This window comes from Tachysurus vachellii, chromosome 7 (genome assembly GCF_030014155.1).
Source record: "Tachysurus vachellii isolate PV-2020 chromosome 7, HZAU_Pvac_v1, whole genome shotgun sequence".
Taxonomy (NCBI): Eukaryota; Metazoa; Chordata; class Actinopteri; order Siluriformes; family Bagridae; genus Tachysurus; species Tachysurus vachellii.
The window spans coordinates 22,565,238-22,709,416 of NC_083466.1; the positions used below are offsets into that span (position 1 = coordinate 22,565,238).

The window sequence follows — 144,179 nt, forward strand, 5'->3', positions numbered from 1 at the left end:
TACAGTTACATACGATGTTATGGAGCGTCTGCGAGTTAGCACACTGGAACATACTCAGTCCTGAAGACTTTCCTTTGTCAGAAAGCTGTGTTTTGTGTTGAAACTGGAGTCTAGTTGGAAAAAAGCCAAATAAACATCTCCCTACAGAAAACAACCATATCAACAATTACATGTTTTTCTTTGCTAAAACATCAACATGCATTTTTTTTAATCCGTTTGCCTTTGTTTACATGGCGCGTGTGCCACACGAGACCCTGGGTAAGTTGATCCTATAGAAACACTAACGCATTAGGATGTGCGTCAGAGATACTGATGTAGAAATGAATCTTCACCTTCGACCAATCAGATTTGAGACTTAAGAAGCACTGTGGTATAACAATTTCAGATTTTTTCATCATGGTATTCTGTCGCCTCGCTACACTGATTTACTTCATGTCCATGTCTACACACACACACACACACACACACACAGTGTAGTGCATCTCTTATTAAGCAGCATTAAGCTCTATTTAAGAGGCTCGGCTGAGTCCAGGATCTGAAAACAAAACAACCAATCAATTATTCAGGGCTATCACTGAAACCATACCAGGATTAAAACGAGAGACAATTAATGCAGTCTAGTGCATCTCTCAAACTCCCCACAGCCCGATAATAACCCAATACCAAATTACACAACATTATCCTTAGCAGAAATGATTATTATGTTTCGTAATCTGTAGTCCTGACACATACAGGTTTGTCTCACTATCCTTGAGCAGCACGGACATGATTATTGACACAGCTCATTAACGCAATGCCTCAAAATAAACCTTATCTGATTATTTTAACGCTTTCATTTACAGTGTGCATGGACATTCAATATAAATTTTTGCGTTGTACCTCTGGGGTTGGGGGTTCAATTTGCTCTATGTGTTTGCCTGTGCTTCAGGGGTTTCCTCTGGGTTCTCCAGTTTTCATACGCTGTCTGATGACTGGCATCTCTAAATTGTCCGTGGTGTGCGAGTGTGTGCGCGATTGTTCCCTATTCTGGGTTGGAACCTTGTCCAGTGTGTCCCTTGCCATCTGCCCCAAATCACATGGGATGGACTTCAGGTTCCCAGTAACCCTGTGTTGGATAAGCACTCCAGAAATTGGATGGATGGATGAATGGATGGATAAAATTTAACCCATCTCCAATTCAGTTGGTAACATCATTCTCATTTAACGTAAACCCCTTAACTCTATAGACTAGTTTTCATTCTCAATGTTTACTAAAATTCTACATAAAACAAAGTTGAAAAAAAAAGTACATTGAAAAATATATCTGCACCAGTCTGTAAGGGACACATTAAAATTTTTTAAATGATCATTTTGGTCTTAAATTGTAAATATTTTCATACAGACGCAAACTGTTTGTAGACATAAGTTCATTATTATTATTATTATTATTATTATTATTATTATTATTATATTCTTTTTAGATGCTAATAATATTAATAATAATAACAAAAAAATACTAATAATTATAATAATAATAAAAATAATAATAATAATAATAATAAAATAATAATAATATATTGACACAGCAAATCCATTTTCTCTTTAGTGTAAACCGAAGGCTGTTAAACTACATTTTGTTAAATAAATATTTTTTGCTGCATTTATTGTTTTATTGTTTGTTTTTTAAAGTCAAAACACTGCTATTCCTGACCTTGAAAAGACATTGGGTACCCATAAGACACACACACACACACACACACAGAAACACACACACAGAAACACACACAGGGGTAGTTAATGCTAGCTAACATTAACCAGCTAACCAGGAGATAAACAGATAAACAAACGACTGTGACTCTTTTAAATGCCAACACAGATTTTGACAAACTAATACCCTGAATATGACAGTGTGTGTGGGTGTGTGTGTGTGTGTGTTTAATAACCCCCTATGGAGCGGAATTCCCCCTATTGTATTCATTGTAGCTGCTTGTTGTGTCTTGTGTACAGTGTAACAGACTGAGTAACGTTACAGGAGCGTTTCCTGTCAGCTGTAACGCTACCTGTGTGTTTACATTTGCATGAGAAGGTTAGTGGTTTGTTGCGCCTCAGAAACAGCTCGATTTCAGTGGCCGTGTTGTAAACTGGCTCAGTGAGGATCTCTTTGTGTTAGAAAAGCATGCAGGACTTGTTTTGTTACAAAGCTACAAAGCTTCCGCCAACTCCAATCTACACACACACACACACACATGACTGCAGCACTGCTGAAGCCTCCCTCACATCCGGCGGTGACAGCAGCTCCTTACCTGGGCACGCAGCTCGGAGACGAGCGGTCCACCTCCCAGGTGGCGTACAGGTTCATGTGCACCGGGCGGTTGGAGGTGATCGCCACCGGCTTGGAGGGCTGCGGAGACGGACACGGCGCGCCTCCGCTCCTCGGCAGCCCTCCTCCGCGCTCCGACATGCTGCTGTACAGCCGAGCCGCTGGACACCTGGACCGGGTTTCTGATCCAAATATATGTCCCACAGGTCGGAAAGAGCCTCCCGCAATCTGCGGGATAATAGAGTTAAAAAGGACGCGCGTGTGTGTGTGTGTGTGTGTGTGTGTGTGTTCGCCCAGGCTGGGAGTGTTTACGCGAGACAGTGCGGAGGGTTTGTGGGTGCAGGAAGCGGAAATTTCTCACAGAGAGAGAGAGAGAGAGAGAGAGACACGCCTCCCGTTAAAGACGCACGCGAGCCTTAGTGCACACGCAAGCGCACACGCGCAGGTCAGGACTCAGTGTGTGTGTGTGTGTGTGTGTGTGTGTGTGTGTGTGTGTGTGTGTGTGTGTGTGTGTGTGTGTGTGCTTCAAGAATCAGAATCAGAATCAGAAAGAGCTTTATTGCCAGGAATTGTATGTACACATGTACAGGTGTGAAATGTGCAATTGAAATATACATATACAAATATAGGCAATTTGTATGTACAACTGTGAAAATGTGCAATTGAAGTATACAATTTGTATGTACAACTGTGCAAGTGTGAAATGGTGTTGTGTGTGTGCGTGTGAGTGTGTGTGTGCGTGTGTGTCTGCGTGCGTGCGTGCGTGCGTGTGTGTGTGTGTGTGTGTGTGAATTTATAACAAATTCGTTTATGATTTTTTTGTTAGATTCTTTCTTCATAAGTGAAATGTTCTTGTACCTCTTTATAATAGGCTTACAATGTTATTATAAAATGTTAAAACTTTGTAATACTGGTAAAACAAACCAAAATAATCATTAAAAGTCATCACTGTGCTCTGTGGAGGGATGTATTGTACAAACTCCCCTTGTTTATTGTCATTGTTTATGATTCACAGAGCTCATAAGAGTGACGCAACCTCATTTCGTCTCCGTACAGTATTTACCTCTGAGGACCATTCTGCTTGCTTCCTCTGTGACACAGAGAAAAACTACAAAATGCTGCTCACTATACAGAGCTGGATTTCTACTATATATTTATTTATTTGTCTGCAAGGTACATAAATTACATTTATTCATCTTTAGTAAGTGGTTTATCTTGGTCAAGGTCCTCCTCATCACCTATTCTGGGAACACAGACACACAGACACACACACACACACACACACACATTCACACTCTTATTCACAGCCAGGGACAGTCAAGCATATCTTCCATGTGTTTTGGAGAATGCGTCACATAAATATAAACCCAATAAAACAAACATGTTATTTTAAAGGGTATAAACACACAAATTTAATGAACGTTTATATAAGGACTAATCCATAATGGTACTGAAATTCCTTTCAGTTAAATGGAGGCATGAATAGATATAACTCTACATTAAATAAAATGGCAAACCGCCCACTTTAACTCACACTAGTAATCTGTTGTTTTGGTTTTACTTTCTTTCAGCTGTACACAAAGAATGCTTTGAGTTCACCGAAAATCTACCAATGTACGTTTGTCTTAGATGAAAGTGAAAAGACGAGAAAATATGTAAATAGCCCAACAGAAAAGCACATAGTGTTAATAGAAGTTATACAAATTATATACAGGTTTTACGGTAACCAGGATAGGTTCTGGCTATTAGACTTTACAATCGAAGCTGCTCCCAGTGAACCAGTCACCATAATTACACACTGGATTACTGTTTAATTGCAATAATAACAATAACAAAGCATTTGTTATAAACAACACGTGCAATAACAGTAATTATTGTGTGCAATGTCTGTTAGCATAACTACTTACTTGTGATCTCTTTTTTCTTCTTTGTATTTATACATCGTGTTTTGTATTATACTGTATATTATATTGTCTTTTATTTTTTTAATATATATTTGCATTTCTTTCTCTTTGCTGCTGTAACAGAGAAATTTCCCCATTGTGGGACGAATAAAGGTATATCTTATCTTATCTTATCTTTGGTTAGTTAAGAATAACAGGAAGAAATAAACTTTTTTACTTTCCTGAACGTAGATTTCTAACTATCAGAGTTTAATATCTGCCCATGGACCAAAGTTAAAGGTGCGTTTTGAGAAAGCATCTTTTTGTAACACAGGCAAATGCTAAATGTCTTCTCTTGTATTCAAACACGTTGAACGTGTTGTAAAAACGATGTGAAAAACACTGCGTTTTCTTCTACGCTGAGGTGATTTTGACCCTACCTAAAAACTTCCAATGGTTCCGTCTACATTTTGAATCTGCTCAGCTACTTCTGAGGCGTTTGCTGTTCATCTCCTGCTGACCTCAACAAATGGACGCTCTGGAGATTCGAATGAATCGTCAACATCGATTTCCCTTAAACTTTAAAATCTCATGACTTCTAATGAGCTACACTACGGCCATCGGTGCACATTCTGCTATCTCAGATTCTCTGTCCGAGATAATCAGTAAGATGGAGGATTATTGGATTTTAATGTCAGTCCAAGTGCCCTTGATGATGTTGGCAGACCAGACTTTAAACAAAGCGCTGATAGCAGTCATCAGGATCAGAGACCCGTGCTGGCTTTGTTCATCAAGACATGAGGGCGAGTCATAAAGTCAAATGAAAATGAAACTTGAGTTTTAGATTGTTGTTCAGTCATCCAGCTCGTTTTGGGTTTGTCTCAGTCCACTGCTCCTGACAGATCATCAGATTAGAATTAAATTAAGATCAGAAAATTACACAGGCTCAGTTTGGTATGATGAATTTACTCCAATTCTCTCTCTCTGCTCACACACACACACACACACACACACACACACACACACACACACACACACACTGGATTAGGACGTTTAATTCGCAAAGTCACACATCATCATGAAGTTGTTAACAATCACAGCAACTTCATGGACTGTTCAATTTCGACAAAGAGAAAACAAACATAAAGTGGTTCATTTACAATGTGCAAATTTGTCTTGTGGTCAGACATCTGAAGCTGAATCTGGCGTCTCAGATCCTGAACCTGATCCTTATCATGTAAGTCAGTGAAATTAGGGTAAGCTAACCATTGGCCCATAAACTGAAGGTCATGAGTGAAATAAGGGAAAGCTCACACTTGGCCTGTAATGTCTGAAGTGTACTTTCGGTTGAAAGGTTCATGTAGTTGTTTTTTTTAAAAAAAAAAAAAAAAAAAAAAGATTTATAGACTGAAAAGTAATTCATTTGAAAATGAATTTTGGTTTTGAAAATAAACATAAGGTTAAATTTTTGCTTTAGTGTTCTTTGTTAGTTTGTTTTAAGATTTTCTTTTCTTTTCTTTTAAATATTTCATTTCTCGTCCGTATTTTTTATTCAATTTATTCAATTCATTTTCCATTGTTTTTCATTTTTTAGGCACATGAACCCTTTTAAGAGGATCATGAAGTCTATCCCTGGGGACACAATGGCAGGGCATTAAGGCATTCACACAATACAGACAAGTTACTGTAAAGATGCCACTCAAACTACAGCGAATGCCTTTGGACTGACAGTGGACACCAGAGCCCCAAGAAAAAAAAAACAATAAAGCACAAGGAGAACTCCACATACACGGGGCAAAAGAATACACCCTGGAATACACAGGATTCGAACCTTGAACCCGGGTGGTGCGAATATTCCCTCCTGAACATGTAGTATTTTAAGCAAGCCTGGTTAACAATTTTGTAGGATATTTTGCTAAACAATGTTCATTTCCACTATATAGGGAGACTTATAGGGAAACTCATTGTACAACAATAATTTATTTAAAAAAAACTATTACAAATTAATTTACTTTCTATTTAATTTTTTTCTCTCTACCATTTCTTGGGAAATTGTTAGAATTTGTGGTATTTTGTTTCATTTTCTGTGGAGCAGTTTGTCACGTTGCTGCCTCACAGCTCCGGGGCTTGTGGTTCGATCCTGACCTTGGGTTACTGTCTGTGTGGAGTTTCTGTGCATCTCATGTTTCATCCACCTCCACAAAACATATGCCACTATGTTGTCTAGCTAAGATAAACTGCCTCATGTGTATGATTTTATCCTGATTAACTATCCTCACATACAGAGCGTATTCCCGGATCCTCCATGACTCTGATCGGGTTAAAGCGGTTACTGAAAAGTGAGTGAGTGGTTTGTGCAGTAACTCTAAGACACCCTGTAATTGGATTAAGCATTAGAGTAGGGCAACAAGGACTACTGTAGCATGATATAATCTGAAGCTGGTGTTTGAGCATGATGCTGTAATGAAGGGACGGTCCACATGAGTACGGAATTCTTTATAGAAAAACGTATCCTCTGGCATCTGGGTAGAGTCCCGTCTAAGCACTTGAGACCTCATCCAACAGACAGCTATTTTTCCATGCCTGGTGTTCATCAGAAAAGAGTGAAAGCGTGTGGAGTGTTTGCTCTGGTAGTCATCACGCCGCAGAGTTTACACAAGGAACGAGGTGTTTATTCAGTCAATCCGACTCACACACACAAAACTTATAACAGCAATAAAGGTAAAAGCAGCACGCTCCATAGAGGTGTGAGATGTAATCGAAAAAGAAAGGCTTGGGTTCTTCCTCAAGAACAACGCACATTCATGAGCGCATTTACTACATTTGATCTTCTCTTTATATGACACAGAGGATTAATTCCTGTTTTATGAACCTGAATGGCTGCCAGGAGGCACTCTGCACGCTGCACAGAGCAAATAAAAAGAGAAGAGAAAGTGTACTGACAGCTGGGCCGAAAAAATGGCTGCAGCCACTTAACTCGATCAAAGATGAACAAACTGGAGCTGAAGTCCTGCACTGCTACACAAAGCTGCATTATGGATCCTGTCCAGTGCAGAGCCAGGGGACTTACTGATGTAAGTGTGTGTATGTACATAGCCAGAGGTTAAGTGCGTGTGTGTACGTGCATGCAAGTGAATGTGTACTTAAGTCAGGCAGTGTGTGTTTGTATGTGTGTGAGACACCAAGTCAGTTAAGTAGGTCAAGCTGAACCCCAGGCGTCAGGTGACTCGAGCACCAATTACAGCAATTTGTTGCTCCCCCTGCTGGCAAAATCGCGTTACTGCAGCAGGCAGCACAGCGCTTACACTACATTAATTTGTACGTTTGTGGAATTCATTTAGAGCGATTTCCAGAATGTTTCTGTTAAAGCATCTAGGACTAACAACAAAAGCAGAGACACATTCTATCTCTCTCTTTAATAAATTACAAACTTAGCAATTTGCACTGATTCCCCAGACCGATCTTATGATGCATGTGGTCTGAGGTTTCTTTAGTTCCTAATCTCCCAGGGAAAACGGCTTACTATCATGGTTTCACGGCCGGTCTGTAAATGACAGTACAAAGAAAACCAAGTTTGGAGGAACGTTGCAGAGATTTTTGGCACATAACCAACAAAGCTGATATAAAGCCAGACACACAATAAGCAAATCAAACAAACACTCAGCTGTTCAGGTGTTATTTCACGTTTAAATATTATTTGTGTTTAAATTGTTGGCTTTTCTCAACTGCTAACATTTTTAATCCGAATAGAATAAAGAAAAATAAATAACGCTGGACATTTTACGCCCTCAAACGACAAGTGACTTCCTTTATCCTGCATGTAGATTTTAATCTCTGACCCTAATGGCAATCCACCACAGTACACGTTTTCCTCTAAAGTGAAACTGATAAAAACAACCATTTGTGAAATCTTTAAATTGTCTGCTGAAGCTGAAACATCAGTCCAAAAATAAACAAAATGACAGATTTATATTTTATTTACAAAAGACGGTGAACATAAACTGCTTGATCAGCTCACAGATAGATGCCTTTATTTCTACAGAGCTGACTAAAAAAAAAAAAAAGACGGTTTTGTTTATTCGTGGTCTCACGCTCGTCTCCTCTTTAAAACTTGAACTCTTTGTATTTCTTGGCTCCAGCACGAGTGTCCTGTGGTTGGCCTTTTCTCTTCTTTTGCTGCCGGACAAACACAAACAGAGCAGTGAATATAAAGAAGGAAGAAGTGAGTGATGTATTATAGCACATGCAGAGCTTCATGTCTTATTCTGTCAGTAACTATCTGTATGAGCTTAAACCCGGTCACTTTGCTGCATTTGTTTTGACTATTTCAGGTTAATATTTGGAACAGCCCTAAAATAAGTGTGATTTAAAATGCTTACCCACTTGGTGATTGTTTAGGTAGTCATGGTAACAGAACCTGCACGCTAAACTAGCCAGAGAGCTAATGACATTTATTTTGGTTGAATTTTGATTACGAGGCAAACAGGTTTTGAAGCCGCATGCTCTGCCTCATTCGTTTAGTCTTAGATTATTTTATTTTAAATGCATCTGATGCAAATCTGCATTTTACTGCACACATTTCTCTGTAAATACTGAGGGGTGTGTCGACGTGGACGAGAAAGTGAAGCTGTAGTGGTACCTTCTGTTTGGCGGCGTGCTCGGCCACCATGTCGCTGAAGTCCTCCTTCTCCACCTGAGCCTGCTGCTCGCGCACATGCTCCTCGTACTTCTGCGTCATGGCCATCGGGTCGAGCTCCAGCTCCTCTGGGGCCAGAGCCACCTCCACACCCTGGGAGTCTCCGCCCAAGCCGGTCACCGCGGCCACCTTCCGTGCTGCTCCCGCCTGAAGGAAGAGAGAAAAAAACGAGTGAGAGATGGCAAGAGTGTTAGATGCTGAGCAGATGTGGGTGGAAAGTGTTTAAAAATAGGTTTATTAGTATGCACACTGACACATTGCTGCACTCATTAATCGCCCCAGTCATTTACAGTGTAAACAAGGCCCGAGCTGAAAAGCTGGAGTCTGATTTCTATTTAATAGAGTTCGGGGCTCACAGATGAGCAGGAGGCGAGATTACAGCATGGCATAACTGAGAATTAACGATCCCTTCTGAGGACTAAAGCCTGGATTCAGCAAAGCCTGCACAATTCACAGTTGACGCAAACAATTTGACTGAGTAAAGCGATGTTCCTTGCTTCCTCTCAAACACATACTTTTATACAGTCACAGCCTGCAATGTTAGGGTTTAAAGAGGCAGCTAATGATGTGTTAATAGGAACAACTAATGTTCTCTGTTAATGGGGCATGAGAACCAGCTGCCTTAGCCTTACTAGGTCACATATTCCAGACATCACATCGTAAGTGTAATGAACTTTGTGCTCGTCTTTTAGTTTTACGTATACTTGTGTGTGTGGACACACTCACCGCAGACATTTCGTAGATGTGTGTGGACGCCATCATGGCTGATCCCACAGGGCCTGTTCGCCTCTCTGGCAGCACTGTGAACAACTGTGGAGTTTCGTTTCTGCTCACACACACACACACACACACACACACACACACACAGAGTTACTACACTGTGCACATTAAAATGTTTCGTCATTAAAGCTTGTATTTGGAGAATGTAAGTCAACAGCTGAATTTAATGTACGGATCGTTCTAGAAGCAGTATGGCTGTATGGGCGGAGCCACATATTCTAATGAGCAGTCTTGGGACACTTTCACACAAAACACTTCTATTATTACAGTTAAACTGATCTTTTTTGCTTGATTGCCATTTGGTTTAGTTTACTGAACAATACTGAAATATTAATTCAAGCGTTGAGAGTCTGGCTTTAACAAACCGGACATACTGACTTACAATCACCGTACAAAATGACCTAAAGCCGTCACAGACAGAGACAGACACACAGAGACACGTACCCGTCCATCGCCTCTTCGATCTTCTTCTTCCTGAGCTCAATCAGTTCTGGAGTCTCCATGCCAGCAGGAACCGAGGAGAAGCCACCAGGGGTGATTAAGCCGCTGAGACACAGACAGAGAGACAGAGAGAGAGATCAGTTTAGTCTTCACATCTCATGTGCTTAAACATCTTTATTACATCATGCAGCAGAATCAAAAACGGCTAAAAAAAAAATCTCCCTGGTGTAAAGCAGCGTTACCTGTCGGCAGGTGTGAAGAAACCCGACTCGTCTGGTTTGTCCTCGTCGCTCTCCTCCTCTTCCTCTTCTTCTGAAGACTCTTCGTCTGATGGTTCGAGTTCACCCCACGGGGTTCGGTCCACTTCCTCCTCCTCGGCTTTGGCCTGATGAGAAATGTTAAACACACATTACAAAATACCCTTGAATTGCGTCGTGTAAAATTTATTACACTTTACTTTCAGATATTCGTTTTATTTAAATAAATAAAAAATAAAAATGGAGAGAGAACAAATAACTGGTTTAGTGACTTATTGTCAAATAGCATGGAATTTAATCTAAAAACTAGCTGGAACAAACTGTTACCATGAAAACAAAACAAATCAACTATTAAAAAAAATACACACAAATAACACATTATTCTGTCTGCAAATGAATGTGTTATCAGTGGCTTATACAATAACATGACACAGACATGCAGAATTAATGCTCCTGCTGCTAATAGAAGTAATTAGAAGCTAATTAATATTTCAATGCACTCAAACACGTCATCGCTTCCATTCTAACAGCTTAAAGCACTTGTGTGTGTGTGGATTCTCACCTGGAAGTCTACGGCGTTGGTTCCGAACACGTCTCCGTAAAGAGGTTTTCCGGTCTCGTCTACAGGAGGTTTCCCCCATCCTCCGGCGTGATACCCAAACGAGCAGTTCTGTGTTAGAAAGATTTGAACACGTTACTTGACATTTCTCTAAATTCTGAAGCATGTCCTTACTCAACAGAATACTGACATTTATGTCTCTAAATTCTCACAAGCACTAGACTCAATTATTTACTCATACATTCCTAAAAAGAAATAAACAAACAAATCCCAGCATGGTCGACAGGTTTCTGTGGCCTGTTGTACCCCGTATCCTGCATATCTGAGTGTTTTTCCACATCACACCCACATCAACTCAAGATCAAATTTAAGTTAAGGAGGTGTTTCAGCTGTCGGACTTGGAATTTGTGGTTCATTGAAACCATGACTGCGGAGAAAAAACGAAAAAAAAGAAAGAAAAAAAAACTCTTCTGGATGCAGTTGCCCCACACTCACCTCAGGAATGGGGGCGTTGAGGCCAGGGATCTTCAGATTGGGGTAGGAGGGAGGAGGACCGTATCTCTGCATGGCAATAAGCCACGGAGGAGGAACCTTATGGGAATTCTACAGAGGAAGAAAGAGGAACATTTTGTTACTTCACAACATTGCCGTGCCAGAAACGTACTTCAAAAGTATGACAAGAGTCAGTTAACACTGACATGCACGTAGACACTACTGGGGGGTTTAATACAGCAGAACAATCAGTACTCCACACTTGCAGCACCCTCTGCTGGACAAAACGCACTACAGAATTCGGATGAGCAGGAAGGATGAAGGAGATAAAAGATGTTATCCGTTTTCCCCCCTTCTCCTAAGCACATATTGGCACCAAACTCAATCTCAGTGTTTATTCACTGGTTAACTGGAACATCTCTACATAACTGCACCTGATCCTTCCTTTATCTCTTATTCAAATATGAGCAGTTCTGCTGCTGTATGAGCACCTCACTCGTGCTCATACATGTATTTGTTCCTTAAAGATTTCCTTAACAAGTGTAAGAGGGATGTAAACACTGTGTGAACTAGATAAAGATAAAGATGAACTCACAGGGCCAGTGGGCATGCCCAGAGCGATCCTCAGCTCATCTGACAGATCTCCAGGCTTCTTCTCTTTCAGACGCGTCTCAAACTCCTTACCCTGTAAAATGCAGAACCAGGAGTCATGCAAAGGCATAAAGAAGTAAAAGGAGAGAGAGAGAGAGAGAGAGAGAGAGAAATACACCATATACACTTCCTCTGGTTAGTGATGCACAAACATTAAAACATTAAGACAAACGATTATTACCTCGTAGTACAGATCTCCATGGATGGTGAGCTTGGGCTTGATCTGCCACTTGAAGAAGGCGTCGTGGAGCTTCTGGTAGTCGATGTCAATCTTGCCCATCTTTGGGCGAACTTTCTCGCGCATTTTCGTCTTCATGGTTTTAGCGTCCTCCTGTTGAAAGGAGAGAAACATTAAGCTTCTACTGCATGTAGACGTCTTTTACAAGAACGCTGAACATAAACTTTCCTTTCTTTCCCCTGCAGATTCTCTTCAAATGCACAGTGAAGGATTTTACACCGGATTGGGTCCAGAATTTAACTCCAACTAACAGCGATATAAACAGGTAGCACAGCACCGTGTGACGCTGCAGAAACAAACTAACATCGTTTCTCAAATCGCACACTCAAATCATGTCCACACTAAATAAACAAGTAAAACCTACCAGCACATAATCATCATCCACAACGATGCCTTTTACCTGGTGTAGAATTTGACTTGATGGATAAAACTGTCCTGAAAGCGTGGAGTACAACACCACCTACATGTGATGGTGGAACTGTTCGATTCTCTAACTGATGGAAATGTGTGGGCTGCTTAAATAATACAGAACATAAGAGAGACGTAGATGTTTTATCAACACCCTACAATCCAGGAACAATGAATAAAATCTGTCTTACACCTGAAGACTGTTTAACCTTTTATCCCCTCACAGCTACATTGTAATGTTATTAAATACAGAAGGATTATGAGGATGACTTTCATTTTAGACTTTATAATGTGCACGAGTTGTTCACCTTCTCCTGCAGGGCTTCTCTCATCTCCTGGATGCCGGTGCGTTTGATGAACTCGGGCAGCTCGAAGGGTGGCTTCTCGATACCCCTCTTCCCCTGCAGGTACTTCCTCTTGAAGCACCAGTGGCGTGGCACAGGGACGGTGTTCCTCGTGGCCTTCAGGTGCACCAGCAGCTTGGGCTCCTGCGCCGTCACGTCGTGCATCTCCACCACGTCCGGCCGTGCCACCAACTAGCGAAGGATAGGAAACATCGATCAGAGACGGGAAACGGTGGATATTTCCAATATGTGTGTGTGTGTGTGTGAGCGAGTTGTGTGTGAAACCTGTTTGAGCTCAGCTACAGTCAGCCTGTTCATCCTTCTCAGCTTCTTCTTGGAAAGTTTCGGCACGTCCGGTTTAGCTTCCTGTGGGAACACGAAGAGACGGAGATATTTATATATGAAACGTAGAATATACCGGAATACACTGGAGCGCTCCAGGTACAAAGACACGTCACCTCGTCACTGTCGTCGCTGTCTTTCTTCTCCTCTAAAAATTTCTTCTTATACGAGGTGATTTCCTGCTTCTCCGTCTTCTCCGGCTCCTTCTCCTTTTCTTTCTTCAGCTCATCCGTCAACTGGGGGACGCAGCAGAAATACATTAAAGTAAGGAAAAAAACCTCTCACAAGAACACGTCAGTTATGTGGAGAGTTTCTGTGCTCTTTTCACGTTTGACGATGTAAACACTCACCTTAAACGCTTCAAAGATCCTCTTAAAGAAAATGTAGTTGGGGTCGTAGATCTCCGGCTCCTCCGTGACGTACTCGATCTCCACTTCAGGATCTTTCTCTTTCTCAGCATCGTTCTTATTTGCCTCCACTTGCTCGTTCTTCTCTTGATTCTTCTTCTTCTTCTTCTTCCGGTTCCTGCGCCTGCGACTTTTCTGAAAGTCACATCGATGTTACGCTTCACAATCAGCTTGTGTTCATTTGCTGTTCATGTTTCTAAGCCCCATCCTTATTAGTGACGTTCATAGACACAACGCCAACAGGAGTTGATTCATTTCTCTAACAGCAGCAACATTGTTCTTATAGTAACGCTTGAAACTTGAATAGCTTGAAATACTACAGCGACCCACAAACAGATTTGCAAACAAGTGACTAACTGATGATAAGGTGAAGATTTTTTGGACGTCTCTGATGTCGATGCTTTGTAACGGTCACAAGCTGCAAAAAATGTCTTATTAAATTCAACAGAGGGGTTTTAAGAGAAAGCCTATTTATTTATTTATTCTTTTTCTCTGTTAAATCTTTCTAACATGTCGTGTTTTATTAAGTCCTACTCTAATCGGTTCCTTTTCTTTTACATTCTTCTAATTTAATCAACAAGTTACATTTCAGCAGAATGAATAAGGCTATTAGTTTAATCCCATTTTCCTGTACAAAAGCTTTATTCTCCTGATGCATTTTCAAATAAAGTAACTTAAATCTAGCTTAATTCCGTTAGAAGCCAATTAGCAGTGCAGCGCTGATGAACGCATTTTCTTAACTTAAAAAAATAAATAAGAAACACGCTCACGCATCATATTGAAACAAACCCCGACTGGTTAAACTCACATCTTTTTTAGAGAGGGTGCCTTCTTCTTCATCATCCGAGTATAGACGAGAGCTCATGTCCATGTCGGCTGCATCGTTGTCTTCGTCTTCTAAAAACACAAGTATAAACCCCACAGCATGTTAAACTTTGCTGCAGAAAACAAGCTGATGATGTTGTCAGACTCACTGGGTCCTGACCTGTAGGAGCGATAATGAGCTGCTCCTGTCTGATCTCCTTCAGCTGCAGGATCTTCTCCAGAGCCTGAGGGATTTTCGGCCCGATTCCCATATCGTCGTTCGGCCACGACTGCTCGCACAACACACGCAAGGGATAAAACAGCTTTTACAACGGGGTCATTGCTATTTACTAGGCATTAAAGACCCAGTACACTCATAAAATCCCATAATGCACTGCTCTGGCACCCGGGGCAGATACAGGACACATTGGTGTGGTCACAAAAGCATTTCTGTTTAGTGTGAGAGAAGTTCCTACCTCTCTTAAATCCTCTCCAGGTGGAGGTGGAACTCTCTGTCTCTGACTGTTCTGTGCCACCATAGAAACGCCTGGAGGGGGCGGGCCGCTGGTCGTCAAGGCTACTACAAGAAGAAAGGTTGAGATTCGCAACCACAGAGATAAATAAACGAAGAAGTTTTTAAAAGGAATTCATCGCTCAAACTGAGGAAAAGAAGAAATTTTCACAACAAATGAAGTTCATAGAATCAGCCTGTTCTGAAGCATTCTGCATGACACTCACCATAATTATATTCACTGCTTCATATCTATAAGTACTGCATTATCAGGACTGTCAATCACATCATCTGTATATATTACACACACTACTGCTGCTGTATACTGTACAAAAATCATCATATTGCACAATATTGTTATTTGCACTCCCACACTATGTACATAACTGATCAGTCATATTCTATATTCATATTTAATACTCATTCTGTCTATACTGTATCTCATCGTCTGCATTGTTTTCTTGTATAGTATAGTGTTATTTATGTCTGTACCTTTGAGAGTCACAAACAGCTGGAACCAAATTCCTTGTGTGTGTCAACACACTCGGCCAATAAACCTGATTCTGATTTTTTTTTTGTCCATCTACAAAACTGACAAATTTAGAAAATTGTTATTGAGAAATCTGCAATACAAGTCGCTGCTCTGCTGTTATTAAAGCCGACATTCAACTGAACCGAATCATCGGGTTGGTCTTGAACCTTTTTTATTGTGTTTGTATTGTATTGTTCACTCTGTGTTGAACTTTGTGTCATATCTGATATGGTTCACAGAACATCGTTCGGCTGTTTAGTAGGTTTAAAGGGAAATTGTTTCTTTCAAAATGCAAAACTGTTTAAAATAGTTAGCATAAGAACTGAGACACTGTCTAACTTGCACCCCCATCAATACACACAATTGATGACCTGAACAAACACATGATGTGTCATAAAAGCTACTAGAAATCTGCTAAAATGTGGAGTGGAGGAACAGTTACCTCTCAGCGGAGGAATGGGTGGCAGCAGGTTGGGTGCAGTCCCTGGTTCCGGAGCCCGGGTGCCAGGTGGCCCTGTCTGCTGCAGCTTGACCAGCTCCTGTTGCCTCTCATGCTCCAGCAGCTGTGCAGCCTGGAGGTAAAAAAACAGGGGGAAGCTTAGTTGTGAACTGTCTCAGAGAGCACCAAACTAAAATCTGTGTGTGTAAACAAAGTCATTATAGTGTTCATGCTGTGAATTAGGCTCTGATCTCTTACTCTCTTCTGTTGCTCGAGAAGCTCCTGCTCCTTTAGCTGCTCCTCCATCCCTCTGGAATCTCCCTGAAAACCAACAAACATTAATCCAATTCACCTTCCACCGAATAACATGGGTCAGATTTAGGAAACAATATTGAACAGGCAAAATCATCAATTCAGTGTATATATTTTTAGATTTATGATACATAAATCTAAAAATAGCCTGTGACCAACAAGAAAACAGCATCAGTTTATATGCTGAAAATGATATTTTATTGTTACTTGATTAAAACGAAACACGATATTTTAGACATATTTCCCACCACAAAAGACAAAAGATGTCGTTCTTCATCCCAAGACATAAATATCTCACTGATTGATGACGATCATAGTCCATAGCTGTTATTCCACTTAAAATACTTTAGATCTATTTAAGCACAAGCCTAGCAGTCACAGTCTCCTACCTGACCGGCTCTCTGGGCCATCTTCTGTGGGTCGTCCTGTGACATGCCCGATGAGACCCCAGGCGGCTCCATGCTCATGCGTATGCCAGGTGGAGGACCTCCCATTATGCCCATGGCCTGCAGCATGCCAGGGGGCAGAGGCATGGAAGGCATCGGTGGCATGGGCGGCAGACCTGACATCTAACAGAGGGAGAGAATTTGAATGACACAAATAATACTCCTGCTTGAGCACCATAAACAAAAAAACAAAATCGGCATCTCAAACGATGCACTACACACTACACATTCACAGCCTGTATGTTACCTGCCTTACAACAGCCTGAAACACACGAGAGCCTTACCGTTGTCATGGACTTCTCATCGCCACTTGACAAGCTGGGTTTAGTTATCATCACACCAGTCTAACGGGGAGAAAATAAAATCACAATCTAAAACCTGTTACCGTAAACACACAAGCTCAGACTGTCGCTATTAACAGTAACTCAAGCCTGTGTGTGTGTGTGTGTGTGGTATTAGAATCAGAATCATAAAGGTCTTCATTGCCAGGTATGTTTTCACATACGAGGAATTTGTTCTAGTACAGTGCCTTGAGTCACAATAACACCTCAGATACATTTTACAAGCAACAATGTGATTTTGTACTTATGTATTTACACCTTTATTATTATTTTTCTCATGTTAATTTCCTCCTTTTAGTTTCTCACACACGTACAACTCATATTTAGACATATAGACGCTAAATCCTTTATTATTTGAAGCAAACTTGCAGTGTATCAAATATATTTCTGTATGAAGTAAAGCTTTCTGTAATGTTACCTGCATTATGTAGGATTTCAGTCTGTCTATTAACTCTTCTCTCGGGCCTAGAGAAAGAACAGAACACAGGACATTTTCAGTGTTTATACACGTAAATAAATACACGTATATATTTTTAATAAACCCTCCAGTATAAGCGAACACATCAGACACGAAATTGATTTGAATGTAGGATTAAACACGTTACTGAAAGACTGAGTAAATGATCCTGTAGCTCTGTAGCTCAACATTAGCTTTTACCCCCGTTTGCTATTTACAAATATGGCGGACAGCGTCATTCGTTTACATCAGATTCAGACTTCATTATTAATGAAACAATACTTTACATTTGTGAATGGTGTAAACTGCACATGCAGCCGAAGTATTTTGTGACGAGACGCAATTATTAAGGAACACAAAACTGCAGCTGTTTTTGTTAGTTCAAGCTAATGCTAACGCTAATGCTAACGCTAATGCTAACGCTAATGCTAATGCTAACGCTAATGCTAACGCTAACGCTCCTATATGTGGTGCAGCGCAGCTTGACGTTAGCAACGCTAGCTAACCGCTGTGCTAACGCCTGTGTTGTATTTAGATTAGCACGTTTTTTTCTCACCCATAACCGGCAATCCGATCTCCGCCAGTTTGGCGTGTAACTCGCGGACGCTCCATGAATTGAGGTCCAAGTTAGAGTCTGTTCCCGGAACGCCATCAGCAGCCATCTTTCCTTTCTCTCTCTCTCTCTCTCTCTCTCTCTCTGCCTCACACACAACACACACCGCGCTGCACAAACCTGGCGCAGGGGATTATGGGAACTTCGTCATACGTCCAACTAACGTCACCGACGAGAATAAAAGTCCTCTTCGGAAATGTGAATTTGTTTTGTTGATAGAATTAAAAAAATTCACCTAATGGATGACTGTTGTAAAGATATTTAGTGATACAGCTACTGAAATATCAGAAACAGATTTTTAAAATGACCAATCAACAAATATCTCCTAGGGTTATTAAAATAGATTAATTCTCATATATTGTGCCTTTTTTTAAACCTTTTTTTAAATCCAGTACATTTTCAATTTTCTTAATGAATACAGCTAACTGTTAAAAGTTATTATTGACATAAATTAACATAGCATGAATTCACATGTTTCATACAGGCTAAAAGTTAAGTGTTTTTTGCTGATGATGTGGTATGGTTAAGTGTGTGTGTGTGTGTGTGTGTGTGTGTGTGTGTGTGTGTGTGTGTGTGTGTGTGTGTGTGTTGGGGTGGAGTACATCAGAATCAGAATCAGAAAGCGCTTTATGGCCAGGTATGTTTTCACATGTGAGGAATTTGTTTTAGTGACAGAAGCTCCACAGTGTAAAAGAATGACATATACAATATAGACACATTGTATGTACAAATGTACAAGTGTGAAATTTGCAACTGAAGTATACATAGTATGTGTTTTAAGTAAGCACAGGACACAATCATACACACACATTTCTAGCATTTGGCAGACACCCTTATATCCAAAGCGACTTACATTACCTTTCTTTTATACATCTATGGGTTAAGGGCCTTGCTTAGTGGTCAAACAGTGGTTTGGTGATACTCACTCTCCCTCCTCTGAACATGTCCAAACCATCTTAATCTTGCCTCCCTAACTTTGTCCCCCAAACGTCCAACATGGGCTGTCCCTCTGATGTACTCGTTCCTAATCCTGTCCAATCTTGTCACACCCAAAGAGAACCTCAACATCTTCAGTTCGGCTACCTCAAGCTCTGACTCCTGTCTCTTCTTCAGTGACACTGTCTCTAAACCATACAGCACGGCCGGTCTCACCACTGTCCTGTACACCTTCCCCTTGATTCTTGCTGATATTTTCCTATCACACAGAACTCCTGACACCTTTCTCCACCCACTCCAACCTGCCTGCACTCGCTTCTTTACTTCTTTCCCACTCTCTCCATTACTCTGGACTGTTGAACCCAAGTACTTAAACTCCTGTACCTTCTTCACCTCTTCAACCTGTAACCTTACTGTTCCACTTCCCTCCCTTTCATTCACACACATGTACTCAGTCTTACTACGACTGACTTTCATTCCTCTTCTCTCCAGCGCAAACCTCCACCTCTCCAGGTTTTCCTCCACCTGCTCCCTGCTCTCACTACAGATCACAATGTCATCTGCAAACATCATCGTCCAAGGAGACTCCTGTCTGACCTCCTCTGACAACTGGTCCATCACTATAGCAAACAGGAAGGGGCTCAGAGCCGATCCCTGATGCAGTCCCACCTCCACTGTAAACTCCTCTGTCTGACCTACAGCACACCTCACCACTGTCCTGCTCCTCTCATACATGTCCTGCACCACTCTGACATACTTCTCTGCTACTCCTGACTTCCTCATACAGTACCACAGCTCTTCTCTTGGCACCCTGTCATACGCTTTCTGTAAGTCTACAAACACACAGTGCAACTCCCTCTGACCATCCCTATACTTCTCCATCAGCATTCTCAGAGCAAAAATTGCATCTGTTGTGCTCTTTCTGGTCTTGAAGCCATACTGCTGCTCACAAATTTCCACCACCTTCCTTAACCTAGCTTCCACTACTCTTTCCCACAACTTCATTGTATGGCTCATCAACTTTATCCCCCTATAGTTGCTGCAACTCTGCACGTCACCCTTATTCTTAAAGATCGGCACTAACACACTCCTTCTCCATTCCTCAGGCATCCTCTCACTTTCTAAAACCCTGTTGAACAAACTAGTTAAAAATTCCACTGCTCCCTCTCCTAGACACTTCCAGACCTCTACCGGGATGTCGTCAGGACCAACTGCCTTTCCACTTTTCATCCTCTTCAAAGCCTTCCTGACTTCATCCTTTCTAATCTTATCTACTTCCTGTTCCACAGAGTTCACCCCTTCTACTCTTTTTTCCCTCTGATTTTCCTCATTCATCAGCTCCTCAAAGTATTCCTTCCATCTCCTCTGTACACTCTCCTCACTTGTGAGCACCCTTCCATCTCTATCCTTAATAATTCTAACTTGCTGCACATCCTTCCCATCTCGATCCCTCTGTCTAGCTAACCTGTACAAGTCCTTCTCTCCTTCTCTAGTGTCTAACCTAGTGTACAACTCATCATATGCCTTCTGCTTGGCCTTAGACACCTCCCTCTTCACTCTGCGCTGTAACTCCTTGTATTCCTGTCTATTCTCTTCAGTCCTGTCCATATCCCACTTCTTCTTGGCTAATCTCTTCCTCTGTATACTATCCTGAACTTCCTCATTCCACCACCAAGTCTCCTTATCTTCTTTCCTCCTTCCAGATGACACACCCAGCACCTTTCTCCCTGTCTCCCTGATCACTTCTGCTGTAGTTTCCCAGTCATCCGGCAGCACTACCTGACCACCCAGAGCCTGCCTCAACTTCTGTCTAAATTCCTCACAACATTCCTCCTTTTTCAGCTTCCACCACTTAGTTTTCTTCTCTATCTTTGACCTCTTCCTCTTACAGACCATCAGAGTCATCCTACACACCACCATCCTATGCTGTCTGGCTACACTCTCTCCCACTCCAACTTTAACAAAACCTTTTTAGGCATAATGTCATTAAATATGTCTTTATGCTTGTGTTAAATCCAGGACAATCTAATTAATGTTTGACAGATAAGGGAATCTTACAAAACATACATAAAGTTGGGTCTTCACCTTTAAGCAAAAAAGCATGGGTCAATTTTTAATGTCCTTATTAAGAGCTTCGGAATCTACAAACATTGTCTGTTTTCCTAACTGTCAAAAACTAATGGGTAACTAGCATGGATTAGCTGCGTTCGTTAACCAAGGACTAAAACAAACCAACGAAACAAGAAATATAATTTCCTAACATTCAATATCATAAAACACATTCTCACTTGTGAAATGTAATCCCTTGCTGTCTGGTTTTTAGATTTCTTTTGTTTGAACAACCAAATGCAGCACAGAAGTCACATGGCGGCAGTTTTGACGCATTTTTAGGACCCCAATGCGACATCTAGTGTTATAGATATCTATGGACTAGAATACAGATAATACTGGGTTTTGGATTAGCAGATGACTTGTGCTAAGTTTGGTGGGAAAGTTATTTTCTAGTTTGTACAAGTTTGTAAGATTAATTAAACATGATACACTGCCTACTACTGTCAGTAGCATCATATCTCAATCTGGTCACAAAGATTGATATAAAATGTGTGTGTGCATGTCCTTTTTGTGGTTGTGGTTAGTTTCTGTTGGTCTTTTATAGAAACAAAGAACCTTAAACCACTAGGCGATTTTTGATAACCATGGTCACTGCAGCAAAGAATTTACCTGAATATCAAACACACTGTACATATTGCACTTACACACTGTACAAATCTACACTGTACAAAGGCCAGCATACTAATTAAGCTAATTAACTTAAATATATGTATTTTGTGTGTAGGTTTAGTGTGTTTGTAAGAATGTCCTCCTTCATTAATGAATGAAAATGATTTTTCACTACCCCATTATGTGACTAGCAGAAGCCGTGCCTCAATCTACATTTACATTTACAGCATTTAGCAGACGTTCTTATCCAGAGCAACTTACAATTTATCTCATTTTTATACAACTGAGGGTTAAGGGCATTACTCAGTGGTCCTGCAGTGGCAGCTTGGTGTACGTGGGAGTCTAACTCAAGTATGTTCTGCAAATTGTTGAATTTGTTGCTAGAAGTTTTGGTGGTATAGAGGTGGAGTTCACTTAAAAATATCACACCAACTTGCACCACAACGGAAATCGTTCACTCCTTCTATTTTTGTGTAAGAAGACAGGAAGTGTAGAGGCTTTAATAAAAAACACTGATCATTCAGTCATTTATCAGTCTGACAGAATGGAGCTGTGGACACTCCGTATGATGATCTGTGAGTAAAAATGTGTTCTTTGTGTCTTTATTAGAGTGAGTGGTGGGTTAGAAAATGTTCACATGATGTCTGATGTCCTGTGTACAGAGATTATTAATATAGGATAATAATATAGGATAATAATATAGGATATAAGATAGTCTGAGCATATAGAAGAGAATAATCTGCTGTTTTTGCTAATGTTCTCAGGAAATGTGCTGCTATTTAACTTCTCACAATATATCCCACAATAAAGTGGCTGCTCCACTGCTTTAATCTCTAATCATTAAGAAGAAGTAAGTGACGCAATTCAGCTTCAGATTAGCAGAAGTGGATTTAATTATACAGGAGATAGTAATGAGCTGTGAAGTGAGCTGTATGAAAATAACCTTTCTAAACATTATACATTATTGGGACAGGTAAAACATGTCTAATAGCTGAAGTGAAATTAAAAATAGAGATTTTGTTATTTACAGGACATGACATTGTTCTCATTTGTCTCCTTAAAGAAATGAAAAAGTCAGCATTACATATTCTCTGTTGTGGAAATTAAACTATAATATAATTTGGTGAGAGGTGAAATAATGTGATGAAACAAATCTTGTCTTTGCTTTTATTCAAAGTGAAGATTACAGAGTAATCCATTTCAGGTAAAAGGACAGAGCTCACACACCAAACTCTGACAAAAATAGAAGTTTAGACTCTTGTTTTTATAATAAAGATTTCTGGCTGCTATCATGACGTTTGTCACACCAGAATGAGCTCATGGTTTCTGTTGTGTCTCATGACTGTCATCAGATATAACAGAAAATATCTTGTCAAAGCATGTACATAAGGTTATATTATTTTATTAAAATAAAATCTACAATTAAATAGGAAATTTAATTAAGTGATACATTTTTAAATTAAGTAATACATTTTACACAACATTTCTCTGTTCCTCTTCCTTTTTTAGTGCTTATTTCATTTATCCACGTTGGACAAGCTCAAGGTGATTTCTGTATATTTTTATTGCTTATGTTGTGTACATGATGGATTTGTATTAAAGTGGAGAAGATTGTGTTTGTACATTGTTATACAGAGTTTATGATATTTACATTAACAGTCTGTTTGTGTATTGACTTTTGAATAAACCAGTTCTGACTGTGCAGCCAAACGCACCACAAATATTCAGAGGAGAGAATGTTACACTCTCATGTATAATTTCGGGAGGTAGTGAACAATACATCTGGTACAAAGATGGTGTTCATGTTCACAGCTCTGCTGAAAAGGACTACACTATAAAAGTAGATCAGAGTCACACATACAGTTGTTACGGGTCTAAGAATGGACAGACAACAGCAATGAGTGATGAAGTGACTCTCTCAGTGATAGGTACATGTCTGTGTTTGACTGATTTGATGTATTTTGTGTAACTGTACAGAAAGACCAAAAGCTGTTGTGATCCTGCAGCCTGATGGAGAGATATTCAGTGGACAGTTGGTCACTTTAACATGTGAAATACGAGGACATGCAGACACTGTAGATGTGGAGTGGATATACAACTGGTATAAAGATGGTATCCTACTTTTCGCCCTTGTTGAGCACAAGTATTATTCATTTACTGCTGTAAAGTCTTTCAGTGGTAAATTCTCCTGCAGAGGACAGACAAAAAGTAACTCACAAACTTCAGAGACCAGCCCTGCTGTTACACTCACTGTGTCAGGTGTGTGTGTATTCTTCACACTAGTATATATTAACTAGAGCATCACATCAGTACATAGATTAAGATTACACATTTACTTATACCCATGAAAATGTCTGTGTTCCTCTTGGATAAATTAATGGTTTTCACTTTGCAAATCTCTCAAATGTAATTTTTGTGCAGTCTCTTTCTAAAGGTAGAATAAAGAATGTTGAACTTATTTGAACAGAGTGAGCTCAGAACGCCCTTAGATATTAGTCCTAGATCTTTAGTGACTTTCTGGTCCAGTCATCGATGCACTTTTATAGGAATTACTGCAGCTCCACCTGTCACGTTCTAGTGGGAAGCATCACAATCAGACATACACGTGGGACACTTCACACATTTATTCAAGACGTGAAATAACCTCAAATAACAAAATAATAAATAAACACACACTTTCTCTCTCATCTCTTCCACAGTTCTTCTGATGACACATTGTGCTGCTTGTTAAAAGCTTTTAATCTACAGCACACTGTGGGAAAGATTCTGTTTAAGTGGTGTTTATATACAACATCAAGTTCAATACTAAGGGGGGCATTATAATTTTACACAGACCCAGTTAGTGTTTCATAAAATAATATTTTTTAAAAACTATATTTGTTCAATTTGACTGTTTTTGTTTTTTAAATATTTTTCATAAACAATCTGAATCAATTATGTTTTCTATAAAAATAGATGAAATTATAAAGAGGGTAAATTCCTTTTCACAGCATTTATGACAAAACATTTTGACAGTTTTTAATGGGATATTTAGTCATAGCGAGTGTTTTTACAGTATATTAGAAACAGCATGTCTCTGTCTGTATTAGTGTAGTATTGATTAGTGTGATAAACACTCTGAGAGCAGCACATGAACTGTGTGTTTCACCTCCAACTACAGAAAAACCTAAACCTGAACTCACATCAGACCGTAAAGGAGCTGCACTGACAGGAAACTTAGTGACTCTTTACTGTACACTGACACCACAGTCTGCTGGATGGAAGTTTTACTGGATCAAACCCACACAGAGCTCTGAGACTGAGACTAAAACACACCAGTACATCATCAGTTCAGTTAGAGTCTCTGATGGAGGTCAGTACAGGTGCAGAGCTGGAAGAGGAAACCCAGTCTACTACACAGTCTACAGTGATGAACTCTGGGTAAATGTTATTGGTGAGTAACAAAGATTGCAGTGTTTATAAAATATATACAGACCTGTGCAAATGTCTTAGGCACATTCAAAGATATCATTTAAAAATGCATTGAAAATAACGACAATAAATGTAAAAAAAAAAACAATAACGTTAACAATAATAAAGTCAATATTTGGTGTGAGGACTCTGAAGTTTTATAAGGAAAGTGACTAGTAAATCAAAACCCAGCAACTTAATTATATTTGTCTAAAAAGTGGTTTATTACATGATATTATACTTTTGTCTATATATTTTCCTAATGTTTGGAAATCCCCTCCTCGAACTGCCACCTTATTGTGGTGGAGGAGTTTGCGTGCCTGAATGATCCTAGGAGCTATGTTGTCTGGAGCTTTCTGCCCCTGGTAGGGTCTCCCAAGGCAAACAGGTCCTGGGTGACAGGCCAGACCAAGAGCGGTTCAAATACCCCTTATGAGTAATTTAATAACAAGGTCCGTGACGTTGCCCGGTATGGCGCAACCGGGGCCCCACTCTGGAGCCAGGCCCGGGGTTGGGGCTCGCATGCGAGCGCCTGGTGGCCGGGTCTTACCCCACCCGGCCCGGCCGGGTTCAGCCCGAAGGAGCGACGTGGGGCCGATCTCCTGTGGGCCCACCACATGCAGGAGGGACCATAAGGGGCTGGTGCAATGTGGATTGGGTGGCAGTCGAAGGCGGGGGCCTCGGCGACCCAATCCCTGGACACAGAATCTGGCTCTAGGGACATGGAATGTCACCTCGCTGGGGGAAAAGGAGCCTGAGCTGGTGCGGAAGGTTGAGAGATACCGACTAGAGATAGTTGGGCTTGCCTCCACGCACAGCTTGGGCTCTGGAACCCAACTCCTTGAGAGATGCTGGACTCTCTACTACTCTGGAGTTGCCCGCGGTGAGAGGTGGCGGGCTGGTGTGGGCTTGCTCATAGCCCCCCAGCTCAGCAACCATGTGTTGGAGTTCACCCCGGTGAACGAGAGGGTCGTTTCCCTGCGCCTGCGGGTCGGGGATAGGTCTCTCACTGTTATTTGTGCTTACGGGCCAAATGGCAGTGTAGAGTACCCGACCTTCTTGGCGTCACTGGAAGGGGTGCTGGAAAGTGCTCCAACCGGGGACTCCATCGTTCTACTGGGGGACTTCAACGCTCATGTGGGCAGCGACAGTGACACCTGGAGGGGCGTGATTGGGAGGAACGGCCCCCCCGACCTGAACCCGAGTGGTGTTCTGTTATTGGACTTCTATGCTAGTCACAGTTTGTCCATAACGAACACCATGTTCAAGCATAAGGGTGTCCATCAGTACACATGGCACCAGGACACCCTAGGTCGGAGGTTGGTGATCGACTTTGTGGTTGTTTCATCTGATCTCCGGCCGTATGTCTTGGACACTCGGGTGAAGAGAGGGGCGGAGCTGTCAACTGATCACCACCTGGTGGTGAGTTGGATCCGATGGCGGGGGAGGAAGTTGGACAGACTTGGCAGACCCAAACGTACTGTGAGGGTCTGCTGGGAACGTTTGACAGAGTCTCCAGTCTCCAGAGAACTTCAACTCCCACCTCTGGCAGAGCTTCAACCAGATCCCGAGGGAGGTTGGAGGCATTGAGTCCGAGTGGACCATGTTCTCCACCTCCATTGTCGACTGTGCCTGTCGTGGCGGCAATCCCCGAACCCGGTGGTGGACCCCGGAAGTAAGGGATGCTGTCAAGCTGAAGAAGGAGTCCTATCGAGCCTGGTTGGCTCGGGGGACTCCGGAGGCAGCTGATAGGTACCGGAGGGCCAAGCGAGCTTCAGCCCGGGTGGTTGCGGAGGCAAAAACTCGGGTCTGGGAGGAGTTCGGTGAGGCCATGGAGAAGGACTATCGGTTGGCCTCGAAGAAATTCTGGCAAACCGTCCGGCGCCTCAGGAGGGGGAAGCAGTGCCCTGCTCACACTGTTTACAGTGGGAGTGGGAATCTGCTGACTTCGACTGGGGACATCCTCGGATGGTGGAAGGAGTACTTCGAGGTTCTCCTCAACCCCACCGACATGTCTTCCATTGAGGAAGCAGAGGCCGAGGGCTCAGTTGTGGACTCGTCGATCCCCCAAGCTGAGGTCACTGAGGTAGTTGAGAAGCTCCTCGGTGGCAAGGCACCGGGGGTGGATGAGATCCGCCCTGAGTACCTGAAGTCTCTGGATGTTGTGGGGCTGTCTTGGTTGACACGTCTCTGCAACGTCGCATGGAGGCTGGGGACAGTGCCTCTGGACTGGCAGACTGGGGTGGTGGTCCCTCTGTTTAAGAAGGGGGACCGGAGGGTGTGTTCCAACTACGGGGAATCACACTCCTCAGCCTCCCCGGAAAAGTCTACGCCAGGGTACTGGAGAGGAGAATTCGGCCGATAGTCGAACTTCGGATTCAGGAGGAACAATGCGGGTTTCGTCCCGGTCGTGGAACACTGGACCATCTCTATACCCTCGCCAGGTTGCTGGAGGGTTCATGGGAGTTTGCCCAACCAGTCCACATGTGCTTTGTGGATCTGGAGAAGGCATTCGACTGTGTCCCTCGTGGTGACCTGTGGGGGGTGCTCTGGGAGTATGGGGTCTGGGGCCCTCTGCTAAGGGCTGTCCGGTCCCTATGCAGTCGGGGGCTGGAGGGAGTCCGGTTTGGGGACCACAGGATTTCGTCTATGCTTTTTGCAGATGATGTTGTCCTGTTGGCTTCCTCAAATCAGGACCTTCAGCGTGCACTGGGACGGTTTGCAGCCGAGTGTGAAGCGGCGGGGATGAGAATCAGCACCTCCAAGTCCGAGGCCATGGTTCTCAACCGGAAAAGGGTGGCTTGTCCCCTTCAGGTTGGTGGAGAGCTCCTGCCTCAACTGGAGGAGTTTAAGTATCTTGGGGTCTTGTTCACGAGTGAGGGAAGGATGGAGCGGGAGATCGACAGGTGGATCGGTGCATCTTCTGCAGTGATGCGGTCGATATACCGGTCTGTTGTGGTGAAGAAAGAGCTGAGCCGCAAGGCGAAGCTCTCTATTTATCAGTCGATCTACGTTCCCACCCTCACCTATGGTCATGAGCTTTGGGTCATGACCGAAAGGACAAGATCCCGGATACAGGCGGCCGAAATGAGTTTCCTCCGCAGGGTGGCTGGGCGCTCCCTTAGAGACAGGGTGAGGAGCTCGGTCACCCGGGAGGAGCTCAGAGTAGAGCCGCTGCTCCTCCACATCGAGAGGAGTCAGCTAAGGTGGCTCGGGCATCTGTTCCGGATGCCTCCTGGACGCCTCCCTGGGGAGGTGTTCCGGGCATGTCCAACCGGGAGGAGGCCCCGGGGAAGACCTAGGACACGCTGGAGGGACTATGTCTCTCGGCTGGCCTGGGAACGCCTCGGTATTCCCCCGGAAGAGCTGGAGGAAGTGTCTGGGGAGAGGGAAGTCTGGGCTTCCCTGCTTAGACTGCTGCCCCCGCGAAAATGGATGGATGGATGGATGGATGGATGGATGGATGTTTGGAAATCTAAAATATTCTTATTGTGGCTTAATAATAGAAAATTCATAGAATAAATATCTTTAACAACATTTGTACAAAATACTCAATACTATTATACAGTACAATTCTTAATGAACTTTAGGTAATATTATTTTATATACACTACACCATCACTAATTATTTGACTAATCACAGTCTAATGACAGTAGAACCAGAGCTGTATTTATTGCAGTGTTTATTTTGAGGTGTTAATAATAAGATTATGTTTCTGCAGAGAGTCCTAAAGCTGTGGTGACCATAAAGCCTGACAAACATGTGTTCAGAGGAGAGACTGTGACTCTCAGGTGTGAATTACAGGGAGGAGGAGACACTGAGTGGACATACAGCTGGTATAAAGATGACCAAATCTACAGAGACCACAAAACCCAGGAGTTCAGTCTCAACTCAGTTAGAAATGAACACAGTGGTAAATACACCTGCAGAGGGAGGAGACGCAGTGACTATCAGAGCTCAGAGATCAGTGATGCTGTTACTCTCACTTTATCAGGTGAGTGTGTGAGTTTGTGTTATCTTATATATTTTACACAGAGAAATGTAAATTCCTTTTTACAGCATTGACCACAAAATATTTTAACAGTTTTTAATAAGATATTTAGTCATAGTGAGTGTTTTTACAGTGTATTAGTAACAGCATGTCTCTGTCTGTATTAGTGTAGTACTGATTAGTGTGATAAACACTATCAGCCTTTAATCTCTCTTGATACAAATGACTTTGTTAAACAACAATCTGTTTCCAAATCTGTTTATTATTGGTCTTAGACTATTTGGAGCATCTCCTCACAAGTCTCTGTGTATGAGCCATTATAAAAGATACATTAACATATCAGAACAAGCATATTAATATAAATCTATTTATAGTTACAGCTGTAACTACTGAGCTATTGTTTGAAAATAATGTGACCTTCTGATTTGAGCATTGAACTGTGGTGTCCTATAGCATGAAATAATATATATTTTCTTATGTGTCCTGTAATAACTGTTTATGCTCCTATGCTCTTATGTGTCCTGTAATAACTGCTAAGCTCCTTAGATGTGTGAGGCAGGTGAACAGAATCTAAATAGTTTAATTTAAGCAATTAAAGGTTTAGTCCTGGGTTAATTTTTAATGTTACATGCATTAATATACTGCACATATACAGTGTCTTCTTTCTCTTTCCTACAGATGGTGATATGATCCTGGACAGTCCTGTACATCCTGTGACTGAGGGACATAATCTGACTTTACGTTGTTTATTTCGCAACAAAAAGACCCCAAGTTCTGGTGTTGATTTCTATAAAGATGATTCCATCCTTCGCTCCCAGACTACAGGAGAGATGACCATCAGTAGTGCCTCAAAGTCTGATGAAGGTTTCTACCACTGTAAACACCCAGAGAGAGGAGAGTCACCGAAAAGCTGGGTTTCAGTCAGAGGTGAGAAATATTAATTCAGTTAATTTAGTAAGCAATAAAACTGAATGGTATTATAGTAAAATATCCAGTTATGCGGTATGATACAACTCAACATTTATTTATAGAAAGTACATACTTTAGAACTAATCACATTAATATTTAAATCACAGTCAGATTCTGCAGCTCTGTGGTATTTTTGCATGTTGTGTATGATATGTATCTTCATTCGAATCTTATATTTATTAGAGCCTTGTACTAGACTTTCCACAATATTATAATTAATATTTTACTCCTCATCAGGACGGTCACATGTAGGAGCTTCAATGTCAGTGCTCAAACTGATCAGCAGTCTAGTGACAGTTTCTGTGTATCTGCTGCTGACCATCATTCTGGCAGTGAAATGTTTCAGAGCTCGAGGTAAAAACATTTTCAGTCTATTTCACATAATAAACACACTGACAGGTAACAGGACAAATGATTTGAGTTTGTACTACCATTTTACCTGAACATTACCACAATACACACTTTAGTTACAGTATTAAAGCACTAAAATTCAGTAACAGTAATGAATTATAATTAAAGTACAGATGCTTAGAAATAATAGTTCAGTAAAATTAATGAGTATGTAATTGTGTGATTTCTGTATGATTTAAATGACAGGATGTTCATCTATTTGTAGTAAACCATTCCAAATTGTTTTGTTAATTAAAAGAGAGTTTTATGTATTTTTTGTTTGTTTTTTGAATACATGTGCATTTTCATTTTACGTTCATGAAATATGAAAACAGTCATCATTAGGAATTGTATTCTAATTGTATAAATTCTATTCATCATTTGTCAATAAAACCTGTTTTCTTTATTTTATAGTTCAGACTGATGAAGACACCCAGAATGCTGTTATTGAGGAGTGAACAAGAAAAAATCAGATTTTAGGATTGTGAAATAATTTTGATGTCTCACATTTAAATACTTACTACCAGGTGTTTTTTCTTCTGAAGTTTTCACACCTCTTCATGGGGTTATGAATTATATTAATGCAGTGTACATTAAAATTAACTAGATATTAAGATCACATCTTTAATTCATCTCTACTCTCTATCTAGTAATATTTGTCTTCATATAACTGGGTAAAATATTTTATAGATTAAGTAAACTTAATAAAATTTTGTACAGATGCCATTGGCAAACAGAATGTCATCTATGTACATTGATAACTAACTCTGATCACTGAGGACAGGTGAGGAGGTTTATTGTTAGTTTATCATCATAGTTCATGATTAAATGATCTGACACAAAAAAACAAAGTCAGTGTTTTCTAGTTAGGCATCTGGACTTTTTAGCACTGTTAATAGTCAATAATATCTTTTAATAGTCAACCATTTCTATTAATAGTCAATAATTTACAGATTTTTTACAGAAAATGTTTTGAAAGTGGTGACTCAGGGCTTCAGTCTTTGCATTGATCAGAATGTTGTCAGTTTAAATCGCATCATCTCGAGCAAAAATCATCTGTTCATCCCTTAACTGCTCTTTTGTATCTTGTCTCAGCTGTAAGTTGCCAGGAAATTTAAAATGAAAATGTTTGGCATTTAAAAAATATATATCAAGTCAAGAGTCAAGTCAAGAAGCTTTTATTGTCATTTCAACCAAAAACGTTTATTTTTACCATTTCAGTACAATGAGACAAGGTTTCTCCAGGATCATGGAACAAAGAAAGAGCTATAATAACTTAGTAAGTTAGTCCTAGCCACATAAAGTATATAATATATTACAAAACATTTCTATTAGAAATACCAGTATCTTAACTATAATGCAGACCAGGGGTCTCATTTATAAAACTGTGCGTAGGATCCCTACTAAAAGTTTACGTACGCCCAAAATCCAAAAATGGCGTACGCCAAAAAAAAAATTTGATTTATAAAACCGTGCGTACGCACACCTCTAAGCAATGTTCCCTTTATAAATCACAGATCACCCACAGATATGCGTACGTGAACCAGCCTCAATCCCGCCCTGTACACGCCCATTTTGAACCATAAATAGTCAATGCAAATCACTGCGTGGGCACGAGAGTGGACCTCGTTATAATGAGTTTCCTCTGAGCTCTGTGGGTTTAAAAATGGGGTGAGGAGCCAGCGTCTCAGGGGGTAGCCACTGTCGCCTGCAAGTTATAATTATATTAAAAGCAACATTGTTATAATTATATTAAAAACAAAATTGTTACAGTTTCTACTTTTTAATATTGTTAAACTCACCAAGAAGCCAGCCATCATGTACTGCGCCTGCATTTAGTCTGTTCCCTACACTGCTATGTGTCAAGATAAAGGAATCATGTGTTGAACCAGGCCAGCGTGCCACAATGTTTGTGAGGGTCATGTTGGGGTCACATATGATTTGCACATTAATAGAATGCACATGCTTTCTATTAACATAAGCAAATTCATTTTCAGATGGTGCCCTTATAGCAACATGAGCGCAGTCAATGGCGCCGATTACATTTGGGAAACCAGACATTGCTAGACACTGTTCTCGCACAGTGTAGGGGAACCTGATGTATCGACTACCCATATTAAGTATACCATTCAAAACGACAGATATTATGGCACTCAGGGACGGCTGTGATATACCAGACCTATAGGGTGAGATGATAGATTCCAATAGAATTATTTCATATACAAAAAGGTCTTAGACACAAAGTTGAGGATTGCTTATAGTTTTTTTTATATAAATAATTTACCTGTCTGCCAATTCCCGCTGGAAACAGCCGGTTGCCAAGAACCCCAGAGTGGTGAGGACTTGTATTTGGACTGGGATGGCATGGTTCTGGCGTGTTGCCATCTCTAATACTGGACCCAATTCAACACATAGATCTAAGAGCACAGCTCTAGGAATCTAAATCGGCTTATAAGCCAGTCATCATAATGGGCCAGGAAATCATCATGGTCCCTGAAAACTCGTTCTCTCCTTATTCTGCCATTGGCGTAATCCTCCATTAGTGCCAGCAGTGCCATCATGAAGCATTACATACCCGGGTCACCGGAGGATTTATATGTTTCTAGCAATTAGACTGATCGTTAACACCTTGACAAAATCACAGAATTAATTTGTGGGCAAAAATTTAAGACGAAAATGTTATAATGAACACATGCTTCTTCATGACGGTTTTGTAATGAACACCGTAATAGTTAGGACCGATGATGAGTAGTGATTGTGCTTCATGACTGTATTGGCAGACTTTGACATTTTATGATATACAGTATGTGCATTAAGGAAAATATTTCGTTTTTACACTGTGTTCTGCAGTTCTCTAATAAAAGGGTATTTTATGCTATTCTGTATCACATGTAGTCGCGCCATCTCCTCCTGCGCTCCCGTTGTGGACAATGTGACTGTAAGGCAGCGCTGATTATTCATTCATTCATTCATTCATTCATTCATTCATTCATTCATCTTCTACCGCTTATCCGAACTACTCGGGTCACGTGGAGCCTGTGTCTATCCTCAGGCGTCATTGGGCATCAAGGCAGGATACACCCTGGACGGAATAGCGCTGATTATTATTATTATTATTATTTTTAATACATTTTGAATTACGTTTGGATTTTACTAGATGTATATAGCCTAAAACAATCGGCACAAATAACACTGTTGGATTTAATCCTCATGATAATGTGGATATAACGTATGAAATGGAGTGAAAATTAAATGTCATTAATTCTTATAATCGTTCTTCTCACATGTATTTTCTACAATCTAACTTCAGTTCACGACCTCACCATCTGTGTCGCCAATTCCCTTTGTCTCCAGAATGTGCGTACGCACGTCTCAAAGTTTGCTTAAAGGTGCGCACATTTTCCCGTCAAGTTTGTTTTTTATAGATCACAACCTTTGCGTGGGAACTGGCGTACGCACGTTTCCGGCCCCGTTTTATAAATGAGACCCCTTGGTCTGTCAAAAGGCTTTGATATTATAGTTTTAAAAAGTAAAGTTTTCCTTGGCTTTCTTTATTTCTTTATTTCCATGTTCTAAAGAAGAGAGATTACTGTAAACATACAATACATTGCCTCGATGTGTGTCATCAATGTGTATAGCCAGAAGGTGTCGCTGTTCAGTAGCGTTTCAAATAACAACTGTTTTTCGAAAAAGTCGGTTCAAATATGTAAATTTGCTAGAAGGCTTTGTTTAGTCCTGTTTACTGCCAGTTTTTATGTTAAGTCCACTTTAATATTGGGTTTGATGCTAAAATGTAACTTTAGGAAAATGTGATATACTTTATTTATAAAGAGTGATTAAAGAAGCAGGTCTTTTAGTGACCACGTTAGAAACTGCAGTGTAAATATATACAGGGTTTTATGGGGAACATCAAGACTCTAAGACCATAATGCATACTTTATTTTTTTTGAACCACTCCACAAATTGCACTGTCCTAAGTCCTAAGATGCCATGGATCTGTGACGAAGTGGTATGAAGAAAGAGACACACGATATGCAAACCCTAGAGACTAACAGACAATGCCACCCTGGGACTTTCACCCAGGGAACTGTGAATCATTTCACAATACTCTAAGGATCACAGGTCCATTCTACCAATAAATGAACAAGAGATGTGGGTACAAAAATAAAACTTCAGTGCTGTGTCAGTGATCACACAGCACATGGTGCACAGAAACACGCTCAAGAAAGAAGAAAATAGTCAGCCCTCTTGGCCTTTGGGCCTACAGCGCCTGCAGGGAGTACACAAAAGAGCAACAACATAAGTCAAAATTGACACATGCACCCTTAAATTACACCCTTAAAAAACACGCAAAAATGGATAAATGAGGTTAAAAAAAATAAAATCCAAGGTAATCAAGTCCATACGACACAATTAACACACGAGAAAAACCAAATGAACGATTAACAAAACTCAAGGGGAAAACCCAAAAATATAAATCAGACTTCAGGCCGAACATTGGAGATAGGCCTACAGTAATAAGCACATTATCAGTGTCAGAGAATTGTAAGAATCTATATATAAATGAAAAAACAATTAAACAATTAAAAAACACACAGCAGAAATCCCCCGGAACCTAGTGAAAAGATGTCATGCGCATTAAGTGTGATTTAGATGTATAAAACCCAACACACTTAAATAAATACTATTACACCAAATTCGACAGATGCAGAACAGATGAACATCAGATACCAAAAGAACACTGACAGGGAGATACAAAACAATTAACTAAACACTACACCGCCTGGCCTCTCCGATGTTTGAAAGCTAATGTTGACATTTGAAATCACCAAAACAAACACGCCCCTAACCCAAATGGGTCCCACCCCTGTATTGGTAGCTCCGCCCAAACATACGTACGTAACCCAGGCAACTAATGGAAAGAAATGTGTCTTTATTATAGCTGAAGGGAAGAACAATACAATTGCAGATAAACAAACAAGCAAAAATGACACACAAGCATAATCATGCAAAGGATGGCATATATTAGTTCTGTGAAACAAAACAAAACCAATGTTACTCACCTATCGAGAAGGAAAAAAAACACCTCTGCGTCTTAAGTAAAGTAAAATATTCACAGATCGGAATTCCTGAGTCAATAACTCCTGAGCTAAACGCTGTTACTAGCAAAACGCGGTTCTAACTGCCGCTCTACATTACTACGATAGAAAAGAGGTGTTATTTGTGTAGTAACAGCATTTAGCTCAGGAGTTATTTACTCGGGAAACTCCAATCTGTAAGCATGCGGCCAATCTTCCCGCTCCTTCTGTTCTCTCCAGCGCTGGAAAGCTGATCCTATATTAACACGGGTCCTACTTCTTGCCTTACTTCTTTGCTTTCTTTCTTCGTTTTTATCCTCCACGTCAAAGTTAAAACCGCTTTCTGCTAAGGTCACACATGCACACTGAACACTCTCTCCGCCCATACTGAAAAGACCCGCCCCTTTCTGCTCATTGGCTACACATTTGTTTTGATTTTTGTTTAGTTAGTCGTCCCGACTGTTTTCTGAAGCATTTCTCAAAAATCGGAGACCCTACCTTTAAAATGAATAAAACAATCTCACATACCTGAGGATAGACAGTCTGTCGCAGCGGAGTTTGTTTTAACCCCTTTGCCTTTGTGAATCACTACAATAAAAAGTATGTGCTGCATTAACATATTGTACGACCACAACAAAACCATTTAGCCATGCTGCTACTGTACCTCACAGGTAACTGAAGGTATCAGGAACAAAATAGAACAGCAGCGCAGTACCACACCAGCAACTAGCCAGCTGCCTCTGTTGAACACAGAACCAGAAACCATATTATTATTATTATTCTTTCTTGTGTTCTTGTGATCTCGTTATAACAATGCATGGCCTCTTAGGACTTATGTTAAACAGTGAAAGTAAACTGTTTACTTAAACTTTTTTTGCACAGTATATAGTTTATTTATTAAGTAAAACCTGTTTTTGATCTAGTTTTTAGAGCATACTCATTTGAGATACACACATTTTTGACAAAATTGTTGGTACCCTTCGGTCAATGAAAGAAAAACTCACAATGGTCACAGAAAAAACTTTAATCTGTCAAAAGTAATAATAAATAAAAGTTCTACGAATGTTAACCAATGAAAGTCAAACACTGCTTTTCAACCATGCTTCAACAGAAATATTTAAAAAAATAATCTCATGGAACAGGCCTAGACAAAAATGATGGTACCCCTAACTTAATATTTTGTTGCACTGCCTTTTGAGGCAATCACTGCAATCAGACGATACCTGTAACTGTCAATGAGACTTCTGCACCTCTCAGCAGGTATTTTGGTCCACTCTTCATGAGCAAACTGCTCCAGTTGTTTCCGGTTTGAAGGGTGTCTTTTCCATACGGCATGTTTCAGCTCCTTCCAAAGATGCTCAATAGGATTCAGGTCAGAGCTCATAGAAGGCAACTTCAGAATAGTCCAATGTTTTCCTCCAATCTTGGGTGTTTTTAGCTGTGTGTTTTGGGTCATTGTCCTGTTGCAAGACCCATGACCTGCGACTGAGACCAAGCTTTCTGACACTGTCCAGCACATTTCTCTCTAGAATTCCTTGATAGTCTTCAAATTTCATTGTACCCTGCACAGATGCAAGACACCCTGTGCCAGATGCAGCAAAGCAGCCCCAGAACATAACAGAGCCTCCTCCATGTTTCACAGTAGGGACAGTGTTCTTTTCTTGATATGCTTCATTTTTACATCTGTGAACATAGAGCTGATGTAGAGTTTGGCATATTCCAGTCTAGCTTTTCTATGATTTGTTTTCAACAATGGTGTCCTCCTTGGTCGTCTCCCATGTAGTCCATTTTGGCTCAAACAACGACGGATGGTGCAATCTGACACTGATGTTCCTTGAGCATGAAGTTCACCTTGGATCTCTTTAGAAGTCTTTCTGGGCTCTTTTGTTACCATTCGGATTACCCGTCTCTTTGATTTGTCATCAATTTTCCTCCTGCCGCCACGTCCAGGGAGGTTTGCTACAGTCCCATGGATCTTAAATTTCTGAATAATATGTGCAACTGTAGTCACAGGAACATCTAGCTGCTTGGCGATGGTCTTATAGCCTTTACCTTTATCATGCTTGTCTATAATTTTCTTTCTAATCTCCTGAGACAACTCTTTCCTTCGCTTCCTCTGGTCACCATGTCACCAGACAACACAGTGACTACTGTACCTTGTTGTCGTGCCTCGAGTACGTGTCTCTGCTTCCTGTTTTTTTACGGTTTTAAACCCCGTTTTGTTAAGCTGTCCTGCATTTTGTTAAGCTGTCCCCCACGTTGCTGACAAAAGGATTCCGACAGACCAAGACCCAGCAGGGTAGCTTTAACTTGGACCGGCCGATTATGAGCATTTTTTTCGGTGGATTTTTTTTTCCCCCTGGTCTTCGTGGTCACAAATTAGTTCAAGCTAATGCTAAGGCTAATGCTAACCTTAACACTAATGCTAACGCTCATATATGTGGTGCAGCTTGACATTAGCAAAGCTAGCTAACTGCTGTGCTAACAAATTTTCAAAATGACCAATCAACAAATATCTCCTACGGTTAATAAAATAGATCAATTCTAATACATTGTGCAGTGTTTACAGGGGCCTTTTTAAACCTTTTTTAAATTCAATACATTTTCAATTTTCTTAATGAATACAGCTAATTGTTAAAATAATAAAAGTGTCTACGAAATGCTGAAAATGTGTGATTGTGTCCTGTGTTGTACGTCACTCCCCAACCCACCCCACCCACATGTAAAGCAGAAAAATAGAATTCAAAACATATTCAGAAAAACAGCACTTTCACATGTAACTTTACAGATTGAGAAATCAACATATGTGCTTGTTTAGAATACAGATAATACTGGGTTTTGGATTAGCGGATGACTTGTGCTAAGTTTGGTGGGAAAGTTATTTTCTAGTTTGTACAAGTTTGTAAGATTAATGTAACAGGATACACTGCCTACTACTGTCAGTAGCATCATATCTCCTTCTGGTCACAAAGATTGATATAAAATGTTTGTGTGCATGTCCAAAGAGCCTTAATCACTCAGCGTTAGTGACTCATAACCACTAAGCGATTTTTGATAATCATGGTCACTGCAGCAAAAAATTAACCTGAATATCAATCATACAGTTGTACTTACACACTGTACAAAGGGCAGCATAATAATTAAGTAAATTAACTCAAATATAAATAAATGTCCTCCTTCATTAATGAATGAAAATCATTTTTCACTAATCCATTGTAATGAGGAGTCATAAGGCTGAGGATCCATGTGCAGCTGTTTTAATAAATCCACACTCGGAATCAGACAGCCAGGGTCAAAGCCGGTAAACACAATATCAGAGGGCAGACAGGCAAGAGGTCGGGGCAGGCAGCAAACAATCAGAGAAACCGGAATACAGAAACAGAATCGGAACCAGACTAGGAATACACGGGAAACGCTCAGAATGATTGGCAAAACAAATCGAGACTTCGCACCGGCGTAGTTCAAGTTCATCTTAAATAGTAAGTGGTTAATGAGGAGCAGGTGGCGGTGTAATCAGCGGCGGAGAAGGATTCTGCGGAGTGTAGTCCGGAAGGGCTTTAGTATTTTGGAGATGCTTCTCTTCGCTGGTGTTCAGGCGGTGCGTGCGGCGCGCAGACCGTGACATCCATTATGTGACTAGCCGAGCCATTCCTCAATCTAATTAGATAAATTAGATATTAGATTCACTTATATCATGTTGAAATGATTTATGAACTTGAGTGAGGTAGCAGAGGAAATTTACAAGATCATTCAGTTTAATAAAGTTATGTTCCTCAAATTTTTTAAATTGTTGCTCAGATTTTTGGTGGAATAGAGGCGGCGTGCACTTAAAAGTATCACACCAACTCGCACAACAACGGAAATCTTTCTCTCCTCTTTTTGTGTAAGAAGACAGGAAGTGTAGAGGCTTTAAAACAAACCACTGATCATTTGGTCATTTATCAGTCTGACAGAATGGAGCTGTGGACACTCCGTATGATGATCTGTGAGTAAAAATGTTTTCTTTGTGTCTTTATTAGAGTGAGTGGTGGGTTAGAAAATGTTCACATGATGTCTGATGTCCTGTGTACAGAGATTATTAATATAGGATAATAATATAGGATATAGGTTAGACTGAGCGTATAGAAGAGAATAATCTGCTGTGTTTTTGCTAATGTTCTCAGTGAATGTGCTGCTATTTAACTTCTCACAATATATCCCACAATAAAGTGGCTGCTCCACTGCATCAATCCCTAATCATTAACAATTAAGTGACTGCAATCGATGTAGGTGATTAATAAATTAGAAATTTTATATAAAGTAAATTCAATGAGTGAAAATAGACTGCTTCTTCTTCATTAGTGCTGCAACTTGTTTTGAAACAATCTGCGGTCATTTGTACAGATGTGTGAACATGAGCAATTTTGTAACCTGTGACAAAGAGAAGGAAGTGACACAATTCAGCTTCAGATTAGCAGAAGTGGATTTAATTATACAGGAGACAGTAATGAGCTGTGAAGTGAGCTGAGTGAAAATAACTTTTTCAAACATTATATATTATTGTACAGGTAAAACTTGTTTAATAGCTGAAGTGAAATTAAAATGGAGATTTCTTTTTTATTACCAGGACATGACATTGTTCTCATTTGTCTTCTTAAAGAAATGAAAAAGTCAGCATTACATATTCTCTGTTGTGGAAATTAAACTATAATATAATTTGGTAAGAGGTGAAATAATGTGATGAAACAAATATTGTCTTTGCTTTTATAAGTGAAGATTACCCATTTCAGGTAAAGGACAGAGCTCACACACCAAACTCTGACAAAAATAGAAGTTCAAACTGTTGGTTATAATAAATATCTCTGACTGCTATCATGACGTTTGTCACACCAGAATGAGCTCATGGTTTCTGTTGTCTCATAACTGTCATTAGATATATTAGAAAATAACTTGTCAGAGCATGTATGTTAGGTTATTTTATTTTATTCAAATAAAAAATAATAGAAAATTTAATGTGATACATTTTACAGAACATTTCTCTGTTTCTCTTCCCTTTTTAGTGCTTATTTCATTTATCCACATTGGACAAGCTCAAGGTGATTTCTATATATATTTATTGCTTAAGGAGGTCTTAAAATAATGAAATTAAATGTTGTTGTTTTTTTTTTACATTACATAGTGATTTTTTTTGGTAAAGTTTTGCAAATCAAAAATGTTCTTATTGAGGGTTAATAATGCAAAATTCATAGAATAAATATCTATAACAACATTTGTACAAAATACTCAATACCATTATACAGTAAACATATAAATGAACTTTAGGTAATATTATTTTATATAAACTACACCATCACTAATTATTTGACTAATCACAGATTAATGACAGTAGAATCAGAACTGTATTTATTGCTGTGTTTATTTTGAGGTGTTAATAATAAGATTGTTTCTGCAGAGAGCTCAGAGATCAGTGATGCTGTTACTCTCACTGTATCAGGTGAGTGTGTGAGTTTGTGTTATCTTACATAATTTACACAGAGCCAGATGCTGTTGGATTTTTTCCCCTAGTCATAGTGTGTTTTACAGTGTAATAACAGCATGTCTCTGTCAGTAGTAGTATTGATTAGTGTGATAAACTGTGTGTTTCACCTCCAACTACAGAAAAACCTAAACCTGAACTCACATCAGACCATAAAGGAGCTGCACTGACAGGAAACTTAGTGACTCTGTCCTGTACACTGAAGCTGCAGTCTGCTGGATGGAAGTTTTACTGGATCAAACCCACACAGAGCTCTGAGACTGAGACTGAAACACACCAGTACATCATCAGTTCAGTTAGAGTCTCTGATGGAGGTCAGTACAGGTGCAGAGCTGGAAGAGGAAACCCAGTCTACTACACAGACTACAGTGATGTACTCTGGGTAAATGTTATTGGTGAGTAACACATATTGCAGTGTTTATAAAATATACACAGACCTGTGTAAAAGGCACATTAGATATCATTTAAAAATGCATTGAGAATAACGACAATAAAAGTTTAAAAAACCACAATAATGTTAACAATAATAAAGTCAATATTTGATGTGACGACTCTGAAGTTTTATAAGTGACTAGTAAATAAAAACCCAGCAACTTAATTATATTTGTTTAAAAAGTGGTTTATTACATGATATGATACTTTTGTCTAAATTTTGAAATGTTTGGAAATCTAAAATGTTCTTATTGTGGCTTAATAATGGAAAATTCATAGAATAAATATCTATAAACATTTGTACGAAATACTCAATACTATTATACAGTACACATCATAATGAACTTTAGGTAATATTATTTTATATACACTACACCATCACTAATTATTTGACTAATCACAGACTAATGACAGTAGAATCAGAGCTGTATTTATTGCAGTGTTTATTTTGAGGTGTTAATAATAAGATTATGTTTCTGCAGAGAGACCTAAAGCTGTGGTGACCATAAAGCCTGACAAACATGTGTTCAGAGGAGAGACTGTGACTCTCAGGTGTGAAATACAGGGAGGAGGAGACACTGAGTGGATATACAGATGGTATAAAGATGACCAAATCTACAGAGACCACAAAACCCAGGAGTTCAGTCTCAACTCAGTTAGAAGTGAACACAGTGGTAAATACACCTGCAGAGGGAGGAGACGCAGTGACTCTCAGAGCTCAAAGATCAGTGATGCTGTTATTCTCACTGTATCAGGTGAGTGTGTGAGTTTGTGTTATCTTATATATTTTACACAGAGACAGTTGCTGTTGGTTCTATTTTTGGAATGTAAATTCCTTTTTACGCATTAACCACAAAATATTTTAACAGTTTAAAATAAGATATTTGGTCATAGTGAGTGTTTTTACAGTGTATTAGTAACAGCATGTCTCAGTCTGTAGTAGTGTAGTATTGATTAGTGTGATAAACACTATAAGTCTTTAATCTCTCTTGATACAAATTACTTTGTTAAACAACAACCTGTTTCTAAATCTGTTTATTATTGGTCTTAGATTATTTGGAGCATCTCCTCACAAGTGCCGTTATTAAAGACACATTAACATATTAGAACAAGTAGATTAATATAAATATATTTATAGTTACAGCTGTAACTACTGAGCTGTTGTGTGAAAATAATGCGAACTTCTGATTTGAGCATTCAACTGTGCTGCCCTATAACATGAAATAATATATATTTTGTGTGTATGTAATAACTTTTATTTTTAAACTTAAAAGCAATTAAAGGTTTAGTCCTGGGTTCATTTTTAATGTTACACATAATATACTGCACATGCACAGGAGCAATATAATAAAATCATAAAATATTTGACACATAATAATTTCATAATAAACTTCAATTATTTGTGTATTTCAGGTGAATCTCCTCCAGGGTCTCTGATCATCAGACCGAACAGAACTCAACACTTTACTGCTGACTCTCTCTCACTGAGCTGTGAGGACCAGAGTAACTCTTCTGGATGGACAGTGAGAAGATACAGATACAGTGAGACATTTGTCGGTTGTTCATCACTTTCAGGATCTACATGTAACATCAACTTCCTCTCTACATCACACACTGGTGTTTATTGGTGTCAGTCTGTATCTGGAGGATACAGTAAACCTGTCAACATCACAGTGCACAGTGAGTCCTCAATGTTCTCATCTGTAACAGATTTACAATATACAGAACTAGAGATAAAACTTTACTAAATCAGCGTAAATTTGTGCTACACTTTGTCTTATATTTCCCACTGATAGAGCTCTCTGTGTTAAAATCATTATATTATTTTACACACTTTCTATTGTCATCTTTCTCTTTCCTACAGATGGTGCTGTGATCCTGGACAGTCCTGTACATCCTGTGACTGAGGGACATAATCTGACTTTACGCTGTTTATTTCGCAACAAAAAGATCCCAGGTTCTGGTGTTGATTTCTATAAAGATGATTCCATCCTTCACTCCCAGACTACAGGAGAGATGACCATCAGTAGTGTCTCAAAGTCTGATGAAGGTTTCTACCACTGTAAACACCCAGAGAGAGGAGAGTCACCGAAAAGCTGGGTTTCAGTCAGAGGTGAGAAATATTTATTCAGTTAATTTAGTAAGCAATAAAACTGAATGGGATTTTAGTAAAATATCCAGTGATGCGGTGTGATACAACTCAACATTTATTTATAGAAAGTACATACTTTAGAACTAATCACATTAATATTTAAATTACAGTCAGATTGTGCAGCTTTGTGGTATTTTTGTATATTGAGTATGATATGTATCTTCATTTGAATCTTGTATTTATTAGAGCCTTGTACTAGACTTTCCACAATATTATAATTAATATTTTACTCCTCATCATATCGCATGTAGGAGCTTCAGTGTCAGTGCTCAGACTGATCAGCAGTCTAGTGACAGTTTCTGTGTATCTGCTGCTGACCATCATTCTGGCAGTGAAATGTTTCAGAGCTCGAGGTAAAAACATTTTCAGTCTATTTCACATAATAAACACACTGACAGGTAACAGGACAAATGATTTGAGTTTGTACTACCATTTTACCTGAACATTACCACAATACACACTTTAGTTACAGTATTAAAACACTAAAATTCAGTAACAGTAATGAATTATAATTAAAGTACAGATGCTTAGAAATAATAGTTTAGTAAAATTAATGGGTATGTAATTGTTTAATTGCTGTATGATTTAAATGACAGGATGTTTATCTATTTGTAGTAAACCATTCCATATTTGTTTTGATAAGTAAAAGAGAGTTTTATGTAATTTTTTGTTTGTTTTTTGAATACATGTGCATTTTCATTTACGTTCATGAAATATGAAAACAGTCATAATTAGGAATTGTATTCTAATTGTATAAATTCCATTCACCATTTGTCAATAAAACCTGTTTTATTTATTTTATAGTTCAGGCTGATGAAGACACCCAGAATGCTGTTATTGAGGAGTGAACAAAAAAAATCAGATTTTAGGATTGTGAAATAATTTTGATGTCTCACATTTAAATACTTACTACCAGATGTTTTTTCTTCTGAAGTTTTCACACCTCTTCATGGGGTTATGAATTATATTAATGCAGTGTACATTAAAATTAACTAGATATTAAGATCACATCTTTAATTTATCTCTACTCTCTATCTAGTAATATTTGTCTTCATATAACTGGGTAAAATATTTTATAGATTAAGTAAACTTATTAAAATTTTGTACAGATGCCATTGGCAAACAGAATGTCATCTATGTACATTGTTAACTAACTCTGATCACTGAGGACAGGTGAGGAGGTTTATTGTTAGTTTATCATTATAGTTCATGATTAAATGATCTGACACAAAAAAACAAAGTCAGTGTTTTCTAGTTAGGCATCTGGACTTTTTTTAGCACTGTTAATAGTCAATAATATCTTTTAATAGTCAACCATTTCTATTAATAGTCAATAATTTACAGATTTTTTACCGAAAATGTTTTGAAAGTGGTGACTCAGTGCTTCAGTCTTTGCATTGATCAGAATGTTGTCAGTTTAAATCGCATCATCTCGAGCAAAACTCATCTGTTCATCCCTTAACTGCTCTTTTGTATCTTGTCTCAGCTGTAAGTTGCCAGGAAATTTAAAATGAAAATGTTTGGCATTTAAAAATTATATATCTAGTCAAGAGTCAAGTCAAGAAGCTTTTATTGTCATTTCAACCATACATAGATGTTGCAGTACAATGAGACAAGGTTTCTCCAGGATCATAACAAAAAAGAGAGAGCTATAAGGACTTAGTAAGTTAGTCCTAGCCACATAAAGTATATAATTTATTACAAAACATTTCTATTAACAATACCAGTAGCTTAACTATAATGCAGACCAGGTCAGTCAAAAGACTTTGATATTATTGTTTTAAAGATAAAGTTTTCTTGCTTTCTTTTCTTTTCTTTTTCTTTTTTTTTTTTAAAAAGGCTTTTGCACAATGTTACTTTTGAATAAATAATATGCAATTTAAACTGTTTTCAGTGTGCATTTCTTATCTAACTTAGGTATGTTCTGAAGGATGCCCTGCGATGGATTGGCACTCCGTCCAGGGTGTATCCTGCCTTGATGCCCAATGACGCCTGAGATAGGCACAGGCTCCCAGTGACCCGAGGTAGTTAAGCGGTAGAAGATGAATGAATGAATGAATGTTCTGAAGGAGAGAGATTACTGTAAATATACAATACATTGCCTCATTTTGTGTCATCAATGTGTATAGCCAGAAGGTGTCGCTGTTCAGTAGCGTTTCAAATAATTGAACCGTTTTTCGAGAGTCGGTTCAAATATGTAATTTTGCTAGTAGGCTTTGTTTATACCCGTTTAGTACCAGTTTTTATGTTAAGTCCACTTTAGTTTTGGGTTAGATGCTTAAATGTATCTCTATGAAAATATGATATAGTTTATTTATAAAGGGTGTTTAAAGAAGCAGGTCTTTTAATGACCACGTTAGAAACTCCACCACGTTCTTGTGGAGAAATCTGGAAAGAGAGAGGAGTCCTGACATTTATGAGTGGTGCGTTCTACCGTTTGGAACTACATGTAGCCCATGTTGTGCCATATACGTCATCCAGCATCATGTCATAAACCATCGTGAAACCAACGAAGAGGTAGTGGACTCATTATATTCCTTTTATATGGATAACTTCTTGCAGTCCCCACAACAGACCAAGCCAAGCAACTTATCGACGAAATAAGACAGTTACTATCAAATGGCGGATTTGAAATCAAACATTGGGCCAGAAAGTACCCAGAAGTAATTGAACACTTACCCATTGAGGCACGGTCTGAAAGCTGTGAACTATGGCTGACTGTGCACAAAACTGACCATCAAGAGACTCTTGGGCTCTCTTGGCATTGCATATCTGACAGTCTGAGTTACAAAAGTAAAGAATTATCACCCGAAGAGCCCACCATGTGCAATATATACAGAGTAGTAGCCTCCCAATATGACCATCTTGGTTATATTTTGCCTTATACCACCTGGGCTAAATTCTTAGTACAAGCTCTGTGGACCAAGAAAAGAGGCTGGGATGATATCATTGAGGAAGAAATGCTTCAAAAATGGCAAGATTGGACTAGTGAACTCCAGCTTTTGCCCAAATTATGCATTCCAAGGTGCTACTTCTCTCTCTGTCCAAACAAAGATTGTGGCTCTGTCGAGTTGCATGTGTTTTGTGATGCATCTGAGTGCGCTTATGGTTCCGTTGCATACCTGCGCCTGCAACTTGAGGAAGAAGTTCAAACCTCCTTTCTAATAGCTAGGTCCCGTGTGGCCCATAAAAGTCCCATAATTATCAATACTACGATTAAAACTGTGCGCTGCCCTTACTGGTGCCCAGCTAGCTAAACTCCTCCTAACTGAGATTTCCATACTCATACAAACCCCTGTTCTATGAACAGATTGTACCACAGTTCTCACTTGGATCAAATCGGAATCCTGTCATTACAAAGTATTTGTTGGCATACGGATTGCCGAGATACAAGAATTGACAAGTTCAGATAGTTGGAAATATGTAGACTCAAAACAAAACCCTGCAGATGACATTACAAGATGCAAATCTCCTTATGATCTCTCTATGAACTGGCCAATACAGCCCAACTTATCCTCAACAGATGAGGAGTTAAGAAAATGATTCTTCTGTGCTCATGTTGCTGTTACTTCATCATCTCTACCAGCCACAAACCAGTTCACTACATGGGCAGACTTAGTCCAATCTACTTATCAGTCTGTGCATGGGGCGGCCACACCCTCGATGTCTGCCACACAGTGTCTCGACACTGAAATTCTACTCCTGAAATAGGCCCAGCAAGTCCATGCACTACAAAATGGGAAGGTAATAAGCTCCAACAGCAGATTAAACTCTTTGTCACCTGAATATGACCAAACACTAGGATTAATTCGAGTAGGTGGTCGTCGACGTAAAGCAGAGAAACTAGAGATTGATGCTTTGCACCCCATTGTACTCGCACCGGAAAACCCCATCACTAAACTCATAATACAGGATTATGATAATCGGCTCTTTCATCCTGGACCTGAAAGTGTCTTTGCCGAATTGCGAAGAACCTATTGGATACTCAGAGGCAGACAGGCCATAAGAAAGTATCAACGACAGTGCAGAGAATGTAGGAAATGGTGTAGTAATCCAGTCAACCCCAAAATCGCTGATCTCCCTGTAGCTCGTCTCCGCATTTATCAGCCACCTTTTTGGTCAACATGAGTTGATTGCTTTTGACCATTTACGGTAAAAATAGGCAGAAGACATGAAAAGCATTGGGGTATTCTTTAAGTGTTTCACCACATAGTATGGATATCGACTCTTTTCTCATGGCTTCACGTCGCTTCATTGCCCGACGTGGTAAACCCTTCGAATTAATATCCGATTAGGGCACAAATTTCAGAGGTGGCAACCAAGAACTCCAGTCTACCTTCTCTGCCCTTGAATCAAACACTCAAAGAAAAACTAATTGAACAGAGTATCTCTTTTCAATTTGCACCTCACTTTGGAGGGGTCTGAGAGCAGGAAATACGCTCTATTAAGTTCTGTCTCAGTGATACTTAAGGATCAGGTTGTATCAGAGGAAGTCCTTTCCACTGTTCTAGTAGAAGTAGAGGGGATGCTAAATTCTAAACCACTTGGTAACATGTCATCAGAGACATCAGACACTGACCCAGTCACTCCATATCTGTTGCTCATGGGGTGGCAAGATGCATCTCTGCCTCAAGTGGTTTATGGTCCAAGAGATTTACTGAGCAAGAGACAATGGCAACATAGCCAATTGATTGCTGACGAGTTCTCGACAGTTCATTCACTACTTGCCAACTCTACAACATTGTCCTAAATGGAGACAGTCTACACCTAACGTATCAGTGGGAGAAGTAGTTATGGTTATGGACTCTCAATTGCCATGAGCCCACTGGCCTGTGGGTAAAATAACTCCTGTGATGGAACAGTTAGAGTGACAGAAGTAACTACTTGGGACCACATATACAATCGCCCCTGTTTCCAAACTCATTGTTTTCCCAGAGTTACCAAATGATTAGTGGTATATAACCTTACGTTGCAGGTGTAATTTTATTTATTTTTAATTTAGGGGCGGCTGTGTAAAATACCCTGCTGGGTTGTTGGTGACGTAATATATGGGTGGAGTTATAGATCTGCCCAGAAAAGTTTGGACAATTTGGACAACTATTTCTAAATAGTTCAGTCGCTAGGGATGAGGCAGTTTATTGTTTGTTCTGATGTGTGCATCTTTGAGACTAAACCACACACAAAAAGTGTAAATGACTGAACATAATTCAAGTGGATTTTGCTAGAATAAATCAGAGCCTTTGAGCTATAGATGTCGTAGACATTCCATTATTGCATCATATCATAACCTTCTGATTGAGGTTGAGGACAAGTTTTACATACATCTAGAACATACATTATCTCTTTTTTTATACAACTGAACAATTCAGTGGCAGCTTGGTGGACCTGAGATCGAACCCACAACCTTCTAATTAATAGCCCAACACCTTAACCACTAGGCTACCACACACATGCACGCATGCACATATGCGCATACGTTTTTATCTGCACTATTTAATGATGTGTAATTCTTTTTAAGTCACAACTTTAATGGCAAAGTCCAGCAGGGGCTGCAAGCCAGTGATTTCTGTGCCAGTCCCAAGTCCTGAATAAATAGAAAGGGTTGCGTCAGGAGGGGTATCCGGCATAGAATGTGGCAATTTAAGCATGTGATACATCAGTGTGAATTCAATACCGGATTGGTTGAGGCCCGGGTTAACAACAACCGCCACTGGCACTGTCGACCTATAGGTGCCGGCGGAAATTGGGCAGGTCCTGTCATCTGAATATGGGTAATATAAGTGAGTGCATCTCTGGCTGGCGATATTACCTAATGGTATGTCTCCTGTTCCTACAAAACAGTGTGTGTAGTTTAATTTAGGAGGCTGTGCAATGAATGTGTTAATTCTCGTTTGATTTACCTTGGGTGTTCATTTCAACACACGCATTAGAGTCTGTAGACATATAAGCCCTGTTCACACTGCAGGTAAAAGTGGCCCAAATCTGATTTTTTTGGGGTCAAGTGACCAGGTCAGACTTTTTCAGGAGTAGTGTGAACACTCAAATCTAGCCCAGATCTGATTTTTTCAAATCAGATCTGGGCCACTTCCATATGTGGTCCTGAATCAGACCCAAATCTGATTTTTTCCAATGTGGCCGCAGTGTGAACACCCAAGGCGGATTTGATGCGACTTTTACATCAATCTACATCGACATTCGTCACAATTACGCGCCAGCGAAAACGTGACACACGTGACACGATAACAAAAATGGATAACAGTGATGGAGTAAGTCAGTGGAGGGAGAGTGAGGTCTTAGACCTAATTAACATTTGGGGAGACACTTCAATTCAGGCCAAATTAGAAGGCTCATACAAAGGCTCTTTGCTGTGTCGTTCGTTAAAGTACCTTTGCTGCGCTGTCAGGTTCCCTGTGTCAGTGTACCCTTTAAGAAGCCAGCTCCGCATGGGGTACGCTGGGTCACCAAGCAGCATGATCGGTACTTGGACACCGTTGATCTCCACTGTGTCCTTTGGCGATGGAAAATAAGAGATTTTATTAGATGTTATAATAAGTTTGAAAAGGGAGGAAATCCAAGGCACTATTTGTATTCAAAAATGTATAAAAAGCCTTTATTTCACATGGCTATGTTACGTTTAAAAACAAAGTGTGCAGCAACCCAGATAACCGCCTTCAGGGTATGATGGTATATACATACCCTGAAGGCGGCTATCTGGGTTGCTGTTATGTAAAATAAAGGCTTTTTATACATTTTTGAATACAAATAATGCCATGGATTTCCTCCCTTTTCTGACATTTGTTTTCCCTATACCTAAGAGCACCTTCAGTTTTTTTCTGCAATTCCTGAGCACTTTGGATTTTTCCTTATCTCATGTTGTAATAAGTTTCTCTAAACATTTTAATGCCCTTTATACTAAGATGTTATTGTTTCCAAATAGGATTTGTGTGTGTGTGCACAATAGTGATAGAAGAACTTGCTGGTGGAAAAAGCTCTCCTCTCTCTGCCATTGCAAAATTCATGCACAATCGTGCACCTGGCAATGCCAAACAGGTTACCCACCGTGCGGTAACTGATCCCCGTTGCCAGCCAATACACCCCAACTCCTACACGTTTCTGCACAGAGATGGGTCGCCTAAACTGAGTATCCTGCCACAGGAATCTTGAGGAGAGGCGCTGACAGAGATAATCAAAAGTTGCCCTCGACATTCGAAAATTTTCAAAAAACTGCGTCTCTGTGAAGCCATTCACATCACATTCCCACCACTCCTGGCTTCGTCTCCACATCCACACAGACCTCTGTAGTGAATTTGCAGCCATAACCCCGCAAAAGGCTAAAACAGCTAATTTTGCTCTCTTTCTCTTCATTCTTCTCGTCCTCAGCACCTGCTCATTAATGTTACGGCTGCCATTACACAAACACTTGGAAAGAAAAGCGAAAATGCTTAGTTCCTCCATAACCGTGCCAACTTTTTTTTTTTAATACCCCGCCAACTTTTTAGCCCAACGGCGTGCTGCCTGTGACGTCATTGTTATTGTTCGTTTGCGCATGCGGGTCAGTTCGAAACAGTAAACAGTTCACACTGGTATCTGATATAGGCCACATTTTAAAAGGTAATGTGAACAGCCAAACAAAAAAATCAGATCTGAGCAAAATATCCGAATTGAGCATTAAGACTTGCAGTGTGAACGCGGCTATAGTGGCATTAGTTAAACCAGTCCTCCCAGGTCCTCCAACTTTAAACACCACAGGGAGGCTGGGGAATTTATCACCAGTCTTAAATGGGTACCATTTGGTACCCCATAAGCATCCTGCTTAAACATGCAGTAAGAACTTTTACAGTAGTGGGCTATGGTTTTCAGTTCACTACCATTATTTATCATGGGAATCATTGTGTGTTTGCTCGCAGATGTGGGGACCATCATGCACAGATAACAGGACTCATTTGTAATCAATTTGGTGGTGTAATTGGCGAGTTGCCAGTAATTGTTTTCATACACATCTCTGCGACTTCTACTAGAAGTGGGATTTTCTGGAGTCATTTCTGTATTCCCTTTTATTAACAGGCAGATCATAAGGATGCTAATGGTCCCTAGGATTCTAGGGTGATACTTACCAAGGTTCCTCATCTTAACAGGAGCTTCTACCTTGCCTACTTACTGTAGATCGTCCTTTGAAGTCTTTGTGTGTGTGCGTGTGACAGTCTGGGGTTGTAGTCAGTATGTAATACTGTATAGTATACTACTATCGTCTACTATCGTAAAGGCCACATTTACCTCTCTAACTTAGTGTATTAATTTCATTAACACTTGTGTTCACATTTGTGTGTGTGTCGATGTTACTCTCTCAGATGACGCTGCTTCTTCTCAATGTTGGCAAGCAGGTGCTATACCAGTGTTTCTTCTGTTTTCTTCTGACTCAGACACTTTACAGGTCGTAGAGAGTCAGTTGGCGCTTACGGGAGAGGTTACTATCACGTCACTGTGTGTCCTGATGCTCCTTTTTGTTCCTCCTTGCAGTTGTCGATTGCTGGTTTTCCTTCTGGCTCAGGGACCTGCTTACAATGGTTAACGTGAATCCACCCCGCTCTCTCTGCAACCTTCACCGCAGTGTGCGTGGTCAGAAGTACCTGAAATGGCCCAAGCCACCGCCTGGCTCTCCAGCTTTTCCTCCTGAAATCCTTCACCACCACCCAGTCACCTGGTTTGAGATTGTGCAGATCTGTGGGCACTTTGGGCAGTGCCTCCTTCACCTGCTTATGGATTTGAGACAAAATAGAGGACAAGTTTGCACAATAATACAGCATTTCATCTTCACACTGGCTTGTGGTTAACCTAGGTGTGTGTATAGGCTCAATTCCTGTATTTGGGGGTCTTCCAAACAGTATCTCAAACGGGCTTAAATTCACTCTCCCCTTCCACGTGTTCAATTACTTTTGATTCTGGCATTCAGGCGGCTCACGGTGAACTCCCGAGTTCTCTCACGCTCATGGCCAATTTTGCGGTTCGAGGTGAAGTTAACAGCCTTCAAGGCTCGAGTGCTGCAAGCCTCCCCAGGAATCCCTGAAGTCGACTCTCAAGCGCAGAATCCTGCCGACAACGCCAACGTGTTGTGGAAGTTCTGAGGTTTGAGAGATTCAAAGTATAAAGTATAACACTGGTAGACACGGGCAAGAGTAAAAAAGGTTTCACAATTTATTGTGCTCATTTGTGCAGCAGGACCCAACACTCCACATATAGCATGAGAGATGAAGGTCCATCATCATTGATTACATCAAGGTTTTATAGACAGAACTCAAATACACAAGATATGTAAAAGCAAAACATCATCAACCATTGGCTCAAAATCACCGCATGCTCGTCTCCTGATCAAGCTAATCTGACTAGGCCAAGGTCTGCTAGAAGGCCTACTAGAAGATTTACTGGAAGTTGTTTATGCCTAATTCCCGACAACTCGTCTCCAGTCCCTACCTCCCCTTTGTCCTTCTATGCTTTTACCTTGTATCTGTAGTAAAAGCATAGAAGGACAAAGCCTTATGAACATCTTTAGATTAGAAATTTCCACCACAGGATTCAAACAGAAGCTGAGACAGGCTTTGGGTGGTCAGGAACAGCTTCCAGATGACTGGGAATCAGAAGTGATCAGGGAGACAGATAGGAGGGTTCTAGGTGTGTCATCTGAAGGAGAAAAGAAAGAAATATGGTGGTGGAACAATGAAGTACAGAACAGCATTCAGAGGAAGAGAAGTGGGACGTAGAAAGGACCAAAGAAAGTAGACAGGATTAAAAGGAATCGCAACACAGAGTGAAGAGGGATATGGCAAAGGCCAAACAGAAAGCATATACAAGTTGGAAAGCCTGGAAAGCACGAGGGAAGGTGAGAAGGACTTGTATAGTTTAGCGAGACAGAGAGATAAAGATGGGAAGAATGTGCAACAAATAAGGGTGATTATAGATAGAGATGGAAAGGTGGTAACAGGCAAGAAGTGTGTGCACAGAAGAAGAGTATTTTGAGGAGCCGATGAATGAGGAAAATGAGAGGGAAAAGAAGGAGGGAGGAGGTGAATATTATAGAGCAATAGGAAAGAATAGAGGGGAGGAGGTGAGGAAGGCTGTGAGGTGAATCAAGAGTGGAAAGGCTCTCTCATTTCCTCTCTAGAATGACCTTCAAATGACACATTAAATTTAGTGTTAAAATGAACACAATAAAAGGCAGAGAGAGGGTGTGTGCTTTTAAAAGATCATACACTATGACAAGGCCACTTTGTGTTTTATAGCCAACAACTCAGGTTTGGTCAAAATATCATACACTATGTCAAGTCCTTCTACTCTCCTCACTTCATGCTTCTGCATTGTCCATACTGCCTACTGAGGGAATTCACAGTAGTTATTAATACAGCTGTGAAGTTTCCTCCTTAAATTGACAGACCAGGCACTCAAAACACTGGTTGGCAACATATCCATGTAGGACACTGCGTACCCTGAGGCTGCGTTCATCGTTACCAGAGACTTCAACTAAGCCAACCTCAGAACAGTAACACCAAAATATCTTCAACACATCATATGCAACGCACATGGGAATTGTGTTTTGGAATCTTCAGAATGCCTACAAATCCCTCCCAAATCAGATCACTCTTCCATCCTGTTCCTACCCGCTTACAGATAGAAGCTGAAACAGGACACACCCTCCCTCAAAAGCATCCTGTTCTGCTTGCGCCAATCAGATGCTATGCTTTCAGATTGTTTAAAGCATGTGGCCTGTGAGCTGTTCCTTATGACTCACATACTTATGAATATTTGGATACCATAACCTATTTAAGATGTTCTGTAAAACAAAACAACCATAAAAACAACAAAACAACGGTTGTGACTCACGTTAGAATCACAGTTCATCACCGTCAATACAAAAGATGTGACATGTAAGTCTCTATATGCTCGCTTCAATCCCACAGGTAGAGAGCTGTAGAGAGCTCCCACAGCTGATACTGCAGAGGGTTAACACACTGAAGCACTGAACCACTCACACTGAAAAAATTATAAAAAAATCTCACCAGTTCCTCCTCTTCCTCAGACTGATGAGAATGTTTTTGTATAAACCTCAGCATCATGAAATAATTTTACACCTGTACCATAGAGAGCATACTGACTGGCTGCATCAGCTGGTACAGGAGCATCACATAACTACAGAACTCTGTAGAGAGTCGTACAGACATCGTACAAACACATTGAAAAGAGTCAGAAAGAAAAAAGTTGTTGGATTTTAGCTCTACTGTTGTTACCATGCAAAGCACATGTAAAGCAGAAAAATAGAATTCAAAACACATTAAGAAAAACAGCACTTTCACATGTAACTTTACAGATTGGGAAATCAACATATGTGCTTGTTTAGAATACAGATAATACTGGGTTTTGGATTAGCGGATGACTTGTGCTAAGTTTGGTGGGAAAGTTATTTTCTAGTTTGTACAAGTTTGTAAGATTAATGTAACATGATACACTGTCTACTTCTGTCAGTAGCATCATATCTCCTTCTGGTCACAAAGATGGATATAAAATGTGTGTGTGCATGTCCTTTTTGTGGTTGTGGTTAGTTTCTGTTGGTCTTTCATAGAAACAAAGAGCTTTAAACAGTCAGCATTAGTAACTCATAACCACTAGGCTATTTTTGATTTTCATGGACTCTGCAGCAAAGAATTTACCTGAATATCAAACATATAGTTGTACTTACACACTGTACAAATCTACACTGTACAAAGGGCAGCATACTAATTAAGTTAATTAACTTGAATATTTGGAAAAAATGTCCATAGTGTATGATTGTGTGAGTGAATGAGAGTGTGTGTGTGCCCCCTGCGATGGGTTGGGACTCCGTCCAGGGTGTATCCTGCCTTGATGCCCGATGACACAGGCTCCCCGTGACCCGAGGGAGTTCGGATAAGCGGTAGAAAATAAATGAATGGATGAACTTGAATATATGTATTGTCTGTAGGTTTATTGTGTTTGTAAGAATGTCCTCCTTCATTAATGAATGAAAATGCCTTTTCACTACCCCATTATGTGACTAGCAGAAGCTGTGCCTCAATCTACATTTACAGCATTTAGCAGAAGTTCTTATCCAGAGCGACTTACAATTTATCTCATTTTTATACAACTGAGGGTTAAGGGCGTTACTCAGGGGCCCAGAAGTGGCAGCTTGGTAGATGTGGGAATCGAACTCACAACCTTCCAATTGGTGGTCCAGCACCTTAAACGCTAGTCTACCATATCTCTAGCTAATCAGATAAAAAGCTTTCCAGAAAGATCCACTTATATCATGTTGAGATGATTTATGAACCTGGGTGAGGTAGCAGAGGAACTTTACAAGATCATTCAGTTAAATAAAGTTATGTTCTGCAAATTGTTGAATTTGTTGCTTGAATTTTTGGTGGTTTAGAGGTGGAGTTCACTTGAAAATATCACACCAACTTGCACCACAACGGAAATCTTTCTCTCCTTCTTATTTTTGTGTATGAAGACAGGAAGTGTAGAGGCTTTAATCCAAACCACTGATCATTTGGTCATTTATCGGTCTGACATAATGGAGCTGTGGACACGCCGTATGATGATCTGTGAGTAAAAATGTTTTCTTTGTGTCTATATTAAAGTGAGTGGTGGGTTAAAAAATTGTTCACATGATGTCTGTTGTCCTGTGTACAGAGATTATTAATATAGGAGAATAATATAGGATATAGGTTAGACTGAGCGTATAGAAGAGAATAATCTGCTGTGTTTTTGCTAATGTTCTCAGGAAATGTGCTGCTGTTTAACTTCTCACAATATATCCCACAATAAAGTGGCAGCTCTACTGCATCAATCCCTAATCATTAAGAAGAAGGAAGTGACGCAATTCAGCTTCATTAATGAGCTGTTAGCTGAGTGAAAATAACTTCTCTAAACATTATATATTATTGGAACAGGTAAAACATGTCTAATAGCTGAAGTGAAATTAAAAATAGAGATTTTGTTATTTACAGGACATGACATTGTTCTCATTTGTCTTCTTATAGAAATGAAAAATTCAGCATTACATATTCTCTGTTGTGGAAATTAAACTATAATATAATTTGATGGGAGGTGAAATAATGTGATGAAATAAATCTTGTCTTTGCTTTTATTCAAAGAGAAGATTACAGAGTAATCCATTTCAGCTAAAAGGGCAGAGCTCACACACCAAACTCTGACAAAAATAGAAGTTCAAACTCTTGTTTTTATAGTTAAGATCTCTGGCTGCTATCATGACGTTTGTCACACCAGAATGAGCTCATGGTTTCTGTGGTGTCTCATGACTGTCATCAGATATATAAGAAAATAACTTGTCAGAGCATGTATGTTAGGTTATCTTTTTTATTCAAATAAAATATTTTTTATCTACAATTTACAGAACATTTCTCTGTTTCTCTTCCTTTTTTAGTGCTTATTTCACTTATCCGAGTTGGACAAGCTCAAGGTGATTTCTACAGTATATATTTTTATTGCTTAAGGAGGTCTTAAAAATAATGAAATTAAATTTTTTTTTTTTTTTTTTTTTTTACATTACATTACACAGTGATTGTTTTTGGTAAAATTTTGCAAATCAAAAATGTTCTTATTGTGGGTTAATAATGTAAAAGTCATAGAATAAATATCTACAGTATAACAACATGTGTACAACAAAACGGTGCTCAGTACTATTACATACAGTACACTTCTTAATGAGCTTTAGGTATTATTATTCCATATACACTACACCATCACTAATGGTTTGACTAATCACAGTCTAATGACAGTAGAATCAGAACTGTATTTATTGCAGTGTTTATTTTGAGGTGTTAATAATAAGATTATGTTTCTGCAGAGAGTCCTAAAGCTGTGGTGACCATAAAGCCTGACAAACATGTGTTCAGAGGAGAGACTGTGACTCTCAGGTGTGAAATACAGGGAGGAGGAGACACTGAGTGGACATACAGCTGGTATAAAGATGACCAAATCTACAGAGACCACAAAACCCAGGAGTTCAGTCTCAACTCAGTTAGAAGTGAACACAGTGTTAAATACACCTGCAGAGGGAGGAGACGCAGTGACTATCAGAGCTCAGAGATCAGTGATGCTGTTACTCTCACTGTAGCAGGTGAGTGTGTGAGTTTGTGTTATCTTGTCATTAATTACATGTAAACTCTGTATGATTTTGTTCCATGTTTGTTATCCATTAGATGTAGCAGAGACAGTAATGACTGTGTCTCCACTGATCTGGCTGACTGAAGGAGATTCAGTGACTCTAAGCTGTGAGGTTAAACACTCCTCTACAGGCTGGACATTCAGCTGGTACAAAAATGTTCTCTACACAGACAGTCAGGGTTCCCTCAGGTCCAGAACATCACTCCTCTCAGACAGCAGCAGAGGATCTGGAGGCTCCTACACTCTCAGTCCTGTTACTCTGAATCACACAGGAGTTTATATGTGCAGAGCTGAGAGAGGAGTCTTTCACACACAGCACAGCAGTCTACAGCTTCTGTGGATCACTGGTGAGGAAATAAAACATTTTTGAGTTTACTTTAAGTAAATAAGTGTAAATGAATGAATCAATGCATAAATAGAGATTTTATTAAATAAAGAGTTAAATAAACACATCTAGAGGTGGTTTGGGGCTACATAATTTTTTATGAAGCAGCCTGGTCTGTAGAGGTTTATGTAGCATGTAGACCATACTACACTTTATGCTCTGAAAAACAGCCAAGCAACTGTCCAAAATTCACAGCAGATCTGTAAGGTAAGAGACTGCCAAGTGCATGAACAGTGCTTTTAAAGTAACACTGACAAATTTTAGCTTTTATTCCATTATTGCAGTTGCCATAATGCACACTGCTTATGTGCACCACATTCTGAATGTGCTTTGTGCTTGATGTAGGTCAATGAATTATACAAAACATTTCATGACTAATTTGATTTGTTTGTAGCATTATGAAAAAATTAAGCAATAATTCCATATTAATAACTAACCACGTTACATCCCATCAGTGTTGACATCTTTCTGAGATTTCATAATGTCAATACTAAATGAATTGATGATGCTTGATATACTTTTTATATATTTTTATTCTATACATAATATAATTATAAAAAATATAGCTTTTTTCTAAACTGAAATCTTACCATATATTCATTTCCCCCCCCCTCAGTGTTTCCTTTAATACTATTTGTTAGCCTTTTTTCTCACAGTTTATATTATCAGTCTTTAATCTCTCATGAAACAAATTACTTTGTTAAACAACAAACTGTTTCTAAATCTGTTTATTATTGGTCTCAGATTATTTAGCGCATCTGCCTCACAAGTCTCACAAGACACAATACCACATTAGAACAAGCACATTTGTCAGGGACGCGGGAATAAAACAGACCAAAATGCAGGATAGATAAAAGAAAACAGGGTTTATTAACTAAAAAAAAAACACGAAACAGGACAAAGACAAAACCAGACGCGACTCGAACGAAGACAAGAGAAGACAACAGAGGATTCCGTGCTGCTCAAGGCAACGCGGCTCAGCTAAATACTAATAACAATCAGACACATGAGGAACAGGTGTGCAGAGGCGGGAAGGAAGAGACCAGGGCAGGGCAGACATGTGACACAAAACATAAACAAAAGCATGTGGCCAAAGTCCTGACAACATTAATATAAATCTATTTATAGTTACAGCTGTAACTACTGAGCTGTTATGCGAAAAAAATGCGACCTTCTGATTTGAGCATTCAACTGTGCTGCCCTATAACATGAAATAATATATATTTTGTGTGTATGTAATAACTTTTATTTTTAAACTTAAAAGCAATTAAAGGTTTAGTCCTGGGTTCATTTTTAATGTTACACATAATATACTGCACATGTACAGGAGCAATATAATAAAATCATAAAATATTTGACACATAATAATTTCATAATAAACTTCAATTATTTGTGTATTTCAGGTGAATCTCCTCCAGAATCTCTGATCATCAGACCGAGCAGAACTCAACACTTTACTGCTGACTCTCTCTCACTGAGCTGTGAGGACCAGAGTAACTCTTCTGGATGGACAGTGAGAAGATACAGATACAGTGAGACATTCGTCGGTTGTTCATCACTTTCAGGATCTACATGTAACATCAACTTCCTCTCTATATCACACACTGGTGTTTATTGGTGTCAGTCTGTATCTGGAGGATACAGTAAACCTGTCAACATCACAGTGCACAGTGAGTCTTCAATGTTCTCATCTGTAACAGATTTACAATATACAGGACTAGAGATAACACTTTTAAACTCTACTGAACTCAGTGTAAAGAAATGAACATTGTGCTACACTCTCTCTGATATTTCCCACTGATAGAGCTCTCTGTGTTAAAATCATTATATTATTTTACACACTTTCTATTTTCAGTGTCTTCTTTCTCTTTCCTACAGATGGTGCTGTGATCCTGGACAGTCCTGTACATCCTGTGACTGAGGGACATAATCTGACTTTACGCTGTTTATTTCGCAACAAAAAGATCCCAGGTTCTTGGTGTAGATTTCTATAAAGATGATTCCATCCTTCACTCCCAGACTACAGGAGAGATGACCATCAGTAGTGTCTCAAAGTCTGATGAAGGTTTCTACCACTGTAAACACCCAGAGAGAGGAGAGTCACTGAAAAGCTGGGTTTCAGTCAGAGGTGAGAAATATTTATTCAGTTAATCTAGTAAGCAATAAAACTGAATGGGATTTTAGTAAAATATCCAGTGATGTGGTGTGATACAGCTCAATATATATAGAAAGTACATACTTTAGAACTAATCTCATTAATATTTAAATTACAGTCAGATTCTGCAGCTCTGTGGTATTTCTGCATGTTGTGTATGATATGTATCTTCATTTGAATCTTGTATTTATTAGAGCCTTGTACTAGACTTTCCCCAATATTATAATTAATATTTTACTCCTCATCATATCGCATGTAGGAGCTTCAGTGTCAGTGCTCAGACTGATCAGCAGTCTAGTGACAGTTTCTGTGTATCTGCTGCTGACCATCATTCTGGCAGTGAAATGTTTCAGAGCTCGAGGTAAAAACATTTTCAGTCTATTTCACATAATAAACACACTGACAGGTAACAGGACAAATGATTTGAGTTTGTACTACCATTTTACCTGAACATTACCACAATACACACTTTAGTTACAGTATTAAAACACTAAAATGCAGTTACAGTAATGAATTATAATTAAAGTACAGATGCTTAGAAATAATAGTTTAGTAAAATTAATGAGTATGTAATTGTGTGATTTCTGTATGATTTAAATGACAGGATGTTCATCTATTTGTATTAAACCATTCCATATTGTTTTTTTAATTAAAAGAGAGTTTTATGTAATTTTTTGTTTGTTTTTTGAATACATGTGCATTTTCATTCACGTTCATGAAATATGAAAACAGTCATAGGAATTGTATTCTAATTGTATAAATTCTATTCACCATTTGTCAATAAAACTGTTTTCTTTATTTTATAGTTCAGACTGATGAAGACACCCAGAATGCTGTTATTGAGGAGTGAACAAAAATAAATCAGATTTTAAGATTGTGAAATAATTTTGATGTCTCACATTTAAATACTTACTACCAGATGTTTTTTCTTCTGAAGTTTTCACACCTCTTCATGGGGTTATGAATTATATTAATGCAGTGTACATTAAAATTAACTAGATATTAAGATCACATCTTTAATTCGTCTCTACTCTCTATCTAGTAATATTTGTCTTCATATAACTGGGTAAAATATTTTATAGATTAAGTAAACTTATTAAAATTTTGTACAGATGCCATTGGCAAACAGAATATCATCTATGTACATTGTTAACTAACTCTGATCACTGAGGACAGGTGAGGAGGTTTATTGTTAGTTTATCATTATAGTTCATGATTAAATGATCTGACACAAAAAAAAAGTCAATGTTTTCTAGTTTGGCATCTGGACTTTTTTAGCACTGTTAATAGTCAATAATATCTTTTAATAGTCAACCATTTCTATTAATAGTCAATAATTTACAGATTTTTTACAGAAAATGTGTTGAAAGTGGTGACTCAGTGCTTCAGTCTTTGCATTGATCAGAATGTTGTCAGTTTAAATCGCATCATCTCGAGCAAAAATCATCTGTTCATCCCTTAACTGCTCTTTTGTATCTTGTCTCAGCTGTAAGTTGCCAGGAAATTTAAAATGAAAATGTTTGTCATTTAAAAATTATATATCAAGTCAAGAGTCAAGTCAAGAAGCTTTTATTGTCATTTCAACCATACATAGATGTTGCAGTACAATGAGACAAGGTTTCTCCAGGATCATAGTGACGTGACATATGGCTAAGTATGGTGACCCTTACTCAGAATTCGTTCTCTGCATTTAACCCATCCAAAGTGAGTCAAACTCTCTAACCATTAGCCCACCAAAGGTCATTTACCCATCATGGTGCTATACTGTATATAGTAAAACAAAGACAGAGCTATAAGGACTTAGTAAGTTAGTCCTAGCCACATAAAGTATATAATTTATAACAAACCATTTATATAAGCAATACCAGTATCTTAACTATAATGCAGACCAGGTCTGTCAAAAGGCTTTGATATTATAGTTTTAAAAAGTAAAGTTTTCCTTGGTTTTCTTCCTTTCTTTCTTTTTTTTTTAAAAAAGGCTTTTGCACAATGTTACTTTTGAATAAATAATATGCAATTTAAACTGTTTTCAATGTGCATTTCTTATCTAACTCCATGTTCTAAAGAAGAGAGATTACTGTAAATATACAATACAGTGCCCCGTTGTGTGTCATTAATGTGTACAGCCAGAAGGTGTCGCTGTTCAGTAGCGTTTCAAATAATTGAACCATTTTTCGAGAGAGTCGGTTCAAATATGTAGATTTGATTGAAGGCTTCGTTTATAACCGTTTACTGCCAGTTTTTATGTTAAGTCCACTTTAGTTTTTGGGTTAGATGCTAAAATGTAACTGTGAAAATGTGATATAGTTTATTTAAAAAGAGTGATTAAAGAAGAAGGTCTTTTAGTGACCATGTTAGAAACTGCAGTGTAAATATATACAGGGTTATTTTTATTTTCTTTAAACCTCTCCACAAATTGTACAGAAGTCCTAAGGTGCCATGGATTATTATTTTTTTTCTTTCTTGTGTAACAATGCATGGCCTCTTAGGACTTATGTTAAACAGTGAAAGTAAACTGTTTACTTAAACTGGGTTTGCACAGTAAAAAGTTTATTTATTACTTTAAGTAAGCTTAATAAAACCTGTATTTGATCTAGTTTGTAGAGAATATTCAATTGAGATAGGCGTGTGTGGTGATCTATTCATTTCAGTGTGTGGAATCTACTATCTACATCGTTTACAACTATTAACGTCTATCACCCAGTAGCCCTGAACTACATAGTAATTGTATTGTTCCTCTAACTCGGCATTCAAGGACACAACGCACAGGATAATATCAGACAACACTTTATTTCTTCTATCGCACTTGTTGCTTAACCTCTTAGCCCTCAAGCCCCATCAGGTGGCCACAACCTGCCACTACATCTCCTCCCTTTAAGACAAAGCATACTTGTTTTACCAGCACTTTAAAATAGTGGCATACATTTAACAGTATAGCTACTCCATTATTTAACTCACTTACTAACTTTATGAATTACTTCAAATCCTTTATTTAACTTAAAAGTTAAATAAAGGAGAAACTAACGGAAGACTATTTACTTTACAGTAGCCATTTATGTAGACTTAATCTTAATGTAAACTTCAATACATCAAACATGTATTTCCTAATAAACCTTTATCTTTTCCAACAGAAAATTAGGACTCTTTTTTCTTTTACTCTGTGGTGTGTATGCATGTGTTTCGTGTTCAAAGGTCTAGTCTCTCAGGAGCCTTAGACAGCCTCCCTGACCTAGTCATTATCACTTCACCTGGTGCAGGAGGCACCGGAACTTTCCTGAGGTGTGAACGGTTGCATCTTCCGTCTGGGGTCTCTACCTCATAAGACCGTGGTGTAGTTGCAGTATTGACAACTGTCCATTTTGTGCTTGTAGGTTTGATCCATACATGCTGTCCCGGCTGGAGAGGTGGTAGGGTTTGAGTACGGTGTCGGCGATTGAATGTTTGTTCCTGTTGCTGTTTCAGCGCTATATCCTTTTTTCTGAATCTGACAAGATCAGGCCACTGTGGTTGTAACTGTTCTGGTGACACTGGAACCGGTGTTCTGATTCTCCTCCCCATCAGTAGTTGTGCTGGGGAGCCCCCATGCGCCAATGGAGTGGCTCTGTGGGCCAGCAGAGCTTTGTGGAAATCACCCTCTTTCGCTAAAAGGGACTTCACTGTTCTGACAGCCCGTTCCGCCTCCCCATTGCTGCGGGGGTAACATGGACTGCTTGTCACATGGGTAAAGTCATAGTCCTATGCAAATTGAGCGAATTCATTACAGGAGAACTGAGGACCATTGTCCGTGACCAGCACTTCTGGACATCTGTATCTTCCAAACACGCGTTAAATCTGGCAATGGTCTGTTTTGCTGATGTGCTGACCTGTAGGGAGCAAACTTCAATATAGCGAGAGAAATAGTCTATCATAACTAAGTAGTTCCCATTCAGCCGCGACTCTCTGCCATGGTCTACTTGGGAGTTCAGTCGTGAGGAGAGGCTCAGCTGGTATTTGAGCTTCACGTGCACAAATCTCGCATCACTCTACCATTTACTTTACTGCAGACGTGATAGCTGGCCACCAGACTGATTCTCTGGCCCTAGCTTGACATTTGTTGATACCCTGATGCCCCTGGTGCAATCTCTGCAGGATGTCAGGTCTCATGCATTCAGGGATTATAAGTCTCTCTCCTCTCATGAGCAGTCCTTTTCCTTCATGCAAGACTGACCGATTGGGCCAGTAGGGTAGCAGCTGCTCATGCACATCTCGTCTGTGTTTTGGCCAGCCATTTGCAATGTATTGGCTGAGACGTTGCAGACATCATCTGAAGTTTGTGCACTCTTAATCTGTTCCAGCTTCGTTGGTGTGGCTGGCAAACTGTCTACTACACTGTCCAGATAAGCTTTGTATTCCCTTTCCAAGTCTAGCTCTGCCTCTGTAGCTGTGGCTGGAAGAGGCGCTCTGGACAGGGTGTCAGCCGTTATCAGGTTTTTACCTGGGACATGGATGATGTTGATATTAAATCTGAGCAGCCTGAGTCTGAATCTGATAATCCTTGGCGGGAGGTCATCCAATGCTCTGGACTTCAGAAGTGTAATGAGTGGCTTGTGGTCAGTCCTTATGGTAAAATCCAGTCCACATAAGTATCCTCGCAAGCGCTCACATGCCCAGGTCACAGCCAAAGCCTCCTTTTCTATTTGAGCATATCTTGATTCAGTTTTGGTCAGACTTCTAGAAATGAAAACCACAGGTCTCCAGTCACCATCTGTCTGTTTTTGTGTCAAGACACCTCCTAATCCATATGAAGAGGCATCAGCTGATACCATGGTTTCGTGATTTGGGCTGTACTGGGCTAACACTGTCTCTGACCCCAATACGTTTTTTGTTTCAAGAAATGCTTTCTGTTGAGGTGCTCCCCATGTCCAGCTGTTCTCTGTCCTTAACAGGTCATGAATGGGCTTTGTCAGATCAGGCAGGTGTGGTGAAAATTTGCCTACAAAGTTTACCATGCCCATGAAACGGCGAACATCTGCCACATCCTTTGGCTCAGGCATGTCAAGGATTGCCTTTATTTTACCAGGGTCTGCTCTGATGCCTTGATTATTTATGACATGACCCAGAAAGCAAATTTCTGTCAGAGCAAACTGGCATTTCTCGTTCAGTGTGAGTCCGGCCTCTCTGAATTTTTGTAACACCTTGTGCAGCCTGTCATCATGCTCTGCCCGGTCTCTTCCTATAACAAGGACATCATCAACATGGCATAGGACCCCGTCCACACCATCAACCAGCTGAGAGATCCTCTTCTGGAAATTTTCGGGTGCTGAAGATATACCGAAAGGTAGCCTTTTGAAGTAATAGCGCCCCTCTGGAGTAATGAACGTGATCAACAGCATTGAGTCTTTGTGGAGTGGCACCTGCCAGAAGCCTGATGTCGCATCGAGCTTTGTAAAAACTTTGGCTCCCTCCAGCTTGGCCAGTGTCTCCTCCACTGCCAGTAGGATATGTCTCTCTCTGATGACACTCTCATTCAGCTGGGTTAAGTCCACGCAAATACGAATTTTCCCCGACGGTTTCACTATCGGGACCATACCTGCGCACCATTCTGTCGGTTCTTCAACACGGGCTATGACTCCCATCCTCTCCATCCGGTTTAGTTCCTCTTTGACTTTGACCCGTAGAGGAATAGCTACATGTCTCAGCACAGAGAGGGCATAGGGTGCTGCATTGTCTCTCAACTTGATTTTGTACTCCCCCTTAAGGTTACCCAGCCCTTTAAATACATCTGGGTAAGTAGAGCGAAAGTGAGTCTCTGCATCATCAATGCTATTGAGCTGGGGGATCATCCGTAGTCTGCGGATAGCAGGAAGACCCAACAAGGGTGTGGTAAAGTCTTTCACAGTGAACACCTCCTCCTCAATCTTTTTGTCCCCTCTCTGAATGACTGCATGCACTTGCCCTTTAACATCCAGAGGTTGGCCGGCAGGACCCAGTAGCAGTCTGCGCGACGCTGAGTGTCTGCCATATCTATCCAGTGTGAATTCCGATTCTGGGATCGCAGTCACAGACGCACCCGTATCCACTTTGAAACGCAATGGGCTGCCGTTTATGGTAAGTATTTCAGTCCATGTGGATGACTGTGGATAGTCAACAGCCCCAAGATAAGCCGCTCCATCCTCTTCAATTGAATCAAGCTTTTGAACTGATCTGCACACAGCCGCAAAGTGTCCCTTCTTTTGACATTTTCTACACTCAACGTCTTTTGCTGGGCATTCAGTCCATGAATGTTTTGGGGTTTTGCCACACTTCCCACACTGTTTTGACTTAGTTGAGGTAGACTAAGGCTGATAATGGTTTCCACGTTGAAAAGATTTTTTTCTTTGAACATGTCTCTTACTGTTATGAGAAAGTGCATCTACTTGTCCTGGCGAATCAGCTGACCGCAGAACAGCTTGTTGCTTTTTTACTTCCTTTTACTTCCTTTTAATCCATGTGGGCCATGATTTTGGCTCGAAATCGAATGGTCCCGGTGGCGTGATAGTAAATATGTGGTCCATGCTGCCTGCTTTTAGCTAGCCGCTAGCCCATTGCTAGCTCTCGCTGACTCGCTCTCTCTTGCTCCAGAGATTATAACTCTCATGCAAGTAAACTGTTCCAGGTTCAGACAACACTTTATTTCTTCTATCGCACTTGTTGCTTAACCTCTTAGCCCTCAAGCCCCATCAGGTGGCCACAACCTGCCACTGCAGTAATGAAGTGCTTCAAAAGACTGGTCCCAACCTTTCCAGTGAGGACTCCATTGCACACCTCTATCACACAGCCCTTAGTCACTTGAACATCAGAAAAAGGGAATTATGTTAAAATGCTGTTTGTAGACCAACAACAACAAAAAAATTTGCTCAGAACAAATCCAATGGGAGCTAAACCACAATAATGTGATTTTGTACTTTTGTATTTACACCTTTATTGTCATTTTTCTCATGTTAATTTTCTCCTTTTACTGTAGTTTCTCACAGACGTAAAACTCATATTTAGACATATAGATGCTAAATCCTTTATTATTTGATGTCAATCTTGCAGTGTATCAAATATATTTCTGTATGAAGTAAAGCTTTCTGTAATGTTACCTGCATCATGTAGGATTTCAGTCTGTCTGTTAACTCTTCTCTTGGGCCTAGAGAAAGAACAGAATACAGGAAATTTTTTCAGTGTTAATACGTGAAAGTAAATACAAATATACAGGGCTCGCAAGTTTTGAAGACAGGCAAGCATGACAACCCCCCCCCCCCCCCCCCAAAAAATAAAAAATAAAAAATAACAAACAAACAAACAAAAAAGAAAGAGAGATTATGACTTCTGTTGTTTATTGTAAGTGTTTGTTACTTTGACTCCTTTATCATTTGTAATGTTGCTCCCATATAAAACAGTTCAGCTCAAGCCCAGACATTTTTAGGGTCATAATTGAGGACAATGTTCTGTCCAGAGACAAGCTGTTTTGTGTTGAGGTTTTGTTCAAACCGACCATCTAAAATACCCTCTTTTTATAAATATGTTTTTTCTCATTGGGTGTTGCTTTAAATCTTCCCCAGATACAATAGTGCTATTTTATGATTGGCTATTGGGTAGCCTCTAATTTTGATTGGCTGATAAGTGTCAGGCTCGACTAAAAACTCCAGGGGAGACGCACTTGTTTCCTGCCCGGTTCCATAGAGACAGCGGTCCGGACTGATACATTTTGGGCGCTGCGGCATTTTAAATATATGATAAATAGTGAAAACGTTTTTCTGCGTGAGAAATACAATGTGTGGCGGAGAGCGGGAGAATGCGGAGAACGCTAATGCTAACGCTAACGCTCCTACAGTATATGTGGTGCCGCTTGATGATAGCAAATCTACCTAACTGCTGTGCTAACAGATTTTCAAAATGACCAATCAACAAATATCTCCTTTGGTTAATAAAATAGATCAATTCTCATATATTGTGCTGTGTCTACAGGGGTCCTGTTTAACCTCATTCATTCATTCATTCATTTTCTACCACTTATCCGAACTACCTCGGGTCACGGGTAGCCTGTGCCTCAGGCATCATCAGGCATCAAGGCAGGATACACACTGGACGGACACACACACTCTCATTCACTCATGCAATCACACACTACGGACAATTTTCCAGAGATGCCAATCAACCTACCATGCATGTCTTTGGACCAGGGGAGGAAACCGGAGTACCCGGAGGAAACCCCCGAGGCACGGGGAGAACATGCAAACTCCACACACACAAGGCGGAGGCGGGAATTGAACCCCCAACCCTGGAGGTGTGAGGCAAACGTGCTAACCACTAAGCCACCGTGCCCCCCCTTGTTTAACCTTTTTTTAAAAAAAAAAATGTAATTTTCAATTTTCTTAATGAATACAGCTAACTGTTAAAATGTAATATTTACATAAATTAACATAACATGAATCCACATGTTTCCTACAGGCAGTTGTTAAGTGGTTATGCTAACGATGTGGTATGTTTATGTCACAGTGTGTGTGTGTGTGTGTGTGTGTGTGGGGGGGGGGTGTCTGGAGTTCAACACAGCACACAATCACACATTTTCAGCATTTCGCAGACACTCTTATCCAGAGCGACTTATATTGTATAAAATACCCTGCTGGTTTGTTGGTGATGTAATATGTGGGTGGAGTTATAGACCTGCCCAGACAAGATTGGACAAGTTCTAAATAGTCTGGTCGCTATGAACGAGGCAGTTTATTGTTTGCTCTGATGTGTACGTCTTTGAGACTAAACCACACACAAAAAGTGTAAATGACTGAAAATAATTCAAGTGGATTTTGCTAGAATAAATCAGAGTCTTTGAGCTATAGATGTCATGGACATTCCATTATTGCATCATAACATAACCTTCTGATCAAGGTTGAGGACACATCAGCATCTGTTACGCCTTAGTATGCTTTGAATTTTGCTTACTATTTTGTGACTGTCACTGGTGGCTGGGTGTCTTTTGGTGTCTGTTTCTTGTTTCAGCACTTCCAATTATGTCAAGTTTCTGCCTGTAACTTCAATGGACGATCTTCATATGACACGCTATGCCCCGCCTCTTTGCCGTGCTATTGGCTGGATGGGAATTTCAGGCGGACATTTAAACCACGTCAGCGAGAGTTCCAGAGAGGGAAAAAGCCGGTTTTGAATGGTTGTATGCTGTGGCTTGCATGCCGTGTTACCTTGTTGTGCGAAGCACTGTGTGTTGTAGAGCTTGTGTTGATTTAGTCATTCTGTGTTTTTTTTTGCCTCGTTTGTATGTGCGTCCTGTTGTATGTGTTTCCATGTAGGTTTTGTAAATATGGCTCTATGTAGATATTGTAAATACACCCTGTTTGGTGGTAGTTTTGGTTATTCTGTTTATTATTGTTTTTGGTTAGATAGGGAGGGAGGGAGGGAGGGAGGGAGGGAAGGACATGTATTTTCTTTTCTTTTCTTTGGATCAGGTTAACTGAGTTGTTCTTGTTGAGTTAGAGGGAGTTTTATTTATTATTTTGGCCTTTCCGACTTCTGAAGGCGTCACCACCTAAAAAAAAAAAGAATAAATCCAAGAAGTGACACTGTGTCGTGCCAGGTTTGTTTTTTATTTAGGTGGTGACGGACAGAAGTCAGAAAGGAACACATCTCACACACATACATATAGAACATACATTATCTCATTTTTTATACAACTGAGCAATTGAGGGTTAAAGGCCTTGCTTAGGGGCCCAACAGTGGCAGCTTGGTGGACCTAAGATTGAACCCACAACCTTCTAATTAATAGCCCAACACCTTAACCACTAGGCTACCACACACATGCACACATGCACGTATGCGTGTACGTTTTTATCTGCACTATTTAATGATGTGTAAATCTTTTTAAGTCACAGCTTTAATGGCAAAGTCCAGCAGGATTCCAAAAGTCCACAGGGGCTGCAAGCCAGTGATTTCTGTGCCAGTCCCAAGTCCTGGATAAATAGAGATGGTTGTGTCATTTATTTTACAGGGGGTAATGTATGTCCTTAAAAGCCATTTGTATTGCAGTAGTTTGCACCTTGTCTTAATGCTGTGGGTTTGAGCAAATAGGCATGATTCTTCCCATTCTTCTTTTGAAATATCTTCCTGCAGATCATTTTTCCATGCTGCCAAGTAAGATAAAGAATTATCTTTTGATCCCTCTAAGAGTATGTTATAAAACAACGATAAATTGCCCCTAGCATTTAAATGTTTTAAAGTGTGGTTTTCTATGATTGACACTGGGGGTTCTGAGTAGGTTTTCATTTGAGAGTGTACAAAGCTCCTGACCTGCAGATATGTAAAGAAGTGTTTGCGAAGGAGACCATATTTTCTCACCAGTTGTTGAAATGACATTAATATACCTTCTTCATATAAATCTTTTACCTTTATACATCCAGTTTTTAAATCCCATATCGCTTCTGCCAGGTATTTTGTGGTTGTGGTTAGTTTCTGTTGGTCTTTCATAGAAACAAAGAGCAGTAACCAGTCAGCATTAATGACTCATAACCACTAGGCTATTTTTGATAATCATGGTCTCTGCAGCAAAAAATTAACCTGAATATCAAACATACAGTTGTACTTACACACTGTACAAATCTACACTGTACAAAGGGCAGCATACTAATTAAGTTAATTAACTTGAATATATTTATTGTGTGTATGTTTAGTGTGTTTGTAAGAATGTCCTCCTTCATTAATAAATGAAAATGCCTTTTCACTACCCCATTATGTGACTAGCAGAAGCCAAGCCTCAATCTACATTTATAGCAATTAGCAGACGTTCTTATCCAGAACGACTTATAATTTATCTCATTTTTATACAACTGAGGGTTAAGGTCATTAGGCCCAGAAGTGGCAGCTCAGCTCAGGGGCCCAGAAGTGGCAGCTTGGTGGATGTGGGAATCAAACTCACAACCTTACAATTTGTAGTCCAGCACCTTAATCACTAGGCTAACGTATCTCTATCTAATTAGATAAAAAGCTTTCCATTTATATAATGTTGAGATGAATTTGTTGCTAGAATTTTTGGTGGTATAGAGGTGGAGTTCACTTAAAAATATCACACCAACTTGCACCACAATGGAAATCTTTCTCTTCTTCTGCTTTTGTGTAAGAAGACAGGAAGTGTAGAGGCTTTAATACAAATCACTGATCATTTCGTCATTTATCAATCTGACAGAATGGAGCTGTGGACACTCCGTATGATGATCTGTGAGTAAAAATGTTTTCTTTGTGTCTTTATTAAAGTGAGTGGTGGGTTAAAAAATGTTCACATGATGTTTGATGTCCTGTGTACAGAGATTATTAATATAGGATAATAATATAGGATATAGGATATTCTGAGCGTATAGAAGAGAATAATCTGCTGTGTTTTTGCTAATGTTCTCAGTGAATGTGCTGCTGTTTAACTTCTCACAATATATCCCACAATAAAGTGGCTGCTCCACTGCATCAATCCCTAATCATTAAGAATTTAGTGACTCCAATCGATGTAGGTGATTAATAAATTTGAACTTTTATATAAAGTAAATTCAATGAGTGAAAATAGACTGCTTCTTCTTCATTAGTTTTGTTTTGAAACAATCTGCGGTCATTTGTACAGATGTGTCAACATGAGCAATTTTGTAACGTGTGACAAAGAGAAAGAAGTGACGCAATTCAGCTTCAGATTAGAAGAAGTGGATTTAATTATACAGGAGTCAGTAATGAGCTGTGAAGTGAGCTGAGTGAAAATAACTTTTTCAAACATTATATATTATTGGAACAGGTAAAACTTGTCTAATAGCTAAAGTGAAATTAAAATAGAGATTTCTTTTTTATTACCAGGACATGACATTGTTCTCATTTGTCTTCTTAAAGAAATGAAAAAGTCTCATGGCTGTCATCAGATATATCAGAAAATAACTTGTCAGAACATGTACGTTAGGTTATGTTATTTTATTTAATTATATTAGTGAATTCTACAATTAAATAGGAAATTTACACAATTCTCTGTTCCTCTTCCTTTTTTTAGTGCTTATTTCATTTACCCACTTTGGACAAGCTCAAGGTGATTTCTGTATATTTTTATTGCTTATGTTGTGTACATGATGGATTTGTATTAAAGTGGAGGAGATTGTGTTTGTACATTGTTATACAGAGTTTATGATATTTACATTAACAGTCTGTTTGTGTTTTGACTTTTCCAGCAGAGAATAAACCAGTTCTGACTGTGCAGCCAAACGCACCACAAATATTCAGAGGAGAGAATGTTACACTCTCATGTATAATTTCGGGAGGTAGTGAACAATACATCTGGTACAAAGATGGTGTTCATGTTCACAGCTCTGCTGAAAAGGATTACGCTATAAAAGTAGATCAGAGTCACAGATACCGTTGTTACGGGTCTAAGAATGGACAGTCAACGACATTGAGTGATGAAGTGACTCTTTCAGTGATAGGTACTGTACATGTCTGAACTTACACTCCTGTAACATGCACTCATACATAATCATTACATATTCAGAGAAGTATGTGTTTGATTGATCTTGTGTATTTTGTGTAACTGCACAGAAAGACGGGGGCACGGTGGCTTAGTGGTTAGCACGTTTGCCTCACACCTCCAGGTTTGGGGGTTCGATTCCCACCTCTGCCTTGTGTGTGTGAAGTTTGCATGTTCTCCCCCTGCCTCGGGGGTTTCCTCCAGCTTTTGTGACTCTGCAGCCTGATGAACAGAAAGTCACTTTAACATGTGAAATACAAGGGCATGCAGACACTGTAGATGTGGAGTGGATGTACAACTGATATAAAGATGGTGTTCTACCTTTTGAAACTATTGAGAATAGGGATTGTTCATTTACTGCTGTAGAGTCTTTCAGCAGTAAATTCACCTGAAGTGGACAGAGAAAAAATGACAATCACAAATATCAGAGATCAGCCCTGCTGTTACACTCACTGTGTCAGGTGTACTGTATATGTGTGCGTGTGTGTGTGTGTGTGGGTCGGTATGTCTTCTTCACACTAGTATATATTAGCTATAGCATCACATCAGTACATTCAGTGCAGATTAAGATTACACGTTTACTTATACTCATGAAAATGTCTGTGTTCCACTTGGATAAATTAATGCTTTTCAATTTTCAAATCTCTTATGGATCATTTTTGCGCAGTTTCTTTCTAAAGGTAGAATCAAGAATGCTGATCTTATTTGAACAGAGTGAGCTCAGAACTCCCTTAGATATTAGTCCTAGATCTTTAGTGACGTCCTGGTCCAGTCATTGATGCACTTTTATACGAATTACTGCAGGTCCACCTGTCATGTTCAAACAAGACATGAAATAACCTCAAAATAATAAAATAATACATGAACCCACAAAAACAGAACATGACACATAAAAGAGAAACAGTAAAGACACATAATCTCAAACACCAGAAACTCTGCCAGCAGCCCCTCTGGTGACCTGTCAGAGAATTGTCCTAGAAGTTCCTGACACCACCACTTTCTCATCTTCTCCATAGTTTCTTCTGATCTCGACACATTGTGCTGCTTGTTAAAAGCTTTTAAGCTACAGCACACTGTGGGAAAGATTCTGCTTAAGCAATGTTTATATACAACATCAACACTAAGGGAGGCATTATAATTTTTACACAGACCCAGTTAGTGTTTCCTCTTCTCTTTTGGCTCTCAACGAAGGCGGTTGCATTTTCTCTCCCTCTGCCTCCCCTTTACTTTCCCTGCTTTGCTCCTCTCGTCTCGTCTATTGTCTTATACTTTGAGAGACTCTCTCCGCACTGCTCTCCAAACTAAAAAACATCATGGACTTGATAATCAGGTCTCTGAACGCAATTGACACCATCTTCTCGACGAGAAGCTTGGGTTCGGGGGAACCTGACTGCCCGGCCGGAATGTTCGCAGCTTGCAATACGATGGACGTGTGGGAGAGGTGGCGGGTCGTGTGTCTGGCGGCTCTTTCCTTGGAGGACATTGAAGATATCTACCTATTCGGAACCATGATAACAGGAGTTCTGCTGATTGGATTAGGCATTGCCCTGGTTTATCGAGAAAATCAGAAAACGGTGACAGCTGTCCAAAACCTCCCAAGACTGCCCGTCATGATTGATGCAGTGGGCGAGCAGTCCGCATTGAGGCTGGGACTATTAACCGCAATATGGATAACATCACGGTGAGGCTCACTGCTTTGGATACTGTTAACATCACGGAGAAGCTCACTGCTTTGGAAAGAAAAATGGATCGATTTGTAGACCAGAACGGACTAAGAGAGTAGTCGTGTAAATTGGAATGCGTCTACTCGCCCCAAGACCAAACAATCCCAATCTTATCTGCTTTCGGCTCCCCTCAACCAGCACTGGCCTCGGCCAAGGCCGCTGCTGGAACAACAATTCCCCTGGAAGAGCACTGCAGCGAGACGCTCTTGTGTTCCTTCCCCCATTTCCACAGACACCTGCTGATTGTTGACTCTGTCTGGGACCTGATCAAGGCTGTCTCCATGGCAACTTGCTGTGTATCGCTATGACATGTGTAACTTGCGGACTGAGGCACCGAGATTTGATGCTGGGAGCAACGACTCTCCAGGCCTACACACTTATACATACACACACACGCGCACTTATACAGTATAAAGATATGCCCCCCCCCCCCACCCCCCATCCCACGCCTTCGCCGCTTTGTACCGCCAGTCTGACAGGCGGGTCTGTGACCAGCGCCGAAGATAAAGGCTGCAGGACCTGATGGCTGCTTGCCTGTTCTGGATTACCTCCACCCCCCCACTCCCCTCCCCTGTCGTGTGTTTATGGCGTACTGTTTATGTGCTTATGTTGCTGAGGTGTTTTTTCTGTTCCCACACTGTACTCCCCACCGGAGCATAGTCTGGGGGTTGTTTTTTTTTCTCCTCCCTTCCCTCATGTTATGCTGTATTTCAAATACCCTGTCTTCCTGTCCTGTCCCCCCTTGTCATATTGTATGTATTGTATGTATGGACAGGTTAATGTCTAATTTCATGGTACCTGTGACCAGTGACAATAAAGGCTACTACTACTACTACTACTTCATAAAATAATATTCTTTATTCTATAATATAACTTTAAAAACTATATTTGTTCAATTTGACTGTTTTTGTTTGTTAAACATTTTTCATAAACAATCTGAATTAATTATGTTGTCTGTAGAAATAACTGAAAACATAAAGAGGGTAAATTCCTTTCAACAGCATTTACTACAAAATATTTTAACACTTTTTAATGGAATATTTAGTCATAGTGTGTTTTTACAGTATATTAATAACAGCATGTTTCTGTCTGTAGTAGTGTAGTATTGATTAGTGTGATAAACACTCTGAGAGCAGCACATGAACTGTGTGTTTCACCTCCAACTACAGAAAAACCTAAACCTGAACTCACATCAGACCTTAAAGGAGCTGCACTGACAGGAAACTCAGTGACTCTGTCCTGTACACTGAAGCTGCAGTCTGCTGGATGGAAGTTTTACTGGATCAAACCCACACAGAGCTCTGAGACTGAGACTGAAACACACCAGTACGTCATCAGTTCAGTTAGAGTCTCTGATGGAGGTCAGTACAGGTGCAGAGCTGGAAGAGGAAACCCAGTCTACTACACAGACTACAGTGATGTACTCTGGGTAAATGTTATTGGTGAGTAACAAAGATTGTGTTTATAAAATATACACAGACCTGTGTAAAATTCTTAGGCACATTAGATATCATTTAAAAATGCATTGAAAATAATGACAATAAATGTTTAAAAAACCACAATAATGTTAACAATAATAAAGTCAATATTTTGTGTGAAGAATCTAAAGTTTTATAAGAAAAGTGACTAGTAAGTCAAAACCCATCAACTTAATTATATTTGTCTAAAAAGTGGTTTATTACATGATATGATACTTTTGTCTATATATTTCGCTAATGTTTGGAAATCTAAAATGTTCTTATTGAGGCTTAATAATGGAAAATTCATAGAATAAATATCTTTAACAACATTTGTACACAAAAACACTTTTTAATGAACTTTAGGTAATATTATTTTATATACACTACACCATCACTAATTATTTGACTAATCACAGACTAATGACAGTAGAATCAGAACTGTATTTATTGCAGTGTTTATTTTGAGGTGTTAATAATAAGATTATGTTTCTGCAGAGAGTCCTAAAGCTGTGGTGACCATAAAGCCTGACAAACATGTGTTCAGAGGAGAGACTGTGACTCTCAGGTGTGAAATACAGGGAGGAGACACTGAGTGGATATACAGCTGGTATAAAGATGACCAAATCTACCAAGACTACAAACCCCAGGAGCTCAAACTCAGCTCAGTTATAAATGAACACAATGGTAAATACACCTGCAGAGGGAGGAGACGCAGTGACTATCAGAGGTCAGAGATCAGTGATGCTGTTACTCTTACTGTATCAGGTGAGTGTGTGAGTTTGTGTTATCTTGTCATTAATTACATGTAAACTCTGTATGATTTTGTTCCATGTTTGTTATCCATTAGATGTAGCAGAGACAGTAATGACTGTGTCTCCACTGATCTGGCTGACTGAAGGAGATTCAGTGACTCTAAGCTGTAAGGTTAAACACTCCTCTACAGGCTGGACATTCAGCTGGTACAAAAATGTTCTCTACACAGAGAGTCAGGGTTCCCTCTGGTCCAGAACATCACTACTTTCAAACAGCAGCAGAGGATCTGGAGGCTCCTACACTCTCAGTCCTGTTACTCTGAATCACACAGGAGTTTATATGTGCGGAGCTGAGAGAGGATTCTTTCACACACAGAACAGCAAAACACAGCCGCTGTGGGTCACTGGTGAGGAAATAAAAAATTTTTGTTTACTTGTAGTAAATAAGTGTAAATGAAAGAATCAATGCATAAATAGAGATTTTATTAAATAAAGAGTTAAATAAACACATCTAGAGGTGGTAAGAAACATCAATCAATAATTCCATATTAATAACTACATTACATCCCATCAGTGCTGACATCTTTCTGAGATTTCATAAAGTTAATCCTACAAGAATTGATGATGCTTGATATACTTTTTATATATTTTATTCGATACATAATATAATTATACATAACATTTTTTCTAAACTGAAATCTAACCATATATTCCTTTTATTCCTCAGTGTTTCCTTTAATACTATTTGTTAAATGAGTGAGATCATTTTCTGAGAGTTTATATTATCAGTCTTTAATCTCTCTTGACACAAATTACTTTGTTAAACAACAACCTGTTTCTAAATCTGTTTATTATTGGTCTTAGATTATTTGGAGCATCTCCTCACAAGTCTCTGTGTATGAGCCGTTATTAAAGACATATTAACATATTAGAACAAACATATTAATATAAATCTATATATACAGTAGTTACAGCTGTAACTACTGAGCTGTTATGTGAAAATAATGTGACCTTCTGATTTGAGCATTCAACTGTGGTGTCCTATAGCATGAAATAATATATTTTCTTATATGTCTTATATTTCTGTGGTGTCCTGTAATAACTGTTCATGTTTTAACTCCTTAGGTGTGTGATGCATGTGAACAGACCCAATTTAAGCAATTAAAGGTTTAGTCCTGGGTTATCTTTTAATGTTACACATATTAATATAATGCATATATACAGGAGCATTACAGTAAAATCATTAAATATTTAAATATAATGATTTCGTAATGAAATTTAATTATTTGTGTATTTCAGGTGAATCTCCTCCAGGGTCTCTGATCATCAGACCGAACAGAACTCAACACTTTACTGCTGACTCTCTCTCACTGAACTGTGAGGACCAGAGTGACTCTTCTGGATGGACAGTGAGAAAATACAGTGATAATGAGATATTTTATGATTATCCATTAGTATCAGGATCTACATGTAACATCAGCTTCCTCTCTACATTATACACTGGAGTTTATTGGTGTCAGTCTGAATCTGGAGGATGCAGTAATTCTGTTAACATCACAGTGCACTGTGAGTCTTCAATGTTCTCATCTGTAACAGATTCACAATATACAGGACTAGAGATACTTTACTAAATCAGTGTAAATTTGTGCTATACTTTGTCTTATATTTCCCACTGATAGAGCTCTCTGTGTTAAAATCATTATATTATTTTACATACTTTCTATTTTCCGTGTCATCTTTCTCTTTCCTACAGATGGTGCTGTGATCCTGGACAGTCCTGTACATCCTGTGACTGAGGGACATCTTCTGACTTTACGCTGTTTATTTCGCAACAAAATGATCCCAGGTTCTGGTGTTGATTTCTATAAAGATGATTCCATCCTTCACTCCCAGACTACAGGAGAGATGACCATCAGTAGTGTCTCAAAGTCTGATGAAGGTTTCTACCACTGTAAACACCCAGAGAGAGGAGAGTCACCGAAAAGCTGGGTTTCAGTCAGAGGTGAGAAATATTTATTCAGTTAATTTAGTAAGCAATAAAACTGAATGGTATTATAGTAAAATATCCAGTGATGTGGTGTGATACAGCTCAATATTTATAGAAAGTACATACTTTAGAACTAATCACATTAATATTTAAATTACAATCAGATTTTGCAGCTCTGTGGTATTTTTGTATATTGAGTATGATATGTATCTTCATTTGAATCTTATATTTATTAGAGTCTTGTACTAGACTTTCCACAATATTATAATTAATATTTTACTCCTCATCAGGACGGTCACATGTAGGAGCTTCAATGTCAGTGCTCAAACTGATCAGCAGTCTAGTGACAGTTTCTATGTATCTGCTGCTGACCATCATTCTGGCAGTGAAATGTTTCAGAGCTCGAGGTAAAAACATTTTCAGTCTATTTCACATAATAAACACACTGACAGGTAACAGGACAAATGATTTGAGTTTGTACTACCATTTTACCTGAACATTACCACAATACACACTTTAGTTACAGTATTAAAGCACTAAAATGCAGTTACAGTAATAATTATATAATTAAAGTACAGATGCTTAGAAATAATAGTTTAGTAAAATTAATGAGTATGTAATTGTGTGATTTCTGTATGATTTAAATGACAGGATGTTCATCTATTTGTAGTAAACTATTCCATATTGGTTTTGATAAGTAAAAGAGAGTTTTATGTATTTTTTTTGTTTTTTGAATACATGTGCATTTTCATTTACGTTCATGAACTATGAAAACAGTCATAATTAGGAATTGTATTCTAATTGTATAAATTCTATTCATCATTTGTCAATAAAACTGTTTTATTTATTTTATAGTTCAGACTGATGAAGACACCCAGAATGCTGTTATTGAGAAGTGAACAAAAAAAAATCAGATTTTAGGATTGTGAAATAATTTTGATGTCTCACATTTAAATACTTACTACCAGATGTTTTTTCTTCTGAAGTTTTCACACCTCTTCATGGGGTTATGAATTATATTAATGCAGTGTACATTAAAATTAACTAGATATTAAGGTCACATCTTTAATTCATCTCTACTCTCTATCTAGTTATATTTGTCTTCATATAACTGGGTAAAATATTTTATAGATTAAGTAAACTTATTAAAATTTTGTACAGATGCCATTGGCAAACAGAATATCATCTATGTACATTGTTAACTAACTCTGATCACTGAGGACAGGTGAGGAGGTTTATTGTTAGTTTATCATTATAGTTCATGATTAAATGATCTGACACAAAAAAACAAAGTCAGTGTTTTCTAGTTAGGCATCTGGACTTTTTTAGCATGTGCTGGAAAGAAAACACATCCAGTCTGTCTCATTAAAGTCACCTCCTTTCAGTTCTGTTAATAGTCAATAATGTACTAATTTTTGATAGAAAATGTTTTGAAAGTGGTGACTCAGTGCTTCAGTCTTTGCATTGATCAGAATGTTATCAGTTTAAATCGCATCATCTCAAGCAAAACTCATCTATTCATTCCTTAACTGCTCTTTTATATTTTGTCTCAGCTGTAAGTTGCCAGGAAATTTAAAATGAAAATGTTTGGCATTTAAAAAATATATATCAAGTCAAGAAGCTTTTATTATCATTTCATCCATACATAGCTGTTGCAGTACAATGAGACAACTTTCTCCAGGATCATAGTGCTACATAAAAAAAGACAGAGCTATAAGGACATATTAAGTTAGTCATAGCCACATAAAGTATATAATTTATTACAAAACATTTATATAAGCAACACCAGTAGCTTAACTATAATGCAGGCCAGGTCTGTCAAAAGGCTTTGGTATTATAGTTTAAAAAGTAAAGTTTTCATTGGCTTTCTTTCTTGTTTTTTTTATTTTTTTATTTTTTCTTTTTTTTAAAAAGGCTTTTGCACAATGTTACTTTTGAATAAATAATTTAAACTGTTTTCAGTGTGCATTTCTTATCTAACTCTATGTTCTAAAGAAGAGCGATTACTGTAAATATACAATACAGTGCCCCGTTGTGTGTCATCAATGTGTATAGCCAGAAGGTGTCGCTGTTCAGTAACTGTATTTTTCGAGAGAGTCGGTTCAAATATGTATATTTGCTAGAAGGCTTCGTTTATAACCGTTTACTGCCAGTTTTTATGTTAAGTCCACTTTAGTTTTTGGTTTTGATGCTAAAATGTAACTGTAAAAATGTGATATAGTTTATTTATAAAGAGTGATTAAAGAAGCAGCTCTTTTAATGACCACGTTAGAAACTGCAGTGTAAATATATACAGGGTTTTACGGGGAACATCAAGACTCTAAGACCAAAATGCATGCTTTATTTTCATTGAACCTCCACAAATTGTACAAAAGTCCTAAGATGCCATGAATTATTAGGGTTAGGGTTAGGTTAACCCTAACCCTAGCCCAGTAGCCCTGAACTCCATAGAGATGACTGGTCATCTTCATCACTTCTTCACTATCTGATACCCTGGACCCACTACAGTTTGCATACCGTCCCAACCGTTCCAGTGAGGACACCATTGCACACGTCCATCACACAGCCCTTAGTCACTTGGACATCCAAAAAGGAATTATATTAAAATGCTGTTTGTAGACCAACAAAAAAACATTTGCTCAGAACAAATCCAATGGGAGCTAAACCACAATAATGTGATTTTGTACTCATGTATTTACACCTTTATTATTATTTTTGTCATGTTAATTTTCTCCTTTTAGTTTGTCACGTACAACTCATATTTAGACATATAGACGGTAAATCCTATTTGATGTTAAACTTGCAGTGTATCAAATATATTTCTGTATGTGGTAAAGATTTCTGAAAATGTTACCTGTATCATGTACAGTAGGATTTCAGTCTGTCTACTACCTCTTCTCTCGGGCCTAGAGAAAGAACAGAGGACATTTTCAGTGTTTATACATGAAAATAAATTCAGTACATTTTAGCTATAAATAATAAATGAATAAAGCTAACTGTTAAAATGTATTATTTACATAAATTAACATAACATTAATTCTCATGTTTCCTACAGGCTAAAAGTTGGGGGGGAGAAAAACACAGGACGTGATCACACACACTTCCAGCATTTCGCAGACACCCTTACAGTATATCCAGAGCAAGTTACATTATCTAATTTTTTTTTTTTATACAACTGAACAATTGAGGGTTAAAAGCCGCGGTTAGGGGCCCAACAGTGGCAGCTTGGTGGACCTGAGATCAAACCCACAACTTCCATTAGGCTACCACACACACACACACACACACTCATCAGTGAAGTGAAGTGGAGTGACATACAGCTATGTATGGTGACCCATACTCAGAATTTGTTCCCTGCATTTAACCCATCCAAAGGTTTTAAAAGGTGCTAAAGTCTGACTGAAATCTCTAAGACGGTGCATGTACCTAACCTACTGCTCACTGCACACCCGTTTATTTATTATTGCTGAGTACTGAAAATCAAAATCACCTGATTAACTGCCCTTTTGTCTGCACTATTTAATGATGTGTAATTCTTTTTAAGTCACAAATTTAATGGCAAAGTCCAGCAGGATTCCAAAAGTCCACAGGGGTTGCAAGCCAGTGATTTATGTTCTGGTCCCAAGCCAGGATAAATTGAGAGGGTTGTGTCAGGAAGGGCATCCGGCATAGAATATGGCGAATTTAAACATGTGAGTCGTCAATATGAGGCCCGGGTTAACAACAACCGTAACGGCACTGTCGACCTATAGGGAGCCAGCGGAAATTGGGCTACTCTTGGTTGAGGAAGGAGAGGAGGGAGATGGGAGAGCTGTTGGACATGATGGAGAGAAGGAAGGTAGATATACTGTGTTTGCATGAGACCAGGTGGAAGAGGAGAAAAACACATACTTTGGAGTGGGATACAAACTGTTTTATTATGGTGTGGATAGAAAGAGAAATTGGGTAAAAGTAATCCTGAAGGATGAGTTTACGAGGAATGTTTTAGAGGTAAAAAGAGTGTCAGACTGGGTAATCAGTTTAAAGTTAGAAATTGAAGGGGTGATGTTTAATGTCGTCAGTGTTTATGCTCCACAAGTAGGCTGTGAGTTAGAAGAGAAGGAGAGATTCTGGAGTGAGTTAGATAAGGTGATGGAGAGTATTCCCTGAATTGAGAGAGTAGTGATTGGAGCAGATTTCAACAGGTATGTTGTGTTGGTGAGGGGAACAGAGGTGATGAGGAGGTGAGGGGCAGGTTTGGTGTTAAGGAAAGGAACCTAGAAGGACAGATGGTGGTGGACTTTGCTAAGCAGATGGAAATGGCTGTAGTCAACATTTAAATCCAGAAGAGAGGGGAACATAGACTTACATATTGTATTAGAGAGGAGGTTGGAGTTGGTGGTAGGAGAGATGTACACCAGACAGCGGTGTAGCCAGACAGCATCGGATGATAATGTGTAGGATGTCTCTGTTTGTCAGGAGGAAGAGGAGAGGAAAGATAGAAAAGAAGACTAAGTGATGGAAGTTGAAAAAGGAAGAATGTTGTGAGGGACTGTGAAGGTGCGAGGTGTGTCATCTGAAGGAGAAAAGAAGATAAGGAAATACAGTATGGTGGTGGAACAATGAAGTACAGAACAGCATTCAGAGGAAGAGACTAGCTAAAAAGAAGTGGGACGTAGACAGAACCAAAGAAAGTAGACAGGATTAAAAGGAATCACAGCACAGAGTGAAGAGGGATGTGGCAAACAGAAAGCATATACGAGTTGTATGCCAAGTCTCGAAAGCATGAGGGAAGGTGAGAAGAACTTGCACAGATTAGCGAGACAGAGAGATAGAGATGGGAAGGATGTGCAACAAATAAGGGTGATTAAAGATTGAGATGGAAAGGTGCTAACATGTGAGAAGAGTGTGCAGAGAAGGTTGGAGTATTTTGAGGAGCTGATGAATGAGGAACATGAGAGGGAAAGAAGGGGGGAGGAGGGGAAAATTATAGAGCAAGAAATTGGAAAGAATAGAAAGGAGGAGGTGAGGAAGGTTGTGAGGTGAATCAAGAGTGGAAAGGCTCTCTTATCTCTAAAATGACCTTCAAATGACATTAAATTTAGTGTTAAAATGAACACAATATAACTCAAAGGCCCCAGTGTGAAATAAGGTTTCTCTCTATGTCTCGACTTTATAGCCAACAACTCAGGTTTGGTCAAAAGATCATACCCTATGTCAAGTCCTTCTGCTCTCGTAACTTCATGCTTCAGTGTTGTCCATACTGCCTATAGGGAATACACAGTAGTTATTATTACAGCTGTGAAGTTTCCTCCTTAAATTGACAGACCAGGAACCCAAAACACTGTTTGGTAACATATCCAAGTAGGACACTGCGTCTTCAACATGTTATATGCAACGCACATTGGAATTGTGTTTTGGAATCTTCGGAATGCCTACAAATCCCTCCCAATTCAGATAACTCATCCATCCTGTTCTTACCCGCTTACAGACAGAAGCTGAAACAGGACACACCCTCCCTCAGCATCATGAAATAATTTTACACCTGTACCATAGAGAGCATACTGACTGGCTGCATCAGCTGGTACAGGAGCATCACATAACTACAGAACTCTGTAGAGAGTCGTACAGACATCGTACAAACACATTGAAAAAAGTCAGAAAGGACAAGTTGTTGGATTTTAGCTCTGTTGATGTTACCATGCAATGCCAAGTCAAGTCAAGTCAAGTCAAGAAGCTTTGATTGTCATTTCAACCAGATATAGCTGTTGCAGTACATAGTGAAATGAGACAACGTTTCTCCAGGATCAGGGTGCTACATAAAACAAAGACAGGGCTAAGGACATGTACAGTAAGTAGTCTTTGCCACATGAAGTGCAACTGTGCAACCTGGTGCAAACAGTGCAGGACAAGACAAACAAGACAGACAAGACAGTGCAGGACAAAAGACAGTGCAGACACAAAGTTACAAGACAATACAAAAAGTACAAAAAATGCAATACACAAAAGACAATAAACAGTAATAGAAACAGCTTCAACCGACCAGTGTAAATACTGTATGTGAATACTGAATGTTCAAACAATATTTCGTGCAGTAACATTAGAATGAACACAGTTTCTCAGCAGCAGGTCCTTGGGATAATATATAGAATTGTGCAAAAAACAGCAAATGACTGAAATATTGTATAGTATGTGCGAAATGGCTGAGATATTGTACAATATGTGCAAAAATGGCTGAAATGTTGGACAGTTTGTGCAAAAACAGAAAAGTGTGCAAAACAGCATGTAAACAGTTTGATGGATTGTAAGCAGCATGTAAACAGTATGATGTGTCAGTGTGTGTGTTTTGTGTGGGTCTGTGCAGTCCATACAGATGATGTGTGTGTGTATGTTGTGCTCAGTAAAGTTTAGTTCAGTTATTGAGAAGTCTGATGGCTTGTGGGAAGAAACTATTACACAGTCTGGTCGTGAGGGCCCGAATGCTTCGGTACCTTTTTCCAGACGGCAGGACGGTGAAGAGTGTGTGTGAGGGGTGTGTGGGGTCATCCACAATGCTGTTTACGCTTTGCGGATGCAGCGTGTGGTGTGTGTCCATGATAGAGGGAAGAGAGACCCCAATGATCTTCTCCACTGACCTCACTATCCGCTGCAGGGTTTTGCGATCCAAGATCGTACAGATCCCAAACCAGACAGTGATGCAGCTGCTCAGGATGCTCTCAATGGTCCCTTTGTAGAACATGGTCAGGATGGGGGGAGGGAGATGTGCCTTTCTCAGCCTTCCTAGGAAATAGAGATGCTGCTGGGCTTTCTTGGTGATGGCGCTGGTGTTGAGTGACCAGGTGAGGTTCTCCGCTAGATGAACACCAAGAGATTTGGTGCTCTTGACGATCTCTACGGATGATCCGTCGATGTTCAGCGGAGAGTGGTCGCTCTGTGCTCTCCTGAAGTTCTGCACATGTAAAGCAGAAAAATAGTATTCAAAAATTCAAAACATATTCAGAAAAACAGCACTTTCACATGTAACTTTACAGATTGGGAAATCAACATATGTGCTTGGCTAGAATACAGATAATACTGGGTTTTGGATTAGCGGATGACTTGTGCTAAGTTTGGTGGGAAAGTTATTTTCTAGCTTGTACAAGTTTGTAAGATTCATTTAACATGATACACTGTCTACTTCTGTCAGTAGCATCATATCTCATTCTGGTCACAAAGAAGGATATAAAATGTGTGTGCATGTCATTTATGCGGTTGTGGTTAGTTTCTGTTAGTCTTTCATAGAAACAAAGAACCTTAAACAGTCAGTGTTAGTGACTCATAACCACTAGGCTATTTTTGATAATCATGGTCACTGCAGCAAAGAATTTACCTGAATATCAAACATACAGTTGTACTTACACACTATACACATCTACACTGTACAAAGACCTGCATACTAATTAAGTTAATTAACTTAAATATATGTATTGTGTGTAGGTTTATTGTGTTTGTAAGAATGTCCTCTTTCATTAATGAATGAAAATGCCTTTTCACTACCCCATTATGTGACTAGCAGAAGCTGTGCCTCAATCTACATTTACATTTCCAGCATTTAGCAGATGTTCTTATCCAGAGTGACTTACAATTTATCTCATTTTTATACAACTGAGGGTTAAGGGCGTTACTCAGGGGCCCAGAAGTGGCAGCTTGGTGTACGTGGGAATCGAAATCACAACCGTCCGATTGGTGGTCCAGCACCTTAAGATGATTTATGATTTGAAATTATTTATGAACCTGAATGAGGTACTTTACAAGATCGTTCAGTTAAATATGATCTGCAAATTGTTGAATTTGTTGCTAGAATTTTTGGTGGTATGGAGGTGGAGTTCACTTAAAAATATCACACCAACTTGCATGACAACGGAAATCTTTCTCTCCTTTTTTTTGTGTAAGAAGGCAGGAAGTGTAGACGCTGAAAAGTCTGAGAGAATGGAGCTGTGGACACTCCATATGATGATCTGTGAGTAAAAATGTTTTTTGAATCTTCATTAGAGTGAGAAGTGGGTTAAAAAAATGTTCCCATGGTGACTGATCCTGTGTGAAGAGTTTATGTAATTTGGACATTGTCTAGAGTTAGTTATGTGAGCTAGTTTATATGACTTGAGACCGTGTGATAACTTTTTTGTTTGTTTGTTTAATTTGGCTGTTTGTTTCATTTTGGATTGATTTCTATGTAGTATAGTATTAATTAGATGTATTAATCCTTACATGGACAGTGAGATGTGTTTGTGTAGGATATAGGATAGTCTGAGTAAATAGATGAGTGTATAAACTGTTGCGTTTTTGCTAATGTTCTCAGTAAATGTGCTGCTATTTAATGTGACTTTAGTGTCTTTTGTGTCTTTATCACACAATAAAGTGGCTGCTCCACTGCATCAATCCCTAATCATTAACAATAATTTGACTGCAATAGATGTAGATTATTAATAATTTGTAGTATTTGAACTTTTATATAAAATAAATTCAATGAGTAAAAATAGACTGCTTCTTCTTCATTAGAGCTGCAATTATCTTCTTTAACTGGTCTGTTACTAACTGTGTATTTCCCCTGAAACACTCTGCAGTCTTTTTCACAGATGTTTCTGTTGGAGGCATTTTGCACTTTACACAGTCCTGAGATGAATGTTGTTGTTATACTGTATGTGCTACTGAGATCAGGTTTTTCTTCTTATATGATCCATTATCCTGAAGGCTGTATGTATTGCAATGTAGTGTTAGTGCACATGAGCAATTTTGTAACGTGAGACAAAGAGAAGGAAGTGACACAATTCAGCTTCAGATTAGCAGAAGTAGATTTAATTATACAGGAGACAGTAATGAGCTGTGAAGTGAGCTGAGTGAAAATAACTTTTTTAAACATTAAACATTATTGGAACAGGTAAATGTATTGTTTGTATTGTTGCTGTGTAAATGAAAGTAAAAATATCAATTTTCTTTTTTTATTTACAGACATACAGATATGACATTGTTCTCTTTTGTCTTCGTAAAAAAATAAAAAAATCAGCATTACATATTCTCTGTTCTTCTTCCCTTTTTAGTGCTTATTTCATTTATCCACGTTGGACAAGCTCAAGGTGATTTCTGTATATTTTTATTGCTTATGTTGTGTACATGATGGATTTGTATTAAAGTGGAGAAGATTGTGTTTGTACATTGTTATACAGAGTTTATGATATTTACATTAACAGTCTGTTTGTGTTTTGACTTTTCCAGCAGAGATTAAACCAGTTCTGACTGTGCAGCCAAACGCATCACAAATATTCAGAGGAGAGAATGTTACACTCTCATGTATAATTTCGGGAGGTAGTGAACCATACATCTGGTACAAAGATGGTGTTCATGTTCACAGATCTGCTGAAAAGGACTACACTATAAAAGTAGATCAGAGTCACAGATACCGTTGTTACGGGTCTAAGAATGGACAGTCAACGACATTAAGTGATGAAGTGACTCTCTCAGTGATAGGTACATGTCTGATCTTACACTCCTGTAACATGCACTCATACATAATCATTACAATACACACTGATTCAATATCAGATATTCAGAAAAGGGTGTGTTTGACTGATTTGATGTATTTTGTGTAACTGTACAGAAAGACCAAAAGCTGTTGTGATCCTGCAGCCTGATGGAGAGATATTCAGTGGACAGAAAGTCACTTTAACATGTGAAATACATGCAGAAACTTTAGATGTGGAGTGGATGTACAACTGGTATAAAGATGGTATCCTACTTTTCGCCCCTGTTGAGCACAAGTATTATTCATTTACTGCTGTAAAGTCTTTCAGTGGTAAATTCTCCTGCAGAGGACAGACAAAAAGTGACTCACAAACTTCAGAGACCAGCCCTGCTGTTACACTCACTGTGTCAGGTGTGTGTGTGTGTGTGTGTCTTCTTCAGACTAGTATATATTAACTATAGCATCACATCAGTACGTTCAGTGCAGATTAAGATTACACGTTTACTTATACTCCTTAAAATGTCTGTGTTCCTGTTGGATAAATTAATGGTTTTCACTTTGCAAATCTCTTATGGATCATTTTTGCACAGTCTCTTTCTAAAGGTAGAATAAAGAATGTTGAACTTATTTGAGCAGAGTGAGCTCAGAACTCCCTTAGATATTAGTCCTAGGTCTTTAGTGACTTCTTGGTCCAGTCATCGATGCACTTTTATAGGAATTACTGCAGGTCCACCTGTCACGTTCTAGTGGGAAGCATCACAACCAGACCAAGACCCGGGATACACTTCACACATTTATTCAAGACATGAAATAACCTCAAATAATAAAATAATACATGAACACACACGAACAGAATGTGACACATAATGAGGAACAAAGACAGATTCACAAGATATAATAAGGTAATAACACATTAGGTATAACAAGCAACATGTGGGAAAAAACACATAACCTCAAACACCAGAAACTCTGCCAGCATCCCCTCTGGTGACCTGTCAGAGAATTGTCCTAGAGGTTCCTGACACCACCACTTTCTCACATTCTCACACATTGTGCTGCTTGATAAAAGCTTTTAATCTACAGCACACTGTGGGAAAGATTCTGCTTATGCAATGATTATATACAACCAGAGTCGATCCTGACCTCCCTGGGGCCCTAAGCAAAATTCTGCTAAGGGGCCCTCCTATGTAAGCCATGTAAACCATTTGCCACACATTCACACTTGCACTGGCAGCACTGCACAGCTAATTTAGCTAGTCAGATACAGACTAGAGACAGAATCACATCAATTTATCTTTACTGTTATTTGCTCTTGCTGACATCAAACTTGAAGAGAACACAAGTTTACCCGATTGCTGTTCTCGCATTTCACTCTCATTTTGTTTCTTTTTTCTCTTTTCATGGCCAGATGGATAGCTTCACTTCATTCTATTGTCATCTACACAATAAATATTAACAAGCGCTGTAAAATGAGGCAGGGGGAGGCGGGGCCTTGCATAATTTGTGGGGACCTACGCAACTTGCGTAATGGGCGTATAGGGCCGATCGGCTCTGTATACAACATCAAGATCAACACTAAGTGAGGCATTATAATTTTACGCAGACCCAGTTAGTGTTTCATAAAATAATATTTTTTAAAAAACTGTATTTGTTCAAATTTGCATAAAAAACATTTTCCATAAACAAACTGAAACGATTATGTTTTATGAAAAATAACTGAAATCATGAAGAGGGGAAATTTCTTTTGACAGCATTGACCACAAAATATTTTAACAGTTTTTAATGGAATATTTAGTCATAGCACGTGTTTTTACAGTGTATTAGTAACAGCATGTCTCTGTCTGTAGTAGTGTAGTACTGATTAGTGTGATAAACACTATCAGTCTTTAATCTCACTTGACACAAATTAATTTGTTAAACAACAACCTGTTTCTAAATCTGTTTATTATTGGTCTTAGATTATTTGGAGCATCTCCTCACAAGTCTCTGTGTATGAGCCGTTATTAAAGACACATTAATATATTAGATCAAGCATATTAATATAAATCTATATAGTATAGTTACAGCTGTAACTACTGAGCTGTTGTGTGAAAATAATGCGAACTTCTGATTTGAGCATTCACCACAGTTGAATGCTCAAATCAGAAGTTCGCATGGTGTGAGGCAGGCGAACAGAATCTAAAAAGTATAATTAACGAAATTAAAGATTTAGTCCTGGGTTAATTTTTAATGTTACACACATTAATATACTGCACATATACAGGAGCATTATAATAAAATCATTAAATATTTAAATATAATGATTTCATAATAAACTCTATTTGTGTATTTATGGTGAATCTCCTCCAGGGTCTCTGATCATCAGTCCGAGCAGAACTCAACACTTTACTGCTGACTCTCTCTCACTGAGCTGTGAGGACCTGAGTGACTCTACTGGATGGACAGTGAGAGGATACAGTTACACTGAGACATTCGTCTATTGTTCCTCAGTTTCAGGATCTACATGTAAGCTCTCTACATCACACACTAGTGTTTATTGGTGTCAGTCTGCATCTGGAGGACGCAGTAATTCTGTCAACATCACAGTGCACAGTGAGTCTTCAATGTTCTCATCTGTGACAGATTTACAATATACAGGACTAGAGATAACACTTTTAAACTCTACTGAACTCTGTGTAAAGAAATGATCATTGTGCTACACTCTATCTGATATTTCCCACTGATAGAGCTCTCTGTGTTATATTCATTCTATTATTTTACACACTTTCTATTTTCAGTGTTTTCTTTCTCTTTCCTACAGATGGTGATGTGATCCTGGACAGTCCTGTACATCCTGTGACTGAGGGACATAATCTGACTTTACGTTGTTTATTTCGCAACAAAAAGATCCCAGGTTCTGGTGTTGATTTCTATAAAGATGATTCCATCCTTCACTCCCAGACTACAGGAGAGATGACCATCAGTAATGTCTCAAAGTCTGATGAAGGTTTCTACCACTGTAAACACCCAGAGAGAGGAGAGTCACTGAAAAGCTGGGTTTCAGTCAGAGGTGAGAAATATTTATTTTCAGTAAGCAATAAAACTGAATGGGATTTTAGTAAAATATCCAGTGATGCGGTGTGATACAACTCAACATTTATTTATAGAAAGTACATACTTTAGAACTAATCACATTAATATTTAAATTACAGTCAGATTTTGCAGCTCTGTGGTATTTTTGTATATTGAGTATGATATGTATCTTCATTCGAATCTTATATTTATTAGAGCCTTGTACTAGACTTTCCACAATATTATAATTAATATTTTACTCCTCATCAGGACGGTCACATGTAGGAGCTTCAATGTCAGTGCTCAAACTGATCAGCAGTCTAGTGACAGTTTCTGTGTATCTGCTGGTGACCATCATTCTGGCAGTGAAATGTTTCAGAGCTCGAGGTAAAAACATTTTCAGTCTATTTCACATAATAAACACACTGACAGGTAACAGGACAAATGATTTGAGTTTGTACTACCATTTTACCTGAACATTACCACAATACACACTTTAGTTACAGTATTAAAGCACTAAAATGCAGTTACAGTAATAATTATATAATTAAAGTACAGATGCTTAGAAATAATAGTTTAGTAAAATTAATGAGTATGTAATTGTGTGATTTCTGTATGATTTAAATGACAGGATGTTCATCTATTTGTAGTAAACCATTCCAAATTGTTTTGTTAATTAAAAGAGAGTTTTATGTATTTTTTGTTTGTTTTTTGAATACATGTGCATTTTCATTTTACGTTCATGAAATATGAAAACAGTCATAATTAGGAATTGTATTCTAATTGTATAAATTCTATTCATCATTTGTCAATAAAACCTGTTTTCTTTATTTTATAGTTCAGACTGATGAAGACACCCAGAATGCTGTTATTGAGAAGTGAACAAAAAAAATCAGATTTTAGGATTGTGAAATAATTTTGATGTCTCACATTTAAATACTTACTACCAGATGTTTTTTCTTCTGAAGTTTTCACACCTCTTCATGGGGTTATGAATTATATTAATGCAGTGTACATTAAAATTAACTAGATATTAAGATCACATCTTTAATTCATCTCTACTCTCTATCTAGTTATATTTGTCTTCATATAACTGGGTAAAATATTTTATAGATTAAGTAAACTTATTAAAATTTTGTACAGATGCCATTGGCAAACAGAATATCATCTATGTACATTGTTAACTAACTCTGATCACTGAGGACAGGTGAGGAGGTTTATTGTTAGTTTATCATTATAGTTCATGATTAAATGATCTGACACAAAAAAACAAAGTCAGTGTTTTCTAGTTAGGCATCTGGACTTTTTTAGCACTGTTAATAGTCAATAATATCTTTTAATAGTCAACCATTTCTATTAATAGTCAATAATTTACAGATTTTTTACAGAAAATGTTTTGAAAGTGGTGACTCAGTGCTTCAGTCTTTGCATTGATCAGAATGTTGTCAGTTTAAATCGCATCATCTCGAGCAAAAATCATCTGTTCATCCCTTAACTGCTCTTTTGTATCTTGTCTCAGCTGTAAGTTGCTAGGAAATTTAAAATGAAAATGTTTGTCATTTAGGGGGGCACGGTGGCTTAGTGGTTAGCATGTTCGCCTCACACCTCCAGGGTTCGGGGTTCGATTCCCGCCTCCACCTCCCGTACTCCTCCGGGTACTCTGGTTTCCTCCCCCGGTCCAAAGACATGCATGGTAGGTTGATTGGCATCTCTGGAAAATTGTCCCTAGTGTGTGATTGCGTGAGTGAATGAGTGTGTGTGTGTGTGCGCCCTGCGATGGGTTGGCACTCCGTCCAGGGTGTATCCAGCCTTGATGCCCAATGACGCCTGAGATAGGCACAGGCTCCCCGTGACCCGAGGTAGTTCGGATAAGCAGTAGAAGATGAATGAATGAATGAATGAATGTTTGTCATTTAAAAATTATATATCAAGTCAAGAGTCAAGTCAAGAAGCTTTTATTGTCATTTCAACCATACATAGATGTTGCAGTACAATGAGACAAGGTTTCTCCAGGATCATAGTGACATGACATACGGCTAAGTATGGTGACCCTTACTCAGAATTCGTTCTCTGCATTTAACCCATCCAAAGTGCACAAACACAGCAGTGAACACACACACACCGTGAACACACACCCGGAGCAGTGGGCAGCCATTTATTCTGCGGCCCGAGACTTGAACCCACAACCTTAGGGTTAGGAGTCAAACTCTCTAACCATTAGCCCACCAAAGGCCATTTACCCATCATGGTACTATACTGTATATAGTAAAACAAAGACAGAGCTATAAGGACTTAGTAAGTTAGTCCTAGCCACATAAAGTATATAATTTATAACAAACCATTTATATAAGCAATACCAGTATCTTAACTATAATGCAGACCAGGTCTGTCAAAAGGCTTTGATATTATAGTTTTAAAAAGTAAAGTTTTCCTTTGTTTTCTTTCTTTCTTTTTTTTTTTTAAATGGCTTTTGCACAATGTTACTTTTGAATAAATAATATGCAATTTAAACTGTTTTCAATGTGCATTTCTTATCTAACTCTATGTTCTAAAGAAGAGAGATTACTGTAAATATACAATACAGTGCCCCGTTGTGTGTCATCAATGTGTATAGCCAGAAGGTGTCGCTGTTCAGTAACTGTATTTTTCGAGAGAGTCGGTTCAAATATGTAGATTTGGTAGAAGGCTTCGTTTATAACCGTTTACTGCCAGTTTTTATGTTAAGTCCACTTTAGTTTTTGGGTTAGATGCTAAAATGTAACTGTGAAAATGTGATATAGTTTATTTAAAAAGAGTGATTAAAGAAGAAGGTCTTTTAATGACCACGTTAGAAACTGCAGTGTAAATATATACAGGGTTATTTTTATTTTCTTTAAACTGCTCCACAAATTGTACAAAATTCCTAAGGTGCCATGGATTATTATTTTTTTTCTTCTTGTGTTCTCGTGATTATAACAATGCATGGCCTCTTAGGACTTATGTTAAACAGTGAAAGTAAACTGTTTACTTAAACTGTTTTTGCACAGTAAAAAGAGCATATGCTTTTTGGAGCATATTCAATTGAGATACAGTAGCTGTGTGTGGTGATCTATTCATTTCAGTATGTGGAATATACTACTGTATCTACATCGTTTACAACTATCAATGTCTATCGCCCAGTAGCCCTGAACTCCATAGTAATGAAGTGCTTCAAAAGACTGGTCCCAACCTTTCCATTGAGGACACCATTGCACACCTCTATCACACAGCCCTTAGTCACTTGGACATCAGAAAAAGGGAATTATGTTAAAATGCTGTTTGTAGACCAACAACAAAAAAAAAATTTGCTCATAACAAATCCAATGGGAGCTAAACCACAATAATGTGATTTTGTTCACCTTTATTATTATTTTTCTCATGTTAATTTACTCCTTTTAGTTTCTCACACACGTACAACTCATATTTAGACATATAGATGCTAAATCCTTTATTATTTGATGTCAAACTTGCAGTGTATCAAATATATTTCTGTATGAAGTAAAGCTTTCTGTAATGTTACCTGCATCATGTAGGATTTCAGTCTGTCTATTAACTCTTCTCTTGGGCCTAGACAAAGAACAGAACACAGGATATTTTCAGTGTTTATACGTAAAAATAAATACACATATACAGGGCTCTCAAGTTTTGAAGACAGTCAAGCATGACATCCCCACCCCAAAAAAAACAACAACAAAAAAAACCAAACAAAAAAACAACAAAAACAAACAAACAAAAAAAACAGTAATGGGGAGTTGTTGTTTGGTAATGATCACTGACCGCAATTTAACCATTTACAAAGTATTTGTTTAATTTCCATTTATTAATTTGTGTGCATGTGTGTGTGTGTGCGTGTGTGTATGTGTGTGAGAGAGAGAGAGAGAAAGAGAGAGAGAGAGAGAGAGAGAGAGAGAGAGAGAGAGAGAGAGAAATTATGACTTCTGTTGTTTTTTTTGTTGTGTTTGTTGCCTTTTTGGACTCCTTTATCATTTGTAATGCTGCTATCATATAAAACAGTTTGGCTCAAGCCCAGACATTTTTAAGGTCATAATTGAGGACAATGTTCTGTCCAGAGACAAGCTGTTTTGTGTTGAGGTTTTGTTCAAACCGACCATCGAAAATACCCTCTTTTTATAAATATGATTTTTTTTTCATTGGTTGTTGCATTAAATCTTACCCAGATACAATAGTGCTATTTTCTGATTGGCTATTGTGATTGGCTATACTTTCACATATAAATCTTTTTGATTGGCTGATAAGTGTCAGGCTCCACTAAAAGCTCCAGCGCAGACGCACTTGTTTCCTGCCCGGTTCCATAGAGACAGCGGTCCGGACTGATACATTTTGGGCGCTGCGGCATTTTAAATATATGATAAATAGTGAAAACGTTTTTCTGCGTGAGAAATACAATGTGTGGCCAGTTTTGGTTATTCTGTTTATTATTGTTTTTGGCTAGATAGGGAGCAAGGGAAGGACATGTATTTTCTTTTCTTTTCTTTGGATCAGGTTAACTGAGTTGTTCTTGTTGAGTTAGAGGGAGTTTTATTTATTATTTTGGCCTTTCTGACTTCTGAAGCCATCACCACCTAAAAAAATGAATACATCCAAGAAGTGATACTGTGTCTTGCCAGGTTTTTTTTTTAGGTGGTGACGGATTCAGAAGTCAGAAAGGAACACATCTCACACACATACATCTAGAACATACATTATCTCATTTTTTATACAACTGAGCAATTGAGGGTTAAAGGCCTTGCTTAGGGGCCCAACAGTGGCAGCTTGGTGGACCTAAGATCGAACCCACAACCTTCTAATTAATAGCCCAACACCTTAACCACTAGGCTACCACACACATGCACACATGCACGTATGCGTGTACGTTTTTATCTGCACTATTTAATGATGTGTAATTCTTTTTAAGTCACAACTTTAATGGCAAAGTCCAGCAGGATTTCATAAGTCCACAGGGGCTGCAAGCCAGTGATTTCTGTGCCAGTCCCAAGTCCTGGATAAATAGAGATGGTTGCGTCATTTATTTTACAGGGGTAATATATTGCAGTAGTTTTCACCTTGTCTTAATGCTGTGGGTTTGAGCAAATAGACATGATTCTTCCCATTCTTCTTTTGAAATATCTTCCTGTAGATCATTTTTCCATGCTGCCAAGTAAGATAAAGAATTATCTTTTGATCCCTCTAAGAGTATGTTATAAAACAACGATAAATGGCCGGTATGGCGCAACCAGGGCCCCACCCTGGAGCCAGGCCCGGGTTTGGGGCTCGCATGCGAGCGCCTGGTGGCCGGGTCTTACCCCATGAGGCCTGGCCGGGCTCAGCCCGAAGGAGCGACGTGGGGCCGATCTCCTGTGGGCCCACCACCTGCAGGAGGAACCTTAAGGGGCCGGTGCAATGTGGATTGGGTGGCAGTCGAAGGCGGGGGCCTCGGCGACCCAATCCCCGGACACGGAATCTGGCTCTAGGGACATGGAATGTCACCTCGCTGGAGGGGGAGGAGCCTGAGCTGGTGCGGGATGTTGAGAGATATCGACTAGAGATAGTTGGGCTTGCCTCCTCAAACAGCTTGGGCTCTGGAACCCAACTCCTTGAGAGAGACTGGACTCTTTACTACTCTGAAGTTGCCCGCGGCGAGAGGCGGCGGGCTGGTGTGGGCTTGCTTATAGCCCCCCAGCTCAGCCGCCATGTGTTGGAGTTCACCCCGGTGGGTCGTTTCCCTGCGCCTGCGGGTCGGGGATAGGTCTCTCACTGGTTCCGTGGTTCTACTGTGGGACTTCAATGCTCATGTGGGCAGTGACAGTGACACCTGGAGGGGCGTGATTGGGAGGAACGGCCCCCCCGACCTGAACCCGAGTGGTGTTCTGTTATTGGACTTCTGTGCTAGTCACAGTTTGTCCATAACGAACACCATGTTCAAGCATAAGGGTGTCCATCAGTACACGTGGCACAAGGACACCCTAGGTCTGAGGTCAATGATCGACTTTGTGGTTGTTTCATCTGACCGCCGGGCTTATGTCTTGAACACTTGGGTAAAGAGAGGGGCAGAGCTGTCAACTGATCACCACCTGGTGGTGAGTTGGATCCGATGGCAGGGGAGGAAGTTGGACAGACTTGGCAGACCCAAACGTACTGTGAGGGTCTGCTGGGAACGTTTGGCAGAGTCTCCGGTCAGAGAGATCTTCAACTCCCACCTCCGGCAGAGCTTCAACCAGATCCCAAGGGAGGTTGGAGACATTGAGTCCGAGTGGACCATGTTCTCCACCTCCATTGTCGATCCGGCCGCTCGGAGCTGTGGCCGTAAGGTCTTCGGTGCCTGTCGTTGCGGCAATCCCTGAACCCGGTGGTGGACCCCGGAAGTAAGGGATGCCATCAAGCTGAAGAAGGAGTTTTATTGAGCCTGGTTGGCTCGGGGGACTCCGGAGGCAGCTGATAGTACCGGAGGGCCAAGCGAGCTTCAGCCCGGGTGGTTGCGGAGGCAAAAACCCGAGTCTGGGAGGAGTTCCGTGAGGCCATGGAGAAGGACTATCGGTTGACCTCGAAGAAATTCTGGCAAACCGTCCGGTGCCTCAGGAGGGGGGAAGCAGTGCCCTGGACACGCTGTTTACAGTGGGAGTGGGAATCTGCTGACTTCAACTGGGGACATCCTCGGACGGTGGAAGGAGTACTTCGAGGATCTTCTCAACCCCACCGACATGTCTTCCACTGAGGAAGCAGAGGCTGGGGGCTCAGTTGTGGACTTGTCGATCCCCCAAGCTGAGGTCACTGAGGTAGTTGAGAAGCTCCTCAGTGGCAAGGCACTAGGAGTGGATGAGATCCACCCTGAGTACCTCAAGTCTCTGGATGTTGTGGGGCTGTCTTGGCTGACACGTCTCTGCAACGTCATGTGGCGGCTGGGGACAGTGCCTCTGGACTGGCAGACTGGGGTGGTGGTCCCTCTGCTTAAGAAGGGGGACCAGCAGGTGTGTTCCAACTATAGGGGGATCACGGATACAGGCGGCCGAAATGAGTTTCCTCTGCAGGGTGGCTGGGTGCTCCCTTAGAGATAGGGTGAGGAGCTCGGTCACTCGGTAGGAGCTTAAAGTAGAGCCGCTGCTCCTCCACATCGAGAGGAGTCAGCTGAGGTGGCTCAGGCATCTGTTCCAGATGCCTCCTCGGGCATCCTGTTCCAGGCATGTCCAACCGGGAGGAGGCCCCAGGGAAGACCTAGGACACGCTGGAGGGACTATGTCTCTCGGCTGGCCTGGGAACGCCTTGGTATTCCCCCGGAAGAGCTGGAGGAAGTGTCCGGGGAGAGGGAAGTCTGGGCATCCCTGCTTAGACTGCTTCCCCCGCGACCCGGTCCCGGATAAGAGGCAGAAGATGGATGGATGGATGGATAAATTGCCCCTAGCATTTAAATGTTTTAAAGTGTGGTTTTCTATGATTGACAATGGGGGTTCTGAGTAGGTTTTCATTTGAGAGTGTACAAAGCTGCAGATATGTAAAAAGTGTTTGCGAAGGAGACCATATTTTCTCACCAGTTGTTGAAATGACATTAATATACTTTCACATATAAATCTTTTACTTGGCAAATTCCTTTATACATCCAGTTTATAAATCCCATATCGCTTCTGCCAGGTATTTTGTGGTTGTGGTTAGTTTCTGTTGGTCTTTCATAGAAACAATGGTCCTTAACCAGTCAGCATTAATGACTCATAACCACTAGGCCACTGGTGTATTCTATGTGATATGCAGGTATACGCCGTATACCCACTAGGAAATGCCAAGGATTTCCGTATACCCACGCGTGAGGATACGTAACAATATCGTTTTGTGACAGAACTTTCATTCATAAATTCACCCCGTCTGTGTTGCGAACACAGACTGTGGTTGCGATTGCGAATCACTAACGTTTTTGGACCATTGGGGCTTCCGTTGGCCTGTGACCTGATCTGACGTCACCTACCAAGGAGGAAAATCAGTTGCTTGGCGGTCTTTTTTGGCGCAAATTTGAAATTAACTAACTAATGTAAAAGAAGATATGAAACGAAAGCAGACTCAAACTACACTCTTTGAGTGTTGTTGAAAGCCTACGCCTAAAGCTACAGCAGCTTCGGATGACACTTCAGCTGCAGCAGATGACACGGACGTTACAGAAAATGAGGCTGATGCTATCGTGGTTGAGAAGCCATTGCTCTGCCACACAAGCAAGGAGGCAATGCACTCCTCAGATGCCCGAGTACAAATGTATTTGGAAAGCTTTGTAAACTACCAGTTCATTCAGTTCCTAATATTCTGCAATGAAAGAGTGTTGGTGATAGAACTGAACAAATGTTTATTGTTCACTCTTAAATGTACATTGAAAATTGACAGCTGATAAAACCTGTGCTACATTTAATCTTAAATGTTATATGAATATGGGACCTGGAGCACAGGTTTTATCAGCTGACTGTCTTTTGTTGCTTATAATAAATTGGAATGTTGATAACACATAAGCAGTCTTTAATAATGCTCTCAATTACATGTAGATGCATATTTTATGCATTAGTGAGTGTGGTGGTGCCTATGGGGTGTCGCTCTAGGATGGGTGCGTATGAGGCTGGGAGGGGGGAAAAAAATCACAGTATACTCACTACAAAAAACTAGACTACACCAATGCACTAGGCTATTTTTGATAATCATGGTCTCTGCAGCAAAGAATTAACCTGAATATCAAACATATAGGTGTACTTACACACTGTACAAATCTACACTGTACAAAGACCAGCATACTAATTAAGTTAATTAACTTGAATATATTTATTGTGTGTAGGTTTATTGTGTTTGTAAGAATGTCCTCCTTCATTAATGAATGAAAATGCCTTTTCACTACCTTATTATGTGACTAGCAGAAGCCGTGCCTCAATCTACATTTATAGCAATTAGCAGACATTCTTATCCAGAACGACTTATAATTTATCTCATTTTTATACAACTGAGGGTTAAGGTCATTACTCAGGGGCCCAGAAGTGGCAGCTTGGTGGATGTGGGAATCTAATCACAACCTTACAATTTGTAGTCCAGCACCTTAATCACTAGGCTAACGTATCTCTATCTAATTAGATAAAAAGCTTTCAGTTTATATCATGTTGAGATGATATATGAACCTGAGTGAGGTAGCAGAGGAGCTTTATAAGATCATTCAGTTAAATACAGTTATGTTCCCCAAATTTTTGAATTTGTTGCTAGAATTTTTGGTGGTATAGAGGTGGAGTTCACTTAAAAATATCACACCAACTTGCACCACAATGGAAATCTTTCTCTTCTTCTCCTTTTGTGTAAGAAGACAGGAAGTGTAGAGGCTTTAATACAAATCACTGATCATTTCGTCATTTATCAGTCTGACAGAATGGAGCTGTGGACACGCCGTATGATGATCTGTGAGTAAAATGTGTTCTTTGTGTCTATATTAAAGTGAGTGGTTGGTTAAAAAATGTTCACATGATGTCTGATGTCCTGTGTACAGAGATTATTAATATAGGATAATAATATAGGATATAGGTTAGACTGAGCGTATAGAAGAGAATAATCTGCTGTGTTTTTGCTAATGTTCTCAGTGAATGTGCTGCTGTTTAACTTCTCACAATATATCCCACAATAAAGTGGCTGCTCCACTGCATCAATCCCTAATCATTAACAATTTAGTGACTGCAATCGATGTAGGTGATTAATAAATTTGAACGTTTATATAAAGTAAATTCAATGAGTGAAAATAGACTGCTTCTTCTTCATTAGTGCTGCAACTTGCTTTGAAACAATCTGCGGTCATTTGTACAGATGTGTTAACATGAGCAATTTTGTAACGTGTGACAAAGAGAAGGAAGTGACACAATTCAGCTTCAGATTAGCAGAAGTGGATTTAATTATACAGGAGACAGTAATGAGCTGTGAAGTGAGCTGAGTGAAAATAACTTTTTTAAACATTATATATTATATCTTATAGGAACAGGTAAAACTTGTCTAATAGCTAAAGTGATTTAAAGAGTTTTTTTTTTTCCAGGACATGACATTGTTCTCATTTGTCTTCTTAAAGAAATGAAAAAGTCAGCATTACATATTCTCTGTTGTGGAAATTAAACTATAATATAATTTGGTGAGAGGTGAAATAATGTGATGAAACAAATCTTGTCTTTGCTTTTATTCAAAGTGAAGATTACAGAGTAATCCATTTCAGCTAAAAGGGCAGAGCTCACACACCAAACTCTGACAAAAATAGAAGTCAAACTGTTATTTTTATAATAAATATCTCTGGCTGCTATCATAATGTTTGTCACACCAGAATGAACTCATGGTTTCTTGTGTCTCATGACTGTCATCAGATATTTCAGAAAATATATTATTTTAAGGTCTCATTTTGAATCATCTATACTAGAGATATATGATTATATGGGTGTAAAATCTGGAAATTAAATAAAAAAATACAGTAAGTGATAAATTTGACACAAAAGTCTCTGTTCTTTTTCCCTTTTTAGTGGCTATGTCACTTATTCCAGTTGGACAAGCTCAAGGTGATTTCTGTATATTTTTATTGCTTATGTTGTGTACATGATGGATTTGTATTAAAGTGGACAGAAAGTCACTTTAACATGTAAAATACCAGCACATAGATGTGGAGTGGATGTACAACTGGCATAAAGATGGTGTCCTACATTTTGCCACTGTTGAGTACAAGAAATATTCATAATTCATTATTCAGAGCCCTGCTGTTACACTGTGTGTGTGTATGTTTGTCTTCTTCACACTAGATAACCTCAAATGATGAAAAAATAATACATGAACACGCATGATCAGAACGTGACACATAATGAGGAACAAAGACAGATACACAAGGGCAGGTATAAATAAGGTAATAGCACATTAGGTATAACAAGCAACGTGTGGGAAAAGACACATTACCTCAAGCACCAGAATCTCTGCCAGCAGCCCCTCTGGTGCCCTGTCAGAGAATTGTCCTAGAGGTTCCTGACACCACCACTTTCTCTCATCTCTTCCACGGTTTCTTCTGATCTTGACACAGTGTGCTGCTTGTTAAAAGCTTTTAATCTAAAGCACACTGTGGGAAAGATTCTGCTTATGCAATGATTATATACAACATTAACATCAACACTAAGGGAGGCATAATATTTTTACACAGACCCAGTTAGTGTAAAATGTGTTTCATAAAATAATATTTTTTAAAAACTGTATTGTTCAATTTGACTGATTTTGATTTTTTTAAACATTTTTCATAAACAATCTGAATCAATTATGTTTGTAAAAATACCTGAAATCATGAAGAGGGCAAATTCTTTTCCTCACTATTTACTACAAAATATTTTAACAGTTTTTAATGGAATATTTAGTCATGGCGAGTGTTTTTACAGTGTATTAGTAACAGTAATATTTACTGTTATTAGTAATTAGTAATATTTGGTGTGACGACTCTGTGAAGTTTTATAAGGAAAGTGGCTAGTAAGTCAAAACCCAGCAGCTTAATTATATTTGTCTAAAAAAACAGGTTTATTACATGATATGATACTTTTGTCTATATGTATTTTTGGAAATATTTTGGAAATCTAAAATGTTCTTATTGTGGCTCACTAATGGAAAAGAAATAGAATAAATATCTATAACAAAATGTGTACAACAACACATTGCTAAGACTTACAGTACACTTCTTAATGAACTTTAGGTAATATTATTCCATATACACTAAACCATCACTAATTATTTGACTAATCACAGTAGAATCAGAACTGTATTTATTGCAGTGTTTATTTTGAGGTGTTAATAATAAGATTATGTTTCTGCAGAGAGTCCTAAAGCTGTGGTGACCATAAAGCCTGACAAACATGTGTTCAGAGGAGAGACTGTGACTCTCAGGTGTGAAATACAGGGAGGAGGAGACACTGAGTGGACATACAGCTGGTATAAAGATGACCAAATCTACCAAGACCTCAAAACCCAGGAGTTCAGCTTCAGGAGTTCAGTTATAAATGAACACAAGGGTAAATACACCTGCAGTGGGAGGAGACGCAGTGACTATCAGAGCTCAAAGATCAGTGATGCTGTTACTCTCACTTTATCAGGTGAGTGTGTGAGTTTGTGTTATCTTATATACTGTAATTTACACAGAGACAGTTGCTTTTGGATCTATTTTTGGAATGTAAATTTCTGTAAAATCCTTTTTACAGCATTGACCACAAAATATTTTAACAGTTTTTAATGGGATATTTAGTCATAGTGAGTGTTCTTACAGTGTATTAGTAGCAGCATGTCTCTGTCTGTAGTAGTGTAGTATTGATTCCCTTTCGATACTCCACTCATACTGCGTATGGGGAAAAGCTCCTTTTTTCCTCAATACTGAAGCCTTTTTCAATAACGCAGTTAACTTGGTGTGCAACTAATCTGTAAACTTTTTAAAGCAATGACGGCGCTGCGTAGCTGCGCGAGCCTGTGGCGATGCAGCGCGCCAAAGCCCGCTAAAAAGGGGCGGGGCGTATAGCTATATAAGCAGGCAAATCGCAAGAGGAAATCAGATCTTACTCCTTCAGCGACGACTTCACTTCGCTGAATTTCCTCTGAACGCCTTCGCTGGATTTTCGCCGTTGAATAGGCACCGCAGCGGACCAGCTGAGACCGCCGACCGCTTGCAGCGCCGGCGCTCTATAGACAGCCGCTTCGTGCACCGTTCTCGGGTTGCTGGCTTCCTGCTTGCAGCCGCCTCTCAGCGATCTCCTGCCGCCATCCGGCGATCACAAAAAAGAGATTTCCAGCGGTTTTCACCGCTCTAAAAGAGCATTTCCACAAAAAACGCCGTTTTAACGGCGGCGGCCATGCCGCGTCACAACTGTGGCACATGCAGAGTCCCTCTGCATGAGAATGACGGCCATGATGAGTGCGTTTCCTGCCTGGGTAAATCCCACGCTGAAACTGCACTCACTGAGTCCTCATGCTGCTTCTGTGAAAGCATGAGTCTCGCCTCTCTGCGCTCTCGGATCGCTTTCTTTAATGAAAGTGACCCCGCCCCTCACGCCCCCCCGTCCTTTTCCTCCCGTGAGCCGGCCAGGAAGCGACAGCAGGGAAGAGGGGCTCAGCGCCTGGGTTTGGGTGAGCTCGTCTCATTTGGCGGATCGGAGGACGAGCCGCTTGACGACTCCATGTCACTCGCGGCTTCTGAAACGGAAGACTGGGCCGGTGATTCTAACCCCGCCCACTTGCCGTCGCGAGAGCCCATCGACGCCAAAGCTGGGATGGATGCCGAGCTTCTCCGCATCCTCTCCAGAGCCGTCGAAGATCTCCATCTGGAGTGGGCCCCCCCTGAGGAGCCGACGCGCAGCAGGCTGGACGAGTGGTTCCTGCCGGGAAGCCGCCAGGCCCCCCGCCAGCGTTCTGCCCCGTTCTTCCCTGAGGTGCACGATGAGCTCACAAAGTGCGTGGCGCCTACTCGGCCCGCCTACGCACTTCCTCTGCAGCTCTCGGCGCAGTAGACGGCTCTCAGGAGAAGGGCTATGAGCAATTGCCGCCCCTGGACGAGGCCGTGGCTGCTCATCTCTGCCCCCCCGCGGCTGTGGGGTGGAAAAGCAAGAGAGCCCTTCCTTCAAAGCCCTGCAGGATGACATCTGCCATGGCTGGCAGAGCATACACTTCTGCGGGCCAAGCCGCTTCAGCACTACACACCATGGCCATTCTACAGGTGTTCCAGGCAAAGCTTCTCCATTCCCTGGATGAGTCGAGCCCTAGTGAACCTGCTTTTTGCGACCTCCGCAGCGCCACAGATCTGGCCCTGCGCGCCACAAAAACCACGGCCCAAGCCATTGGACGATCCATGGCCAACCTGGTTGTGCTGGAGCGCCACCTCTGGATTAATCTCACTGAGATTAAGGAGAGCGACAAGGTGGCCTTTTTAGATGCCCCAGTCTCTCCATCCGGTCTCTTCGGGCCTGCCGTAGAAGGGTTTACGGAGCGCTTCACCGCAGCACAGAAGTCGTCCCAGACTATGCGGCACTTCCTGCCCAAGCGCTCCACCTCCGCCCCAAGTCGCCCCAGGACTGCGCCGACTCAGCGCCAGAGCAAACCTGTCCCTTCTGCCCACCAGGTGGCGCCCCCTAAGGAGCAGCACCCAGCTCGCCCCACTAAGCGCGCTAAACCGCCTGGACGTCAGGGCCCCCGGCAGAGGATTGTGCTGGACCCGACGCCCTCTAAATCCTCCTGATCATTTGGGAAGGAAGAGGAAAGAGCAAAGTCCCGCCACGGCCGGACCACCCCAGAAGCTCTCTCGCCTGCCGGCTATGCGACCTGAGCCCACCGTTGTTGCGTCCATGCAAAGCACTGTTGTTATGGCAAACACAATAAAGATTTCACATTTTCTAAAAGAGAGCAATTTTTCTCTTCCACACTTGTCAGTGTTCAGGCCCCTAATCAGTGGCCTGCCATCCGACACTATCCAGCCCCTTGTCACGCGGGCCGAGGCCTGGCAGGCCATCCCCGGAGTGTCCAAAGGGTGTTAGAATAATAAAATGCGGCTACTCACTGCAGTTCGCCCGGAGACCCCCACGTTTTCGCGGGGTGATTCCCACTTTGGTAGAGCCGGACGACGCCCAGGTCCTCCGCACCGAAGTGCTGACGCTGTTGAGGAAGGGAGCCATAGAGATGGTTCCTCCCTCAGAAAGCGGGTCGGGGTTCTACAGCCGTTATTTCCTTGTCCCCAAGAAAGATGCCTGTCTCAGACCTCAGGTCTATCTTAGACCTCAGACTCCTGAACCTCTCCCTCATGAAACGGAAGTTCAGGATGTTGACACTGAAGCAGATCCTCACGCAGATTTGCCCCGAGGACTGGGTCTTCTCGCTGGATCTGAAAGACGCTTACTTTCACATCCAGATAGCCCCACATCACAGACGATTCTTGAGATTCGCGTTCGAGGGTGTGGCTTACCAATATGCAGTCCTTCCCTTTGGGCTGTCTCTAGCTCCACGCACTTTCACGAAGTGCATGAACGCGGCACTTTCCCCTCTGAGACAGATGGGAATCCGCATTCTGAACTATCTCGACGACTGGCTCATTCTAGCCCAGTCGCGAACCGAGCTAGACCACCACAGATCCGTGCTCCTGAGCCACTTAGAGCGCCTAGGACTCAGGGTCAATTTTGCCAAGAGCTCACTGCTCCCCAGCCAACGTATTATGTTCCTGGGAGTGGTTTTCGACTCAGTCCGCATGAGGGCGGTCATATCACCAGAACGCGCTCTGGTACTTCAGCAGCTCGCGGCCTCTGTCAGGAACAAGGCCTGTTTCCCTCTGAAGTTCTTTCAGAGGATGCTAGGGCTGATGGCTTCCGCCTCCCCAGTTTTACAGCTTGGCCTCCTACGAATGCGGCCCCTGCAATACTGGCTGAAACTCTGGGTCCCACCTCACGCTTGGCGGCACGGCCGCTTTCGCGTCAGAGTCAACCAGGCCTGTCTAGCAGCCCTGGAGCCTTGGATGAACCCTGTTTGGTTCAGCCATGGAGTACCCCTACAGGCGGTTTCCAGAAGGACGGTGGTCTCAAGAGATGCGTCCAACCTGGGTTGGGGTGCTCTGTGCGAGGGCAGACCAGCCTTCGGCTCGTGGTCGCACGAGGACAGCCATCTCCATATCAACTGCCTCGAGATGCTGGCGGTAGAACGAGCCCTTCGATCGTTTCAGGCGATCCTGGAAGGGCGCCATGTTCTAGTCCAGTCGGACAGCATGACAGTGGTGTCCTACATAAATCACCAAGGTGGCCTTTCGTCCAGCCGCCTCTACATGCTGGCAAAGCGCCTCTTGGAATGGGCATTACCCAGGTTGCAATCGCTCAAGGCGACACACATACCTGGCAAGTCGAATCTGGGAGCAGACATGCTTTCGCGGAGCAACGTCCCCTCGGACGAGTGGATGCTCCATCCCCAGACGGTTCTCAAAATCTGGGAGATTTTCGGGAAGGCAGAGGTCGACCTCTTCGCCTCAGAAAGCAACTCTCATTGCCCAACTTATTTTTCAAAGGACACAGATGCGCTGGCCCACGACTGGCCCAGCCTCCTTCTTTACGCTTTTCCCCCGATCGCTCTGGTCCCTCAGGTCATCAGACGAGTCAGGGAAGACAGGCACAGAGTCCTCCTGGTGGCCCCACTCTGGAGGAGCCAAGTTTGGTCCTCGGAGCTATTCAGGCTTTCCATGAAAGCCCTATGGCCGATCCCCCTGAGGCGGGACCTCCTCTCTCAGGCGAACAGGACAATCTGGCACCCGCAGCCAGAACTCTGGGCTCTGCACGTATGGTCCCTCGATGGGAGCCTCTGAGCCTCCCCAAGGACGTGCTACATACCATTGCTCAGGCGAGGGCCCCATCTACGAGACGCCTCTACGCCCAGAAATGGTCAGTCTTCGTTGACTGGTGCTCCGCACGGAATGAAGACCCTGTTGAGTGTGACGTATCTCCGATACTGTCATTTCTCCAAGAGCATCTGGACAAGGGTCTCACCCCTTCCACGCTCAAGGTGTACGTAGCAGCCATCGCAGCATTTCATGCTCCTATTGCTGGCCAATCAGTGGGTCGAAATGGCCTCGTTGTGCGTTTCCTGAGAGGTGCTAGGCGGTTGAATCCCCCACGTCCTCTCACCGCTCCCACTTGGGACCTTCACACGGTCCTTGAAGCGCTCAAAGGACCTCCCTTTGAACCGCTGCGGTCAGCTGGCCTTCGGCCCCTAACGCTCAAAACCGCTCTGCTACTTGCTCTAGCATCGGTCAAGCGTGTTGGCGATTTGCAGGCCCTCTCGGTGAGCCCTACATGCCTTGAGTTTGGGCCCAATGACTCAAAGGTCATTTTAAAACCCAGGCACGGCTACGTACCTAAAGTGCTCTCAACGCCATTTAGAGCGCAGGTAGTTTCTCTCTCGGCTCTGCCTCTGTTGTCAGGTGAGCAAGAGCTGAATTTACTCTGCCCAGTGAGGGCTTTGAGGGTATACACTGAGCGGTCACAGCCGTTCAGGCAATCTGACCAGCTTTTTGTCTGCTTTGGTGGCAGCACCAAGGGGTCTTCGGTCTCAAAGCAACGCCTCTCGCGTTGGATAGTCGACGCTATTGCTCTATGTTACTCTTCTATGGGTCTTGAGTGCCCCATAGGAGTAAGAGCCCACTCCACTAGAGGGATGGCCTCTTCAAGGGCCTGGTCTGGTGGTGTCTCTATCAAGGACATCTGTGAGGCGGCCAGTTGGTCCTCGCCGTCCACTTTTGTCAGATTCTATAACCTGGACATCCCGACCTTGCACGCTCGGGTTCTTTCGGTTTGATACGACGGCCTCTTCAGACTCCGTCATCATACCACCTCCGGGGAGCTTGCTCCCTCTTAGCAGTGTTGCGTCAAGGGTTCGACGGCTCCGGCCCTCTCACTTATCCTCTGGGCCCCAGGGTGTTCAAGATAAGTCTTATCGTTCCCTACCGTGGCACGGCGTTGTTGAATTCGTTGCCCATACGCAGTATGAGTGGAGTATCGAAAGGGAACGTACTCGGTTACGAACGAATTATAGACCCCACTCATGGTGCTGTAACTATAGTACCCTTTCATGGTGCCGTAACTATAGACCCCACTCATGGTGCTGTAACTATAGACCCCACTCATGGTGCTGTAAGTATAGGCCGCACTCATGGTGCTGTAATTATAGTACCCTTTCATGGTGCCGTAACTATAGACCCCACTCATGGTGCTGTAACTATAGACCCCACTCATGGTGCTGTGATTAGAGTACCCACTCATGGTGCTGTAACTATAGACCCCACTCTTGGTGCTGTAAATATAGGCCGCACTCATGGTGCTGTAATTATAGTACCCTTTCATGGTGCCGTAACTATAGACCCCACTCATGGTGCTGTAACTATAGACCCCACTCATGGTGCTGTGATTAGAGTACCCACTCATGGTGCTGTAACTATAGACCCCACTCATGGTGCTCTAATTATAGTACCCTTTCATAGTGCCGTAACTATAGACCCCACTCATGGTGCCGTAACTATAGACCACACTCATGGTGCCGTAACTATAGACCCCACTCATATTGCCGTAACTATAGACCCCGCTCATGGTGCTGTAACTATAGACCCCACTCATGGTGCCATAACTATAGACCCCACTCATGGTGCTCTAATTATAGTACCCGTTCATAGTGCCGTAACTATAGACCCCACTCATATTGCCGTAACTATAGACCCCACTCATGGTGCTCTAATTATAGTACCCGTTCATAGTGCCGTAACTATAGACCCCACTCATATTGCCGTAACTATAGACCCCACTCATGGTGCCGTAACTACAGACCCCACTCATGGTGCCGTAACTACAGACCCCACTCATTTTGAAGTAACTATAGACCCCATTCATGGTGCCGTAACTATAGACCCCACTCATGGTGCTGTAACTATAGTACCCACTCATGGTGCCGTGACTATAGTACCCACACATGGTGCTGTGACTATAGTACCCACACATGGTGCTGTAACTATAGTACCAACCTCGGTTCCCTGAGATACGGAACGAGTACTGCGTTATATGCCGTGCCACGAGGCTGCGGCTTCAGTGTCGTCGCTTCAGTCGTATGACCTGATTTCCTCTGGCGATTTGCCTGCTTATATAGCTATACGCCCCGCCCCTTTTAAGCGGGCTTTGGCGCGCTGCATCGCCACAGGCTCGCGCAGCTACGCAGCGCCGTCATTGGTTTAAAAAGTTTACAGATTAAACCAATGGCAGTGCAGTTGCACTGCGTTATTGAAAAAGGCTTCAGTATTGAGGAAAAAAGGAGCTTTTCCCCATACGCAGTACTCGTTCCGTATCTCAGGGAACCGAGGTTACGTTCGTAACCGAGTACGTTAGTGTGATAAACACTCTGAGAGCAGCACATGAACTGTGTGTTTCACCTCCAACTACAGAAAAACCTAAACCTGAACTCACATCAGACCTTAAAGTATACAGTATATATAAAGTATAAAATATACACAAACCTGTGCAAAATTCAGAAGGACATCTTAAAAATAATAAAATTAAATATATATATTTTTTTTACATTACATTACATTAGGAAATCTAAGGAATCAAGGAAATCTAAAATGTTCTTATGAGTGTGTGAGTTTGTGTTATCTTGTCATTAATTACATCTAAACTCCTTATGATTTTGTTCCATGTTTGTTATCCATTAGATGTAGCAGAGACAGTAATGACTGTGTCTCCACTGATCTGGCTGACTGAAGGAGATTCAGTGACTCTAAGCTGTGAGGTTAAACACTCCTCTACAGGCTGGACATTCAGCTGGTACAAAGATTTTCTCTCAAGAAACAGAAAGGGTTCCCTCAGGCCCAGAACATCGCTCCTATCAGACAGCAGCAGAGGATCTGGAGGCTCCTACACTCTCAGTCCTGTTACTCTGAATCACACAGGAGTTTATGTTTGCAGAGCTGAGAGAGGATTCCTTCACACACAGTACAGCAAAACACAGCCGCTGTGGGTCACTGGTGAGGAAATAAAACATTTAGTAAATAAGTGCAAATGAAAGAATCAATGCATAAATAGAGATTTTATTAAATGAAGTTTAATATAAACACATCTAGAGGTGGTAAGAAACATCAATCAATAATTCCATATTAATAACTAACCACATTACATCCCAACAGTGCTGACATCTTTCTGAGATTTCATAAAGTTAATACTACAAGAATTGATGTACTGTATACTTTTTATATATTTTTATGTTATACATAAAATAATTATAAATAATTTTTTTATGAACTGAAATCTAACCATATATTCCTTTTATTCCTAGTGTTTTATTCCTAGTATTCTTAGTGTTTTCTTTAATACTATTTGTTAACCTTTTTTTCCTGTCTTTAATCAGTCTTTAATCTCTCTTGATCCAAATTACTTTGTTAAACACAACCTGTTTCTAAATCTGTTTATTATTGGTCTTAGATTATTTAGAGCATCTGCCTCACAAGTCTCTGTGTATGAGCCGTTATTAAAGACACATTAACATATTAGAACAAACATATGAATATAAATCTATTTATAGTTACAGCTGCAACTAGTGAGCTGTTATGTGAAAATACTGCGAACTTCTGATCTGAGCATTGAACTGTGGTGTCCTATAGCATGAAATAATATATATTTTCTTATGTGTCCTGTAATAACTGTTTATGTTTAAACTCCTTAGATGTATGAGGCAGGTGAACAGAATCTACAGTAAATAGTATAATTAATGCAATTAAAGATTTAGTCCTGGGTTAATTTTTAATGTTACACATATTAATATACTGCACATATACAGGAGCATTATAATAAAATCATTAAATAATTAAGTCATAATAATTTCATAATAAACTTTAATTATTTGTGTATTTCAGGTGAATCTCCTCCAGGGTCTCTGATCGTCAGACCGAGCAGAACTCAACACTTTACTGCTGACTCTCTCTCACTGAGCTGTGAGGACCAGAGTAACTCTACTGGATGGACAGTGAGAGGATACAGTTACACTGAGACATTCGTCGATTGTTCATCAGTTTCAGGATCTACATGTAACATCAGCTCCCTCTCTACTTCACACACTGGTGTTTATTGGTGTCAGTCTGTATCTGCAGGATGCAGTAATTCTGTTAACATCACAGTGCACAGTGAGTCTTCAATGTTCTCATCTGAAACAGATTTAAAATATACAGGACTAAAGATAACACTTTTAAACTCTACTGAATCAGTGTAAATTTGTGCTACACTTTCTCTGATATTTCCCACTGATAGAGCTCTCTGTTAAATTCATTACATTATTTTATACACTTTCTATTTTCAGTGTTTTCTTTCTCTTTCCTACAGATGGTGCTGTGATCCTGGACAGTCCTGTACATTCTGTGACTGAGGGACATCTTATGACTTTACGCTGTTTATTTCGCAACAAAAAGATCCCAGGTTCTGGTGTTGATTTCTATAAAGATGATTCCATCCTTCACTCCCAGACTACAGGAGAGATGACCATCAGTAGTGTCGCAAAGTCTGATGAAGGTTTCTACCACTGTAAACACCCAGAGAGAGGAGAGTCACCGAAAAGCTGGGTTTCAGTCAGAGGTGAGAAATAATAATTCAGTTAATTCAGTAAGCAATAAAACTGAATGGGATTTTAGTAAAATATCCAGTGATGTGGTGTGATACAGCTCGATATTTATAGAAAGTACATACTTTAGAACTAATCACATTAATATTTAAATTACAGTCAGATTCTGCAGCTCTGTGGTATTTTTGTATATTGAGTATGATATGTATCTTCATTTGAATCTTGTATTTATTAGAGCCTTGTACTAGACTTTCCCCAATATTATAATTAATATTTTACTCCTCATCATATCGCATGTAGGAGCTTCAGTGTCAGTGCTCAAACTGATCAGCAGTCTAGTGACAGTTTCTGTGTATCTGCTGCTGACCATCATTCTGGCAGTGAAATGTTTCAGAGCTCGAGGTAAAAACATTTTCAGTCTATTTCACATAATAAACACACTGACAGGTAACAGGACAAATGATTTGAGTTTGTACTACCATTTTACCTGAACATTACCACAGTACACACTTTAGTTACAGTATTAAAGCACTAAAATTCAGTTACAGTAATGAATTATAGTTAAAGTACAGATGCTAAGAAATAATAGTTTAGTAAAATTAATGGGTATGTAATTGTGTGATTTCTGTATGATTTAAATGACAGGATGTTCATCTATTTGTATTAAACCATTCCAAATTGGGTTTGATAAATAAAAGAAAGTTTTATTTAATTTTTTGTTTGTTTTTTGAATACATGTGCATTTTCATTTACGTTCATGAACTATGAAAACAGTCATAATTAGGAATTGTATTCTAATTGTATAAATTCTATTCACCATTTGTCAATAAAACCTGTTTTATTTATTTTATAGTTCAGGCTGATGAAGACACCCAGAATGCTGTTATTGAGGAGTGAACAAAAAAAATCAGATTTTAGGATTGTGAAATAATTTTGATGTCTCACATTTAAATACTTACTACCAGATGTTTTTTTCCCTGAAGTTTTCACACCTCTTCATGGGGTTATGAATTATATTAATGCAGTGTACATTAAAATTAACTAGATATTAAGATCACATCTTTAATTCATCTCTACTCTCTATCTAGTTATATTCATCTTCATATAACTGGGTAAAATATTTTATAGATTAAGTAAACTTATTAAAATTTTGTACAGATGCCATTGGCAAACAGAATATCATCTATGTACATTGTTAACTAACTCTGATCACTGAGGACAGGTGAGGAGGTTTATTGTTAGTTTATCATTATAGTTCATGATTAAATGATCTGACACAAAAAAACAAAGTCAGTGTTTTCTAGTTAGGCATCTGGACTTTTTAGCACTGTTAATAGTCAATAATATCTTTTAATAGTCAACCATTTCTATTAATAGTCAATAATTTACAGATTTTTTTACAGAAAATGTTTTGAAAGTGGTGACTCAGTGCTTCAGTCTTTGCATTGATCAAGATGTTGTCAGTTTAAATCGCATCATCTCGAGCAAAAATCATCTGTTCATCCCTTAACTGCTCTTTTGTATCTTGTCTCAGCTGTAAGTTGCCAGGAAATTTAAAATGAAAATGTTTGGCATTTAAAAATTATATATCAAGTCAAGAGTCAAGTCAAGAAGCTTTTATTGTCATTTCAACCATACATAGATGTTGCAGTACAATGAGACAAGGTTTCTCCAGGATCATAGTAACGTGACATACGGCTAAGTATGGTGACCCTTACTCAGAATTCGTTCTCTGCATTCAACCCATCCAAAGTGCACAAACACAGCAGTGAACACACACACACCGTGAACACACACCCGGAGCAGTGGGAACCTCAGTCGGGGTATTGCCAGCCCAAGACTCGAACCCACAACCTTAGGATTAGGAGTCAAACTCTAACCATTAGCCCACCAAAGGTCATTTACCCATCATGGTGCTATATATAGTAAAACAAAGACAGAGCTATAAGGATTTAGTAAGTTAGTCGTAGTCACATAAAGTATAATTTATAATAAACCATTTATATAAGCGATACCAGTAGCTTAACTATAATGCAGACCAGGTCTGTCAAAAGGCTTTGATATTATAGTTTTAAAAAGTAAAGTTTTCCTTGGTTTTCTTTCTTTCTTTCTTTCTTTTTTAAATGGCTTTTACACAATGTTACTTTTGAATAAATAATATGCAATTTAAACTGTTTTCAATGTGCATTATCTAACTATGTTCTTAAGAAGAGAGATTACTGTAAATATACAATACAGTGCCCCGTTGTGTGTCATTAATGTGTATAGCCAGAAGGTGTCGCTGTTCAGTAGAGTTTCAAATAACTGAACCATTTTTCGAGAGAGTCGGATCAAATATGTAGATTTGCTAGAAGGTTTCGTATAGTTTATTTAAAAAGAGTGATTAAAGAAGCAGGTCTTTTAGTGACCACGTGTCCACTAATTGTACAGAAGTCCTAAGGTGTCATGGATTATTATTATTTTTCTTTCTTGTGTTCTTGTGATCTCGTTATAACAATGCATGGCCTCTTAGGACTTATGTTAAACAGTGAAAGTAAACTGTTCACTTAAACTGTTTTTGCACAGTAAAAAGATTATTTATTAAGTTAATAAATTAATAAAACCTGTATTTGATCTATTTTTCAGAGCATATTCAATTGAGATAGCCATGTGTGGTGATCTATTCATTTCAGTATGTGGAATCTACTATCTACATCATTTACAACTATCAATGTCTATCACCCAGTAGCCCTGAACTACATAGTAATGAAGTGCTTCAAAAGACTGGTCATCTTCATCATTTCTTCACTATCTGATACCCTGGACCCACTACAGTTTGCATACCATCCCAACCGTTCCATTGAGGACACCATTGCACACTTCCATCACACAGCCCTTAGTCACTTGGACATCCGAAAAGAGATTTATGTTAAAATGCTGTATGTAGACCAACAACAAAAAAATTTGAACAAATCCAATGGGAGCTAAACCACAATAATGTGATTTTGTTCACCTTTATTATTATTTTTCTCATGTTAATTTTCTCCTTTTAGTTTGTCACACACAAACAACTCATATTTAGACATATAGATGCTAAATCCTTTATTATTTGATGTCAAACTTGCAGTGTATCAAATACTGTATATTTCTGTATGAACTAAATCTTTCTGAAATGTTACCTGCATCTTGTAGGATTTCAGTCTGTCTTCTCTTGGGACTAGAGAAAGAACAGAATGCGGGACATTTTCAGCATTTATACGCAAAAATAAATACACTTATATATTTTTAATAAACCCTCCAGTATAAGCGAACTGGTGCAATGTGGATTGGGTGGCAGTCGAAGGCGGGGGCCTCGGCGACCCAATCCCCGGACTCGGAATCTGGCTCTAGGGACATGGAATGTCACCTCGCTGGGGGGAAAGGAGCCTGAGCTGGTGCGGGAGGTTGAGAGATACCGACTAGAGATAGTTGGGCTTGCCCAACTATCTCTATCTCTATCTCTATCTCTATCTCTATCTCTCAACTCCTTGAGAGAGGCTGGACTCTCTACTACTCTGGAGTTGCCCGCGGTGAGAGGCGGCGGGCTGGTGTGGGCTTGCTCATAGCCCCCCAGCTCAGCAACCATGTGTTGGAGTTCACCCCGGTGAACGAGAGGGTCGTTTCCCTGCGCCTGCGGGTCGGGGATAGGTCTCTCACTGTTATTTGTGCTTACGGGCCGAATGGCAGTGTAGAGTACTCGACCTTCTTGGCGTCTCTGGAAGGGGTGCTGGAAAGTGCTCCAACCGGGGACTCCGTCGTTCTACTGGGGGACTTCAACGCTCATGTGGGCAGTGACAGTGACACCTGGAGGGGCGTGATTGGGAGGAATGGCCCCCCCGACCTGAACCCGAGTGGTGTTCTGTTATTGGACTTCTGTGCTAGTCACAGTTTATCCATAACGAACACCATGTTCAAGCATAAGGGTGTCCATCAGTACACATGGCACCAGGACAACCTAGGTCGGAGGTCGATGATCGAATTTGTGGTTGTTTCATCTGATCTCCGGCCGTATGTCTTGGACAATCGGGTGAAGAGAGGGCGGAGCTGTCAACTGATCACCACCTGGTGGTGAGATGGATCCGATGGTGGGGGAGGAAGTTGGACAGACTTGGCAGACCCAAACGTACTGTGAGGATCTGCTGGGAACGTTTGACAGAGTCTCCAGTCAGAGAGAACTTCAACTTCCACCTCCAGCAGAGCTTCAACCAGATCCCAAGGGAGGTTGGAGACATTGAGTCCGAGTAGACCATGTTCTACACCTCCATTGTCGACGCAGCCGCTCGGAGCTGTGGCCGTAAGGTCTCCGGTATCTGTCGTGGCGGCAATCCCCGAACCCGGTGGTGGACCCCGGAAGTAAGGGATGCCGTCAAGCTGAAGAAGGAGTCCTATCGAGCCTAGTTGGCTCGGGGGACTCCAGAGGCAGCTGATGGGTACCGGAGGGCCAAGCGAGCTTCAGCCCAGGTGGTTGCGGAGGCAAAAACTCGGGTCTGGGAGGAGTTCGGTGAGGCCATGGAGAAGGACTATCGGTTGGCCTCGAAGTAATTCTGGCAAACCGTCCAGCGCCTCAGGAGGGGGAAGCAGTGCCCTGCTCACGCTGTTTACAGTGGGAGTGGGAATCTGCTGACTTCGACTGGGGACATCCTCGAACGGTGGAAGGAGTACTTCGAGGTTCTCCTCAACCCCACCGACATGTCTTCCACTGAGGAAGCAGAGGCCGAGGGCTCAGTTGTGGACTCGTCGATCCCCCAAGCTGAGGTCACTGAGCTTGTCGAGAAGCTCCTCAGTGGCAAGGCACCGGGGGTGGATGAGATCCGCCTGAGTACCTCAAGTCTCTGGATGTTGTGGGGCTGTCTTGGTTGACATGCCTCTGCAACGTCGCATGGAGGCTGGGGACAGTGCCTCTGGGCTGGCAGACTGGGGTGGTGGTCCCTCTGTTTAAGAAGGGGGACCGGAGGGTGTGTTCCAACTACAGGGGGATCACACTCCTCAGCCTCCCCGGAAAAGTCTACGCCAGGGTACTGGAGAGGAGAATTCGGCCGATAGTCGAACCTCGGATTCAGGAGGAACAATGCGGGTTTCGTCACGGTCGTGGAACACTGGACCATCTCTATACCCTCGCCAGGTTGCTGGAGGGTTCATGGGAGTTTGCCCAACCAGTCCACATGTGCTTTGTGGATCTGGAGAAGGCATTCGACTGTGTCCCTCATGGTGACCTGTGGGGGGTGCTCTGGGAGTATGGGGTCCGGGGCCCTCTGCTAAGGGCTGTCCAGTCCCTATATGACTGGAGCAGGAGTTTGGTTCGCATTGCCGGCAGTAAGTCAGACTTGTTCCCGGTGCATGTTGGACTCCGGCAGGGCTGCCCTTTGTCACCTGTTCATTATCTATATGGACAGGATTTCTAGGCGCAGTCGGGGACCGGAGGGAGTCCGGTTTGGGGACCACAGGATTTCGTCTATGCTTTTTGCAGATGATGTTGTCCTGTTGGCTTCCTCAATTCAGGACCTTCAGCGTGCACTGGGACGGTTTGCAGCCGAGTGTGAAGCGGCGGGGATGAGAATCAGCACCTCCAAGTCCGAGGCCATGGTTCTCAACCGGAAAAGGATGGCTTGCCCCCTTCAGGTTGGTGGAGAGCTCCTGCCTCAAGTGGAGGAGTTTAAGTATCTTGGGGTCTTGTTCATGAGCGAGGGAAGGATGGAGCGGGAGATTGACAAGCGGATCGGTGCATCTTCTGCAGTGATGCGGTCGATATACCGGTCTGTTGTGGTGAAGAAAGAGCTGAGCCGCAAGGCGAAGCTCTCTATTTACCAGTCGATCTACGTTCCTACCCTCACCTATGGTCATGAGCTTTGGGTCATGACCGAAAGGACAAGATCCCGGATACAGGCGGCCGAAATGAGTTTCCTCCGCAGGGTGGCTGGGTGCTCCCTTAGAGACAGGGTGAGGAGCTCGGTCACCCGGGAGGAGCTCAGAGTAGTGCCGCTGCTCCTCCACATTGAGAGGAGTCAGCTAAGGTGGCTCGGGCATCTGTTCCGGATGCCTCCTGGACGCCTCCCTGGGGAGGTGTTCCGGGCATGTCCAAACGGGAGGAGGCCCCGGGGAAGACCTAGGACACGCTGGAGGGACTATGTCTCTCGGCTGGCCTGGGAACGCCTCGGTATTCCCCCGGAAGAGCTGGAGGCAGTGTCTGGGGAGAGGGAAGTCTGTGCGTCCCTGCTTAGACTGCTGCCCCCGCGACCCGGCCCCGGATAAGTGGTAGAAAATGGATGGATGGATGGTATAAGCGAACTGTCAAGGACAGAAGACAACGGAGACAGAGATTACGTAAAATAACAGAGTTTATTGATAAACTGAGGTGAATGTAGTGAGCAAGAATGCAACAGTGCAGGTGAAGCTCCAACACACACACACGGGATCACTGGTAGCAGACCCACGAGAGCTAGATCCTTGGATGGAAGACGAACTTGGAGAACTACTGATAAAGAGAGATAAAGAGTCAGGTTAGTAGACACAGCATGCAGCAGCAGCTAGCGCGTATGAGACCGGACAATGTGTGTGTGTGAGAGTGTCTTTTATGTGGTGCAGTAATGATGGGTGCCAGGTGACGGTGATTAAAACTCAGGTGATGAGGATCTGGTTTGCTGTGTGAGGGGAGAACCTGGAGATTCCGTGACACGAACACATCAGACACGAAATTGAGTTGAATGTAGGATTGAGTCTAAGTCTCAGTAGGATTAGACATGTTACTGAAAGACCATACTGAGTAAATGATCCAGTAGCTCTGTAGCTCAACATTAGCTTTTTCCCACGTTTGCTATTTACAAATATGGCGGACAGTGTCATTCATTTACATCAGATTCAGGCTCCATTATTAATGAAACAATACTTTAAATTGGTGCGCGGTGTAAACTGCACATGCAGCCAAAGTATTTTGTGACAAGACACAATTATTAAGTAACACAAAACTGCAGCTGTTTTTGTTAGTTCAACACAGCATACAATCACACATTTTCAGCATTTCGCAGACACTCTTATCCAGAGCGACTTACATTTTATAAAATACCCTGCTGGGTTGTTGGTGATGATGTGGGTGGAGTTATAGACCTGCCCAGACAAGATTGGACAAGTTCTAAATAGTCTGGTTGCTATGAACGAGGCAGTTTATTGTTTGCTCTGATGTGTACGTCTTTGAGACTAAACCACACACAAAAAGTGTAAATGACTGTACATAATTCAGTGTCAGTAGCGGGGGAATAAAGATGGACCCAAGTGCAGGATAGCGTAAAAGAACGACACGACATCAGATGACAAACTGAAGACGAGGATTCCGCGCTGCCTTGGGCAATGCGGCACATTTAAATACATGACAAAATTAAACACATAAGGACCAGGTGTGCAGAGGTGGGGAGGAAGAGACAAGAGTGGGGCAGACACGTGAACACAGAACATAAACAAAAAGCACATGGCCAAAGTCCTGACATTCAAGTAGATTTTGCTAGAATAAACCAGAGCCTTTGAGCTATAGATGTCGTAGACATTCCATTATTGCATCATAACATAACCTTCTGATCGAGGTTGAGGACACATCAGCATCTCACACACATACATCTAGAACATACATTATCTAATTTTTTTTTATACAACTGAGCAATTGACGGTTAAAGGCCTTGCTTAGGGGCCCAACAGTGGCAGCTTGGTGGACCTGAGATCGAACCCACAACCTTAACCACTAGGCTACCACACACATGCATGCACGCACATTTTTATCTGCACTATTTAATGATGTGTAATTCTTTTTAAGTCACAACTTTAATGGCAAAGTCCAGCAGGATTCCAAAAGTCCACAGGGGCTGCCACCCAGTGATTTCTGTGCCGGTCCCAAGTCCTGGATAAATAGAGAGGGATGCGTCAGGAAGGGTATCCGGCATAGAATGTGGCAAATTTAAACATGCGATACATCAGTGTGAATTCAGTACCGGATTGGTTGAGGCTGGGGTTGTCAACAATTGCCATCGGCACTGTTGATGGAGCTGGCGGACATGATGGAAAGATGGAAGGTAGATATACTGTGTTTGCGGGAGACCAGGTGGAAGGGGAGCAAAACATATACTTTTGGAGTGGGATACAAACTATTTTATTATGGTGTGGACTGAATGAGAAATTGGGGAAAAGTAATCCTGATGGATGAGTTTGTGAGTAATGTTTTAGAGGTAAAAAGAGTGTCAGACAGGGTAATCAGTTTAAAGTTAGAATTTGAAGGGGTGATGTTGAATGTCGTCAGTGGTTATGCTCCACAAGTAGGCTGTGAGTTAGAAGAGGAGAGATTCTGGAGTGAGTTAGATAAGGTGATGTACAGTAGAGTATTCCCAGAATGGAGAGTGTAGTGATTGGAGCAGACTTCAACAGGTATCTTGGTGAGGGGAACAGAGGTGATGAGGAGGTGATGGGCAGGTTTGGTGTTAAGGAAAGGAACCTAGAATGACAGATGGTTGCGGAATTTGCTAAGTGGATGGAAATGGCTGTAGTCAACACATATATCGTCGCTGTCAGGCGGAAACCTCGTATGTCCAAATTTGGTCAATTTCATATTTTTTCACATATTGATGCTATTGGTCAGTCCCCACGTGGGTCTGTTATTTTTACAAGTTATTAACCAATCTAAAGTCTTGAAAATAGCTTGAGCGCAAATCTCATAACTCCATTGGACACTTCATCTTTCACCTCTTCCTCACTCCGTGGGAGAGCTTCACGGCATATTTCTCCTTAATAAGAGTCGCACGTCTTCTGAGGTAAATGTCTTCAAAACACTGGGCTCAAAGAAAAAAAAATCTTGACCCCCGCTAGTTCTGGTGCTCGTCTGAGGACAGGAATTTAGCGCAAGACAATCCACTGCAACGCGGACTAAACCCTGTGCACTGCAGATAAGGATAAGATTTTTTTCATTTCCTGAAAAATAACGGTTTTGGAGACATGAGGATTCCGCCCGACAGCGACGATATACAGAAGAGAGGGTAACATAGACTTACATATTATATTAGAGAGGAGGTTGGAGTTGGTGGTAGGAGAGAGTGTAGCCAGACAGCATCAGATGATAATGTGTAGGATGTCTCTGTTTTTCTGGAGGAAGAGGAGAGGAAAGATAGAAAAGAAGACCAAGTGATGGAAGGTGAAAAAGGAAGAATGTTGTGAGGGATTCAAACAAAAGCTGACACAGGTTTTGGGTGGTCAGGAAGACCTTCCAGATGACTGGGAATCAGCAGAAGTGATCAGGGAGTCAGATAGGAGGGTGCTACTGTAGGTGTGTCATCTGAAGGAGAAAAGAAGATTGGTTTTCTGATTTTCAGTTAACGTTTTCAACATCTTGAGTAACGTTAAGTTGAAACGTTCAACCTGCCCAGTTCCTTGGGGGTGATACGGTGTGGTCCTTGATCCAGCAACTCCACAACTCTTTTTCAACTGAGCAACCAGTTGGTTTTCAAACTCTGCTCCTTGGTCATGATGAATTCTTTGCGGGAACCCAAACTTCGGAGCGTAGTCATTAAACAACTTGTCATCGACAGTTTTAGCTGATTTGGAGGTAGTTGCATAAGCTTGTACGAATCGTGTGGTCAACCACGATCAAGATGTACTCATACCCTCCTTTACATCTATCCAGATGTAAAAAATCAACGGAAACAAGCGCGAACGGGTGAGTAGTGATAATATTTTGGAGAGGTGCTCTGGTCTCTTTGCATGGTTTCTTTTGTTTCAGGCAAGCACAACCTTTGGTCACTTAATGATCAACATCATTGTTCATTCATGGCCAATAGAACCTTTCTCTGATTACATTGTCCGATCTAGGCCTTGATGACCCATGTTGTCATGTAATTCTCTCAGCACATGTTGCTTATACTTTGCAGGTAAAATCAGCTGTGTTCGGGTGTTTGTCTTTCTATGGAAGATGCCATCGTCTCACAAGAAAAGTTTGTCCCAGCTGTGCAGTAAGCATTTACTTTATATACTTTCTTAAATAGATGTCCTGTTGGCTTTTTGCCAGACAACTTAAACTGTAAAATGTGGTCATCATTTCGCTGTACTTGTTCATCCACAGGCAATGGCTCGCATATGTGCTCCGATGTCTGGGTGTCATGGATGTCATTACCATCTGACTGCTTGGATGGTCGCTTCAACACAGTCAGATGGTAATTCCTCTGTACACATTTTCATTATTGTCTCAAAGTCCAGGGGCATTCTGGATAGGCTGTCTGCGTCCACATTTTCTTTGCCTGTCCTGTATTTGATGTTAAAATGAAAATCTGCAAGTTCTGCCACCCATCTACATCCCATTGCATTTAATTTTGCACTGGTCAAAACATAGGTGAGCGGATTATTATCACTAAACACAGTGAATGTGGGTGCATAGTACAAATAATCTTTAAATTTTTTGGTGACAGCCCACTTTAGGGCCAGAAACTCTTTAGTTTGCCAGAGTGGATGTGGTATTTCTTTTCCACAGCTGTTGTTCGGGACCCGTACGCGATAACTCTAAGCTTTCCGTTTTGTTTTTGATACAAAACCACTCCAAGTTCCTGATTTGATGCGTCAGTATGAAGTACGAATGGCTGTGAGAAGTCAGGAAATGCGAGAACAGGAGGCTCAACCAGACAGTCTATCAGTCCCTCCAGTACCTCTTGGTGCCTGTCCGTCCACACGATTGGCATTTGAGAGGGCACTCCCCTTTTATTTCCTTTCCACTGTCGATTCTTTGGCTCTTTGCACTCCTCTTTGTTTGTCTCAGTGTGTTTCAGCAGGTCATACAAGGGTCCTGCAATTCTGGAGAAATCTTTTACTGTATATACTGTCGATAGTAGCTCAGCAGGCCCATGACTGCTCGCAGTTGCCCAACTATACTAGGTCTCTTCTCTTTCAGTTTTGTCACAGCAGCTGTATTGGCCGGATCCATCTTACTCCCTTCTGCAGAAACAATCCTCCCAAGGTACCGTACTTCACACTTAAATAGTTCACATTTACTAGACTTTAACTTTATTCCATACTGTCTCAATCTTTGCAAGACATTTCTTACATCCTGATTTCCAAAGGAACGCAGATGTTATCTCTTAGCTCATCCAGGCACTCCTCCATGCAGCGCTGAAAAGCCGAAGGAGCATGCATTAGGCCGAAAGGTATCCAGATCCACTCATACAAGCCCCACGGTGTCACGAAGGCTGTCAATGGTTGACTCTCCTTGGCCATGAAGCCCTGATGATACGCTTTTCCTTGGTCAAGAAGTGAAAACCAGGAGTTCCCTCCCAAACTGTCCATTATGTCTTGTACACGAGGGATGGGTTGTCGATCAGAATGAGTTTTACAATTTAACTGCCTGTAATCAATACACAAACGTAAGCTGCTATCTTTTTTTCTGACACATACAACAGGTGAGCCATATGGAGAGTTTGATTTCTGTACCCATCCTTGTGCCATTAGATCATACAGGTAGTTTTTCATTTCTTGGTAGAGGGGTTTAGGCACTGACTGGTAAGTGCGTGCAACAGGGGTAGTGTCTTTCAGCAAAATGGCTAGTTGCAGCTTTTCTATGCACCCTATGTCACTCTCAGATTTGGAGAATGAAGCTGCTTCCTCTTTTAACATTTGTTGAACAATTTGTTTTTCAGGCTCGTTGAGATGGCTCAAGTCAACTGGCGGAACCAACGTGATGTCGGAGGTATGGATGGTTTAATTTTTTATTTGTTTGACACTCGCAGAAGTTAAACAAGGTCCCTCAAAAGCAGCAGTTGGATAAACAGCCTGTTCTGGTTGCACTGTGCCTATGACCATCTTGCCTGCTAACAGTAAGTCATGATCTGTGGGGTTCTGAACACTGAGAATTATGTGTGGAGAAGTATGTTGCCGCAGGGTCACGATCGTCTCACAGAACTCCAACACCTCTGCCCACTGTGGGTTTACATCAGGTTCAAACATAAGCAATGTCTCCTCTTCCTTTGGTCGGTGCGTCTGCACTCTGCATTCAATTTGAACAGATGTGTGTTTGGGCACATGAACATTTTCTCTTGTTGTTTTGACTAAATATTCACATGACGTTTCTGCATGAACTCGCTCAATAAAAGCTTGGACTTTTTCTCTTTCCGCACTAGGAAGAACAGTTTTTAGAGATTCAGTGGTGATTGGCTGAGTCAATTCCTTGTTGTTCATCATTTGCTCAATCACGTTGTATCCGATAATAGGATGACCAAGCTTTCTGCCCCTCATTACCAACACAGGTATGACAAGTTCTTTTGTTTTTGATTCATTTGATGCCAAACCAAAAGTTACTTCCATTCATCCTGTAAAGGGAATGTCCTGTCCATGTGCTGCCACAAGGCAGAGTCCTCCATGCGCATCAATTACCTCTGCAACATTTCTCAATCTGATATTTGGTAAGTGCTCATTTTTCCACAGCTCATCCACTATACACACTTGAGATCCTCTATCCCATAATGCATCAACAAGCTGTGGTGGAAATGTCTAATCTTAAGATGTTCATAAGGCTTTGTCCTTCTATGCTTGTACCCTGTGTGTGTCATGACCAGAGACTGAAATTGTCATCAGTAAGTTTTGTTAAGATTATGACAAGGGCAGTAGGGACTGGGGACGAGTTGTCCATAAACAATGTCCAATAAGTCCTCTAGAAGACCCTGGCCTGGTCAGATTAGCTTGGTCAGGAGATGCATGAGGTAATTTTGAGCCAATGATTGATGATGTTTTGCTTTTACATATCTGCAGTTTTCTTGAGTTCTGTCTACATGAAAACCTTGATGTAATCAATGATCTTAGCCCTTCATCCCTCATGCTACATGTGGAGTGTTGGGTCCTGCTGCGCAGCTGAGCACAATAAATTGTGTAACCTTTTTACTCTTGCTCGTGTCTACCAGTGTTATACTTTATTCTTTAAATCTCTCTAACCTCAGAACTTCCACAACAATTTGGCGTTGTCAAGCAGGATTCTGCGCTTGAGAGTCGACTTCGGGGATTCCCGGGGAGGCTTGCCGTGCTCCAGCCTTGAAGGCTGTTAACTTCACCTCGAATCGCAAAATTGGCCATGAGCGTGAGAGGACTCGGGGGTTCACCGTGAGCCGCCTCAACGCCAGAATCAAAAGTAATTGGACATGTGGAAGGTGAGAGGATTTATTTTATTTTAATTGTAAGGTTGTAAGGGTTTTTTTTTCCAGAGAACCCTAGTTAAATTTATTAGTGTTGAATCGTAAAATTCTATTGTTGGTTGTCTCTGTATAGAAAGGGCGGAAAAGACAGGATTTAGACCTGGATCTGTCGACAGGTCAGGGACCTGAATAGGCACCTAGTGCAAAAAATAAAGTATGGCACTAATCTCTGATTAGGTGCTTATGGTGTCTTGTTTGCGGGGTTTTCAGAAAACCCGCCGCTAAGATCTGACGAGCTCGGCGTAGACTCTCCGGAGAGCAAAGCAGGTTAGGGGAAAAGAGAAAAGGCCAAAAGAAAAGATAAAGCACACACATAGCAAAGAGAACAGGCTTTCTGATGCAGAGACTGTGAACAATAAACAAGATAGTCATGGGCAACAGTAAATCTAAGAGCAAACTCAATACAAACATAGTGTGTATCACTGGACCTAATGTGAATTTTATGAAAACTAATTATGGTCCTGATTCTGTGTCACAACTAATGTGGTGGGTGACGGAATGTGGCTTCCCAGATGGTGGCAGTTTTAGCCTGAAACAGTTAGACTTGCTGAGAGGTAACCTGATCAAAATTGAAAGAGATAATGCCAGAAAAAAGAAGAGAAAGAGGGTAGAAGTAAATTGGACAGCTTTTCAGATGTGGAGATCAGAGGCAGAGAAAAGGTTGAGAAAATCACAATCTGCCCCAAGGAGATTATCTACACAGTATTTACAAAATACAAAAAATACACAAAGTACATTAAGGAGCTCACAGAGTCTCCAGTGTCTTAAGTCTTTTTCAGATGATCCTGACCTGGATGGACCGCCTCCTCGACCCCGTCTGGCAGCGGCTGTGTCAACACAGGTGTTCATGGATTCAGAAACACACCCCCAACTAGAGCCAGCCCAGATGGAACCAGAAACAAAGAGTCCACTCACGGAAACCGTGAAGAAGTGCCCACTCCCTCCACCCTCCCCGCCGATCGCGGATCGCACACGTCAGAGGGAGAAGCAGAAGGAGAATGCTGATCCTGGACCAGTTGAAGAAAAGCCTTCGACTTCAGAGGTCAAAGAGCAAATTCAGAGTGTGATTACAATGCCCATGGTGGAAGTAGCTGGACCAGATGGAGACCCGATGCTAGTACACCGTCCCTGGAACTAAAGGCCCCTGAACATGCCCATGAGCACCTCCCTGCAGCTGACATAAGCACAACTGAGCACAACTAGCAGCTGACATAACGCAAATCAAGTATGTATGGCCGGATGAGAATCTGTGCATGAGGCATCCAGATCATGCGAATTCGAGGAATGCGGCGTACTCTAATTTCATAATGGAATTATGTGAAGCGTGTAGGGAGGCTTTCCCAGCAAAGATGGATATGACAAAGATTGCGCTTTGCAAACAAGAGGACGACGAAAACATTGCGCAATATCTCCATCGCCTCACTGACATACACAACACGCACAGCGGCCTCACTCCCCCACCTGATATGAGTGAGGGGGCAGTGACAGCATACAAGGTACACTTGAGAAACAGCTTCATGAATGGACTGATTCCAGAAATAGCTGACAAGGTGAAAAACCTATGCATCACATGGGACACTGGAAAACTGAGCCTCATCGAACGACATGCTCTACATGCGGAGAAACTGCTCGCACAACACAAGCAGGAGCAGGAAAAGAAGAAAGAAGCACAAACACACAGACTCCAGCTGACAATGATGCAAGCCGTGGCGGGGTCTCGAACACATCGAGGAAGAGGGAGATATCGAGGAAGAAGCAGAGGCCGAAGAGAGAGAATGGGAGACAGTGGCTGTTTTATTTGCGGAGGACAAGATCACTGGGCAAGGGAATGTCCTAAGAAACACAACGAAGAAACTGCATGACAATCAGCATCTCAGGTCAGGTTCGAGGAGGTCAGTCCTGAAGGGATGGGTGAGTCAAAATCTTTGATGATTTGCAATGAAGAAACGCTTCAGCTAACTTCTGATTCTGACTTAAATGCTAAAGTTTTGAACGCAATTGATTTTCTTGAGAAGAAACATACTCCACAAGGCACATATGCAAAGTACAGTTTAGATGCCTATAAGCACATGCCAATACACACATTAAATGTAGAAGGGACAGACATTGTGTTTTTAGTAGATTCTGGTGCAGAAAACTCTGTGATCAAAGCACATGAGTTGAGTGAGAGGCCAAAATCTGGGATTATTGTGAAAGAAAAATTTACAGCCCCCTAAGGTGTGTTGGGGTTAACCAACAGCCATTCACATTTTCTTTTCTGCTATCTGAATGCTGCCCTATTAATCTGATGGGCAGGGATTTGATTTGCAAATTGGGAATAAACCTAATTAGCAGCCCAAATGCATTGAAAGTGTGTACAAGTCAAACAGGTGAATTTCAGGGCGTTAAGTGGGACCCCAGACCTCTGTTGTATGTGTATGAGTGGGAACTCAGCACCTCTGCTGTGTATTCAGTGAATCAAGCACTCACAGATAAGGCCCGTGATATTACTAACCCTACTCGCACACAATACATGGACACACATGATCTGCACTGCACAGCACACACACACACATAGGGCCAGATGTAGTTTATGAACAAGAGTGGTTTGAAAAACAAAAAGAAGCTGAGGAGTTGTTGTTGAAGAATTTGTATTGGGACAATCACAGATGTATTGCAGAAGTGAGTCTGTCTAAAATACATGTAAAGGCGGGGAAGGCCCATCTATTCACTATAGAGAATTCCCACCCACATGTGTCTCTAGCTAAAGGTGAAACAGAGAAGTCAAGTCAAGTCAAGTCAAGTCAAGAAGCTTTTATTGTCATTTCAACCATATATAGCTGTTGCAGTACATAGTGAAATGAGACAACGTTTCTCCAGGATCAAGGTGCTACATAAAAACAAAGACAGGGCTAAAGACTTGTAAGTAGTCTTAGCCACATAAAGTGCAACTGTGCAACCTGGTGCAAACAGTGCAGGACAAACAAACAAGACAGACAAGACAGTGCAGGACAAAAGACAGTGCAGGACAAAAGACAGTGCAGGACAAGACAGTGCAGGACAAGAGACAGTGCAGGACAAGAGACAGTGCAGACACAAAGTTACAAGACAATACAAAAAGTACAAAAAATGCAGTACACAAAAGACAATAAATATTAAACAGTAACAGAAACAGTGCAGACCGACCAGTGTTAATACTGTATGTGAATACTGAATGTTCAAACAATATTTCGTGCAGTAACATTAGAATGAACACAGTTTCTTAGCAGCAGGTCCTTGGGATAATATATAGAATTGTGCAAAAAAAAACAGCAAATGTCTGAAATATTATATAGTATGTGCGAAATGGCTGAGATATTGTACAATATGTGCAAAAACGGCTGAAATGTTGGGACAGTTTGTGCAAAAACAGCAGAAAAGGTGTGCAAAACAGCATGTAAACAGTTTGCTGGATTGTAAGCAGCATGTAAACAGTATGTTGTGTCAGTGTGTGTGTTTTGTGAGGGTCTATGCAGTCCATACAGATGATGTGTGTGTATGTTGTGCTCAGTGCAGTACATTTCAGTTGTTGAGAAGTCTGATGGCTTGTGGGAAGAAACTGTTACACAGTCTGGTCGTGAGGGCCCGAATGCTTCGGTACCTTTTTCCAGATGGCAGGAGGGTGAAGAGTGTGTGTGAGGGGTGTGTGGGGTCATCCACAATGCTGTTGGCTTTGCGGATGCAGCGTGTGGTGTAAGTGTCTGTGATAGAGGGAAGAGAGACCCCAATGATCTTCTCACAATCCGCTGCAGGGTCTTGCGATCTGAGATGGTGCAGTTCCCGAACCAGACAGTGATGCAGCTGCTCAGGATGCTCTCAATGGTCCCTCTGTAGAACATGGTCAGGATGGGGGGAGGGAGATGTGCCTTCCTCAGCCTTCGTAGGAAGTAGAGACGCTGCTGGGCTTTCCTGGTGATGGCGCTGGTGTTGAGTGACCAGGTGAGGTTCTCCGCTAGATGAACACCAAGAAATTTGGTGCTCTTGACGATCTCTACGGATGATCCGTCGATGTTCAGTAGAGAGTGGTCACTCTGTGCTCTCCTGAAGTCCACAACTATCTCTTTAGTTTTATCCACATTCAGAGAAAGGTTGTTGGCTCTACACCAGGCAGTTAGTTGTTGCACCTCCTCCCTGTATGCTGACTCGTCGTTCTTGTTGATCAGACCCACCACAGTCGTGTCATCGGCGAACTTGATAATATGATTCGATCTGTGTGTTGCTGCACAGTCGTGAGTCAGCAGAGTGAACAGCAGTGGACTGAGCACGCAGCCTTGAGGAGCTCCAGTGTTCAGTGTGGTGGTGCTGGAGATGCTGTTCCCGATCCGGACCGACTGAGGTCTCCCAGTCAGGAAGTCCAGGATCCAGTTGCAGAGGGAGGTGTTTAGTCCCAGCAGGCTCAGCTTCCCAATCAGGTGCTGAGGGATGATTGTATTGAACGCTGAACTAAAGTCTATGAACAGCATTCGTACATAAGTGTCTTTATTGTCCAGGTGGGTGAGGGCTAAGTGGAGAGCTGTGGCAATGGCATCGTCTGTGGAGCGGTTTGGACGATACACGAACTGTAGGGGGTCCAGTGAGGGTGGTAGCTGGGTCTTGATGTGCCTCATGTCGAGCTTCTCGAAGCACTTCATAACTATGGGTATGAGTGCAACGGGACGATAGTCATTGAGGCAGGACACTGTAGACTTCTTTGGGACAGGAACGATGGTGGTAGTTTTGAGGCATGTAGGAACAACGGCGCTGCTCAGGGAAATGTTGAAGATGTCCGTAAAGACATCCGCTAGCTGTTCTGCACATTCTCTGAGCACCCTGCCAGGAATGTTGTCTGGTCCAGCAGCCTTCCGTGGGTTAACTCTGCATAGAGATCTCCTCACGTCGGCCGTGGATAGACAGAGTACCTGGTCGTCGGGGGGAGGGATGGACTTCCTCGGCGTTACGTTGTTCTGTACCTCGAACCGAGCGTAGAAGTGGGAAGATTTAGGAAAATGGACATTAAAGTGTGTTGAAGCTGGTGATTGGAAGCCCAGTTCAGATCCCACAGTGTTGTACAGTGAGAAAACTAAAGCCTATTGCATATCCTTGAATTGGGTAGCTTTTGTTGACAGAACAGTTGAGATAATGCCACAGGCAGACACAGATGTACTGAAAACAATGTGGCAGATGACACACATTTCTGGGGAAGACCCCCGATTACACGCAGTTCCCAGAGAACTTTGGGCAACAGGGAAATATGATGAAGGTCTAATCACACCAGTATTTAATTCACTGCGTAAGGCTGGTGTGATTGTGCCATGTGAAACCTCTCCAGTAAGAACGCCTATCTTTCCTGTGAAAAAAAGTAGGCCTCTGGGAGAACCAGAGGAGTGGTGCTTTGTCCAAGATTTGCAAGTAGTGAATGATGCAGTAATTTCAAGAGCTCCAAATGTGCCAAACCCTTACACAATCTTGTCTCAGATTCCACCAGACAGCAAGTGGTTTTCTGTAGTAGACCTAGATAATGCTTTTTTCAGTGTACCAGTTCATCCAGACGGCTAGTTTTGGTTTGCATTTTCCTTCAATGGAAAACCGTACACTTTTACCAGATTTTGTCAAGGGTATTGTGAATCTCCTACTATCTACAACGAAGCCCTTAAGAACAGTCTAGAATCTCTGACTCTGACCCCATGGTCAGCAATTCTTCAATATATGGATGACTGCATGATTGCAGCGCCATCCAAAGACCAATGTGAAAAAGACACTGTTGCGTTGCTTTGTCATCTAGCAAAGGAAGGTCACAAGGCGAGCTTATCAAAGCTGCAGTTTGTACAACAACAAGTAAAATTCTTGGGACATCTGATATCAGAACAAGGCAAAACTATTGAGCAGAACAGAGTTGCAGCAATCCAAAACATCCCAAAGCCTAACACAAAGAAACAATTGATGTCATTTTTAGGCATGTGTTCTTATTGCAGGACCTTCATACCCAACTATGCAGTACTCGAGGCACCCTTGAGCACAATCGTTCATGGGAAAGGCCTACAGGCCCACAGTGCACTGATACAAACCATCCCAACATTAGGGATTCCAAACACAGATAAGCCATTTGTGCAAACAGTGGATGAGAAAAATGGATGTATGACATCAGTGCTACTACAAAATCATGGGGGAAATTAAGACCAGTAGCCTATTTCTCAGCTAAATTGGATCCAGTAGCAGCAGGCCTGCCAATGTGTTTAAGAGCAATAGCAGCAGCTGAAAAAGCAGTCAATGCTTCTAGGGATATTGTGGGGTACAGTGATCTAACTCTTTTAGTACCACATGCAGTGTCAATTCTTCTCCTGGAACAGAAAACAGCACATATGTCTGCAGCGTGGTGGCTGAGATATCACACTATTTTGCTTGACATGCCAAATGTGAAAGTAAAACGCTGTACTGTATTAAACCCTGCGACTCTTCTCCCCACAGAAGCAGATGGAGAACCACACAATTGTGTTGCAGTTGTAAATGACATTTGCAGTCCTAGGTCTGATTTGCAGGAGACGCCGTTGCAGAATCCAGATCTTGAGCTTTTTGTGGATGGATCAGCTTTCAGAGATCAGAAAACAGGCCACAACTGCGTGGGGTATGCAGTAGTTACAAAACACGAAACACTTAAAGCAGAATTATTACCAGAGCATCTCTCTGCACAGGCAGCCGAGTTGGTTGCTTTAACAGCAGCTTGCAAGTTGACAGTAGGTATGCATTTGGAGTAGTTCATGATTTTGGTACTTTGTGGAAACACAGAGGTTTCCTGACATCATCAGGTAAAGCGATCACGCACAATGGCCTAATTTCTGAGCTCCTGGATGCAATCCTACTTCCAAAATCCATTGCTGTATGTAATTGTGAAGCACACACTGGGAGAACTGATCCTATTTCACAGGGTAATACCCAGGCGGATGCAGCAGCAAAATCAGCTGCACAGAAAATTTCTGTGAATGCTGAAACTTTGTGTATGTTGAAAATATGTACTCCCACAGCTGATCTCAAAGATCTTCAGTCACAATCTACAGCGGAAGAGAGAGCCACTTGGAGGAAAACAGGAGGTGTGCAGGTGAAGGAAGCACTGCCCAAGGTGATGCAAACAGATCTACACAATCTCAAACCAGGTGACTGGGTGGTGGTGAAGGATTTCAGGAGGAAAAGCTGGAGAGCCAGGCGGTGGCTGGGACCATTTCAGGTACTTCTGACCACGCAGACTGCGGTGAAGGTTGCAGAGAGAGCGACGTGGATTCACGTTAGCCACTGTAAGCGGGTCCCTGAGCCAGAGGAGAAACCAGCATCCGACAACTGTGCTAGTAACCTCTCCCGTGAGCTCCAACTGACTCTCTACGTAAAAGTAAAGTAAAGTGTCTGAGTCAGAAGAAAACAGAAGAAACACCGGTATAACACCTACTCTCCAATACTGAGAAGAAGCAGCATCATCTGAAAAGAGTAACATCGACACACACAAATGTGAACACAAATGTTAATGAAATTAATCAACTAAGTGCGAGAGGTAAATGTGACACTTTCGATAGTAGACGATAGTAGAAGGGTATACAGTATTACATACTGACTACAGCCCCAGACTTACATACACACACACACACACACAAAGGTCTGACTTCAAAGGACGATTCAAATAGGCAAGGTGGAAGCTCCTGTGAAGATGAGGAGCCTTGTTAACTACCCCCCTAGAATCCTAGGGACCATTGGCATCTTCATGATCTGCCTGTTAATAAAAGAGAATTCAGAAAACACTACAGAAAATCCCACTTCTATTAGAAGCCGCAGAGATGTGTATGAAAACACCTACTGGCAACTCGCCAACTACACTGCCAAAATGATCACAAATGAGTCCTGTTATGTGTGCATAATGGTTCCCAACATCTGCAAGCAAGCACACAATGATTCCCATGAAAAACAATGGTAGCGAACTGAAGGCCATAGCCCAATACTGTAAAAGTTCTTAGTGCATGTTTAAGCAAGATGCGTATGGAGTGCCGAATGGTACCCATTTAAGTCTGGTGATAAATTCACCAGCCTCGCTATGGTGTGAAGATGGAGGACCTGGGAGGACTGGTTTAACTAATGCCACTATATGTCTACGGACTCTAATGAGTGTGTTGAAACGAACACCCAAGGTAAATCAAACAAGAATTAACACATTCATTGCACAGCCTCCTCCTAAATGAAACTACACACACTGTTTTGTAGGAACAGGAGACATACCATTAGGTAATATCGCCAGCCAGAGATGCACTCACTTATATTACCCATATTCGGAATACGGGACCTGCCCACAGGTAGAGTGTTCCCTTATTCATCCATCTGACACCGGAACACTACTCAGGGCTGACGATTGGTATTGGGTCTGTGGTAAAAATGTGTATTTGGTCGTACCCCGTAACTGGGGGGAGTATGTACTTTAGCAAGGTTTAAGTACCCTGGTGTGGTCATACTTCACTCACACTCACCCATAAAGCAGCCCAAAAGAGACGTTTCCGATGATGATTTTCCCCCGCCAGAACATGGACTAAAAAGTAAACTAAGTAAATTCTTTGATTCCATCTTCCAACAATATGGGATGACTCATGTCTGGAATTTACTAGAAGTCACACATTATCGGCTTGCCACTTATATTAACTCCACTAATCGGGCAGCAGAGGGTATCAAACAAGAACTCGCCGCCCTTAGATTGACTACAACACAAAATAGAATAGCCTTAGATGTTTTATTAGATAAAGAGGGAGGGGTATGTGCCATGATAGGAGATCAATGTTGCACCTTCATTCCCTCCACTGATGACGACCATGGGTCTATCTCTGATGCACTGCATGATATGCATAAAGTAGCAAACCAAATGAAACGAGATGAACACGGAGATCATAGTTGGGGACTTTGGTATACACTGTTTGGACAGTGGACTCCCTATCTATCAATGATAATCCCAGTGAGTGTGGTAGTGATCTTATTATGTTTGTTTGGCCCTTGCGCATATAAATGCGTCTATCACATCATAATGTCCAACCTAACGACCATGCAACTTGTGAAACTAGACGATGTTGACAATGATACAGAATGGATTTCTCCATTCGACGATGACTATTTCACTGAATTTGGCCAGACTGATCCAGAAAACAGACAAAGATGAATACGGACAGTAGAGACTTTTGACTTGTAGAAAAGTCCAATGAGATAGATGTTTAATGCTTTGCCTTTAACTGCATTTCTGTTTGGGTTCTGTCCCCACAAAAACAGCGTATTGTCCACTGAAGTTCATGTATTTTATGACGCGTTCATGAAAACCTTACAAGGGAAATGATATGTTGATGTGACATTATACATGATTAAACTTAGCCTAAGCCATATGAGAATATATTCATAACTGATTAAGTGATACTGATTAAGCAAATGATTAATAATACTGTGGATCAAGTAGTTGATTATTAGTAATAGCATATATTATTTAGAGTCTAGATTTGGTTACAGATTAATGATTATTGAAATTTTGTGTATTGTCCCAGGGACAAAAGGGGGGAATTGTGGTGGAAATTTCTAATCTTAAGATGTTCATAAGGCTTTGTCCTTCTATGCTTGTACCCTGTGTGCATCATGACCAGAGACTGACATTGTCATCAGTAGGTTTTGTTAAGATTATGACAAGGGCAGTAGGGACTGGGGACGAGTTGTCCATAAACAATGTCCAATAAGTCCTCTAGAAGACCTTGGCCTGGTCAGATTAGCTTGGTCAGGAGATGCATGAGGTAATTTTGAGCCAATCATTGATGATGTTTTGCTTTTACATATCTTCGGTTTTCTTGAGTTCTGTCTATAAAACCTTGATGTAATCAATGATCTTGGCCCTTCATCCCTCATGCTACATGTGGAGTGTTGGGTCCTGCTGCGCAGCTGAGCACAATAAATTGTGAAACCTTTTTACTCTTGCTTGTGTCTACCAGTGTTATACTTTATTCTTTAAATCTCTCTAACCTCGTAACTTCCACAACAAAGCTGGCCTTGGATGTAACACTGTACAAGACACTGCTTCCCAACAAAAGAAGTACAGGTAGGCTTGTATACTTTCAGTTTCCTTTTTGGCATTGCAGCATTTACCTTTACATTAGCGTATTGATGCTTTGGAGCAATATGATGTCTGCTTACAGGCGGCACATTGTTGCAATATGAGGTCAGGATCCATGATGCCACAATGTGCACAGCTTTGCGGGGACTTCGTTGTATGGTTGGTCACTCCCTGTCCCGCGGTGGTGACCCTGTCCCATTTAACGACTGGTCTCTGTACATCATTGGCCGAGAAATGGTCGCTGCCACCACATCTATAGCAATGAGTGCAGTACAGTACACATCCAATCCACTTTGTTGACAGGCCAGACATTTCCTCACACGAGTTGAAGGAGGATGGTAACGTTGTGCAGGGAACCACTGTTACCGTTGGAATGCTCCCCTTCTCCTGTCGTAGGGCTGCAGATAACTTGGAGTCAGGTACAGAGACTGAGGTGGTTGCATGCCAGCTTTGATCCCTTACATGGGTGGGACATTGTGTGGACATGATCTGAGGCTGTCGTATGGATTCTTTCATTTGAGACACCTCCACACTGAGATCTTTCAACAATGCCATGTCAGACCGCATTTCTTTTAACTCACTTAAAATGTCAGGTTCAAGTTTCTCTGTGTTTTTGTGGCACTGTGTCTTGACTTTCTTTTCAACAGCAACGTCATTAGCCTGCACTGGATTCACTTTGATGTACTGTTGGGACAGAAGCTTCTAGTTGTTTTGACGCTCTGTTTCATTTGTGCATGCAACATTGACCATGTCTAAGAGAAGTTCATCACTCACATCAGTTCTTGTCAAATAAGGTTGCAGGTCACTTCTAATACTTTCATTTTGCAGACCAGTCAGGACAGTGTGGACAAACATGCTCTGAACCAGGATCAGGTCATATTTCAAACTGGATTCTGCTTCTTGAGATGGAAACAGGATCTTTTGAATCAAATCCAGACACCGAACGAGGAAGCTTTGTGGGGTCTCCTTGCTATTCTGTACTTCTGAGGTAAGCTGCTTGTACAATTCAGTTGCCCCTTTTTCTTGATAATGTGCTCGTAGAATGCGTCTAAGAATGGGCAGGGTTAGGTTTGGTTTTCCTTCCAGGTAGCTATGTAGCTGCATGCCTGGTGCTACTGCTCTTATTACTGCATCCACAATTTCAAACTCTCAGTCCATGCTCAATTTGATGGGCCAACCTTGAAAAGGTGAGTTTGTCTTTTTGTCCATGCTCACCGATTTTTGTCCTGATATTTTAAACTCTCTGTTCCAGGGAAGCATGACTGGTCGAGATGGCACTGGATGCAGGTATGTGCTTGTGTCTTGCTGTATGTTTGAGCTTTGTAATGTGTAAGGGCTTTGTGGTATGTTTGAGTGTTGTGGTCACTCAATGAACTTTTGCAGAGCTAACTGTAATGTGTCAATTTCTTTTTGCAGTTTTTCTTGCTCTGTAGTTTCTGGTACTGCATCTAAAGTCACTCTTTTAGATGTCTGTGCTGTGTGTTTTTCTGAATCACTGTTTGCATTAGCACACTGAATTTCACTGACTTTGTCTTTTAGACACAAAAGCTCTGACATACCAGCATCTTCTAGCTCCTCTAATGCTTCTCTCAATGTGTTTTACAATAATAGAAATAAGAGATGAACGACTTTGGCTGGTGGCATTCTCACACTCAATTTTTAGAAACTCACATACAGTAGTTCAAGAAGGTTATCTTTTGAGAGAGCACATAATGCTCCTGTCACATCAAGCTTCAAGTCCTCTAAGTGATCCATGAGTTACTCAATCTCTAGAGGTGTGCAAAGTGATAGAAGAAATGTCCTCCAGCGCTCCTGGTATCGAAGATTAACCTCAGATTGCATGCACTTTTCTTCCTGGCTCAAAACGGACACCAAACGTCTTCACTCCACTGGTCACCTGGGATGAGTAGTAGGCTGAATGGCACTGGAAGCGGGCTGTCGTCACTGAAGCCAACTCGCACTGCATTCATCTCGCTGGGGCCTCCAAAATTTTGCACACCCTTGAAAAGGGGATAAAATATATTAATAAAAAGAGACACGGACTCGTGCTGTTGTCTGTGTGCTGAGCTGTATTGGCTGTGACACAGCATAGCTTGAGTCAGCTACTCCCGGCAGCCTTTGAGTCCCCCCTACTGGACACTCCTTGAATTACATTTTTAGTTAACCAACAGACTTAGAACAATAATAAACATCACATTAAGTAAGTTAATTATATTGATCTTTTTTAACCACTACACCTGCATCAGCTGGTACAGGAGCATCACATAACTACAGAACTCTGTAGAGAGTCGTACAGACATCGTACAAACACATTGAAAAAGTCAGAAAGAACAAGTTGTTGGTTTTTAGCTCTATTGATGTTACCATGCAGTGCACATGTAAAGCAGAAAAATAGAATTCAAAACATATTCAGAAAAACATCACTTTCGCATGTAACTTTACAGATTGGGAAATCAACGTATGTGCTTGTCTAGAATACAGATAATACTGGGTTTTGGATTAGCGGATGACGTGCTAAGTTTGGTGGGAAAGTTATTATCTAGTTTGTACAAGTTTGTAAGATTCATTTAATATGATACACTGTCTACTTCTGTCAGTAGCATCATATCTCATTCTGGTCACAAAGATGGATATAAAATGTGTGTGCATAACATTTTTGGTGTTGTGGTTAGTTTCTGTTGGTCTTTCATAGAAACAAAGGGCCTTAAACAGTCAGCGTTAGTGACTCATAACCACTAGGCTATTTTTGATAATCATGGTCACTGCAGCAAAGAATTAACCTGAATATCAAACATACAGTTGTACTTACACACCTTACAAATCTACACTGTACAAAGGGCAGCATACTAATTAAGTTAATTAACTTAAATATATGTATTGTGTGTAGGTTTAGTGTGTTTGTAAGAATGTCCTCCTTCATTAATGAATGAAAATGCCTTTTCACTACACCATTATGTGACTAGCAGAAGCCAAGCCTCAATCTACATTTACATTTCCAGCATTTAGCTGACATTCTTATCCAGAGTGACTTACAATTTATCTAATTTTTATACAACTGAGCAACTGAGGGTTAAGGGCATTACTCAAGGGCCCAGCAGTGGCAGCTTGGTGTACGCAGGAATCAAACTCACAACCTTAAGCTAGCACATCTCTAGCTAATTAGATAAAAAGCTTTCCAGAAAGATCCACTTATATAATGTTGAGATGATTTATGAACCTGATTGAGGTAGCAGAGGAACTTTACAAGATCATTCAGTTAAATAAAGTTATGCTCTGCAAATTTTTGAGTTTGTTGCTTGAAATTTTGGTGGTATAGGTGGAGGTGGAGCTCACTTAAAAATATGTGAACCAACTTGACCACAACAGAAATCTTTCTCTCCTTCTATTTTTGTGTATGAAGACAGGAAGTGTAGAGGCTTTAATACAAACCACTGATCATTTTGTCATTTATCAGTCTGACAGAATGGAGCTGTGGACACGCCGTATGATGATCTGTGAGTAAAATGTGTTCTTTGTGTCTTTATTAAAGTGAGTGGTGGGTTAAAAAATGTTCACATGATGTTTGATGTCCTGTGTACAGAGATTATTAATATAGGATAATAATAACAGTAATAACATTATAACTATCATAGTAATATATACTAAATACTATAGTAATAGTATTATACTATATTATAGTATAATAGTATTATAACTATCCTAATAACAGTAGGATAGTAGGAGTGTATAGAAGAGAATAATCTGCTGTGTTTTTGCCAATGCTCTCAGTGAAAGTGCTGCTGTTTAACTTCTCACAATATATCCCACAATAAAGTGGCTGCTCCACTGCATCAATCCCTAATCATTAAGAATTTAGTGACTGCAATCGATGTAGGTGATTAATAAATTTGAACTTTTATATAAAGTAAATTAAATGAGTGAAAATAGACTCCTTCTTTTTCATTAGCGCTGCAACTTGCTTTGAAACAATCTGCAGTCATTTTTACAGATGCGTTAGTTCACATGTGCAACTTTGTAATGTGAGACAAAGCGAAGGAAGTGACACAATTCAGCTTCAGATTAGCAGAAGTGTATTTAATTATACAGGAGACAGTAATGAGTTGTGAAGTGAGCTGAGTGAAAATAACTTTTTTAAACATTACTGTATATATTATTGGAACAGGTAAAACTTGTCTAATAGCTAAAGTAATGTAAAGATTTTTTTTTATTTACAGGACATGACCTTGTTCTTATTTGTCTTAAAGAAATGAAAAATTCAGCATTACATATTCTCTGTTCTGGAAATTAAACTATAATATAATTTGGTGAGAGGTGAAATAATGTGATGAAATAAATCTTGTCTTTGCTTTTATTCAAAGAGAAGATTACAGAGTAATCCATTTCAGCTAAAAGGACAGAGCTCACACACCAAACTCTGACAAAAATAGAAATTCAAACTGTTGTTTTCATAATAAATATCTCTGGCTGCTATCATGACATTTGTCACACCAGAATCAGCTCATGGTTTCTGTTGTGTCTCATGACTGTCATCAGATATATTAGAAAATACCTTGTCAGAGCATGTACATCAGGTTATATTTTCTTCAAATAAAATCTACAATTAAATAAAAAATTAATAAGTAATACATTTTACACAACATTTCTTTGTTTTTCTTCCCTTTTTTAGTGCTTATTTCATTTATCCACATTGGACAAGCTCAAGGTGATTTCTGTATATTTTTATTGCTTATGATGCCTGAGATAGGCACAGGCTCCCCGTGACCCGAGGTAATTCGGATAAGCGGTAGAAAATGAATGAATGAATGTTGTGTACATGATGGATTTGTATTAAAGTGGAGAAGCTTGTGTTTGCACATTGTTATACAGAGTTTAAGATATTTACTGTTTGTATTTTGACTTTTCCAGCAGTGTTTAAACCAGTTCTGACTGTGCAGCCAAATACATCACAAATATTCAGAGGAGAGAATGTTACACTATCATATATAATTTTGGGAGGTAGTGGACTATATAGCTGGTACAAAGATGATGTTCATGTTCACAGATCTGCTGAAAAGGACTACACTATAAAATAGATCAGAGTCACAGATACAGTTGTTTCGGGTCTAAGAATGGACAGACAACAGCAATGAGTGATAAAGTGACTCTCTCAGTGATAGGTACATGTCTGATCTTACACTCCTGAAACATGCACTCATAGTGAGTGTTTTTACAGTGTATTAGTAACAGCATGTCTCTGTCTGTAGTAGTGTAGTATTGATTAGTGTGATAAACACTCTGAGAGCAGCACATGAACTGTGTGTTTCACCTCCAACTGCAGAAAAACCTAAAGCTGAACTCACATCAAACCGTAAAGGAGCTGCACTGACAGGAAACTCAGTGTTTCTGTACTGTACACTGAAGCTGCAGTCTGCTGGATGGAAGTTTTACTGGATCAAACCCACACAGAGCTCTGAGACTGAGACTGAAACACACCAGTACATCATCAGTTCAGTTAGAGTCTCTGATGGAGGTCAGTACAGGTGTAGAGCTGGAAGAGGAAACCCAGTCTACTACACAGACTACAGTGATGTACTCTGGGTAAATGTTATAGGTGAGTAACAAAGTTTGCAGTGTTTATAAAATATACACAGACCTGTGCAAAGGTCAGAAAGAAGGCATGCAAAAAACATGTAAAGTGGTGTTAAAAATAATGAAATTATTTAATTTCATTACAGTACAGTACAGTACATAGTGATTTTTTTGGTAATATTTGGAAATCTAAAATGTTCTAATTGTGAGTTAGTAATGCAAAATTAGAATAAATATCTATAACAAAACATGTACAGTACAACAACACGGTGCTCAAGACTTACAGTATAGTTCTTAATGAACTTTAGATAATATTATTCCATATACACTACACCATCAATAATTATTTGACTTTTCACAGTCTAATGTCAGTAGACTTAGATCTGTATTTATTGCAGTGTTTATTTTGAGGTGTTAATAATAAGATTATGTTTCTGCAGAGAGTCCTAAAGCTGTGGTGACCATAAAGCCTGACAAACATGTGTTCAGAGGAGAGACTGTGACTCTCAGGTGTGAAATACAGGGAGGAGACACTGAGTGGATATACAGCTGGTATAAAGATGACCAAATCTACCAAGACTACAAACCCCAGGAGCTCAAACTCAGCTCAGTTATAAATGAACACAATGGTAAATACACCTGCAGAGGGAGGAGACGCAGTGACTATCAGAGGTCAGAGATCAGTGATGCTGTTACTCTTACTGTATCAGGTGAGTGTGTGAGTTTGTGTTATCTTATATATTTACACAGAGACAGTTGCTGTTGGATACATTTTTGGAATGTAAATTCCTTTTTACAGCATTGACCATTTTAATAGTTTTTAATAAGATATTTGGTCATAGCGAGTGTTTTTACAGTGTATTAGTAACAGCATGTCTCTGTCTGTAGTAGTGTAGTACTGATTAGTGTGATAAACAACAACCTGTTTCTACAGTAAATCTGTTTATTATTGGTCTTAGATTATTTGGAGCATCTGCCTCACAAGTCTCTGTGTATGAGCCATTATTAAAGACACAATAACATATTAGAACAAGCATATTAATATAAATATATTTATAGTTACAGCTGTAACTACTGAGCTGTTATGTGAAAATAATGCAAACTTCTGATTTGAGCATTGAACTGTGGTGTCCTATAGCATGAAATAATATATATTTTCTTATGTGTCCTGTAATAACTGTTTATGTTTAAACTCCTTAGATGTTTGAGGCAGGTGAACAGAATCTAAATAGTTTAATTTAAGCAAATAAACGTTTAGTCCTTTGTTAATTTTTAATGTTACACATATTAATATACTGCACATATACAGGAGCATTAGAATAAAATCATTAAATATTTAAATATAATGATTTCGTAATAAACTCTATTTGTGTATTTCAGGTGAATCTTCTTCAGTGTCTCTGGTCATCAGACCGAGCAGAACTCAACACTTTACTGCTGACTCTCTCTCACTGAGCTGTGAGGACCAGAGTAACTCTACTGGATGGACAGTGAGACGATACACACATAATGAGACATCATTCGATTGTTCATCAGTATCAGGATCTAAATGTGACATCAGCTCCCTCTCTACATCACACACTGGTGTTTATTGGTGTCAGTCTGAATCTGGAGGATGCAGTAATTCTGTGCACAGTGAGTCTTCAGTGTTCTTATCTGTAACAGATTTACAATATACAGGACTAGAGATAACACTTTTAAACTCTACTGAACTCTGTGTAATCTCTAATTTCTAATCATCTCTCTCTAATATTTCCCACTGATAGAGCTCTTTGTGTTAAAATCATTATATTATTTTACACACTTTCTATGTTCAGTGTCATCTTTCTCTTTCCTACAGATGGTGATGTGATCCTGGACAGTCCTGTACATCCTGTGACTGAGGGACGTCTTCTGACTTTACGCTGTTTATTTCGCAACAAAAAGATCCCAGGTTCTGGTGTTGATTTCTATAAAGATGATTCCATCCTTCACTCCCAGACTACAGGAGAGATGACCATCAGTAGTGTCTCAAAGTCTGATGAAGGTTTCTACCACTGTAAACACCCAGAGAGAGGAGAGTCACCGAAAAGCTGGGTTTCAGTCAGAGGTGAGAAATATTTATTCAGTTAATTTAGTAAGCAATAAAACTGAATGGTATTATAGTAAAATATCCAGTGATGTGGTGTGATACAGCTCAATATTTATAGAAAGTACATACTTTAGAACTAATCACATTAATATTTAAATTACAGTCAGATTCTGCAGCTCTGTGGTATTTTTGCATGTTGTGTATGATATGTATCTTCATTCGAATCTTATATTTATTAGAGCCTTGTACTAGACTTTCCACAATATTATAATTAATATTTTACTCCTCATCAGGACGGTCACATGTAGGAGCTTCAATGTCAGTGCTCAAACTGATCAGCAGTCTAGTGACAGTTTCTGTGTATCTGCTGCTGACCATCATTCTGGCAGTGAAATGTTTCAGAGCTCGAGGTAAAATCATTTTCAGTCTATTTCACATAATAAACACACTGACAGGTAACAGGACAATTCCATTCACCATTTGTCAATATAAACTGTTTTCTTTATTTGACAGTTCAGAATGATGAAGACACCCAGAATGCTGTTATT

At 40.6% G+C, this 144,179-nt stretch overlaps 5 protein-coding genes and 1 long non-coding RNA gene across 12 annotated transcripts in view; 4 read left to right on the plus strand and 2 right to left on the minus strand.

Moving 5' to 3' along the window:
- The window catches only part of LOC132848918 (phosphofurin acidic cluster sorting protein 1-like), a 55,261-nt gene extending 52,624 nt beyond the window's left edge, over positions 1-2,637 (minus strand). For 2 of the 4 annotated variants that reach the window (XM_060875009.1, XM_060875010.1), the window contains exon 1: positions 2,283-2,636. In XM_060875009.1, the coding sequence (XP_060730992.1) occupies positions 2,283-2,440 (158 nt within the window). In that variant the 5' untranslated portion in view covers positions 2,441-2,636. Of the gene's footprint in view, positions 1-2,282 lie in introns of all 4 variants that reach the window. The other 2 variants (XM_060875011.1, XM_060875007.1) reach the window with 2 other exon arrangements.
- A 5,212-nt stretch (positions 2,638-7,849) lies between these two features.
- Positions 7,850-67,764, minus strand: sf3b2 (splicing factor 3b, subunit 2). 3 transcript variants are annotated; one of them, XM_060875033.1, is made up of 22 exons: positions 18,196-18,367; positions 17,601-17,647; positions 17,126-17,185; positions 16,785-16,964; positions 16,342-16,404; positions 16,087-16,216; positions 15,078-15,178; positions 14,783-14,891; positions 14,606-14,694; positions 13,741-13,932; positions 13,507-13,626; positions 13,334-13,414; positions 13,013-13,240; positions 12,240-12,389; positions 12,003-12,092; positions 11,411-11,518; positions 10,919-11,026; positions 10,342-10,484; positions 10,103-10,204; positions 9,605-9,704; positions 8,822-9,025; positions 7,850-8,358 (listed from the first exon to the last, which is right to left on the minus strand). In XM_060875033.1, the coding sequence occupies exons 1-22, from the start codon at positions 18,299-18,301 to the stop codon at positions 8,287-8,289; spliced, it is 2,583 nt and encodes an 860-aa protein (XP_060731016.1). In that variant the 5' UTR covers positions 18,302-18,367; the 3' UTR covers positions 7,850-8,286. The 3 variants fall into 3 exon arrangements, with proteins under 3 accessions (XP_060731016.1, XP_060731015.1, XP_060731017.1); XM_060875032.1 differs by having other exon boundaries at positions 15,078-15,181; positions 18,196-18,366; XM_060875034.1 differs by lacking the exons at positions 17,601-17,647; positions 18,196-18,367 and adding an exon at positions 67,721-67,764 and having other exon boundaries at positions 15,078-15,181.
- On the plus strand, positions 22,426-113,968 carry si:cabz01036022.1 (Fc receptor-like protein 5). Its single transcript, XM_060875021.1, has 14 exons — positions 22,426-22,484; positions 23,419-23,454; positions 23,887-24,168; positions 25,070-25,342; positions 29,082-29,354; positions 41,426-41,698; positions 57,758-58,030; positions 76,007-76,279; positions 103,400-103,675; positions 110,785-111,096; positions 111,982-112,248; positions 112,445-112,693; positions 112,980-113,081; positions 113,533-113,968. The coding sequence occupies exons 1-14, from the start codon at positions 22,454-22,456 to the stop codon at positions 113,574-113,576; spliced, it is 2,964 nt and encodes a 987-aa protein (XP_060731004.1). The 5' UTR covers positions 22,426-22,453; the 3' UTR covers positions 113,577-113,968.
- Positions 39,739-45,632, plus strand: LOC132848930 (sialoadhesin-like). The gene is made up of 7 exons (XM_060875040.1): positions 39,739-39,773; positions 40,828-40,863; positions 42,218-42,490; positions 43,149-43,415; positions 43,600-43,848; positions 44,139-44,240; positions 44,692-45,632. The coding sequence occupies exons 1-7, from the start codon at positions 39,743-39,745 to the stop codon at positions 44,733-44,735; spliced, it is 1,002 nt and encodes a 333-aa protein (XP_060731023.1). The 5' UTR covers positions 39,739-39,742; the 3' UTR covers positions 44,736-45,632.
- On the plus strand, positions 71,810-72,906 carry LOC132848942 (uncharacterized). Of its 2 annotated transcripts, none has more exons than XR_009648786.1 (4): positions 71,810-71,843; positions 72,459-72,549; positions 72,646-72,681; positions 72,824-72,906. It is a non-coding gene; the product is annotated as an uncharacterized LOC132848942 (long non-coding RNA). The 2 variants fall into 2 exon arrangements; XR_009648785.1 differs by having other exon boundaries at positions 72,821-72,830.
- Positions 113,969-139,454: 25,486 nt separating the features above from the next.
- Positions 139,455-144,179, plus strand: part of LOC132848928 (Fc receptor-like protein 2) — a 5,377-nt gene continuing 652 nt past the window's right edge. The window contains exons 1-9 of the mRNA XM_060875038.1: positions 139,455-139,486; positions 140,659-140,694; positions 141,034-141,148; positions 141,310-141,582; positions 142,001-142,270; positions 142,941-143,195; positions 143,401-143,649; positions 143,925-144,041; positions 144,145-144,179. The exon at positions 144,145-144,179 is cut by the window's right edge and continues 652 nt beyond it. Of these exons, the coding sequence (XP_060731021.1) occupies positions 141,118-141,148; positions 141,310-141,582; positions 142,001-142,270; positions 142,941-143,195; positions 143,401-143,649; positions 143,925-144,041; positions 144,145-144,179 (1,230 nt within the window). The 5' untranslated portion in view covers positions 139,455-139,486; positions 140,659-140,694; positions 141,034-141,117. The remainder of the gene's footprint in view (positions 139,487-140,658; positions 140,695-141,033; positions 141,149-141,309; positions 141,583-142,000; positions 142,271-142,940; positions 143,196-143,400; positions 143,650-143,924; positions 144,042-144,144) is intronic.

Bases quoted from the DNA above. Each gene is read 5' to 3' on its own strand.
- sf3b2 (XM_060875032.1), bottom strand. From the start codon at position 18,301: ATGGCTGCTGATGGCGTTCCGGGAACAGACTCTAACTTGGACCTCAAT. The intron at 17,186-17,600 runs GTAACATTACAG...TCTCCCCGTTAG, and splicing joins TGAAATCCTACATAATGCAG to ACTGGTGTGATGATAACTAA. The intron at 14,695-14,782 runs GTCAGGACCCAG...TTGTGTTTTTAG, and splicing joins GCTCATTATCGCTCCTACAG to AAGACGAAGACAACGATGCA.
- si:cabz01036022.1 (XM_060875021.1), top strand. From the start codon at position 22,454: ATGGAGCTGTGGACACTCCGTATGATGATCT. The intron at 58,031-76,006 runs GTGAGTGTGTGA...CTCCAACTACAG, and splicing joins TGTTACTCTCACTGTAGCAG to AAAAACCTAAACCTGAACTC. The intron at 76,280-103,399 runs GTGAGTAACAAA...ATGTTTCTGCAG, and splicing joins ACTCTGGGTAAATGTTATTG to AGAGTCCTAAAGCTGTGGTG.
- LOC132848930 (XM_060875040.1), top strand. From the start codon at position 39,743: ATGGAGCTGTGGACACTCCGTATGATGATCT. The intron at 39,774-40,827 runs GTGAGTAAAAAT...TTCCCTTTTTAG, and splicing joins GACACTCCGTATGATGATCT to TGCTTATTTCATTTATCCAC. The intron at 40,864-42,217 runs GTGATTTCTATA...ATGTTTCTGCAG, and splicing joins CCACATTGGACAAGCTCAAG to AGAGACCTAAAGCTGTGGTG.